This window comes from Neopsephotus bourkii, unplaced genomic scaffold, assembly GCF_033783945.1.
Source record: "Neopsephotus bourkii isolate Nb327-2 ecotype Australia unplaced genomic scaffold, CSIRO-AGI_Nbou_v1 NB_1266, whole genome shotgun sequence".
Lineage (NCBI taxonomy): Eukaryota > Metazoa > Chordata > Aves > Psittaciformes > Psittacidae > Neopsephotus > Neopsephotus bourkii.
The window spans coordinates 290,208-408,024 of NW_026901751.1; the positions used below are offsets into that span (position 1 = coordinate 290,208).

Here is a 117,817-nt window from a genome sequence, read left to right on the forward strand (position 1 = left end):
CTGCATCAGCTTGTACATTTGTTAGTAAACCACTGATCAACTGCTTCCTCCATTCTCTGCAGCCAAGAACCTATTTAAACCTGAACAAACTCCTGACAAACAATACCTGCGGTTTTAAAGATGGACAGAAAGAGACTGCAAGCAGCATGACCAGTTCTCTGTAGGGGATAAACATATTTTTGGGGATGTCACAGAAAATAAACCACTTAGAATAATGCATCTAGTTTCCAGACTCTCTGGTGTAAAGCCCTGCTCTGTGCATGGCACTTTTGATTTCTCTGTTTTAATGTAATGTTTTTTCTTTTCTAAACCTTCCCTCTGACTCTTCATTTTGCACGAACTGTTGAGCAGTTACCACAATATGTAAAGATGTTGGGTCAAAGCCTTCCCTAAAAAAGGAAATATTTTTAGTAGATTGTTGTGTTCTAGGTTTTTTGGATTTCCTTTTTCTTTTTTAATTAAATTATTTCTTTTGGAGACATTTTAATTAAAAAGGTACATCTTACCATAATTAATATTCACTGTCAATAATATTTATTTTTAAATGAAGATGATTGGAAACAAGGTAAGACGTTTGTTTATAAACTGTATTGTATATTGCTGGATAACAGTTGAATAAAAAGATTTTGAAATAAAGTTTCTCCAGATGCATGTCCCCTTCCTTGTGCCTGGAGCAGCCTGAGGGCATCAGGGCTGTGTCCCTTCCCTGCCTTGGCGCAGTACAGACAAGTGAGGAAAGGTGCATCACAAACAAACCTGAAGTGAAATCAGCTACTTATTGCACCCCTCTACAGTCTGCCAAACCCTGCAGAGGGTGCTGACACACCAGCCGGGGCTGCATCTCCTTGTGCCCACACCAGTTATCTCTGGGCTATGAGTGCCAGATGTGGCCAGGTGGACAGGGGCATGGTGCAGAGCACTCAAGGTAAGTTGCTGTGGTTTTCATCAGGCCTCCTGAAGAAAGGTGAATCAAGCCTTGAAAAAATAAAAGAGAAATGAATCAACCCGGAGTGTTTATTCCCTAGGGCTGGACCTGATATTCAAAATCACATAGTTGTCATTTGTGTTACCAAGTGAGGTGTCCTCTACTGGGGTGAAAGGCTTTTTTTACAGTAAATACAGGAGTTATTTTCCCGTTCCAGAATGCTTGGGGTTTAAGTGAGATAATGGGATAACTTGGTAAAGAAACATGACCTTCTTCAGATGAATTTAGTGAAGTACTTTGAAATATCCTCTGCTACCTGTGATTCTTATCCTTTCATTTGTGTCGCATTTCAGAAAGGGCCTTAATGTGGAAATGGGGGTAGCCACTGCGCCAGCAGGACTCTGCTGGCAGAAGCTGTGGAACAGAAGCAGGACATACCACTGCATCACCTCATACCCAAGGTCTTCTAGGAGGAGCGCAGGAAAGGAATTTCCATTCCTCAGATAGTCAGAATTTGCTTTTCTAGGACTACCAGTAACAGTGAGGGATTTGTGCCTTTCACATCACACTGGGTGTCAGCCAGAAGGCATCTGTGTTTCATACCTGCTACTACAATGCAGTAATAAAAGTCCTCTTGTGCTGAGGCAGACTCACCAAAGGTGTTAAAGTCTTCATAAGGATGTTCATCCCCTTAATGGCAGCTATAGCATCCCCTGGATTGAGGAATCCATAATCATCCCACAAAAAGAGGAACTGCTCTTCATAAAGCTTGGGGAGGTAGTGGTTGCAAAGCTGGAAGTGCATCAGAGGTGAAGACCATGGTGCTTGGCTTCCATGTGCTTGGGAGGGCGAGTCTTCAGTAACCTGAAAAGACAGGTGGAAAACAAGATTTCCATGTAGGACCGTGCGTGAATCAGCTTCAGTATTCATGTCTGGGAACACGCTCAAGGACAGTTACTCAAGCAGTGCTACACGTGGAGTGTGGAACGTCACCAGAGCTCTCATCCTTTGAGTCGTGAAACTCACCTGGGTTTGAACTGTGCCTCATCAGCTGCTGCCTTTCCTCAAGGGCAGTGAATTATTTCTCAGTGACTTGTCTTCCTCCTAAGGAAGAGAACCCAAACACATTTTTTCACAAGAGGAAGAAAATCTGCCTGAGTTTATGTAGAGAAAAGGCTGATGTCTGAAGAAGTGCAGTGTCTGTGGTTCAGCTGCAGCCCTCCCCAGCATGGTCTCTTAGTAAATATACCTCTTTTGTTCTGATACTTGCGTTTCATTACTTACAGAGTACATAATGTCTTGAACTGCATACAGAAACCAGGGAAGGAAATACATCATCCTGCACTTGTCCTTCCCTTGGTGTTGTAGCCTGTTTCCTGCACAGGGATGTGGCAGCAACTGGGACTTGGTTGTGCAGCGGCAGGAACAGAATTATCAAGGTTTTTTAGACTTTCATCACATTAAGGGTGAAAAAATACTAAATCTGCAACTAAAAATTAACTTTTTTTCTTATCCTTTTTGAGATCAGAATTAAGTGTACCACAGTAGGAATAACAATTCTTACACTCTAATTCACTATAAAACTTCACAAATACTAAACAATAATCTGAGGATTTGATTTAACAAAATCCTAACAAGAGCAAGAGGCATCCTGCACGCATGCACACTCATTCCCAGCACACACAGGATAACTTCAGCAAGGGAGCAGCCATAACTTGGCTGTACCTTCACTTTGCTATATTTCAGCCTTCAGAAATAGCAGAATGAGTTCTCCGGGTTTTGGGTCCTGGTTTCCACATCTGGGCCAGCATTTTTTGCAAAGCACACAGCCAGTGGGTGGCCCCATATTTGTGTAGTGCAGGGGAAATAACTGCCTAAAGAGGAGGCTGCAGCTCTTGGTACCATAACTGGTCTTTACAAAGCACTTAAAGGAATGAGAAACATTTTGATGCAAAAAGTAAATAATTTGGAAGCTTATTGCTTGTGAGTGTGTTGAGGACTTCTGATAAAACATCTGTCCTTGAGTGCTCGCTCTTCTGAAAAGGGCAACTGCCTCTCTGCTGCTGATTGTATTTACAGAGGGCAAAGTGAGGTTTTGCTGTACCCTTAATGGACAGAGGCTAGTGGCAAATCTTGCTCTTTCATAAATCTCTGCATTCGTTGTGGTGTCTGCTGTCAGAATCAATTAGGAGTAAGTGCTCAGCCTGCAGAGGCAGAGGAAGGCAGCGAGTCTCCTGCAGTGCTCTGTGGAGGTGGGCAGAGAGTGCTATGGTTGGGGGCCCTGGGGACACAGCTCTTGTCCTGCATGGGGCCAGCACACCAAGCAAAGCTGCAGCCCTGGGCTGGGAAGTGAGTGATGGCAGCTGGGGCCAGAGCCGAGTCGTCTATAATATAATCATAAGGAAACACACATTGTTCCTGAGAGAAAATCAATCGAACTTTGCACTTTTCCTTGTAATATTTCCAGCGTGTGCCACCAGCCATGTTTGCTCACAGTTACACTGCTATAAATTCACTGCCTGCTACAAAAACAAATGGATTTACAGTGGTGTAACAGAGCCAGTGCTGAAGCCGTGTACATGTGAAAAAACATGGAACAAAAGCAGTTGTACAGCACAGGTGACCTTCAAAGTACCAAGACTTGGAAAGTAAAAAGCAAACTTACCTGTTCCCTGTGTGCTCCCCGGAAGAGGCCGCATGTGGTCCCCACAGCATCCCTGTGTGCGGCACAACGCCAGGGCCCCACTGAAGGGAAGGCGGGCGAGCGGCCTCTTGCTGTGATGGAGCACACAGGAGACTGTCTGACCATGGCAGTTTTCATTGCCTGCATAAACCATGCAGGAGCCCAGCCTCACTCAGAATTAGTGAGTAAATAATGTGCTCCCAAACTCGGTGTCAAAACTGGGTTGGTTAATGCATGAGCTGCCTCTGTTCCATTTGTTACTGCACAGTAAATTTCATGCTTAGCCAGAGGCTGGCAAAGTTAATTTATTCATTATCCCCAAACTTTGGGCAGTTACTATTCAAACTCCCCTAGTACATCTATTTAATAAGAGAACAGAAAATTGATGGGATCAAAAATGTTAAAGTCTTAATTAATGCTTTTAGCAAAGACTGATTAGAGAGGGGTTGTTGTGAGAATATTAATTTGCAGCAAGGAGAACTAGGGCTGCAAGAAATGGGAAAGTGCTCAAATACCAACACACACAGATGCTGTTAGTGAATAACAAGTGCTCAGATGGCAAAACCTGCACCTGCTGCCTTGGGGCTTCTGTGGTGTGTTGTCCTCTGGCAGCCTGGCAGTGCTGCAGGCCCCTGGGCAGCGAGGAAGAGCAAAGCAGGGCTGTGGGCATGCAGGCGACGAGGCTGCGTTTTGTTCACACAGGAACAGGTACAGTTATTCCACAGAAAAAGCAGCTGGCCCTAAATCAAAGGCAACAAGAACAAAGCTGTGAGGGATGCTGCATCCCCCACCCTGCCCCAGAGCAGCATCAGCCCATCCTTTGCGCACAGCCCCATGGTTTGACAGGGATGGGGAAGAGCAGGGGAGGGTTTGTTGCTGTTTTTATTCCCTGTTTCTCAAACCCAGCAGTTTCTGCTGAGTGCAGATGGGTGTTACTGAAAATGGAGCCAGTGGGGAAGAAAGATCTATGGTTCAGCTCTGCAGCAACGACAATCCAGAGTTTAGCACTGAGCAAGATGGGGCTTCTAAGGATCCATGTGAGTATCAATGAATGGATTGAGACCTCCTGTTTTTCCTCTGATGACTGCCAGCCTTTTAATTGCAGCCATTATGGACAGTCCAAGCAAATCACAGTTACAGTAAATCTACATGCACAGTGCTGCAGAGTTTGTTACTGGATTTCTCTATTTGTTGCCTATAGATGTGGCTTCCTGTTAAAATATTTCTTAAACCCCATCTGTAGTTTAATGCAAATTAAATGACCACAGTTTTAGTAACTCCGTGATGCTTACAGTTCAATTCTACTTCAATTTACTTTTCCAGTAAGATATTTCTGAATGTGCTCTGAGGAAGACAGGGAAGGGACTGTGAAGGTATTTCAAGTTTTTTTCTATCCCACTACAAGGTCTGCCAAAAACTTTAATTCATCTCTATGTTATTACCCTTGAAACAGGAAGCAACAGGTAAGACTTTAGGAATGCTATGCAGGGTGAACAAACAGATGACCACACAAAATGGGTTCTTATTTTTGGAATTTCTTGTCATTTTCCTTGAAAATCTGAAGCAATTGATTACTTTTTTTTCCCTAGAATAGGAATTCTTTATTACTAAATATTTTCCAGGCTTGTAAGTTACTCTAACCCACTGAGTATCATGACTCATTTTGACTTTAGGGTGATCTACACATATCTAGGCAGGTGATGGTATTGAGGCTGTCAGCTGAGTCAGCTGTTTTGGCAAAAATTAGTAGGATAGTTCTGATTTCAAAGTGCTGTGGGTTTTGTAATAGCTTTTAATGTCTTTTTTTGTTTGCCTGTTTTTAACAGAGTGGTTTTGCATTCACAGTCTATGGCAAACATGAGCTTTAGCTGTAATCTCCCATGGCAGAGTCTCTTTTTAATGCATATGCTGTAATTCATTTACTTACTGTTTTGGACAGTTGTACTTTAGTGCTTCCAGAGTTGTCAGAGTGGATCCAAGTGACTGATACCTGTCAGGATGTCATTAATCAACTGTCTCTGCAGTTTTAGAAACATGTCTAAACGCCTCCCTTGGGGAGAGCTTCTGACTGCTGGGGTGGGTATAAGGAAGGTTGGTGTCAGCACTTTGACACCTGACTGGGTTTGCCTCATCCTCCCCTCCCAAGAGCAGCACAGGGGGCTGCCATGACACAGATAGGAGCAGCCTGGCCAAACATCAGTGAAGAGGCTCGTAACTCAGTTTCCCTGTGGGACTCGTCCTCCCATGGCATCGGGCAGCCCTAGGCTGGGGGCAGTCTGTGCTCTGAGACACACACTCAGACCACCAGTCCTCAGGGCCCGGGCAGCATCACTGACATTCGAGTGTGGACAGGGCTCTGTTTCTCTGCTTCCTGGGATCCCCCTGAAAGCCCTGACAACAGATGCAGGGGTGCAGTGCCCACGCTCCCAGAACTGCGGCCAGTGCAGCTCTGGAATCCTCTTGCTCAGTGTCCCAGCACACAGCTCAGCCTCACACGCTCTGCTCTGGCAGGACACTGGGGACAAGAAGCCACCCATCGGTTCCTGAAGGGACCCTCATGTGCCTCAGGATTTAAAAGCCTGCTTTCCCCAGTTAAACTAATCTTGTGAGCGTCCAACAGGAATAAGGATGGTGTTCAAACACCCCACATTGTTCCACTGAACCTAAATTGCTCTGAGCTGTGGAAAGCTGCAGTACCTCATCGGGGTGCCTTCACACAACTAAGCCAAGTGCTGTGTGAGCACTGGGAATGTTGATAAACCTTTGTACAAGGACATGATGTGAACATCTAAATCCAGGCCAGGACAAGGAATAATGGTACTGAGCAAGGATCTAGACCAAACCATGTCTGTCAATGATACCTGTTACCCCAAGAGGAATGCTGGACTCAATGAAATCTGCAGGAAAAGCTAAACACGAGCAAATCAAATGAGGTTACTAAAATGTACAGTTTGATTAAGGAAACATCAGTTACTTTACGACCTTTACCAAATACACTGATGTTTGTGATTCATTTATGGTAATACAGTGGAACACAGTAAAAGTACACCATTCAGTGCTACAAATAACGATCATAGTGTAATCTATATACTCTCAACTCATATAATCTCAACTTTATAGTATAGTGGTATGAAAGTCTCAGTTAAATGGACAACAAGGTGCTACTTGCAATCTTGGTTAAAATGAACCTCAGCTTATGATTAAGTCACTGGTTGAGCAAATGATTTTGTATCCAAGTGAGCCAAGTCCCCTGAAGTGGGCAGCCAAATTCCTCATATAGTGAAATCCTGTAATAATTAGTAATGCTGGCATCTTGGCCTCCAGAGAAGTAAGGGTCTGATAAGACAGAAGAGCAAAACTGTGTACAGACCCGTGCACTGACCCTGCTGTGGGTTTGCTGATGTGGCCACCTTGCAGCGCTTAAGCATGCAGGGAGTCAGGAGGATGGCTTGCCCTGCTGCTGCCAGCACTGGGGGCTCAAACCCTAGCAAACAGCAGTTAACACCCACCAGGCACCTGCCAAAGGCTGAACTGTAACATGATTAATAAACCCAGCTTGCCGCAGTGTCAAATGTGAGAAGCTGAACTTTCTGCAGTATTTTTCTAGAACATAAGATCTCTTTATTAACCCAAGAGTTAATTATATTAAGACCAGAGAGGTCTTACATTATTTATGCCAGACTAAAGCATTTCACTAAAGCAAACCAGCTCAAATGCAAATGTGTGGAGCTGTGCTCGATTCAGAAAGCGTTCGTCAACCTGGTCATAAACGTGCATGGAGAAGTCACCCAGATTCAGGCGCATCACCTGGGTAACCCTGACTTTGCCAGTGCTGGGCTTTGGAGCAGAACAACACCAGAGAGAGCACTGCTCGTATCCGGGGCCCCAGAAACGGCAGGTGTTCACACACTGCGCTCCCCTTCAGTCAGCTGCTGCTGGTATTTACAGGGCTTGGGAAGGTTTGCTCTTTACAGCTGCGAATGTGAGTGCAAACTGGCGAGGGAGGAAGGGAGGCAGGGAGGCAGCCACAGGGATGCTTACCTGGATGTTGCACACCTTGCCTGCCGTGGTGTCTCAGGAGCAGGAGACGGAGGGGCTGCCATCATGCTGAAGCCATTTACTCTGAAGCAACACTTCACATTCTCAAAACAGCCAGATGGAGCTCAGGGAGACAGGTAGAAAGCAGGAGCAGCAGGATTTGCCACGGCTTAGAGTTTGCCTCTGCTATAAAACAAACTTTTCTCAGTGGAGAAAAAGGGTATGTGGTTTTTCTTCTTCACATGCTAAACCAAGTAGCGAAATAAGGTGTCTTCCCCAGTAATGTCACTGATTATGATCACCATGCATCCCTAGCTAATTGGGGTGTGCGCTTATCAAGTGCTTAATTTGGGTGCTATCCAGCCTGAGGGTTTAAAGAAAAGCTTAAGTCTGCCTGCAAACTGGAGATCACTGATGTGACACCTGCCTACCAGCAGGCTGTAGGCAACCTCCTGCAGTGGGTGCACCCTCTGACTGCAGCTTAACCACTGTCCACAGCCCTGCCTGTGTGGTTCAGCAGTCACTTGATGGCCAAAAAGGCATTGAGGAGTCACAATGCGGAGTTTTATTTCAGGAGAAAATACTTGAACAGCCCAGGTGACTGCCACTCATGCATTAAGAAAACCAGGACACAGCACACCAGATTTAGTTTAGCTACAGTAAAATAACTGTAGTAGTAGTGAAGCAATGCTCACTCCAGCTACTAAATGCTGACACCTGGCTTTTGCTACATACGAGAGATTAGGTTTCTCTGGTTTGTTTCCTCCCTGTCTCTTTATATATATTTCAAGTATATAGCATATATTTAGTATTCAGATGTTTAAGACAAACCCCTCAACATTTTAGAGAAAGAAGTGCCCTTCAAGCCCAGCATCACAATCCATGGGCTCATGAAATAGCAACTGTAAGTGGAAATGAGCCCCTGCAGTGCAACCCCTTCACTTTGTTATATTGCAATGTATTTTCTGATTTTTCATGAGCCTGGTTTGTGTGACCCTGCCAGTATCTAAATTGGTTGTTGAAGTTTCTCTGCTTTTGTCTTATTATAATGTAATTTATGGGATGCTGGGAGTCTGCAAGTTGCATGTATTTGACTGACATTGAGAGTCAAAATAAAGGCTGTGTGTACTTGACTGAGATTAAAATTGGTAGACTGCATCTAGCTGTATCAAAGTGCAGAACTGGAACACTTCCATTAAATTGTTATTTTCAGTTATTACTAGCTCCTAAATCAGTTCATATAATTTCTTTCCCATAATGAATGCACTGCACTGTAAGCCTAAATGCCATATTTTCTACTGATCTATTTCCACAACCTGTTTAGTGAAATAATTAAAATGATTTACAAGGCTGACCCAGTATCTCAGTGGTTTAGTAAATCATGTGCCTTGTGGGAGGCTCAGAGGGTTTTAAACCCACAGCTCCCAGCAGCAGCAGGACTCAGTGCTGCTGCAGCGCGTCCTGGGCTGCGTCTTACGGTGCATACAAACCCAGCCTCCGAAACGCTGTCTTCCAGTGCTCAGATGGAACAAAGGCTCCACTTGGTTTGTTCCTTCATCACCCCTGTTCAAAGCAGGAACACTTCTTGGTGCTACCAAGCTGGAGCAGAGCTTGAGCTGCAACCTACAGGTAACTTGTCTTCATTTGAACATCTTCAACTTGAACACCCCTGTCTTCCATTCCCAGAATTGAGCCCACATTATCTGTGAGGGCAGCAAAAGATGGCAGCAACTTTGGAGCTTAGTATTTTTCCATGCAAGACAATGTGGGAAATGATTATTTCTATCTTCTCCTGGTTAGTTTAACTAGTAAGAGGACAACTGTAAACACAATCTGTATTTAAAGGCCAGGGTTATGGAAGGGCTCTGTAGGATCCAGTAGTGTCAGAAAAGACATACACTAAGGTATGCCCCAAAGTCTCTTAGAATCTCTAGAAGTCCCTTTGGTGGTCTCAGAGGGACATAGGCAATTCCTCAGGCAAAAGAGAGGCATCATTTAGATGATCTATCTCCCTAGCACAGGAGCTCCTCCTGTAATGATACAGGCCCTCACAACTCCTCCACATCTCACACAGCTCTTGCAGGCAAACACACAATGCTGACACAGCCAGAACTTAAAAAGTACTCCCAGATTTCTTTCTAGCTTACCTCCTGGTCTTACACAAACAGGGAGCACTTGGAGCAGGGTCAGACACACACTATAACAATGCCTGGGAGGAGACATAGCAGCCAGTCCCTGTAGCAAGAGTGGGAAGAGCAAACACTATTTAAAGTACTATTATGAAAAGCTGCCAGTAATGCTCTTTTCCCATGAAAAATATGCATTTTGACAGCTGCAGTCTGGAACAAAAGGTACTGAGCTCACTTCTGTGGGATGAGGGCAATGGCTGCAAAGGAGAGTGCAGCCAGGATCAGCCCCACCAGCCCCGCAGGGAGGACACCCCTGGGGACACACAGTGGGTAAGGAGGTCACAGACCTCCATCCACAGGAAGGACGGAGCCCATCGCTCTACAATCCATCAGCATCTGAGACACTATTTATAATGTCTCCCCTTACAACGCCTGAGCAAGGCTCAACCTTGCTTTCAGCATCTGCTGCATTTTTTATAGTTCTGTTCTTTTGCATAATTATACAAGGAAAAAAAACATCCTATAAAAACTTAAATATTTGCAGACAGTTGCTGGATGCACTTTGCTGCAGATGTTATTATCCTTCTTCCCTGACGCTAACCTACCACCATTTCTGCTTTGATTCAAACGGGCCTGTAATTTCACAATATGAATTCAGCTGGAACTACTGTTTTTCTTAAGTGAACTTTACCAGAGCAGCAACTGCTCCAGGCTCTGAAAAGGAACACATCTTGTGAATGTTCCAAAGCATGTGTCTGAAATTCAAAAACAAGTGTTGGTAAATGGGCTGTAATCACACTGAAGGGCGAGCAGAAAACAACAAAGGGAAACCCGCTTTGCTTTCGCTGCCTCAATGCTGATAATTTGCAGATCAGAAGACTTCTTTAGAAAGAAGCCTGCTGTGCTGCAGTGTGTTTCAGAGCTGAAATACCTATAGTCATGCCTTTAATGCCACACCTGAGGTGTAAATCAGAGCCTTACCTCTACAAGCACCATGCATCCAGCAGGAGCTCATGCTGCCCGCAGCAGAGGGCCTGTGTGGAGGCACACACCAGCAGCAAGCCCTGACAATCCCAGAGTCACCACGGCACAGCATGCTGTGTTAACAGCATCCATCCTCCAACACAGGCAGCTGCATGTACGAGAGCTTGGCGGCTGTGACCCGTATGACTGAAACTGGACACAAGGGTAAAAAATGACCTCAGAGAGGGACCATAGCACACAAACATGCTCTGCTTGTGTGCACAGTGGGTAACAGTCCTCTCACCGTCTCCCACATCAGGCAAAAATCCCCCACTTTGGTGTTTGCCCAGCCTCAGAATCAGTTTTCTGCAGAACATGACAGCCACAAACCAGGCATGGGGCAGCTCTATCAGGGGTAGGTGCCACATCACTGTCAGGGTCCTGAGCAGAGACTTGCTCACTGTGCCAGCCCAGACAGCACATGAGGTTCTGTTAGTGCTTCTGTGCCAAATGGTCCTCCCCTGCACCTCCCCTGCGCACCCACCAAAGCCCCTTTGAGTTTACTGTAGTCTCAAATAACCACCGTAGGTGCAACCCACCACTGCAGCACTCCTAATTTCACACTCAGGTAACTCTTAGAAATCCCTTTAACCCACACCAACACTGAGCGACTCAAGCTATTTGCTAACTAGGGCTCTGTACTACCTGAGCTGTGGCAAAGCAGAGGATGCCCTGGCAGCTGCCTGCAAATGTGGTTCAGGCCAGTTTTAAATCTGTGACCAGTTAATTCTGTTTACAGGATCTGCTTTTCTCTCTCCCTCATTCTCACCCACTATTCAGTTTTTAAGAGGGTGCTTAATACCACTTGAACTCATCACTGGCACGATGAAAGCTCCTCCTTCTCCTTCCCCTGATGTTTTGTCCCACTGTAAAATACATAAATTAATTTTATGCTAAAAGTAACATATATTGCTGAGGCAAATGAACTGGCATCTCCATGTATACCTATTAGCTTCCAGCATTTCCTGAGAGGGGCTTTATTTAATTACCAGCCTGAGAGGCTAGCTCACTCCAGAACTGCAGCCGCATTTATCAGTTATCTCCTTGGACACCTGCCTCTCTGCTGTTTATCAGATTTCCACTGGAGATGGATAAAATATTTTCTATTGCACAAGATTATTGTTTCTTTAAAAGGTACTTACTAGAGCACTGACCTCAAACAGGGCTTTTCTGCTTGCCTTTGGATGGGTTGGGCTTTTTTACACAATTATCAAAGCAATCCAGCAGCATTAAGCCCTTCATGGCCCCACCACGTACTGGCAGCTTAGAGGAAATCACAGTATGGAAGGGGAGCTGAATGCTTGAAAACCCTGCACAGAAAGACCTTGCCTGCAGTGGCAGCCAAAAAAAAACCCTCAGGTGCTGTGCCTTCTTTTCATCCTCCCATGTATGAAAATACCAAGTGGCAAAGCTGAGATTCCCGAGCACATGGCTCAGTGCCCTTCACTGCAGTCCAGCCAGAGGGATCTGCCCAAATTGCTCATGATGGTTTGGGCCATGCTCTACATGACAATGATGCCTCTATAACTGGTTGATAAAAAACCTAATGTAGATACAATTATAAAAAATGCTGCCTACATGCATTACCAACAGTCACAGCCAGTGTTGTGGGTGCTAAGTAACCTAAGTGACCAGGCAGGGTAAAGCAGCTCTCAGCTCCTCTGCAGAACAATGCTAGTCAGGTGTAGATTGTAGCCATGGGGCTCCTTCAGCCCAGCTTCAACAGAGTAAGAGTTTCCACTTGTGTTCCTCTGGGTTGCACTACCTGAATTGGTAGAGACACACATTTAAACCAGTGGGACCTGATGCTTCAGGGTGCCTCAGCAGACAGGGCCTTTATGCGTGCGTACTCAGCAACACATCTCTTTGGGGATGCACAACCTGATTCCTACTGAAGTGAATGGTTCAGTCCTGATAGCCTATGCATGTTACTGAGAAAGAGTGTGGCAGGAACAGGGCCATGCTGATAGCGATGCCTTTGAGAAAGGTAACTCATTACAGAGGAAAAATGAGAAAGTGTATTTATTGAATTAATGAAGCTTTTCAACTTTCTTGGGATTTCACCCCAGTTGTACCTCCAGGCATGTTTGGCATGAAGCACCAGCTGGCTGTGAGCTCTGCAGGAGGCAGCAGAGCTGCAGACACTGCTCCTCCATTACTGAGAGCCCCTTAGACAGAGCGTGCCGCATCCCCAGCTCTTCAGCACCTGCTGGGAATGGAGCAGAAGATGCTGTAGTGAAAAATACACTATTTTAACAGGAGCCTTGTGCGAAACGTGCCTCTTCCCTCCTGTCACCTCAGTCCTAGTCAGCACCGCTTCACCTCACACCAGAGCCCCAAGCTGGAGATACACACAAACTCCTTGTTTATGTTATGTTGATGTCCAAGATAATTGGGGTTTGAGCGCAAAAGCTCTTGATTTGTATTATTTTTAAATGTTAATGAATTATGCTAATTGTATGTAGTTTAACCAAAGTCAAATGAAATACATTCTACTGGTTGGTCTGCTATAACTCCAGTGACTATTATTACTCCATAATTTATCATTTTTAATACTCATTTTACATCACACATAACTACCACGAGTCAATGCTAATTTTGTTTTAAAATGAAATATTCAACAAGATCTAAATGTGAGTCAAAGCACAGCAACAGTAATGGCTGGGAGACAGAGTGATGGAATAATACATGAATGCGGAACGCTGCTATTAATTAGTAAATACAAGCTGTTCAGGAGAGCAGCAGTGGCTGTTGCCCTGAGGTGGGTTTGGATCATATGTGATCTTGGCATGCTGGGGAACCAAATGTCTGCTGCCAAAGCCTCAGCTTATGGACTCCCCATTACTGTTTTACAGAGAAAGTGGTGTTAAAATTTTAGTGTTGCTCTGCATAGCAAGGCTGGGCAGCTCTAGTTTGCAGCAGTTATCTTCAGGTATTCCAGGGTCCCTCATATTTTTAATATTTGAAGACAAACATAGCTATTTATTTTGATATAAGACTATACTGGTATTTAGAAGAGTGCCCTCCTAAACTCATGGGGAAATCTAATTCCTTCAAAATCCTCTTTCCACTGATAATTGTACTGTGCTGCAGAAGAGGCTGGGGGATGGTGGAACTGGATACCTGTATGCAAAAAAAAGATGCAAACAAGCAAACTTCTTCCAAAACAGGAAACCATTTTAAAGCTTTTTTTTTATTATTATTATTATTATTAGACTTGTAGCAGGCAGGAATAGGTACAGAGAACACATGCAGGAGCCTGTGGCTGCAACCCCCGTCTCGGGCTGCCCTCTAGTGAGATCAGCCTCCGCAACGGGTGCTGCAGCCAGGCTCCCAAAACAGCTCCCTTCTTTCGTTTTTGTTTTAAACCCCAGCTTTTAAATCCTTGACATTTTCTGGAAGCATTTTGGGATTATTATTTGCCTTCTGATTTCTGTGCCACTAGGATATATTTGGACTGGGTTTCTGGGCAGTTTCTGTTTTCCTTGCACACAGAAAAGCCAGTCTCTTATTTACCCTGAGGTGGTACCTGCAATTTGAGGTAACAGGAGCCAGGACTCTAAGGATAAAAATGAACCTTATGATGGAAAGAGCAGTTAATCAGCTGAGGGGTAAGACGACACACAGGATGGACACCTGGAGACACCCATCTCATCCTAACCCATGAGTTATAAATGAGCTGAAAAAGCAGAAAAACTTACAGGAAAATAAATGGAAAAGAAACATTCAAGCAAAACAGGGTACATCAAAAGATGATGCTCATTAATGAAACACAGACATCTAAAAGCAATCAGCCAAACCCATAATGCAAGACTCTGGGTTTCCACACACAGCACCTACAAACTTCCCTCTAGCAAACCTATACTGACATGAAAACTCAGGCTACTAATACCAATACTCCATCTACCAGCCTTGCTAAGTGCCCCATGACCCTTTCCTAGACTGGTTTCTGCAGGGAGCAGCGAGTCCCAGATCCCTGGAAGCGCATGCACGGCACATGGCACACCAGCACCGCCCAGGTGCTCCACAGCAGAGACAGGGGAAACTGGGGCGTGCAGGGTACCAGCAGCCACAGGGCCTGGGAAACATGGGCATAGAGCACCCAGGCCAAAAGAAGATGCCAGCAGAGGGAGGAAAAGGCAAAAGCGATGGCAAGATGCAGGGAGGAGGTGGAGGGACGGCCATGGGACCTACACAGGCCGGAGGCATGTGGGAAATTGGCTGGCAGTTGTATTAGCAGCTGGATACTTGGATAGAGGGAATCAGTTCAGAAGAGCTTAAATGGAAATTACTTTTACCAGTACAGATATCTCTAAGGACCACATTTAGCTGCTAATAAAATGTGGCCAAGAGGAATAAACTATATTGATCTTGAGAGCTCACATGCTTGCTGAGACAGTCCTCCTAGAGAAGGATGGTATTCTCGTACCAGTGATAATCTGCAAAGGTTAACCGTGATTATAGTCCAGTCACGTTTTACACACATCAGTTCACTTCTCATACTTCTGCTCATCTCTCTTCAGCTCACAATGACTCTCTGTAAAAAAATCACTGGTCTTCTATTCTTCTGTCACACAAATATCCTTAATTGTGATTTTATTATCTTTAATTATCTTACTGCACCTTACCTTTTAGTCCTCTGTGAGTGCCAACATAAAGCTCTTTCTGTAACTGCTCCCCCACTGGCGTGCACAGGATGTTCTCCCCATCGCAGTCCTTCAGCAGTACTTCAGTGCAGCAACACAGCCCCCTAGTGCTCACGGTCAGATCACTTAGTGCTGGGCTTGTGCGCGTGGTTCGGGGTTTCAGATTGTTTTTAGGAAGCAATAAATAAAGCCATACACAGACTTAACAGACTAAGAAATGCCAGTGTTGGCACCTATAACTTGGTATTAATAATATATATTAGGGATTTACATCACTATAAACCTATTCCAAGGTGATTTACTTGGAAATAAAAAGCTTGAGAAGTCGGAGGCACTAAGACATGCAGAGCAGTTGATGATGCACATTTCGAAACACGCATTACAATTATTTTCTTTGAATACTTCCACTTCATTTTCTATTCACATTTCATCCATCTCTCCTCATTTCTGAGCCTTCTTTTTCTTATTTACAAATTGTCTTTGCCTATTCAGTGGCTTCTCAGTTTCTTCACTTATCCTTTTTCACATTTATTTGATGGGACTCTCAACTCCTGACACAGAGCCTTCTTGCTGGGACACACACTTAATGCACTCACGTCACTCCCTCAGACATTATATCTGAAGATAAATTGAGAAATGAAGACGTAGAGCTGTTGGAAGAGCCTGGCTTCCCCAGGCACTAGTTTAGCCTGGATCATTGGATTTACAACACCAGCATCGCCAACACTGATTTGACTATTAATCCCTGAAGTGCCCTACGAATTGCAGCATAAATCCAGTGAAGGAGCACTCATATGGCCCTAAAGACCCATAGCACTTACCCTGGTACTCCATTCATGAAAATTGATTGTTTTTTAGTAGCAATAACAACCCAAGGAGTCCACGCTTTGTAAAACCAAGAGATCTGCTTGCTGTAGCATATACTTAACTGCCAGGAGGTCTATGATACAAACCAGCTGGTGCTCACACTTAATACCCTGCAGAGACTGGCCCTTTCTTTACACACATGCAGAGAGCCACAATTTCATTCCCTGTTAGGGAACACTTTAGTGCCTTTGTGCTTCACAGCAGCACTCAAAAACCCACCGTTTCCTATACCCTGCCTGAGTAATTTGTTCCCTAAGTATTCTTCACCAAGCAGTGGTAATCACCTGCTAAGCCAATATGCCTCCATGACAACAATATAAATCCCTTCTGTATCTGGAGAACCATCATGTATGAGCAGGTGGCAGCATGGGTTGGGACTAGGCTGGCAAGGAAAAGGAACTGGCTGCTCTGGTTTCAAGGTACCTCTGTGTTATACAGTGAGCAAGACTCTGACTTACTCCAGGAGGAAAGAGGCAGTGAGGTATTAGAGGTAGTAAACTCCACAGCCAGGAGCATCTCCCTGATTTTTTGACCTTTTTGCTAGAAACATAAGGACAGATTTTAAACAAAGATACAAATCAATACTCAAACAACAGACTTGTCTACTCCAGCTGTACGCCACCCTACTGAAGTGGTAGATGACTAGAGAAAATGAGGTGGCCTATGTTACAGAAGATATGACTGGCAAGACTTTTAACAGAAGTAACTGAGTTATCTGGTGCTCAGCTTACTCTCCCAAGTCAGAGAATTTTTAGTATAAAAGAGATCAACAATAGACAGATTTCAGTTTGTAAGACTATCTCTTTGACAGCTGAAAAATAATGTTAATTTTGCATCACAAACTCTACTGAAATAAACCTGTGACTTGAATAATAACAGTAACACTCCTGTTCGGACATGTAACAAAAACTAAAGGTACTGAAGGTATCTAATTGTCCCTATCTAGTTTAATCTAAATGGCTAATCTAACAACGTACACTGGCCACAGCTTCCCCCTTTGCAGAATCTCATGGCTGAGATAAGCAATGGGACTTCCCCGTTTTACATGTGGATTTTGATCTCATTGATGGATTCCCTCTAAACCTGAGCCTAGCACAGCTTCTGATTTATGAGGGACACCGAGCTCCTGGGGACCCTGGTGCCAGCTGTTAAAAAACAACCCAGAAACACGGCTGCTTGTGGGGGGCTCCTCTTCCTGGGACACCTTAAACAGAGAAGCCTCTGAAATTTGAGGTTAAGGCTGGGACTTACTACCCAAACCAGCAGTGGAGATGGTACCAAGATGGTATTTATCCTGATACTCCATATACTACAAACTCTCTATAAAAGTTTTTAGCAGTTTTAGCAAGCAGAATCTAAGAGTTTCCTTCCCCCCGCTCCCGTTTTTTTGGCTCCTGTTTTCTAACAAAGTTTTGACATCCCTTCCCGTTTGTCCCATGCGACTGTCACAGACATCAGGCAAGGCCGAGGGAGTGCGCCGGGGTCACCATGGCCAAGGCCTCCTGTAGGGCCCACACAGCTGGCGAAGAGAGCCAAGGCTGAAGCGCTGGATACCTGTCTGGGGCGGCGTTGTGAGGCGGGTCGGTTGCGCTACTCCTGAGCTCAGCCGGTGCCAGCAGCGCCTGAGCCGGGCAGCGATTCCTCGCAGGCCTGCTCCTGCCTCCCGCACCTCCGCGGGGGCCGTGAGCTCCGCACCTCCTGGCCCTGCTGCGAGGCGCGTTCAGGGCACCCAGCGCACCCAGCGCACCCAGCGCACCCAGCGTACCCAGCGCACCCAGCGCACCCAGCGCACCCAACGCACACAGTGCACACAGCGTACCCAGCTCACCCAGCGCACCCAGAGCACCCAACGCACACAGCGCACCCAGCGCACCCAGCGCACCCAACGCACCCAGCGCACCCAACGCACCCAACGCACCCAGCGCACCCAGCGCACCTGCCCGGCGCGGCTCCGCTCACACCGGCACCGCCGCCCCCGCGGCCCGCCCCGTCAGCCGGCCTCCGAGCAGCCGTGCGTCGCCTTCGCCATCGTCACTACCCGCGCCGGAAGCGCCCGCCGCCGCCGGGATGGAGGGTGAGTGCCGGTGGGGAGCTGGGCCGGGGTGGGGAGCGGGGCCGCGCCTGACGCGCTGTCCCGCTCCGCTTGCAGAGCAGCTGTACCGACGCCTGCCGCCCCAGGAGACCAAGGAGCTGCGCCTCCAGGTACCCCCAGCCGCCCGCGGAGCCCCGGCACTGCCGGCCGCCCGGCGAGGTGTCCGAGAGCGGCGCGGGCTGCTGCGCCCGTTGCGAGGCGGGCTCTGCTCTTCGTGCACGCAGCCGTATAAAAACCCTGCTGGGAACCGAAGGTACCGGTTGTCCCCGCTGGGGGCCACGGCAGCGTTTTCCCCCCGCCCCTGACGCGTGACACCGGCGTCGGGTAACGCGGCTGGTGTGAGCTGAGGTGCATGAGGGTGCAGCATGTGAGCGTTCTCCGGTAACGGTTACTGTGTGTAGCACCGTGGTAACACCGGTCAGCAGCAAGTTAGCAACATTCAATTAACATTTCACATTTTAAAGTATCTTTTAAAATATCTTTAGCCTCAGAGCTCAGAAGAGGCCAAAGCATTTGTAAATGCCTTCCTGAAGCTTAGCATGCCAAAAAAGAAAGATCAGGCTATCCAGGACATGCTGACTCGGAAAGCTGTGGTTCTTGAGCATTATGCCAAGAAAAAAAACAAGGAAAAGAGGAAGAAACCCAAAGGTTTTACTGCCAAACAGAGGCGAGAAATGCGTCTTTTTGAAATTGAACCCAAGCAGCAAAGGTAAGAGCTTAACTATTTTCTTTGTGTAATAGTACATCAGTAGTATGTAAAAGCAGCGGCACACACAAGTGAGTACTAGCCCTTCAGTATGTACAGTTAGTGTGACTTCTGCCCTGTCACTGCAGCTGGTACATTAAATTCTCCACCTGGTCTCTCTCCTTTTAGGTACCCAGATATAATGAGATCAGATCCAAATACAATCACCCCTGATTTCAGGTTTTCATTAGACTGCCTGTGACCAGAGAGCCAAAGCTCTGCAATCAGGTTCCTCAAACCACTGGCTAAAGCCCCAGCTGTTGTTAATGACAAGTGGGAAAAGAACTGAGTAGAAATATCTTCAAACCTTAGGTACAGCCTGATCCTCTAAAACACATCACCGTTTTGGATTGACAGCAGAGAGCATGGTTTGTGCTTTTTTATAAAGCAGCTCTGTCGTTCAGAGCAGCCTATGAAAGCAGATTACAAAACTTAACAAATGGTAGTCAGGAGCCAGGCTCTTCTCAGTGGCAAACAATGAAAGGACAAGGGGTAATGGGTACAAATTGGAGCACAAGAGGTTCCACTTAAACCTGAGAAGAAACTTCGTCTCAGTGAGGGTGACAGAACACTGGAACGGGCTGCCCAGGGGGGTTGTGGAATCTCCTTCTTTGGAGACATTCAAAACCCGCCTGGACACGTTCCTGTGTAACCTTATCTAGGTGTTCCTGCTCCGGCAGGGGGATTGGACTAGATGATCTTTTGAGGTCCCTTCCAATCTCTAACATACTGTGATACTGTGATACTGTAGTCTTAAATCTGTTGTAAATATGGATTATTTCACTAATAAGCCAAGAGAGGTTTTGATCATTAAGTTCTTGTGTAATACTTTTTTGTGTCTTTTACTGCAGGTATGCCATCTTTCTACCACTACATCAACTCTGGAAACAGTATATCAGAGACCTGTGCCATGGCCTTAGACCAGAATTGTAAGTTGAAGTATTTGTGGGTGGGTATGTTTGGGTCTCAGTTAGTAGGTATTTCCAGGTTTACTGAACTATTGCTTGAAACATCACAGTTACTTGATAAGCTTATGTACTATTTCTGTGAGGTTTACAAAACATGACCGTGACTACTAAAATCATGCTCAAAGCTAACTTTCCATATAACTTTCTTTTTCTCTCCTCTGATCCAACCCTATTCTTCAAGGCAACCGTATATTGTGCAAGCCAAACTGCTCAAAGCTGATCTCCATGGAGCAATCATTACAGGTATTCCATTTGGTCTCTTTTACAAAATCATCTAGAGTTGATGAGTAGACACTCCTGTGTTTCAGGTGCTTATTCTTAAATTCGTTCAGTGTCATCTACTCTAGAATCACATAGTTGAAATTCCCTGTGGATGGATTCTTTTTCTGCTTAGCAATGCTAATTACTTTTCAAGTGCTCTTTAAAACCACGTTGTTAGCTGCAAACCTTAACTGCAAATTTTACTACTGCTTACAGTAAAATGGCATTATTTCAGAATACTGTTAACCAGTTCTTAAAATCATGGGTAGAAGAGAAAATAAAGTGTTTGCATCTGAAATTTTCAAATGTCTACCTATTCCTGTTCTTTCAGTCACAAAATCAAAATGCCCCTCTTATGTGGGGATAACAGGAATCGTTCTACAGGAATTTAAACGTGTGTTCAAAATTATCACCAAAGAGGACAAATTAAAAGGTATGTAAGATTTTTTTTCAGTGCTTTTCACAATTTGAATAATGAAAACTTTTTTAAACCCAGTATTCATCTTACACCTCTGAGTACACTGTTTTATATCAGTGTGTTTAGCTTTTTCCATAGAGTCCCAGAGGTCAATGTCTTTGACCACGTAACAATCCAATAGCTTACCAAAAATTATCTCAGAATTGAGCGGTTCTTAAAAAGGTATTTTGGGTGAACCCAACATGATCATGCACATGCTCATTCATCTGCTTCACATTAGATAGTCCTTGCAACAGTGCATGCTCCTGAAAGAGGACTAACTTTAGTAATTCCAGTTTAAAAACTTAGAGGGTTTGGTTATTTTTTCTTTTCTTGCTAAAGCATTAACTCCTTGAAACAGGGCAAACCTCAAGTCTGTGAATAATGTGAATATATGTGAATAATATCCCTGGGTACTTCTGTATATTTTCATAACAGGGATTTACACTAGTCTACTCTTGTTAATTTCTTTCCTTTTACTTTTCAGTTGTTCCCAAATTTAACAATGTATTTAGTTTTGAGATTGATGGATTCATTTCCTACATCTATGGAAACAAGTTCCAGCTTAGAGCAAGTGAACGATCTGCAAAAAAATTCAAGTTCAGAGGATCTATTGACCTCTGACTTCATGGAAAATCAGAAGTATTACTAGAAAGGTCTCCTGGTTTCCTGCAGTTTAAAGACCAGGTTTTCTAGCAGACTGAAAATGGAATGGTTATGTGAAGTATTTTTAAAGCATTTCTGCTTACTGAAGAATGACAAGTGTTGGTTATCTTTAAAGCAGTCTCTCAGACTTTTGGAATTTGAATGCTTTATTTTTTGTATATAACATTCTGCCTTTTATTAAACTTTTATGATTAGTGTCAAATACCTGACTTATGTTTCAATTTACAATCATAAATTTGCACAATGAAAATAGTATCTTGTAACTGATGAATGTTATTATTGCTTTCTGTGTAAACTGGACTTTATCTACCTGTTAAATACTTACAGTGCGACTGCAGGTGCTGACAGTTCTCACAGTCATTGCTCCTGGGCCACCTTTAACATAGAATCATAGAATAGTCAGAGTTGGAAAGGACCTTAAGATAATCCAGCTCCAACCCCCCCTGCCACGGGCAGGGACACCTCACACTAAACCATGTCAACCAAGGCTCTGCCCAACCTGGCTTTGAACACCGCCAGGGATGGAGAATTCACAACTTCCCTGGGCAACCCATTCCAGTGCCTCACCACCCTCACAGTAAAGAACTTCTTCCTTATATCCAATCTAAACTTCCCCTGTTTAAGTTTGAACCCATTACCCCTTGTCCTGTCACTACAGTCCCTAAAGAAGAGTTCCTCCCCAGCATCCTTATAGGCCCCCTTCAGATACTGGAAGGCTGCTATGAGGTCTTCACGCAGCCTTCTCTTCTGCAGCCTGAGCAACCCCAACTTTCTCAGCCTGTCTTCATATGGGAGGTGCTCCTGTCCCCTGATCATCCTCGGGGCCTCCTCTGTACTTGTTCCAACAGTTCTATGTCCTTTTTGTGTTGAGGACACCAGAACTGTATACAGTACTCCAAGTGAGGTGTCACAAGAGCAGAATAAAGGGGCAGGATCACCTCCTTTGACCTGCTGTCACGCTCCTCTTGATGCAGCCCAGGATACGGTTGGTTTCTGGGCTGCAAGTGCACACTGAAGCTGGCTCATGTTCATTTTCTCGTCGACCAACACCCCCAAGTCCTTCTCTGCAGGGCTGCTCTGAATCTCTTCTCTGCCCAGCCTGTAGCTGTGCCCGGGATTGCTCCGACCCAGGTGTAGGACCTTGCACTTGGCATGGTTAAACTTCATAAGGTTGGCATCAGCCCACCTCACAAGCATGTCAAGGTCCCTCTGGATGGCATTCCTTCCCTCCAGCGTATCAACCGAACCACACAGCTTGGTGTCATCGGCAAACTTGCTGAAAAATAGGCTTATGCACTTTTTGTAAATGTTAAAATAACCCCATAAATCTTAATTATTTCTCTGTGTGAGAGAAATTGCCTGCAACACTCTACCCTCCATATTCTTCCTCCAGAAGTTTATTTCAAAATTAAAGGCTCAGAAATGTTCAGCTGAATAGTTAGTTCTTGAGTGTCTGAGGTGCTAACAGAAGAATTGAAATTATGTAATAGCTATTGAACACCCCATTGTATGGCTGCCTAATCAATGTGAATGATAGTTATGTCTCTGTCACAGAGGATTATTTTACACAGAGGAAAATCTACTCGTTGCCACAGTAGCCATTTCAACAGTTTTTACAGGAGCAGTTGCGTCATGGATTCATTCAGTAGAACATAAGCAGCCATCCTAAATAATGAATATTATAAATAAAGAATCCTGCAGGTTTTTTTATTTCAAAAATTAGAGTTTGATTGCAAGTGTATGATAACGAGAGGGAAAAGAGCACTGGCACATGGAATCTTCCTGCAGCCCAGGCTCCTGAGGAACTTCCACTTATTCTGTGCAGAAGTATAGAAGAATAAGGACAGAAAAAAAAAAGAAAATAAGATCTTTAGTTTCCAAGCTCCAAGCCTCTCCCTGTTGCAACATTTCAGTGGATAAGGACATACTGGCTTGTACCTGTTCCACTCAGAAGGATGACACTACTGGAACAGCTGCATACAGCTGATACTCTAAAATACTGTGAAGAGCCCAGCTCAGACCCATTTGAGTGATGATATGCACACATAAGCCAGCCTTGCAGACTTGCTTCACGGCTGTAGCCTATTACAGAAACTCTTTTTTGTGAGGCAGTTGTCAAAGTACTTGACATTTCTCTTATGAGGCCCTATTTGCAAGGTTATATATCAGAGATTATAACAGCTATAAAAATTCAAACGAGATTTAAAACTTCACATTAACATTCTTTAAGCAAATCTTTGCAGAAGAAGATGAAAGTTTACTTGTTCTGCTTGTTACTTCAGGTCTCTATTGTTACATAATTCTCAATCTAGAACCTTATACGCTCCACATCACAGTACCAAGTAACCTCTTTTCTCAGCTGGATTTTCAGAATGGCAGTTTGGAGCTAGCATAACTTATCTGACATTTGTTTCTCCAAAAAACGAACTTCCAAGAAGGGTTTTTAAATCTGTAAGATTATTTAGAAAACCTAAGGCTTACCTATAGAACAATAACATCTTCTGGTTTTGAACAATGACTTTTTTTAAAAAATGAGTTATTAATGAGAACAGATTGAGTAATCAAGTTCAATTAAGCATGTGCAGTATGTACTATAATGACATTCACTGCGTGTTGAAGTAATAAAGCAGGTTTGTTTTCTTTAGACTTCTGGCAGTCTACCTCAGAGAACCGTTCATTCCTACTTCTAGCCAGGCAGCACCTCCATGAAGATGTATCATGAATTTCAGCTACATTGTTGGGAAGGGGAAAACAAAATCCTACAGTATTAGCAGCTACATGGACATCAAGTTTTGCTGGCACAGTCCACACTCTGATCAAACATTGGTTTTGTATAGGAAGCCAAGCCACTTCGGGGACTACACAGGTCAGAGAATGTTTCAAAGGACAGTTTTCTTCCCATGCAGCAGAATGGTGTGTAGCTACATTAGTAACTTGTGGCTTGTATCTGAGGGTCCGACATTTTATTATTGTTGTTGTTGCTGCTGCTGGTTTAGTTGCAGCTAACATAAATCTCTAACAGAAACCAACCCACCGCCTTCTATGCCCAGAGCAACGCATTTTGCTTTGGTACCAGAAGATGGAAGGACATGCTCACGGTTTTAAGGTGATTCCCGCCCCCCCCCCCTTCTCACAGAAGAACCACCCGTGAAGCAGACAGTGCCTAGAAACTGCTCCCTTACCTTACACAAACTTGCCTTTTTACTGTGTCTGTACTGCTGACCTGGTGGATGCCTTACCATATGTCAGCTGCCTTCCTCAGATGTTTCCATACCAACTGAATTTTCCTTACTGCAACAGATGTTCTGAATTGCCTACTGTGTTAAAATGAAATCAAGAAACAGAACCAAACTAAACCATGCACTTCCAACTGCTAAAATATCACACTTCACATATCCTTCATGAAAGGATTGATATAAGGAAAGCAAGTGCCTGGAAAACATGAGGTTAAAATACTTTTAACTTAACTTAGGTCTAAGATAGAGAACAATGTTCATGTTGTAAGTCTGTGGTGTGATAACAGAATTTAGTAGTCTTCCTAACATGAGTGACCATCCTTCTAATGAGTGAATTATTTCTTACCATCCTGCTAAATATCAGTTAGTTTGGAGACAGTGACTCCCGAACATGTGCTAGCTTAGGATACTTGTCTGCCCATCCTGTTCTGCTTGCAATAAATTTTGTATGAATGTCACTGTCCTGAATCTTTGCCAGCTATCAGAAGCTTACAGGTATGGCTTGTTCCAGCTGGTTTTGTGATTCCTGGGGCATCCAACTGTGCCAAAGGTGAAAAGTGCACCATGAGGAAGACTACTTACTTCATCTTGAAGACGCCCGTGCACAACCATCAGAGGGCAGTGTGCGAACGCCAAAAAGGAAGAGACTTACGATAACGAGTACTTAAACTAACTGTAATATCCCCACTGCTCTCTCGGAACCTAATGAATATGCATGTTTGTGTGTAATAAATATCTGCTTGCTTAGCCCCTCGGTGTGCAAGTTAGGAGGAGCGATCCTCCTTGCACCTGGCACAGTAATAAACATACCTGCTTTATAACTCTGAGTTGTAGAGTCTGATTCCATGCTTCAGGATATAGTCTTAACAGAAGTCATATATGTCCCAGAACCACCAACTTCAGGCTCTTAATTCTCATATTGTTAAAAGGTCAGATAAATGCAGATATACCATGTTTAGTGTGTCCTAACTCTTAAAAATACGCATACAGATGAGAGAATAGGCTAAACTTGTACTTTGCAAAACTTCAGTGACGCTGTTTAAACAGAACAGCAATAGCAAGAAAAGAGTTCAGATGAAGAACATGCACAGAATGATGTTATTCTGGAAGGAAAGCTAAGCTCACAAGATGCAGTCCTCTCTTCACAGCATGCTGCAAAATGCTTTCGGCAGCTTTTCTTAGACACACTTGTTTTTTCCCACATTAATTTCATGCACGTTTCTTTAAATATTATACCACTCTCTGCATAGAATACCTGCACCTTCCCACAGTTCTGGCACTTCATACTCTTACCGCACATCTTTCTCACCTTCCCCTTTCATGTTGTGACTAGAACCTGCTCCCACTACTGGGGAACACAGAAATAAATAGTGGTATGACAGCATGCCAATCCTACTGCTGCTTTGTCAGTGTGTACTTATCCATCCTGCTCCTCAGAGGAGAACAAACTTCTGAACGTCCTCCATGTGTGTTCCTGTACTGGGCTCTTCTTGGGTGCAACCTGGAGACTCACAGTGACCAACCCACTTGGTGAATCCATGCAGAGAATGAATGTGAAGTTCATGCTGTTAAGGATGAAAGCAAGCACATGTCAATGGCACAGCCTGAAAAAACTGACAGCAGGCAATATGACACACGGCAGTGCTGCTCCAAGAGGCAGGGGAAGGGCCACCAGTGTGGGATCGGGGTGGTTCTGCATTCCTGGCAACAGCAGCTTCTTAGGCCCAGCACCAGAAGTTCAGCATGTCCTCCTGACACCCACCACACACTGCACAGCCCACGTGTACTCCTGACACCCCCCCAACACTGCAGAGCCCCACGTGTACTCCTGACACCCACCACACTCTGCACACTCTGCTTGACCCCACAAGCATCAATTGGTGTACCTGGTTTGCCAATGGTTTTAAGTTCCAGGTCTCACCCTATCCCCTGCTCATAGGGTACTCTTATCGTACACACTGAGGACATCACATAAAGAACGTTTCAGTGGCAAAATGCCTCTTCCTACTGCACATATCACCACTGCTATTTATCACTGAAAATTAAGAAGGAACAGCAAAATACACTATGCCTTCACAGTACTGAGACCCCCAGACAACTACTGAGCCCTAACACCAGCATGCAGCCTTCCCACAGTGCTTGCAACTACATGCCTTTTACTGAGAACACACCTCATTCTTTCCTTCTCCTAGAACCCAACCTAGAGCAAATATTTATTGCATATTTACACACAGCATTTCAATTTAGCCCCTGCTGTTTACCGGCCTGGCCACTACTGGTTGTTCAGCCCCGCCTGAGGGCACGCACTGCACCGCGCGCCTGCTGTCACAGAACAGACCCACTGCTCAGCCAGGCCTCGGCGGCTGCGCGTTCCCAGCAAAGCTCGGCCCCGGCCCGCGCCTTCCCAGCGGCGACACGCGGCCGGGACCCACCGCGAGAGCTGCCCCAGAGCGTCCCAGGGTGCAGGCCGAGGAGGGGCGGCCGGAAAGGCCTCAGGGCCCGCCAGCAAACGCTGCCCCGAGGAACGGCCAACGGGTAACGGCTGCCGACGCGCTCCCTCACCTCACCAGCAGCGGCGCGCTGAGCTGTTCGGTGCCCGCCCGTGCCGCAGCCGGCGCTCGTGAACCGGGTGCGTTCCAATACTCCGGGTACAAACCCGGAGCTGCTCTGCCAGCAGAAACCGTTGGCTTTCGCCGCTCATCGGTATCGCAGGCTGACGTTTGCTGGTTTACGTCTGTTGTTACCTGGTGTTAAATAAACCCACGGCCCCGAAGCATGACTGCGAACTGCTCCCCGAGAAGCTCGCTGCGTTTAAGATCTCCGCCGGGTGGATTCTTTTGTTTTATAAGGAGCCCTGTTAAGATCTTTGTCATGTGCGTGTGCGCTTCTGTTTGTAAAAAGGAAAGACGTAATTGTGCCATTTTTTAATTTATTTAGAGCGGTGCTGGTGAGATAACTGTTGATTTGGAGAAAACTCCAGAAACAAACTCGCTAACAAAGGTTTCAAGCTGACAAACAGGTACTCTTTATTGCGGCGCAGACAGGCACCTGGGAGACCTCCTCCTAACGTACGTCTCCGTATTGCTACACAAACCAGACTTACATAGTCCCTGGACATACATGCATATTCATGAGGCTACGTCTGGATTACATCATTTCCCAGAAAGTTCCCGCATGCGTACAGAATTGTGGTGGTGGTCTCTGAGGGTCAGTTACTTCTTCCAACAATCTTCATCACTTCTGGCAGCCTTCAAAGCACACAGTAGGTGCTTATACCAGCTTAGCTGGTTCGTTAGCACCACAGACACAGCAATCCTCCTGTCCTACTTACCAGTTAGTTTAACTGCAGCCCATCCGGGACACCTGCCATTCCCAGATACTCCTTCGCCTTGTGTCCTGTTCTTCTAGACTGTTTTTCTTACATTCATTTTGTACTAAGGTCACAGGGCCTAAAGCTACATCAACTACAATGGTTTATCTTGTACAAGGACTCTCAGTATGTTCTCCAGCTGTACTCTTTTTTTTTTTTTCTCTGTATTATGCACCTCAGTAATTTTCCATTGCTATTGTTACAAAACCATCAAACTGAACATTACTTAAAACTGATTCTAAAGGTTTATATGTACCATTTTGTAATTTTGTGCCCCCCCTTGTCTCACTGTGAAGCTTTTTTCTGCCCCCTCTCACCTCTGTGTGGAGCACTCGCTCCTCTTTGCCACTGCTTTTCAGGTTCTAGACGTCTGAATCGTTTAATTCTGCCTTAGGCCCCTGCCGAAGGCTTGCTCAGGTGCATCTGCATGAGGTGTGATTGCAAACCAGGACAGCCACAGAGCAGGAGTTCACAGCACAGGCCTTCTGGCACTAGAGTAAAACAAACCTCAAACAGCTTCCCCTGAGAGAGGAATTTGTTGCTCAAGTACAAAGCAGAGGTACGTGGGTAAAGCACTTGAGCGGTCAGGTCTCTCCTTGCAAAAAAACAGCTGCGACCTTGTGCAGCTATTCAGAAACGGCGTAGTTGGTGGCATTAACATTGTCGTCTGTTCCTATCTCACTGACGTTGAGAACAATTTAAAATGTTTTTGTCTACAGTCTTTAGAACGGCATGAAGAGAGTGAGTCATATTTTTATTGGTAACACCAGCGCTGCTTTAAGGGTTCACATTCAAACACATTGCCAGTTTACCCTGGGAGAGCCAATAAGGTTAGACTTCCCAGCTGTTTTTCTAGTATACATAGCTCTTGGTGACGTGCTGCACAACTCAGGTGGGTTTTTACAGGTACCATTTCACTGGTTTAACAATAAATGTTACTGAATTACAGGCCTTCTGTGGAATGAGTTCTTTTCTCAACTATTATTCCACAAGGGAGATAACCAGGAAACTTTCTCTGTACTTGGACTCTTCATTAAGGATTGTAGTGATAGGACAAGGGGTGATGTGTTCAAACTTAAATGGGAAGTTTAGATTGGATATAAGGAAGAAGTTCTTTACTGTGAGGGTGGTGAGGCACTGGAATGGGTTGCCCAAGGAAGTTGTGAATGCTCCAACCCTGGTGGTGTTCAAGGCCAGGTTGGGCAGAACCTTGGTTGACATGGTTTAGTGTGAGGTGTCCCTGCCCGTGGCAGCGGGGCTGGAACTGGATGATCTTAAGGTCCTTTCCAACCCTAACTATTCTATGATTCTGTGATTTATTCAGAGATGTTTTTCTCTCAACAGTACAAAGAATTGCTACTTCACTGGGTATGCAATCAAGGTGGGGTATTCTTCGTTTTTGTCTTAAGAAGTGAATTTGGGTCCCTTCTAGGGTGTCAATCAAAATCTCTTTCTCAACCCTGGATTTTTTCAAGTAGTTTTGCTTAAAGTCCCAAACCTTCCACAAGTAACACATCTGAAAACCAACATCCAACTATTAATATAAAGCCCCAACCCCGCTCTGCTCCTGCCTTCAGCTCTTTGTGTGAAAGTCATTGTTATATTTGATATTTTTGCATAGTCAAGCAAGTTTAGGTTAGACATAAGGAAGAAGTTCTTTCTTATTCTTTCCAGTGCCTCACTCACCACTTGTGAGTGGTGGTGAGGCACTGGAATGGGTTGCCCAAGGTAGTTGTGAATGTTCCATCTCTGGCAGTGTTCAAGGCCAGGTTGGATGAAGCCTTGGGTGACCTGGTTTAGTGGGAGGTATCCCTGCCCGTGGCAAGGGTGTTGGAGCTGGATGATCTTAAAGTCCTTCCTAACCCAAACCATTCTATGATTCCTGTTTTGAACAGAAAGTAGCTGACCCGTTTTCTGTGTTTAATGCATGGAGACAAACATCAAAAAAATATGAAAAGCCACATTATATCACCAAAACAGCTAACATCTGTGATTCTGGGACACCTCTTCTGTGGGGCAGGGGCAGAAACCTGAACCTTGCCCAGAGGCTGGCATGCAGTGAGGAGCAAAGCCCCACAGTGTGGCCTGTGGGGCAGGGAGGGAGTCCCATGGCCCTCCACCACCTTCAGCTGAGCCAGGGGACCAGCTCACTGTGGCCAGCAACAGCCCTTCTCCCAGTCCTGCTAAAGCCTGCCCTGGCAAAGGATGAAAGAGCAGCATTTAGAAACTTCCTCTTTTCTTCACCCATTGATGAGGACAGGTGCAACATCAAAATTCCATACTGCAATGAGCTATCAGATAGCCCCTGTTAATCAGTGACTTGAATGGTATGTTTTGAACAAAGGTAATCCTGTACAGAGGGGAAATCTCAACGCAAACAAACTGACAATTTGAAATGCACAATTATAACTACACTAAAAAACTCATTTGGTCATGCAGTTTATTAACACCTTAATTGGTTGGCCTACTGGAAACTGCAAGGTAGTGGGATATATGGAAATACCATCAATATATTTAAATGCAAGAAGTTATTAGAAATAGCTTCTAGAGATATTTAAAAGATATGTTATTTTATCTTAACATATAATTATGTTAAGATATATTAATAATATAAAGATACTTGAATAATAAAAATATCTTCTAAAGCAGCCACCTCAGGCACGTTAGAAAGAAGCTGGAAATTAATAGGTTGCTCAACATGACATTCAGAAAACTTTCACACAGAAGGGCACATACCATAACACAGAAGGAAAACAGTTTTGCAAACTTCCTGATGTCAAATATAATTGCACAGTAAACACATGTTTAACACTGACAAACGTTTAAGTGTCTCTAACGATGTTAGTTCAGAATGTGAACACAAACCAAACTTAAAGGTTAAACATTTGTTCAACACATTTATTGATTCATTTTTTCATTCTCAGTCTTTTCACATCAATGCCTTTGATATGCCTTTGAAACCTTCAGCACTGTTGGATGTTGTGGAGAGCCTCAAACATTATGACATGAGAATTGGGAAGATTTGTCACGTAATGTAATATATGTAACCGTTCTTATTAATCTACTTTGTGTTTCTGAACATTTACATTGTAAAGTACTAAAAATTTTCAATTGAAACCTGCTGTGCATCTAAGCATTTTCATTTGAAGTACTGTCTTATGATTTGGCACCCCTTATTATTGTTTGAAAATTATCATTGCTTTAAAGGGGAAGTAATTAAATACAAATAAAATACAATTATAAAAAATATTATTCTTACAGATGCACAAGGATTTTATACCATTTTGCACTTGATTGGTTTAACTAAGGCTGTGCCATTTTTTATGTGTACGGGTCTTAGAGCTGCTAGATCCCTAACGAGCTCCTATCTCACATTGGCCTTTTTAGTCATCAGTGCGCTAGTAGTAAGTGTGGGTAAAGCCGTTCCCAAATCTTCATTCGTGAAGTCAAACCATGATGATGATGATGATGATGATGATCTTTTACCTACTAGATGTCAATTGTTACTAGTAATGACTCATGCTAGGAGAGGGACAGAGGGCAGAGCCCTGGGGCAGCTCAGGTAGGGCAGTGCCAAAGAGCTGCAGGGAAGGGGTGCCTGGGGTAGAGCAGGGGCTGAACCGGAGCTGCTCCAGGTGAGCCACGGAACACCTCTCCAGTGCACACCTTCCCCTTCCACGGCTCCAGACCAGCTCTCACCCAGCACTGCTCCACCATCCATGGCCTCCAGTGGTGTCACACTCTCAGGACATTCCCATTGCAGGGACCCCTCATCCCAGCTCGCCACCTCTGCAGTTGTGGTCAGTTCTGGTCCCAGCAGGCAGTGCTCAGCAGCAGCAGTCCCAGATAGTCCCTTGCACAGCCTCCCGAAGCTGCACAACCCTGCTCAGCTGTACTACATTGGATGTAGAGGGGCCATCAGCCCCACTGGCTTCACCTGGGTCTTTCCATCCCCAAACTCCCAACCCACAGGACAGGAACCATCAGCCCTAGCAGGGGATACCAGGGCAGCAAGGTGGGCCCTGGCTCCTGAGAACAGCTTCCCAAAGGAAAAGGGAAAAGCCCTGGGGTGCACAAAAAGAAAAAAGGAGGAAAAAAACAAATCAAGAGTTATGAATGCAATGGAAAGAAGAAAACCCTCAGGTGATGACAGGGCAAACTGTCCTGATGACCCTGCAAGGCACAGTCAGTCAGAAGGCTCAGTGGCACACAGCACCCCTATCTCCCAGCACCATCCACACAGACCCCAGCCCTCTGCCCCAGACACACTGGGGATGTCTCAGGGTGCTGTAGGCAAAGTTAGGCACAGCCTGGGGACCTCATGCAGCCCTTGGGGGGGCCTGTCTGCCCCTGGGATAATGGGAAATGCCACAACAGCCCTGAGTGTCCATATATCCCCAGCAGCCTTGTGAGGATCCTTTGCTAGAGGATGTAGGAAAGCTGCTAGGATGGCTAAGGCCTCCTTGGAATTAAAGCTGGCGAGAGGGGTCAAGGACAGCAGAAAGAGCTTTTTCAAATACATGGCAGGTAAAACTAACACCAGAGGCAATGTAGGCCCGCTGATGAACGGGACGGGTGCCCTGGTGACAGAAGATACAGAGATGGCAGATTTACTGAATGACTTCTTTGTCTCTGTCTACTCTGCTGGAGGCAGTCCTGAAGAGCCCTGTACCGCTGAGACCCCGGATGAAGATAGGTCGATGGAGCGGTCTGTCTTAGTCGATGAGGAATGGGTTAAAGACCAGTTGAGCAATCTGGATATCCATAAATCCATGGGTCCAGATGGGATGCACCCACGGGTGCTGAGGGAACTGGCTGAGGTCATTGCTAGACTGCTCTCCATCATCTTTACCAAGTCTTGGGAGACGGGAGAGGTGCCTGAGGACTGGAGGAAAGCAAATGTCACTCCTGTCTTCAAAAAGGGCAAGAAGGAGGAGCCGGGTAACTATAGACCGGTTAGCCTCACCTCCATTCCTGGGAAAGTGATGGAACACCTTATCCTTGGTGCCATCTTAAGGCATATCAAGGATAAGAGGGTTATGAGGGGCAGTCAACATGGCTTCACCAAGGGGAAGTCGTGCTTGACCAATCTCGTAGCCTTTTATGAGGAAATAACACGGTGGATGGATGATGGCAGAGCGGTGGATGTGGTCTACCTTGACTTCAGCAAAGCGTTTGACACGGTCTCCCACAGCATCCTTGCGGCTAAATTGAGGAAGTGTGGTCTGGATGATCGGGTAGTGAGGTGGACTGTGAACTGGCTGAAGGAGAGAAGCCAGAGAGTTGTAGTCTATGGGGCGGAGTCTAGTTGGAGGCCTGTATCTAGTGTAGTGCCTCAAGGGTCGGTACTGGGACCAGTATTATTTAATATATTCATCAACGATTTAGATGAGGGAATTGAGTGTACTATCAGCAAGTTTGCTGATGACACTAAGCTGGGAGGGGTGGCCGACACGCCAGAAGGCTCTGCTGCCATCCAGAGGGACCTGGACAGGCTGGAGAGCTGGGCGGGGAATAACTTGATGAAATATAACAAGGGAAAGTGTAGAGTCCTGCATCTGGGCAGGAACAACCCCAGGTTCCAGTATAGGCTGGGGAACGACCTGTTAGAGAGCAGTGTAGGGGAGAGGGACCTGGGGGTCCTGGTGGACGACAGGGTGACCATGAGCCGACACTGTGCCCTTGTGGCCAAGAAGGCCAATGGCATCCTGGGTTGTATTAGAAGGGGGGTGGTTAGTAGGTCGAGAGAGGTCCTCCTTCCCCTCTACTCTGCCCTGGTGAGACCTCATCTGGAATATTGTGTCCAGTTCTGGGCCCCTCAGTTTAAAAAGGACAGGGACCTGCTGGAGAGAGTCCAGCGCAGGGCAACTAAGATGATTAAGGGAGTGGAGCGTCTCCCTTATGAGGAAAGACTGAGGGAGCTGGGTCTCTATAGTTTGGAGAAGAGGAGATTAAGGGGTGACCTTATTAGTGTATATAAATATATAAAGGGGGAGTGTCACGAGGATGGAGCCAGGCTCTTCTCAGTGGCAAACAATGAAAGGACAAGGGGTAATGGGTACAAATTGGAGCACAAGAGGTTCCACTTAAACCTGAGAAGAAACTTCTTCTCAGTGAGGGTGACGGAACACTGGAACAGGCTGCCCAGGGAGGTTGTGGAATCTCCTTCTTTGGAGACATTCAAAACCCGCCTGGACACGTTCCTGTGTAACCTTATATAGGTGTTCCTGATCCGGCAGGGGGATTGGACTAGATGATCTTTTGAGGTCCCTTCCAATCTCTAACATACTGTGATACTGTGATACTGTGAGCGGTGCTGGAGTTCTTTGGGACCATCTCAGTGAATGGTCTGAAATGGTCTGAAAGACCTTAGGACCAGCTCCCACTCCCTCAGATGCAACAGGAGGCTTCCTTCCCTTGGAAACCATCCTCAGGCACTTCTTACTGCATGTAAAGGGATGGCAGGACCCACAGCCATGAGTGTGAAGAATAAAACATTTATTTATTAATGCACCCAACACCTGGCAGTGAGCCTGCCTCAGGGCTCCATGCTCCACTACCCTCACCCCTTCTCCTCTGATGCCTAAGAGTCATCACTGGAGCAGCGTTCATCAGTGTAGTGTGGAAGAGTTGGCTCCTGCCACCGGCCATGGTGAGGCAAGTCCATGAGCAGCTGCGAGCCTCCTTCCCTGCTCCTTCCTTCAGGGATAAGATTCAGCTCTGGACTTGAGAGGAGGGCCCCTGACCTCACCCCTTCCTCCTCTGCCTTACCCCTCGACTAGCACAGCTCCCAGGCCACCTGCCTGCCACCGCAGCAGTTAGGCTCAGTGCGTTGTGCCTTCATCGTATCAAACCAAGAACTACATTAGAGCACAGAGCTGCATGAGGGGTGGTGGGAAGGTTACTCTAGTAATCCTAACCCAAAGTACGATCAAGGAGCTGGTGATACACTTAACCTGAGAAGGTGCAGGCCTGAGCTGTGCTATGCCACATGTATAACTTCACCTCCCGGGCTGTGTCGTGCATATCCAGTGCTAACAAAATAAACTTGGTTAGCTAACTAAAAAAAGGAGTCTGTAGGCAGCTCCCACTTGGCACCGGTGACTAGAGAGAGCACCTACACATCTTGATTGTAAAGAGAAGCAGCAGGTTCCCACATGAACATCCTTTCCTCTGATGACAGAAATGAATAATAGAATTATTTTCTTCTAAGAAAATCCTGTAAGAGCTCTAAAGAGTGAGACACTGTTAGAACCTCCCTACAGAGGGGATCTGCATGATATGCTATGTCTTGGCTTAAGGTCACTCTGGTTCTGTGCAGATCAGAGTTCCCAGCATCTGAAGGACACAGAACTATCCATCCTAACCTCTTTTTCCTTTTGGTGTTAAGTTCAATGAATAAAATTATAATCAATACCTTGTGAAGTTTTAATGCCTTTCTGGGATAGCCGCATGCAGAGAGCTGCAGTCAACAGCTCAATGTCCAACTGGAGACCAGTGATGAGTGGCATGCCTGAGGGGTGAGTGTTGGGACTGATCTTGTTCAACATCTTTGTCAGTGACATGGACAGTGGGACTGAAGTGTCCCCAGCAAGTTTGCTGATGAAACCAAGCTGTGTGGTTCGGTTGATACATTGGAGAGAAGGGATGCCATCCAGAGGGACTTTGACATGCTTGTGAGGTGGGCAAATGCCAACTTTATGGAGTTTAACTATGCCAAGTACAAGGTCCTACACCTGGGTTGGAGCAATCCCAGGCACAGCTACAGGCTGGGCAGAGAAGAGATTCAGAGCAGCCCTGCAGAGAAGGACTTGGGGCTGCTGGTCGATGAGAAAATGAACATGAGCTGGCTTCAGTGTGTGCTCACAGCCCAGAAAGCAACCGTATCCTGGGCTGCATCAAAAGGAGCATGACCAGCAGGTCGAAGGAGGTGATCCTGCCCCTCTACTCTGCTCTTGTGAGACCTCACCTGGAGTACTGTGTGCTGTTCTGGTGTCCTCAACACAAAAAGAACATGGAACTGTTGGAACAAGTCCAGAGGAGGCCACGAGAATGATCAGGGGACTGGAGCACCTTCCATATAAAGACAGGCTGAGAAAGTTGGGGCTGTTCAGGCTGGAGAAGAGAAGGCTGCGTGAAGACATCAGAGCAGCCTTCCAGTATCTGAAGGGGGCCTATAAGGATGCTGAAGAGGGACTCTTCCCTAGGGACTGTAGTGGTAGGACAAGGGGTTATGGGTTCAAACTTAAACAGGGGAAGTTCAGGTTAGATATAAGGAAGAAGTTCTTTCTTGTTAGGGTGGTAAGGCACTGGAATGGGCTGCCCAGAGAAGTTGTGAATTCTCCATCCCTGGCGGTGTTCAGAGTCAGGTTGGACAGGGCCTTGGGTGATACGGTTTAGTGTGAGGTGTCCCTGCCCATGGCAGCGGGGTTGGAGCTGGATGATCTTAAGGTCCTTTCCAACCCTAACTATTCTATGACTCTATGATTCTATAAATAGCCCAAAGCTTATTATCTCAGGACTGTCTATTTAACAATAAGCTATAAACCCTAAACTCTAGCTGAAAAACTGCAAATATCAGAACCCAAATGCTTACTGGGGCTTTACAATTTATGATAGAATCATAGAGTGGTTTGTGTTCAAAGGACGTTATGATCATACACTTCCAACCCACTTGCCATGGGCAAGGACACCTCACACTAGACCACGTTACCCAAAGCTCTGGCTGAGGTCAGATTTAAAAACCTACACCCTGAGCAGTAAACCATAAATCCTGACTGATAAATACTAAATCCCACAAAACTAACAAGAAAACCACAACAGAAAATCTCACCGAGAAATTCTAAATAAAAAACTGCACAAGAAAACCTCCAAACCCTCAGTTTTATACAAGATAAAACAGAACACGGGGGAGCAGGAAAACACTGAAAAGAAATCAAGGAATTTCTGCCCACAGCTTAAAACACTTCATTTGTGATTGCAGCAGAATTGTGAGACACATCACAAACACTTTACAGTTGCTGTTTATAAGCCTGGTTTTAGCCACCGTTCAAATGTGACCATAGGCAAGAAGCAGTACATGGAACCATGCTACTCTGCTCTTGCACCAGACCTGCCTGTCCTCATGTGAGCAGCAGCTCCAGTGCAGGACCCACGACTGTGGGAGCTACTCGGGCTATCCAGAAGGTGGGGCAGAGTGTCCAGAGTGAAGGTAAAACAGTACCATGGGGAAATGGGATGCAAACTAGACATGATTTTATCCAGTTAACCACATTGTGGACACTTCTAGTCCCCTGTGGACATTTCTAATGCCTAAGCACTCAGGCACCTGGCTGTCTTCAGCCTTTGGCAGATGATCCTCCTCAGGGAAACTGCAGCACAGACAGTGTTAGAAGTGTTTGCTTGTCTTACTTGGCATGAAGAACACCTACCACAGAAAGGGAGCACAAGCAGGCCTCTCACCTGCCCACTTGTTCATCAGCACAGGCAAGAGAATGAAAGCGAAGGCCTCACACACTTCCAGGCCACCATCCACTGCCATCACAGCACCGCAGCAGGGCCTGGCTCTTCAGGTGCTCACACACATGGGCAGGATGTTCTTCTCCCCACCCCAGCCCAACCTGCCTCCTCTCCAGCTCAACAGCCCCAGCGCTCTTGGGCTCTTGTCATGTGAGACCTGCTTCATCCCTTCGTCATTTCAGCAGCCCTTCACTGCATTCTCTCCAGTCTGTTCATGCCTCTCTTGCACAGGGGAGCCCAAGAGACTCTTGTGCTACAGACAACAGTGGGGTACCCTTACCACCACAAAATTCCATATTCCCTGACACAGGGAAGAAGCCCCAGATAATCTGAGTAAGCAAGTGGCCCCCAGAGAACTGAAGAATGCACAAGAAATACCAGCACAACCTCGTAGTCCCTGGAAAAGTCAGCCAGACAAAAATATGGCTCCACAAGCCCCATGTTAGCTCTGAGAACACTTAGGAAAAATCCCCATAAGCAACAGGAATGCCCCCAGGAAGACACAGCACTGATGGAGCTACCTCACAGTGCTAAGAGCATCCACCTCCTAAAGGAGATTAATGGCAGCACTGAAGAGTTTTTGTGCACACCATATACAAGCTACAGCACAGCATTCAAGTATTCCTAAAAGGATTATCTGGTATCAATCAAACATCCATCGTGAGATATGCTGGATTAAAAAAAGTCAAAACCATACAAAGCCCCCTTACACAAGCATCTGTCTCTCTACAACAACTGTTTGAACTGATAGCTTCCATACAGCTGTATAATCAATACAAATTATTTCCAGGGCACCTCAAAATTCTCAGTGATCTTCATTAAGAGCAGAGAGGGTAATGGTATGAATCATGCTGCATGATCAAGTGTGTGCCTACTCCATGTCACAGCATTAGAATGCATGACTGGGGCAGCATTAACAAGCTATTTCCACAGTAATTCCACTCAAAGTTTCTCCATCTTTTTTGCTTTCTGCATTCCATGCCAACATCACCATCAGCTATCTCAGTGCAAACTTTGCTTTTCCATGGAAAATAAATCTATCAATAAATGAAGCTCCTGCATAAGGCTTTTACAACAGAACTGCTGCAGTTGTCCTAGCTCTTGAAGAACTTTAATAGAAGTTCTCCATAATTAAAATAATAAAGTTATGTTAAAATTTAAAATGTCAAGAGAAGTCTGAAAAGTTCTGCACAACAACTTTAAAACAAAGGAAAAGAGTCAAATGATTATAAAAAAAACCAGAAGGAATTTAGTTCCTACTTTGTTCCATTAAGAACTGAAATTCTTAAGTACTTAAAGCATGAAAACAGAAAACTATTATCAATGAACAAAGTCATCTTTGATAATTCATCTTTTAATAGAATGAACTTAAATTATATTTTAAAAACAATGCTAAGAACAGCACAGCTCAGCTGTAAATGTGCAATCTGACAAGTATCCGCAGTATTTCTCATGCCTTTTTTTGTTTTTGTTTTTGTTTTTCAGTGTAAGAAACTCAGGGTAAAAACCTCCTTCCATTATGGAAAATCAGCAGACAGGAAGATAGTTAAACTCATCAGCCAAGGATTTTCAAATAATCTCTATGCTGCATAGTAGACAAATATGCAGCCATCTACACATCACTCCCCAGCCCCAATCTCAGAAATCATGTCTCAGTGCTTTGGATTAAATGACGACCAACTGAATTGATTCTGTCTTCTTGGCAGCACTAAATCCAGTGACAGATCTTTCTGCTCTTTTTCTGAATCCACCAGCTGATAGCCAAGCATGTTTATAGCACCTCTGCAAACTTCCTGTATTTTCTTAATTTTCTGGAAGGAAAGAGCATTTCTCCACGCCTGTGAAACACTAACTGCATCTCGAGATGTGATTTTGAAGGCTTCTTTTTTCTTTCCTGGTCCCTGTCCATGTGTGATATTATGGATCCAGCTTTTGAGCATGGGGGTCAAACTAAGATCAGCAAATTTATACATTTCTGAGATTTCTGATAATGGATCCCTTACCAGGTCTTCAAAACGGATCATTAAATAGCGATCTTTAAGGAAATGGGGTGGTTTTAGAGTAGCGGTTTCATAAATCTGAACATGACTTCTACAGATCTCTTGCATTACTTTGTATTTGCTGTCTTCCACTTTGGTGCCATTGGTGCTCAAAACGATCCCATTGTCACGGGCTAATGCTTTGACCGATTGTTCCCTTGACTTGACGACTGCCCTGGGGTCACGGACCAAGTGAATGATTTTGAGATTCAGGGACGGATCAGTGAGAAGGGGGTAGAGGACCTTTAAGTCAAAGAATCGAACCTCCTTGATGACAACATGACTGTAGGTTTTACAGGCTTCCTCCACCTTGCTGAATGGGTACCGTCCACAAAGAGTCTTGCATGCCATTTCACTGGTTATGTCAGTACGCTGAAAGGAGTCACAGGCAGGAGCTGAACACAGTGCCCGACTCACTGCCCATTGGAAAAGATCAGATAAGTTTCTTTTCCAAGGCATGTAAGCATCAAACACAGACATGTCACACAGAAAAACCGACCTGACAAGGTCCCGCACTGCCATGTGCAAGACCTTGGCACTGTTCTGGTACATTGTAACCCACACATGCCATGCAGGTTCCATCAGGTAGAAGACACTGGGGTGCTGGCTGAAAAGTTGACCGACAAAAGAAGATCCTGACCGCCAAGAAGAGAGAATGAGGATATGGACTTGAGATGGTTTCTCCTCAGGCTGAGTCATGAAGCTACTATACCGGGCATACATGAAGAGTAAGAATCCAGTCTGAACCGCAACAAAAATTATAACAATTGTGCTAGGAATCCGAATCCTTGCCATTCTCACCAGGAAAAGCAATTACAAAAGCTGAAAAAGAAAAGGAAAATGCATGTGAACCATTGCCCTGATGGCACATAATAATATCATAATTCACACAATACAATCTCTTGCATTAGCAAAACCTTCTTTCAAATATGCACTTATGTATTTGGCAATCTTTGCTTCCTCAATCAGTGGCACTGGGAGATGATCATTTGCAGGTGACAGGTATCAGAAGCTGCAAGAAAGTAATGTGTGACAGCAAAATCACAGCAGAAATTCCTTTGGAACATGTGCTTGACGCTGAAGGAACTCTTGAGTTGATGCAGCTCAGCTACTGGAGAAGTAAAAATTTACAGAATACACAAAGCCCTCAACTTGAATTCTGGTAAACACTGCTGAGGGGAAAAAAAAAATATTTCTGAATCATTCGACTGTATTTCCACTTCTGTCTGCGAAGGCTTCTATCCCTTCACAGGAGTAGACTGGAGAGGCAGTAACTGTGACTACTAAAATAATGAAAAAGCAGCTGGCATGCCTTTGGACTGGAGTGCAGGTACCCCATGACTGAATACTCTGAGTTTGCATTTAAGAAATTATCCATTTGTGAGTTACAATTAATCTGCATGTAACTCCTGGAAAATTTTAGGCATGTTGCCCACAAGTGGACTTCTGTTTTACTTGGAAATCAAAGTTCAAGCCCCATGCACTCCTCATGATCTCATTTAGCACCTACCCCTTTGTGCTCTCACTTTTGCAGATTCCACTTGTAAGCAGTCAGTGTATGTTAGGAGGCACGGTATTAGGACGATAAGAATCCTTGGGCATGTAGATCATCTCAAGAGTTTTACATATAAGCATTTGGTATATAGCTGCATTTAGGCAATTTTTTTATTGTTACATTGAAGATGTCAACATGTATCAACACAGTCTGAATTCTTGAAAGTAAATAATGCAGACTAGTCAATATAGATACACGCTGATTTGACATAATACATACATTAAGTTCTTAGTGCTAGCTCAAGGAAACATGGAAAAGACTATTAATTAGTACCAAAAGCTGAAATAAATTGTCAACTTAAAGAGATACTAGAAATGGATAGATTTGGCTCCTTCCACTGTGTAAATGCTTCTTCACTATATAAAGAAATGCATTCTACCTTAACACAATTTTGCTACCAAACTTTTATTTAAAAGCCAAGAAAAACAGCAGAATTATGAGCTGTGTAGGAAAAAGTAGTCAATAAAAACATCCACCTTTGGTATCATGCAGTATCTCGTAAGGAGGGTATGGCAAATGAGTAAGGGATTAGTTTGCTTGCAGACACTTCTCCCCCAAGACACAGTCATTTAGGTTTGAAAAAGCTTTTAAGATCAAGTCCAGCTATTAACCCAGGACTAAAGCATGTCCCTGCGCACCACGTCTACACCATGTCTTTTAACCACCCCCAGGAACAGTGGCTCAATCACGTCCCTGGGCAGCCTGTTCCAATGCTTGATAACCTTTTGGTGAAGAAATTGTTCTAACATTCAGTCTAAACCTTCCCTGGCACAACTTGAGGCTATTTCCTCTCATCCTATTGTCAACTTGTTATTTGGGGGCAGAGACTGACTCCACCTCACTGCAACCTTGTTTCAGGTAGTTGCAGAGAGTGATAAGGTATCCCCTCAGCCTCCTTTCTCCAGGCTAAACAAGCCCAGTTTCCTCAGCTGCTCCTCATGGCACTTGCTCTTGAGACACTTCACCAGCTTCACTGCTCTTCTCTGGATTCAAAGATCTGTATATTCCTCACATGCACTCCAGTTTATAGCCACTCAGTTAAAAATGCCTCTTTACTGTTTTATGTTCCTGGCTTCACCATACAATCTCTTTCTGTAGCTTAGCAATAGCATTTAATAATTTCTAAAACTATGTTTATCACTGAGGATTTAGTGGTGGTGTTGCCTGCTGAGGCAAGGCCCTTTTCTCTACATCCTCATCAACCTACATCCAGCCCAGAACAGTGTCCACATAGCTCTGGAGCATCTCCAAGCTAGGAGACTACACAACTTCCCTGGGCAGCCACTGTCAGTGCTCTGTCACCTGCACAGTGGGAAGTGTTTCCTGATGCTCAGAGGGGACTTCCTGTGCCTCAGTTTGTGCCCATCACCTCTTGTCCTGTCACTGCTCATCACTGAAAGCAGCCTCGCTCCATTTTCTTTACACTCTCCCTTCAGGTATTTATAAACTTCGGTGAGATCTCCTAGTATCAGCCACTCCTCCCAGTTTCCTATCCTCAGCAAACTTGCTGAAGGTACACTCTTCCCCCTCATCCATATTGTTAGTGAAGACAGGTCTGGATTCTGCACTGACCTCTGGGGTACACTGGTAGTTATGGGCCCTCAACTAGACTTTGTTCCACTGACCGTCAGCCTGTGGGCCGGGCCTTTAGCCAGGCTGCAATCCACCCCACTGTCCACTCATCCTGCTGCCCTGTGCCAGCTCCTTTGCACAGTAACCTGATTGTTCTCACTTCATCAGGCTTTGTTTTTAAATAGCAAAATGGGACAAAACGTAACAGACTGCTCATAAATAACCTTATTTTTTCAGGGCCAGGCTCATAAGCAAATTTAAAGCCACAAAAAAAACCAGACCTTTTACTAGAACCAGGTGTCACTATATTCACTGAAATGCCCACTAATATATCCAGGCAGACAGGTACGGAAAGAGTAGCCCAGTCTCTCTGCTCTGGTATTAATGTTTGGGCTGCAAACAAATATGCTGCCAATTTCTGGCAACGGGATGGGGGGCAAGGTGTCTGTGGACCAAACACACTGTGAGTTGGCTTTTGTATTTTGCTGCACAATCAATATGATAGCTGTACTCAAAAGGGAACTGAAGAATGACAGGTGTACTCTGATACCCTGGCACTGCACTAAATCATGAAATGTTAACTATGGAACCACTGGCCCCTTGGTCTAATGCCAAGATCTCCTGACTCAGATCCCAACGAGTGCTGACTCTCTACAGGATCAATGACTGTTTTTAGAGCATCATATTTTGCATGCTAATTTGCCCATGATACTCTCTCAAGACAATTTAGCAGAATACAGTGAAGTACAAAGATTAATCACAATGACAGTCAATTACTTCTGTAAAAGGAATACTGAAGTTTCTCAGCCTGGAAGAGATGCTTCCTCAACAGGTCACAACTGGCCTGGACAGAGTATTTGCAAAAACACTTTCTCACGACTGCTCAAACCAGGAAAATAGGGAGAATTCAATTAAATGATCACTCACAACAAAAGCTTTTTGTACACTGCATTATAAAAATGTGAAACTACCCCACATTGCTGTGGCACCAAGACTATATAACAGTTCAACAAATTATTATATCGACTGAAAGTAATTAATGGAAGAGAAGCTCCCCAAGGATGTGAAAGCAAAGACGAGGCTCCAGCTGGTGGCTTAGCAACTCCCTTGACTGTAGACAGCTGGAGGTGTCTGCCTGCATCTGGGAGGTCTACTTGGAGAAAACATATTTCCTGTTTACATTTTGCCTAGCAATCCAATACCTGCTACTGTTGGGCACAAGAACAGGTGGATAAACATCCAGTTTAATTCAGTGTGGCTGAATTAATCCAATTCAATTCTTCATAGGTAAAATCTGCCTTGTTCAAATACTGAATTTTTGCATATTATGCCACCAGAAGCATCTGTAAGTTTCTCAACGCAGCGGGGACTATCAGCAATCCAGCAGTCTGCACTGACACTTCAACAGAGGTGAGGACAGAAACCAAGTTAACATGGAAGAGCAGCTGCTTTTGCTAGTTCAAGTTTTCCTGAAACAGTTCCTACACGTGAGAGACAGGCAGCCAGAACTACCTCAAGTCTCTGCAAAAGTCAGGCATTTTCTGCACTGTCTGCATCCTGCAGCTCCTAACAGTCTGACTCATTACATACCTTTTAGAGACACAATGATACTTTCTAACGAATTAATGTGTTTCTGCTCTAACTACACAGAACTGCTGCTCCACTCTAATGAAGACCACAGCAGAAACAAAACACTAACTGCTCTTTATACCTTATTAGCAAGGGATGAGGGAGTAAGGAATAAAAACATGTAGATGTCAAACAAAAAGCTGGGTTTTTAAACTCAAATCTCTGTTGACTGCCTCTCCGATCTCTCCTCACTCTGATTCCCACCCAAGTACTGTTGCAATCAGTACTGTGTCAACAAAAACACAGCCAGCATTAGTCCATAATCTGTGTCTGAACTAGTCCGTCCACTGTAAGCAGTACAAATAATATGCAAAATGACTGCAGCCAAAGTATTTCCCTACTCTTTAGTATGATATGAACTGCAAGAAAGATTGTGATACCAAAGTAAAGCACTAAATAGATTCTCGTTTTCAGTATTTAAGATTCATCTTCTACCCTTTCAGGTAAGTTGTGATGTTTCTAAAGAATATGAATGCATGTAGTCACCACACAGAAATGAGTAATTACACAACAAAATGCAGCATCTGTAAGAGTATTCTCTGGGGCAGTTTCCAGTGCATGAGGCCAAACACACATCCAGTTCACAGTTTTTTCTCTGCAAACAGTACCTTTAATTTCTGGATTTCTCATACTGGGCACTATAATTCTATTTGCAAGTAAATACCCTTTTACCAGCTGCAGTTGCATTCTGAAGATAAGGTGTTTTCAGCCCACATTAAACTCTCACTCCTTTAATGTGCAGCGTTATAACCCACTAAGCTCCTTATGGATTTTTGACAAATGTTGGCAGGCAGAAAGCAAATCTTGAACACCCTGAAAAATCACTGTCTCATAAAATTGCTGAATATATATATATATATATATATATACATTTACAGATTACATTACATCATCACCTTGACAGTGCTGGGTTAACTGCCAGGCAATGTTGGACTTGATGGTCTTCTCCAACCTAAATGATTCCATTATTCTAATTGTGAGGGAAAGCACCTTACAATACAGCTTGTTTCTGATCCTCCATTTACTCCATCGCAGGACTCGCCAGGGGGTGCTGCGAGGCAATCTCTTTCCACACAGAAAGGCAATATGCCAAAACTTCACCAGTTACTAGTCTGGGCCTTGCTTTGCATTGCCTCTCCTCTTTCTCTCCCAGTGTGCTCCTCCTCCGACAGCTGAGCAGCAAGACGTGGGGACCCCAGGGGAGCTAGAAAGGGGCTTGTTCCCGTCCCTCTCCTTCCTTCTGTGCTTCCTAGCACAGCTTTCTTGTGCTGCCCCTGCCTTTACTCGAGCAGGACTGCTGACTGAAAGGGAGAAGCATCAGGGCAGCCAGACATCCAGCTTGAGTACATCGTCAGCTGTCAGTTGCCACCTCAGAGACAGAAACTCCAGCAGGCACCTAACCTCCTTGTTGACTCATGAAATCAAACTGACCAGAAGTGTCAAGGAGGCTACCAGAGGCAGAAAAACAGACTGTGAGGGACACCAAGTTGCAGCATAGAGCACTCCAACGCCTTCTGCATCTCTCACCTGAGACACCTGAAGTATTGCAATATCTGGTACTACCACAATACAAGCTTTTGTACTTAATGAATACTGCTAAGCATAAACGATTTTAATAACAACCACAGTGGTATTCCTTTACTTTGAGAGTAGTATTACTTTTGTGTGTGTGTGTGATACTATTTTGGGAGGGAGAGCTCTGGCAAACAGCAAAATAACCAAAAATCTCACCCTAACAAAATCTTGGGGCAGAATCATCTCTTCACAAGCCTATGAAAATGTTCAAAATGTGATCTGAAAATCTGTATATATGGTTTATCTGAGAGTCCTGAGTCAAGCCAGTCACTGGGCTTGTCTACTAATGGCTACTAATGGAAACAAGATCCTGGACTAGATGAATACTGGCTCTGTCCCAGAATAACTATTCTTACATATTGTGCAAAGGAAATTAATTATACAAACTGGATAACAGAGCAATGATTTGCTTCATCACTTAAACTGGCTCTGATAGAATCCTGAGCTGCAGGGCCACTAGCATCTACCACTGCTTGCTGAAACTAAGATCCATTACAGAAAGCTATCCAGTTTTACCAGGCAGGCTAAACACACAGTGAGTGGTAGTATTGATCCCAGACAGATTGTTTTCTAAACAGAGCACTGTTCAGACCCAGAATCGTAGAAACGAATGGAGGAGGAAATAACTAAATTGTGCAGTGGATGATTGTTTGGCTCTTGCTTTCATTTTTACTCTTTTGTCACGTAAGATAAGTAATGTTGGAATTCGGTAATCAAACCTTTGCACGTCAGCACTGAAAGGAGCATAGTTGCCCAGTGAACTTCATTTCAGTACAGAATTCAACCTGAAGACACCTAGTAAATTAACTTTATAGCTAAAAAAAAGACCCTCCTGTTACACTGCTGGTTTTTTTCTGGGATACTAAAACTATAGAAAAACAGCAAGAGAGTGCCCCACATTAGAGCTGTAGAGAAACATGGGCTTGCTTTGAGCCTGGGACAAAAGGCTGAGATGAGAGACTCTCTTGGAACAAATGGGTCTGGATCTATTTCTGGAAGCCTGAAAAATATGGCTAGAAGAAAGCAGAACAACTGAGAGAAGAATTACAAGTATCTTGTCCCCTAAAGTGACTTCTGGACAACTGAATCGTAGCAGTCTTTGTCAAAGTCTTCTCCGGCCATTTTGTGCCTGAGAGTTTCCAGCACACTTTCATTTAAAACAGTTTATGCAACACTTTAAAGCCAAACTCTTTAGGCAGAAAATACTTCAATTCCCACAAAATGCAAAAATGCATACATCATTTCCCAGATTGATCTCTTCCACTGGAAAACGATAACCTAATGATATACTGTGTTTAACCTCTTGCTCACCAAAAATGATTTTGTCCTATATACCTCTCATATACTAAATGCTGACTTTCAGAGCAACCATATGAGCTGGATATAAGTATCATTTAGGTACTTATAATTCAGCAAAATACCTCAGTACTGACTGTGAAAAAAATGTAACAGTAAATGGTATCAAGCATTTTATAGAATTAATAGGAAAATGTTTGTGCATGGTGTGATAAACAGATCAAAGATCACCTGAAGGCCTACTAGACCTCATGGAGACATTTACTCACTATATACTTCACCTCTAAGACATCACACCAATGCAACCACCACCAGACTGGCTGCTACGAGTTAACATTACAAACATAGCTTGCTGCTAAAAAAACTGAAACACAGGAACGTGACAAAGCTGGTCCAAGACAAATGCACAGCAGTATTTCTAGTAGTTCTTGATATAAATCACCCAGCTGACAAAATGTCAGTTTTCACTGCTCCTGCACAGCTAGAAAGAACATATCTGCAGACAGCAAAAGCCAACAATACGCAGATTGGACTTTGAATAAGGAAAGAAGAGTTCAGTGAGTGCCTTCTATAACCACAGTACTTCAACAAGAGCTAAAAGTATTTCTAACAGCTGGTCATTGCTAAATAATTGAAAAATACTAATAAGCCTGCCTTTTTTTTAATACAACAGTGAAATGGCAACAGAAAGTGCAATAAATTTACTGTAATCAGTCATTTTGAATTCTAACATTGTATTAGCATTTCAGCTGATAGTGTTAGCTCAGTTTTTAAAACATTCTTCCTTTTACAATCTAGTGGAAAATGAGATTGGAAGAGCTGCTTCCAGGTTATCATCAGACCTAAAGACTTGATAACACAATGAAATATACCATAGGTTTCATATGTGACCAGAAAAAGGGCACTGGGTTTTTTATAGGCTAGGATGAGTTGTCCAGCCTGAATAAATGGCCATGTCAAGGCACAGCCCTCCCTACAACACCTTTCTCCGTGCAACACACCTGAAGATTATGAAGTGTTTTCAGCTATTTCAATTGCCTGTGCTCAAGAAACGAGGTCTGCTCAGCTGCAGCTTTTGTTAGGAATTATTACTTACGGTTTTAAGGATGGCCAAACGGGGGTGACAGTGAATGAATGCTGCTCACATCGGAGACCTCACTGATACCCCACACTCTCCGAGGGCGAATGGGCTGAGGTGCGTCCTGTGCCCCACCACAGCAACTGTTGCAACAACGAAATAACAAATTCTCCGTCCACTGGACACAGCAGGAAAATGGGAAAGGTTTCCCCCCCGAATGATGGGGAATGTTCTCTAAAACACCTCACTCCCCCATCTAACTCCAGCAACAAAACCCAAAACCAACCCGAATCAGCCATAGAGGGGGAGAGAGGGCTAGGAGAAAATAAAAAATAAGGCAGATTTCCAACATTTCGAACATCTTTACCTCAGACACGAGCTGATGCGCCTCACGCAACGCCCGCCCGGGCTGCGCGGGACCGTCGCACCGGTATCACCGCTACTTCACCAGCTCAGCCAACGGCTCACAAACATCCCCTGAACGTAGAGCAACCGGTGACGAACACCGACATCAGTCACCCAAAGCAACCGGTCCGTCATCGCCCGGCCCGCCGAGCGGGACGATGAATAACCCCCCACCCCCCTCCCGGCCTACCCGTACCTTCCCGCCGCCTCCCGGCACCGCCGCGGACCCGAGCTGCCTGCGGAGACAATGAGCCGCTTTCAGACGTGGCCGAGGAGACGGGGCAGCGGGAGGAGCTGATCCGCCCCGCACCCGGAGCATCCCCGGGCAGAGGCGCAGCCCTGGCAGCACCGCCCGCTCCAATGGGACCGGCTGGGCGGGGAGCCTCGGGACAGCGGCCGGGCGCTGAGGGTGGCAGCAGCCTTACCGGAGCCGTGCCACTGTAGCTCCCACAGGCCTGCGCCGTCACCCCTCAGGCCGCGTCCTGCGGGGAGAACCGGACCGTCATGTGCGTAGCCGTCCTTCCCCCGTCCCGTCCCCGACCCCCCAGGGGCTGCCTCCTTCGTTCAAGCATCACTCCATGAAAACCTCAGCACCCATGCCTCCTCCCTGCCCACATCACCGCTTTTATTTATGCACAGGGCCGTTAACCAGCACTCATCTATTTCCTGAACCAGACCTATCCACCATTTTTCCTTTCACATGCATTCACTGAGCTGTTGCTCTGAGCTGTTGTAACTTCATGTGGAAGGAGACAAGAGAGAAAAGCAAAATAGGGGGATGGAGTCTCCTGGGTTTACTGCTGTTTTCTGACGTTAGCCTCTCTCCTCTTCCAGCCGCTACCTTAAACAGCCTTCTGTTCAGCTTGAAATTCCGTTTTTGTGAGAGTACAACAGCTCAAACCCTTAAAATGGGCCTATGGTCTCCCTAGGGATTCTGTCCCTTGCTTTATGCCCACCCTAATGCTTGTGCAGACACATACCAAGCTCATTCAGGGAACTGACTTCTCTGAAAAAGTGAGTATATTTGGTAAATATGACCTTTACCATAATGAACTCATTATCAACCATAATGAACCGATAGCTCATGCACTCGCACACCATCACCACTGCAAGGAAGAAGAACTGGGACTACAGCAGAAGAGATTTATGTCAGCACAAGATGCTGGTGAAACAAGCACACGGGCCCTGTGTTCATCCTCTGCAGTGCTGAGAACACTGAAAAGCAGCAGACAGTTGCTTTTGTCAGTGCACTGGGATACAAAGCCAACTGCCAACAGTCCACGGCTGCCAGGTGTGGAGTTCGCAAAGCAAACTGGACATTTCTGGAATAGGTAGTTCTCTAAACTGCCAGGATGCTGAATCCCAGAGAACAATGGTCCAAAGGTCGGCTATTGCTTTACAAGTTGCTCTTTCACATTTCATAGCTGCACCATGTCTTGAGACTTAAAGAGAACCAAAGACACAAAAAAATTAACTAGCACCTAAAATTGTTTTACTCTTTCCTGCCATAACACAGCTTTGCTAGAACTACAAAACTGAAAACAGCGGAAATTTTGTTGGTTTCCATTTTAAGCTTGCCTAGAATAAAAAGTAAGCTTAGAAAGAGAAAATAAATAATCTTCCTTACCACCCACACTAAGAAAGAGGGACATATCAGCACTTACCAGGTGATAGTAATTTATTTAATTTTTATTTATTCTAAGTTATCATTTAAGTTCTGAAAGTAATTTTTCACTTGTTTTGGAACTCTGAAGCTTCTCTGGTAGGTTTCTGTTGTTGTTGTTAGTGTTCTTTAAACAAATATCAGGCTTCTCTTGTTTTACTTTTCCCAATTCACAATTAATGGTTTAGTGCTACAGTAATAATGCCAACAGCAGACAGTTGTGCAAACCTCGCAGACACTGTCACCGACAACCCAGTTTCTCACATCAACCTCAAATTTATCCATTATCCAACTTAATACCTAAATCGGTGAGCACATATAGCCACAGTTATGGAAGTATGGCTCTGATGGTAACTCATCCATACACTTCTTAACAGTCCTTGTATTTTTTCCTTTCATAGTGCATATAAACGCATGTACAAATAGCCCTTGGCAGAACTCTACCTCAATGGTGAACTAATTTACAAGACAGTAAAAACAGCTTATGCTGTTACTGTTGGCATGTTATTTTCAGTCTTCAAGGTTAAGCAAAATCAAGATCATGAAAAAGCAGCCTCATTGCTTTCTGCTGGTTTTTGAAGTGTGTCCCAGTTGCAAAAAAAACACCCAAAAAACTGGGTTCTTCTTCTGTCAAAGATACAAAACTTTTCAGTCCCAAAGCAGTGTTCCCAGAGAAAAAAATGAACGTGTATTTGAAAAAAGAAGCAAAAACAGAACAAAATTGGAACACACCTACAAAGTTTGATCTTCCTAAGTAAAAAACACACAAAGTCAGGGAATCTATTTTTTGAACTTCATTTCTTTCAAGTATTCTCAAGTACCTCCTCAGGACTGGTGCTGTTTGTAGGACAGTACTGGAGACACTGGCACAACTGGTGTTACTGAAGTTGTAGTCAACACATGATTCTGGAATATAAACATTTTAATCCTACCAAACACCCAAAGAAATATAAGGAGAATGCTGACATACTGGATCCAGGCAAATTTAATCACTTCCCAAAATCCTGGCTGATACTTAAAGGAAGTCAAGGAGTGTTCAAGAAGCAGCTTCTGCTACTACTACTGCAATAACTAAACAAAGGAACTTAAAGGTGGAAAGGCAAAACTTCTTGTTAATAAAACTTGTTAAGGCATCAGTTCATGTGGCAAATGCAAAGCCTTTTACCATAGTATGCAACAACAGTTGCAGAGAATGTCTACCCTAGAAGACATTTAGATCAATATTGTGCAAAGTGCCTAGCTGGTCCCTGACTCACCACAAAGTAGTTAGTAGTACCCAAGCAGGTAAACAAACCTCGTAAGAAGAGTGCTTCATACAAATTCTTTTAAACACAGGCTTGTTCTTATCAGACAAAATGAGTAAAAAGCGTAATGAACGAATAATTATTTTATAGGGGAAAAGAAAAAAACAGGTATGTCTGCACATGCAACAGGTTTGCCACATCCACTGCAGGGGTTATGATTTGGTGAGCTTACCTTGCATTCAGATTTCTGATTTGCTTTAAGTCACAGAATACAGTATCATGCTTTGCTAGTGGCATCTATGACACATTGGGACAGCAAATGCTGCAGGAGCAAAGCAGGACTTCCTAAGGATATTTACTGTGGATAGCTAAGACACTGCTGTAAAGGCCAGTACAGAAAGACTGGAAAGCAACGTGGGTTCCTAGCAAGGAAAGTCAAAACGTGGTTATGGAAGCAGAACCATCCGGAAGAATGGGCAAATAGGTATTCAGTTGGCTCCAGAACTATAGCATTTGCTTATCTAACACAGCAAGTCTAGAAGTAAACAGTTTTCTTTTGACGTATATGCAAAGTCCTAAATAATGCAACCCTGTTATGTCACAGTTTATGCAGTTTTCAAAGGATATAAGATAACTTCCACTGGGTAATGAATAGTGGCATTAATGGTAAATGGTGTATCTGTTGCTCTTCCAGCCATCCAGAGAGGGTTGGGATCTGAAAAGACTGTTGTAACTACAATGGGGAAAGGAAACATCTGGGTTAAGGAGCTTTTCAGTCTTAACATAGAGCTCAAATCCTCACAGAATAACTGCCAGCATGAGAACTACTGCTGCCCTGTAATTCAGAGCTGTACATTCAGGCTTACCATTTCTATCCCAATATGCTGCAATGATGTTTGTTAGATCATAGTCACTTGCAAAGGGACTTGTGCCATTGATCAGAGACACCTGTTACAACAAAGAGATATTTGCATTACTTGTTCACTCCTCAAGGAAGTGACTCTACTAAGTTTTGTTATGCTAAGTAACCATGCCCTTGAAGGAATGCACATAACTATCAGACTGAACATTTTGACAGAATAACCTGATCCACCTTTCAGCGTAACAAGAAAAAAGCAGTTCCAAAGTTCTGCAGTCCCCTTTGTGCAGGAGTATGAATAGGGTGTCACCTATGGCACTAGCAGGATAAAAAGAGGGGAGAATTGATGGAGAAGGAAAAAAGTTTCCTCACATTGTATCTGGTATCCAGTCCACAATAGTTAAGTAATTGCCTCTGCTTCAGTTTCAGGTCTCCATTCATATACAGCTGAGACCCTGGCACAGGAGAAAAATACTGAAGAAAAGCCATGCTCTGCATCACAAACGTTGACATCCTCTGAAATGGTGAACACAAGAGAAGATAATTGGGGGGGGGGGGAGGGAGGAGGGTAACACAACACACTTTTGAAATTCTTTGTATCTACAGATTTTCTGCATGGATTTTTTTTTCCTGACCCCCAGTTTCAGACTGTCACATTAGTCTAAACAAGGAAACACCAAATAAGATATTAATTACTTTTTGAGTTTTTCTGAAAGTGAGCTACCTTATTTGTGAGTTAACAAACTTTATAAACCAAACAGTTCCATGGGAACTTCATGGCAGTCCAGCAATCTGTGGCTAATGACAGAAGGATTCAACTTGCCATAACATGTGAAAAGCAGCAAGATGACTAAACACATTCTTTGGAGACACACTTTAAATATACTCAAGCAGTCAAAGTCAGCTAAGGACTCGCTGTGGAAGGAAGCAAGGACCAAACAAGTTCATTCGCCATTATCAACCACTCAATCTGAAGGAAAATTTTCTTATTTACTGTAAAACAAAGGTGCTGTGAATATCAGAACTGTCTGTGATATTAATCACTGACCTGAAACTCCAGCACAAATTTATTCCTGTCAGGCCTTTATTTTGGGCCTCATAGGTTTGAGAACACCCCACCCCAAAATTCAAAATGAAATCAAATCAAAACCAAGACCCACAAAACATATCAAAAGATGCAAGAGAGATAGACTAAAGATGACCCAGCAGAGGAGGAGAAAATTAAGTATTTCTTAGCAAAATAAAACTTTTAGATAGTAATTTCAAATATGGAAAGGGTCTTTCATGCTTTGCATAACCACTACTGGAATATTACATTGTGTCTAAACATTACAACAAATAAAACTAGAAACGCTCACATAAAGCTGGTAGGAAAAGAGTAGAATCAGCTGAACACCAACTACATGCTCTGTAGGTTGCAGTGGAAGTTCCAATCTAAAATGCAACTGATCCATTTTGCCATCTTGGTTTTTGTCTTCTTCTCTAGTCTAGAAGAACCAGTAAGATTTTTAGTTGGGTGTTTTTTAAATGGGAACTTCTACTAGAAAGAAAATCAAAGGTAAAACCCCAGAGGATCTCCACAACTGCAGCAGGCACACACTGAGGAAGCAGATAAACCACTGTTAGGAAAGCAACAAAAAGCTGCTTGACTTTATTAGACACAGGATTAGAGGCTGAGGTTTCGTCTGTTATACAATGTCTCATTTGCCCCCGAAGGGAGGGAAAGCATATCAGATTCTTGAAGGTCTCTTCTGCCCTGTGCCATTCTAACCACCTCCCCAGCACACTTACAAAGCACACATTAGTGCTGGATCTTCTGTCACATCCTGTGCAAGTGTGTGACTGCCAAGCTTTTGCCTCTTGCTCCTGCAGCCTGCCTCTTAATGGTCTCTGCATGACAACTCCTGGTTGTAAGCCAAAGCTTGACACACTTCTGTGCCACAAATGCCCAGCACTTCAGCTATCTGGATACATAACAGGACCATAACAGCGGAAATACGGAAAAATAACTGCCGCTGTTGACTCCCAGTAGGAACAACAGTTGCAGGGCAGAAGCCAGGCAGCTTAGAAAGCACATACCTGCTTTCAAAACCAGGGGCTACTGAGGAACCCCTGCAAACTTCAGATCATGATAAGCCATATGGAGGAGGGAGTAATTAATTTGAGTAAACTGATGTGCTCATGCAAACCACCAGTAGTGCTTAGGAACATGGTTTAGTGGTGGACTTTGTACTGCTAAGTTAATGGTTGGACTTGATGATCTTAAGGATGCTTTCCAACCAAAATGATTCTACAACATTGAGAGGAAGTAAAACTGGACTGGTTAATAAACACTTGTCCCGAGTGAATTTTGGTGTGAGGCATAAAGTGGCACACGAAGCTGCTGTTACTAGAAGGCAGCAGAGCAGGGTAGGCCTCCTGCTCGCAGCACCACCAGCACTAGCCCCGGCTCTGCTGCCCCGGCGCCTCTCTCCCGCCGCAGGCGGGCCTACCGACAGCAGCGGGACCCGCAGCCGCTCCCCCTGCAGCCGGTTGAACGCTGGAAACGTGCTCCACGCCAAGAAGCTGCCCGGGCCGGCCCCGGTGGTGGCCACGAGGAGCAGCTCGTACCGGAACCGCACTGTGGGCTGCTCCAGGTACGAGCTCTGCTTCAGCCAGAAACCTGCGGGGAGAGGAACCGCGAAGGCTCAGCGCCGGTCGGACCGGACCGGGCCGGGGCGGGTCGGGCCGGGCCGCTCCGCTCCGGGCCGCGCGCGGTGCGGTGGCGCTCACCGTGGCTCCGGTAGGCCACGAGCAGCGGCGGCACGTAGGTGAGCAGCGTGACAAGCAGCAGCGCCAGCGCGGCGGCGGAGCAGAGGCCGGCGCGGTACCGCGTGTGCAGCGCGGGGTGCGAGAACAGCTCCACGGCCGCCATCACACCGCGCCCTCACAGCGGCAACGGCGGGGCCCTGACTGGCGGGACGTCGCGCCTAACAGCAGCCCAGGCGCCTGGGGAAACGGGCACGCCAGCCAATCAGCGCGTTCTGCTGCAATCGGCAGCCAACGGTTGCGCTGGGCCCAAGCGCGTCCGGGTTCCGCGGCGACGGCGGAGCCTCGAGGGGCCTCGCACCGGGCAGGCAGCGGCGGCGGCAAGGCGGCGGCAAGGCGGCGGCAAGGCCATCACCCGCCGCATCCCCCTCCGCCACAGCCCCTCCCGCGGTCCCGCCGGAAGCGCTGCTCTCGGGCTGTTGCTAGGAGACCGGCGAGCCGGAAGTCCCGCCCGCCGAGCCGCGGTGTTGTTGTTGTGACAGGCATCGTGACAGCGCCAGCCCCGGCCCGAGCCCCGCCGGCCGTACACGGGCCCCGCCGCCGGCTCCGCGTCCCGCCGCCGCACCATGAAGTGGATGTTCAAGGAGGACCACGCGTTGGGTAAGGCTGGGCCGGGGCCGGGCGCTGCTCGCCGCTTCCAGTGTCGCCGCGTGCCCCGGTTGGCCCTGTTGGTCGGCCTGTCTGTGCGCGGACAGCCGCCCAGCCTAGCCGTGATGTCCGGGACGCCTCCGGAGCAGCCGGAGCCCCCTGGGCGGCCTGCGGGCTGCCGTCCCTGAGGCCTTGGCTCCCGGCTGGGGGCACGGCGGTGCCGTTGCCGTGCACTGACTAACGGCGAGTTTTGTCCACAGAGCACAGATGTGTCGAGTCGGCAAAAATCCGAGCCAAATACCCTGACCGTGTCCCGGTGAGTAACCGAGCCAGCTGCATCGGGCTGCTGGAGGCAAAGCTGGTCCCGCCCCACCGTCTCATTTGATCAGATCTTACTAAAGAAATTCATCTTGTATGTCCTCAGGTGTTCTAAAGAGGCCCCAAACACATCTGACTGACCCTAACCCTTCTTCTGAGCTAGTGCAAGAGTGCCTGACTTTCTAAACACTTTCCAGGCGTGTTCATGATTTTCAGTGTCCTGATTTCTTCAAATAACAATTATGTCCCAGCAAATACCTTCAGTGTCCTGAGGATTCATTCTGTGCCCAATTCCAAGAACACTAAATTCTGTAAACCTTCACAGTCATCTGTCCTGGCCCTGTGAAGAAGGTGATTTCTCCTCATGTAGCCATACGTGTACCCTGTTGCTGGAAGAGCCATTGCAAGTGGTGACCCCTCCTTTTTTGCATTAATACCTCCCTACCTGCTAAATAGTGAATGACCTTCCCTTTTCACACCACAATTCTTTTTTTGCTTTTATTGTGGTTCAGTGAAATGACCACACTTCAGATTAACCTGTTACAGTTAGCAACATGGCCATCTGCTTGGGAGTAAAATTTCCCACATCTAATCTGACCACAGGCCAGTTGGTGCCACCTCTGACTGAGCTTTCACTAAACAGCATTCATTAGGCAGTGCAGCCCAGAGAAGAATCTGTAATCCCATCGACTTTCTCTGCTGCTGAGCTGCCCCTAGTCACAGCACGTTCTCCAGCTGCAGTCTGGCAAGCTGAGCTGATCCTTGCTGTTCTCTGCTTGCCTAAGTACCCCATCATGTCCATTTCAGGAATATCCCTCATGACCTTAGGGGATAAAGAAACATTGAAACTCACAGTATGAATCAGAATTACGTGATGATGTATCAGGAATGGACAGCAAGGTGTGTGTAGATACAGAAATTAAATCTCAAATTGCAGTGTGATACTTTGGCTGGGCCAATACAATTCCAATTGAGCCATGTACCTTTCACAAAATAGTTACCAAGTATATTTTTGGCTTTTAATAGTCAGAAGTGTTTTTCAGACTTACTGTATGTTTCCTGCTTTCCAGGTTATAGCTTATATCCGGAGTGACAGATGTCAAAATTATTTCAGTTCTCAGATGCCATATCTGTGTACCTGGATTTAGAGACATTTCAGTGATTCAAACTTATTAAGATAGTATAAGAACAGCCCGACTCTGTCCTAGGGTGGACTGTATAGGAATAAAATGTGAGGTGAAAGAAATTCATACTTGCTAAGCACTGCAGTCTTAAATTTGCCTGAGTAATCCAGTGGTCTAAGGGTTAAAGGTATCTGTAAGTTTTACTAGAAGCAGTTCACCAACAGCCTTGAGTTTTATGACAGTTTCTGTGTTATGAAGCTGAAATGCCCAGTGTGTTATTGTAATCTTAAAAATACAAAAGTATCGGTTGTTAAGGCTTTGGTATGTCTGTTAGGCTGCTTTTGGACCACTTTACAGTTCCCTCATACTGAATTGCAGGGGACAGCTCCTGTTTCTGTAGGCAGATCTGAAGAAATTATAAGGAAAACCGTCTCCACATCATAGGATAGTGTATTCTGGATATTTGTTTGGGCATTACCTGGATGCTGTAACAATGGGGAACGGAGAGCTAAGGAATGGAGACACTGGAACCTCTTGTAAGCCTCGTGTACTACATTTTTCCTTCAAGAACTAGTGTGTATGGAGCAAAAAGCACTAGATGCTTTCCACAAGTAATAATTTTTCTTCCTCTACCTGTTGTTTTTTGTTTGGTTTGTTTGTGGCCATCTGTGCTTCCTGTAGTCAGTTTCTGATTTCCTAACATGAAGTAAGATACTCTAATGCCAGTTCAGCATAATACAGCGTAGAGAACAGCATCAGCGAGTCCTGCCTTGACAACAGAAACACACTGGAAGGAACAATATGCCTTAGAGTGCAGTTATATTCAGAATAACACCTGTGAAAATAAAAAAAAATCTGGTTTCCAGTGGTAAATCAGTATGTTACTGCAGACCTGTGTCCACAGACATCCTGAAATGATGATTAACACAGGCAGTCTTTTTTTCAGAGCTGGAAACAAAAGCCTGTTCATGCTGCAAACATCTTCTTACCCAGGCATCTCTGCTTCAGTCCCTTCCTGCTTTCTTCTGCCTGACACTGTAGTATAGGCAGAGAATATCTCAGTTCCTGAGGTGGCTGCGCAGCACAAGCAAAGCTTGTGGGTTGTTTTTTCTTTTCCTAATTATTTACTTAATTTTTTTCCTTAAAGCCTACGTACCCCATCTGGCTGGTCATTCATACAGAGCTAAAACCTACACCTTGTTGGTATGGTTTCACTGCTGTCCTGTAACTTCAGCCGATCAGCTGAAGCTGTAATTAATATGAGCTGCATACACTGCTGAATTAGCACTGTAAGTCTGGTACAGCAGAGGCACACACAGAGCATCACATCACATCACATCACATCATCTTTCTGGGCATTTGGTGGGCTCAGCTGGCACCCTTGCAGGTGAGCTGGTGTTCCAGCATGCTGCAGCCATGCTTCACTTCTCCCAAGGCATTGTTAAAGTTCTTGGTGGCTTGCTTTGGGCTGTCAGTAGTAACTGCTGGATTAGTTGCAGAAATGCAGAAAACATGGATGTCAAAAGCAGTACTGCAAAATGAACATGTGGTCTATGGCCAACTAGAACCTTGCATTATACCACAACTCACACAGTATCAGAGTTTGACTGTTCAGATACAACATGGCTTCTTCAGCTCTGCACCAATCTCCCTGAAGGATGCCTGTGCCTCTATTTAGCAAGGAGGTTTCTGATGTAAAAGTACTGGTGAATACTGTAATGCTTTAGAGGAAGCCTGAAAGCCATTCTGGCATCTGTGGTGTGTGCACAACAGATGAAATGCCAGACCTGATACTAGACTAGGCTGATGCTTCTCCCTCCCGTTTACCTAAATTCTGATTTTGTAGCTTCAGTGTTACTGAAATTTATTTCTAATATTTCTTCCTGTTCGGATTTTTTTCCTTTTGCTGTATGCTGCACGTGGACAGTTGGTTCTGTCATGTTAGGATCAGCTTGAGGCATTGTTTAAAGAAGACAGTTAAGTTGGAAGGGTGGTAGAGGTGTGTATATTAAACCTGTATTTCTTCGTATTGTGGCATTTTGTTTAGCCCCATGACAGTTTAAACAAGGAGAGGCCATGCTTCTTGCAAACTAGAACTGTGTGTAATGATACTGCAAGCAATGATGGTCATGTCCAGTGAGTAGCAGTTCGGGACTCTAGGTTTGGCTAGGTTGGAGAGAAGGAGGCTGAGGGGTCACCTCATTGTTCTCTGCAGCTTCCTGAGAAGGAGACGTGGAGATGGGGTGGGTGCTGGGATCCAGGGACAGGACACATGGGAATGGTTCAAAGCTGCAGCAGAGGACGTTCAGACTTGAGAAGGAAGTTCTTTAACATGAGGGTGGTCAAACGCTGGAACAGACTTCCTAGAGGTGGTTGATGCTCCAGGCCTGTCAGTGTTGAAGAGGCAGTTGGATAATGCTCTGAATAACATGCTTTAATTTTTGGTTGGCCCTGAATTGGTCAGGCTGTTGGACCAGATGACTGTTGTTGAACTAGTATGTTCTAGTCTGCTTTCTTTTTACATTGTGACAGTGACAAAGTGAGCAGCATCTGTACTAAGGGAATGCACTTCCTCAGATCACCTGCCATTGCTCAGGTACCAGTGCTGCAGTCTGGTTAAATTTTTCATGACTTCCTTTACAGGTGAATGGGGCAAGAAAGAACATGGTTAAATGATTTTTCAGTTTGTTACTATCGACTAGAGTAATTAAGAAGACAGAAGTCCTGGACTCCTTCCCTCGATCACCAGTTAAAGGGAAGTAGTGCAGAGAAGCTACTCTTAAATCTCAAGTTCTCAAGCTGCCATGCTTCAGACATCTCAGGAGATGCCAGTTCCTCTCCTGGCCCGACTTTTCGTTACAGAATACACTTTTTTTGGCTAGTGCATATGGCAAACTTTTAAAAACACATTGAGAATTACCCACATTTAAACACAGTAGGACATTAGTGTCCTGGTATGAATAAATCACAGAATCACAGAAGGGTTGTGGTGGGAATGGACCTCTGGAGGTTCATCCAGTCCAACCGCCTGCTCCAGCAGGGCCACCTACATCCAGCTGCCCAGAACAGTGTCTCTGGAGCATCTCCAAGCTGGGAGACCATCCCCTCTTGTCCTGTCACTGGGCATCACCGTAAGCAGCCTGGCTCCGTTTTCTTTACATGTTTCCCTCAGGTATTTATAAATGCTGGTAAGATGCCACTGAGTGTTCTCTTCTCCAGGGTGAACAGTCCCAGCTCTCCGCCTTTTCTCAATGAGAGATGCTTCAATCCCTTAAACAGCTTGGAGGCTCTTTGTTGTACTCTCTCCTGTATGTCCGTGTGTCTCCTATACTGAGGAGCCCAGAACTAGACACAGCACTTACGTGTGACTTCACCAGTGCCAGTTCCAGGGAAGGACCATGTCCCTGGACCTGCTGGCAACAGTTGCAGCCTAAGATACCATCAGCCTTCTTTGCTGCCAGAGCACACTGCAGGATCTTTCTCAACTTGGGAGCCCACATGGCAGTAATTTCATATTGTCAGTGTACAAAAAGCTAACAGATGTGTATGCTTTCCAGTCACAGGTTTCCTTTAAACACCTTGCATCTTTCACTCCATGACTGTCCACAGGCAGAGGAAGTTTGAGCTATTCTGTATGTGAATGTAGGTTTCATTGCCCTTTAAGATCAGGTTTTACAGTGCTGAACCAGTCTTACTTCTTATTTGCCTCATTTGGTCAAGAAACCATTGTTCCTCCCCTCTGCTCACTGTTGTAAGCCTGCACCAGCAAGTGGTTTCTGAAAGTTGTCTGTTCATAGCAGCCCTGAAAAACTTAACCTTCACACCTGTGCTTTCCAGGTCATAGTGGAGAAGGTCTCAGGATCTCAGATCGTTGACATTGACAAGAGGAAGTACTTAGTTCCATCTGACATCACTGTGGCTCAGTTCATGTGGATCATCAGGAAGAGGATTCAACTGCCGTCTGAGAAAGCAATATTCCTCTTCGTCGACAAGACTGTCCCACAATCCAGGTGAGAAGTTGTTCACTTGGTATTCAGAACCATGTCTGCAAGCCTGTGCGTACCTGATGGACAGGAGCTCCCCTCTTTGAGGCTTATCTGGTGATTTTAGGAGGGGTTTGGCTACATCTTAGTGTCACTGTGATAGGGTGGGTTTTTTCTCATGACTTTAATAATACATTTCTTGTGCTAGGCTGAAAGGAAAGGTGACTGAAAAAAATCTATTTATGATTTACTTTTATGGGAAAAGGGTGAGCTCTTAATAAGCCTTACCTGTGTCACAGGAGCAGTTCCTCCAGGTAACCTGTGCAGACTGTTAGCAATATCTTTATTTACTTTGTGATACACAACTGGGACCTGTGAGAACCATCTTTTCCTGCTTGCTTTCTTGTAAGAGTATTAGGAATGTCATCGTCTTAACAGTGCTGCAGAACTGCTAGGAATAGGAAAGAAAAAGAAAGGACACATTGTCTCATGTCACATGTTCACGATGGGATGTCATATCTGCTGGAAAAACAGGGCATTGAACCTTCAGTATTAATGCAAAATGGTAACTTGCTAACAGGTAAATCAAAATCTGATCTGTTTACAGCTCTGCTCATCTTGTAGGCTGAGTTCATTACGCAGATCACTAAACCCATGATATCCTCTCCTCATCCAGAAGTTTATCTAGTGCTCACCAGTTCCCTTTCATTACAAGTACTGCTGCAGCTCTTCCCAGCCCCTCCCTTGGGTAAAAGCTGTTCTCCTTTCTCCATCGCTCAGTCTGAATCGTTCAGTTCATGACCCTTTTCTCAATCTTGGGCAGTTAGGGAAAGGTGAGCTGAGGAGGTGTCACTTGTGCAACTGCCCAACGTCAACTTCCCGTTCCATTTGCAGGAAGATGGTTGGAGCAGTTTTACTGGCCACGTAATTGCTTGGGTTTCCTTTTGTTGCCAGAACACAGGCATTGCCCTAAAGACCACGGCTGCTTACACTGTGAAGGGCCACGTGCCTGTTCAGTGACAAACATTTTCATTTGATCAAACGTTCAGAACCTTACCTCTGGAAAAAACAAGTTCCTGGGTAACCTGTCATTTCCTGCCCACACATTTTGGTACTGGCATTACTTGAAGTCATTACTTTTTAATGATACAGAAAACAAAGCTTTTGCTTCCCAGAATCACCCAGAGCTCAAGCAAACAGTCCAAAAAGCACAAGCTTGATAGACCAGAGACCAACTGAACATTCACGACTACACAAGGTGGAGGGAGAAATGAGGTGGTTCACATGAGAAGCACAACGTTAATGCAGCTGCATTCAGGGAAGGTGCAATAAAGCTGTTGAGCCTGGTATTAGTCACAGCATCAATAATGGGTGATTCAGAACCTGAAATACCTTCAGTGACTAATTTTCAGTGAAATAAGGTAGCTTTGTGACACATGCATTTGCAAAGAGCAAAACCATAGACACTGCAGAGAGCCCAGGATCATTTTTCTAACCCAGGAGTCAACTGCTTTTATATATCCCCATTTTTGTATTTTAATTTACACAGATTCACAATTTTTAGCTTATATTAATCCTTGTCTTTGTGAGGTTCTAACTGCTACTATTTGCAACTGTCATGATGCAAGCAAACCATTTCTCTTTTTTTCCCCTTCAAGCCTAACTATGGGACAACTTTATGAGAAGGAAAAGGATGAGGATGGATTCTTGTATGTTGCCTACAGTGGAGAGAACACATTTGGTTTCTGAATGGTGGGTCCTGGCTACCATACCATCCTGCTGTGTATCTTGTAAATAGCTGATCATTTTATGTTCTGACATCCACAGAAGTTCCTTCTATATACATGCATTTGTAACTGGATTTATTTCTTAATATATTGATAGGTCTTGTTTTATCAGACTGTTAAGTTATAAAAAAGTTTTGTTGGTTTTGTGCTTTTTTTTTTTTCCCCTCATGCTATGAATTCCCAGAGCCTCACTCCTTTGGGGGATATACCTGATGACATGGATTAAATAATAAAGCAAAGTAGTTGGGCTACTAGAACATGAAGAGAAGAATATGCATTTATTCTGTTTTGAGGTGTTTAAGAGATAAAAATATTGAATTAGTATTGGGAACACTGGATTTGCTAGCTTGTCTAAGCAAGAGCACAATGTGATCATAATCAATTGAGCTAATATGTTCTTCTTTCTCAATTAACAAACAAGTACAATAAAAATTCCTGTCACAAACAGGCAGTGCTGTCATTTCTTTGCCTTAATTTTGGCCAGAAAGTTACACATCACATTTACTAGATGCTGTACAGCTGCTTATGTTATTTACTAGACACTGTAGAGCTTCTCAGCATGGATGATGATACAAGATAAAAACAAGCAGCTATCTGCAGGTTCCAAAACCAGTAGCTTCAGAGCTACTAGGTCTCATCAGAAGAGCAGCTATGCCTGCCCACAGGCTCTCAGCCTAAACCATTCTATGATTCTAAGATGGTGAGGCAGACAACTACAACTAAAAATGCTGCATGCAAGATTAAGAACTGATGATCAGTTCCTCCAGCTGATGAGCACCACTGCCACAGCAGGTACACAGCACAGCAGAGGTAAAGAGGCTTTGCCACAAAAGCAAAACACGTCTCAATTTCTCTCCAAATGGGCTTACCACAGTTATACAACTGCCCTTACATACAGGGCAAGAAGCAAAGATGTGGCTGAATGGTGAGGGGTCTGGAAAAGACACCTGATTTAACTTTTTGCACAGTACTGGTGTTTACACTTTAAATTAAAGGATAACACTGTGTGGGAAAAGTAGCATCACTCTGAACTTCATAAGCCAGCAAGGAAATGATAATTGAAGTGTAGATTCCTAATAATAGTTTTACTCCATTTTTATGCTGCATGGTGTGGAGGAGTTTACTTTTTAAAATGTTTGCACCCAGTGGAAACCTATCCAGGCTCAAATCAGAGTCATACTAACTCAAACCCTCATGAAGTCACCTTATGCCTAGAATTATGTATGGCTCTACAGTTACTCACAGGTACAGGCAGGACTCCAAAATGAGAAGGAAGGAACCTGTGAAACATTGCCACTGTTACAAGCCTTGTCACAGTAACAGTGATGCCTGTACTTACTGCATCTGAAAACACGCTGTTGGTTTCAGTAAGCCTTTCACTGTTCAGAATACCACTGCATTGTATAGTACTGCTGTAATAAACATTCTATTACTGCTTCCATCGCAAATTCCTTCCACCACCACCCTTTCCACACATGTAGTGTTAATGTTTACTCTTCACAGAATTTTTAATTCAGAATGAAAAGTGGTTTCATCTGTGATTTTTTTTATTATGTTTTATTACTGGAAAATGTTTCCTTTAAGCTAGAACTCCATAGTTTGACTATGGTTTTCAGGGTTTTTTTGCTAGCAGTTAACAGAAGTAAGAAATGTAACTTAAAGCTGCTAGATAAAGCTAATGATGTGTTAACAAATAGATGTATCTAAACAAAACAAGGGAAGGTGAAGTTTTATTCCCAGTGTTATGATCTAGGTGACTTTTGGAATATCCTTCACAAGCCTCTAAAAAACCCCACAATAACTACTGTAACATTTCTGTAATGAGGAGTTTAGATTTAGGAGAGCAGGTACATGAGTCATTCCAGAGAATGCAAGAATACTTGTGCTAAGCAGTAACTTAACTTTTAATCTACAGATGCACTTAAAATGGCAATAAAACATCAAGAGGTTTCATCTGAAATGCGGAGATGAAATGCATGCCTTTAGATAGCATAGTCACACCTGTAAAATCATGAAGAGTTTTGGGTCCCATGTGAGCCTCACTTTCAGCTAACCTTTCAGGCCTGGAAAGGCATCTCAATTTATACACTGAACAGAAAACAAATACCTCAATTCCTACAGCCACAGTTCCACATCACCTATCTTCAAGCTAATGTAAAATGTCATCTCCAATATAACTAAACCACTGCTAGATTAATTCAGATGGTCTTTCCTCAAAAAAATTATCTTCTACCTGTAAATCCCTGCTGCAGCCTTCTCATAATGACATTATTAGGTGCTTGGGATGGTTGTACTTTGAGAGAAAGAACTGCTGGTTGTAGCCCATCAACTATGGCTCCCAATTTTACTCCAGTGCCTTTCTTTCCTCCCTACCAACAGTAGCCTCCCAGAACTAACTCTCAATTCATTTCTATGCTCATGCCTCAGGCATTTTCTCCAGGTCTGGTTTCATAACCAGTTAATAGTTTGTAACAAGCAAGAGGAAGCAGCAGAAGCACAGCTTTAGCTCATTCTTTCCTCTAGCGCTTCTGGGCTTACGGCAAAGCTGATTTAACTCCTAGGGAAAAGCTACCCTGGGGTTTGGGTTCATGGCTTGTTTTTCTACAAAGAAAGAGAGTAATTTGAATAGTCTTCAGTTTACTCTGAATGTACTGAGATCAGTAAGTGCTCCAGCCTGCCTAAGGTGAGCAGTGGAAGCACCCTGCGAAGATTAAAACCTTGCTTTTGCAAAGGTAAAGGTACTGGATGTTAGCATGTTATGTCATGAACTGCAGCCTCCAGCTCAAACAGGCTGTTTACTTCTACTTTTGGACAAACCCACATACTTCTGTGCTCTGTTTTTGACTTCCTTAAAGGTAAGCAGGTGGCCCTGTCTTGTTACTGCAACTGAAAACGTAATGGTGTCTCCAATGGTGAAGCTGTTGAAGACATCCCACTCAAAACAAGGGTTAGTTTCTTTCTTCTGAAAAATAGGAACCACTGGCCCCCATACTAGTTTGGGAAAATCAGGGACCTATCCAGTAATACAAATACGCTCATTTTACACATGCCTTGGGAATCTTGGTGCCCTCATATGCTCTGCTGCTTCCCTTGGCAACCGTTTGGTTGTCCTCAGTAATCATCAACTGTGGGCACTTGGTTTCCTCTACTTACACCTACCCCCCAAAGCTGTGCTCCTCTGTGACAGGGCCTCTCCATTTTAATGTTCTCCCTATGCATGCTCAGCCCCCCATCCTTAAATGCTGCTTTGTTTTAGCTCCTTTCTCTGCATATTCATTGACTCACTCTAGACTAAAATATGTCCTCAAGTAAATCCAGAAGTGAGGTTAGTATTACTGTTCAGCACCTATAAAACTACTTTTAAACCTGACAACTAGTGGAAAGCAGCAGTCGACAGGTCACAAGTATTTTACAAACACACAGGAAAATCCAGGAACAACCTCTCCCAACAGCCAGGCTTGAATGTTATGAAAGAGTTAAAAGCATTTACATCATGTAACCGCTCATCTGAAAACTAGCTGGATGCCAAGACAGAACTAGCCTTATGTAACCCATTTTAATATTGCAGCTGGATGGGAAATGGGAACATTCCAGTCTGGTCAGCAGGTTCCCTACAGACCTTCTTGATTAACAAAGGGAAACTAGGTACGGTAAGTTACAGTTTCTGCAAGATTTCAGGGAAGGACAAAGGTAAATTTCAGGAGTCTGGAAACGTCCTGGTTATCTCTTTGGGTACACTATAGGACTCTGCCCCTGCAATGCAGTTCAACATGTAGCAAATCTGTGATAGCATCTGGCCATTTTTCATCCCCTGGTGACTAATGCCAGTTACCATTCTCCATAATCCCCTGTCCTCTAAAGACACATGCAATGACTCCCCCCTTCACCGATACAACTGGTCTTTCTACTGGATTTGAGAGGACAGGCTCATACACACAGCATTCGGGTTTTGTTAGTTCTTCGACAAGAGCACTATTCTTATTTGACAAGTCAACCCAAGTGTGAAGTAAAAGGATTTACTGTAATCAGTTCTCAGACTGTAATGCAATATGTACTGAACAGTCCCATATGCAGCTCAGCAGCTTGACTGTACAGGTGGTTTGGAGAACTGCTGCGGCCATTTTTCAAATCCAAAACTATAGTAAGATACCAAAAACCCAGAAAACTCAAGTAACTAAAAAATTCTTAGGTTCTGAATTATCCACTTCTTTCATCCTGCCATTGCCTTGTGCAAATGTTTTATGAAGTACAGTTTACAGCAGAAGGGAGCGTGCTCAGTAGCAGTTACATAGTCCTGAAGTTGCTCAGAGAATGCAATAACTGGGACAAAAAGCTTATGGAAAATTACCTGCTGCCTCCCACAGCCCCCAGTGTTTACTGACTGCCATGTAGACATTACTTGGTAATAAAGCATAAAGTCAAAGACTGTCAGAGACCACTTCAGTCTCCCTCAGAGCATCTCCACTTCTGCCCAGGCAATTAATGAACAGTTGCCAGGAAACAGTGACATAAATGGTTAAGGCATCCCTGCTTTTAATTAACCACGTATCACGAGGAGACAGGGGTTGGACAGTGCTTGAAACACTGCAAAGTAGGTAAATGTTTGCCAGGAATTACACAGGACTGACAGGTTTGAACCAGGAGGTTTCTTTCCTGCCCACAGAAGCAAAGCAGTTGAACAGGTATCTGGAATTCCTGAAGTTAAAACAGACACATGAGATAGATCACAAGTGGTATTATTTGACACTGCTTCTCCCCAGCACTTTTTTACTTCTGCTTTGGCTATATTTAGCAACTAGAGGCTTACAAGAAGGAATTCCAGAAAAAAAGACCGTTTAACACAACCCCTTTCCCAGATAGAAGCAATGGGGATGGGGGATGTGGAAAATTCTTCCAGGAGCCAGACAAGGAGAGCCAAAAGTTATAAAAACATTACTTACTACACATCAGGATTGTCCCAGCAACACAAAACCAACCATAACATTATGGGGGGGGGGGGGGAAGCAGCAGTAAAATTTACAAGTGATGGCCATAGCCCTGATTTAGTTTCAGCTGACATTACTTCCACTGCAATGGACTATGGTTGATAGATCATATCCTCAGGTAACAGGGGATACCACGTCACTTCTTCCTTTCTTTTGAGGCATAATTGTTTCATGCAGCTCAGAACTTCAAGTCTACAATGATTCTTTTCTATATTTCAATAAAAAGGGGCTTCAACTCAACCAAAATAAAGACTTCTCTAAATGGCTTTCTTTTCACTGTCTCCTTAAGATCATCTAGTTCCAACCCCTCTGCCATGGGCAGGGACAAACTAGAGGATATCTTTTCCTAGTCCTTGAACTGCAGCAGTATCTGTGCACCAGAGCTCATTGCTGGATTTACACAGCCGCATGTATTCTCATGTGAATTGCAGGTATTCCTTGGTATTCTTGACCCAACCCATTAGGGCTTGGCTACGCAGCACTTTCCAGGCTTCTTGATAATTTACTGCAGCTTCCTTGTAGTCCCAGTAGGTTTCTAGAGTCTTCATCCTGACAGGAAATACACAACACAGAAAACATTTCTATTATCCTATTGAACGTAATGCTACAAAAAAATAAAAAAGAATACAAAACCAAAACACCCAAACACATGATGATGCCATTTGAGCTCTTTCATGCTACTATGTGAAATCCTCTTGTGCTTCTAGACAAGATCTGGAGAGGCCAGACCCTGAAGCTAGTGTGTCTATCTAGACACTGTGAGCAGTCTTACAAAAGGAAGCAAATCATTTCCTCTCCATGCTTCACACACTCTCCAGCAACAGAAGTGTCATTGTTTGTGTGACCATAGGTTACAGAAAACTTCCATGACAACAAAGAAATGTCATAGCAAAGCTGAAAAGGTGGCTAGAGATAGGTGCAGAACAAGTAGCCTTGTTCTGTTTTGAAGAGCAGACATGATTATTGGCTGGAAGGAAAGGTGACAAGGGCAAAGAGGATAGCTTTTCTAACACAAAATAATGGAGAAGAGTGAGACAAAGGAGAAAACATATTTTCATCTTCTCTCTAAAGCAAAAGAGAATCAGCAGTTTTGATGCTCTGCTCCCCTTCTGCATGCAGCACCTACTCCCTACAACCTCAGCAGAACAACACAGTTCCAAGAAAAGCCAAGGTCAATTCACCACAACCACCTCCAAATCCTTAGCATAGGCAAGTTGCTCCTCTCCCAGGTACTCCCAATGTGTACCTCAGACATGGTACAAACCACCTGCACCTTCTGCTCCACCTCAAAACCACACTATGGGGAGCAGTATGCATGCTTGTATGCTTACACTCACAGATAATGACCAAATCTTTCTTTCAGAAGAAACTCTTTCATGCTACCATGCTTCTTGCACTTCAAGAATGCCTGACGTATTTGTTTAATATCTTGACCCTGCCCTTCTTCTATAAAAATCATCTAATGACTTATATTCTTTATCACAGAATACCTAATATTAGATGCTGCTTATATCTTTAAAACACAGCTACTTGTACTTATGAGGTCACATTTAAGACGGTCAAAGATCAAAAAAGAGTTCTACAACACAGATCTTTTGACATGCTCCATCTTCTTAAAGGTGAAACAGCTGGTTTTTTTGCATTTGCTGTGGATGCATATATGTACAGATCCAGACAGAGAGATATTCCACCTGCCACTAAGCCAAGAGAAATACTCCAATGCCTAGCTGTTCATTTCATCCTTGTTAAATGTTGCTGGTTTTCCTGAATCTGCTGACAGATCAGTGGCTCTTCAACTCATATCCAGCAGTGTGATACAATTTAATTAAAATACATAGAATCATAGAATAGTTCGGGTTGGAAAAGACCTTAAGATCATCAAGTTCCAACCCCCCTGCCATGGGCAGGGACACCTCACACTAAACCATGCTATCCAAGCCCTCATCCAACCTGGCCTTGAACACTGCCAGGGATGGAGCATTTACAACCTCCCTGGGCAGCCTATTCCAGTGCCTCACCACCCTCACAATAAAGAACTTCCTCCTTATATCCAATCTAAACTTCCCCTGTTTAAGTTTTAACCCATTACCGCTTGTCCTATCACTACAGTCCCTAATGAGTCCCTCACCAGCATCCCTATAGCCCCCTTCAGATACTGGAAGGCTGCTATGAGGTCTCCATGCAGCCTTCTCCAGGCTGAACAGCCCCAACATCGTCAGCCTATGAGAAATGAGAGAGATTCTTCTAACCTAGATCATTCCAATAGACCTTTGCTTGGAAACTGTTACAGAAGACAGTAGAGGAAAACATGGCACAAGAGCAGGATAGACAGCAAGCAGCAGCTCAGTATTTTCACCCCACTGTAGTAGTAGTTACAAGAGGACATGTGAGTGCAGCCTCTTGGGCTCTCATTCTCCAAGCAGACAACATCACTACAGAATTTAACAGTGGATGCAAGAAAAAGCTGCATTTTAAACAGCTTCCTCAAAGAGCTGCCAAAATCAAACAGATTTATTAAATTCATGCTCAAATTCTCCATTAAGTTTCTAAGAAATTTTCAATCTATAGATGGAAAAAATGCTTTTTAATTCAAGGCACTTTACATCTGCCTAAATCACTCACATGATTTGTATCTCAGCTGTGGTTGGGCCATTGAGGGTCTGAGCATTAGTAATAAAGAACCTGTGACATTTTTTTGGCAGAAGTGCTAGTTTGCTGCCCCAGGCAAAGTGCAGTACAAATGTACGATCTACTGCTTACCCAGATCTGCCTGATTACATTCCTTTTATGTTTCTCTTTACTGTTCTAATCTTGCCCCTACACTACTATGTAAGAGAGAGACAGTGATTTTGATGGTTGTGTGCCACAGACATGAGTTGTGATCCACAGGTTCCATTCTGAAAGGTAATGTACTTTTGGAAAAGTCTTATACAAATCACCATTGCTGCTTGAAAACATTCATGTGCTCAGCTACTTGGAAAGCTGAGCAAAAATGGGCTCACCAGCAAGGCAATCTGCAAAGAAAAGCAATGCACTCTGCAGTGCTTCCTTCTCAGCAACAGACTCTACCTCTTTAACCACATATTCAAACGTATACATTGAACTAAAATATACTTTTGAGATTCCAGTGACTCTGCACATGAAAAATGTTGATGTAAGCACAAGGCATCAAACAGAACATTACTTTTGTGCAAAAATCAATGAATCGCATCTAAGAGGGCAAAAGTTCACAGAGCTCCAGTATGTAAAAATCTGATGTGAATCCATAATGAGAGGGGTCAGGAAAACATATAGGGCCTGATTTTGTTACTGTCTTCTTCAGAGCTACAGACAGAATGCAGTCACTGCAGGCAAGATGCTGAGTTAGCTCATTGACTTTTTCTGTGAGTGGGGTCTGCTCAAATACAAGCAGCTCTAACAGTAACATAAGGTTCTGCAGTATCTGGAAGACTGTCACTGTATTGCTGTGCCTAAGCTTGGGAGACCAGATTTTTAATGTATTATTCAAAAATAGGAAAAATAACTTTGTGGCTTTTTCCAGTGTCATCTGTGATGTGGAAAAAATGAATCCCATAGAGAAAGATGTAGAAGCTCAACAGAGTAATTAAAAAAATAAAGACCAAGTCTTGAGATCATTATGAAGAATCTTTATGGGGCAGAATATACTGCGTACTAAAAGACTCTTCAATCTGGCAAAGACCTAAACAAGCATCTGTGATGTGCAGTATAGAAAGTGTAGAGGACTTAGCTGCTCCACAGGCCTCCATGCAGTGGTGGGACCACCACCAAAACTGTTTCATGTACCAATTTTAAAAAGAAAATGGAAAAGGTACTAGAAAATTGCAACAGAATTCTTGCCAGATATGGTGGTTGTTCTGGTTTGGTTTTAATTGGAGAACATCAGTAACACTGAAACTGCACCTCTCCAATAGCAGTTACTTTCATTAGGCTGACACTTCCTTACCATCATCCTCCCTCATTCCATTGGGAAATAGTGACATCCTTTTGTTTTTCACAAATAAACACTGGCAAAAAGACCTTAAACATGAACCTCAAACAAAGGTTCTATAATATATCTTAAAGCCATCTGAAAGTCCTTGCACTGCTCTGTACAACAGCCCACACCCTCCAATCAGGTGTTACTGAAACTGGAATTGCTCCTACTGCAGGCAGAATGGGAACGAAGAATAAAGCACAGTCCTAATCGTGAGGACTCCTGGCTACAATTTAAGAGAAAAGAGAATCAGTGATCCATGTAATAAGCCCAACAAGAAACTTGGGGCAGGTTTATGTTACAAAGCCTCCCTTACATTCAGACAAAGGGCTGCAGAGCCAGCCACACCTTGCACAAGCTGAAAGGCCTGATGACTCTGTATGGTGGATACCACTGTGTGGCAAAAGAAGTCTTTCACTTCCTCAGGTGATGCACAAAGCATTTTTCTACCAGCAGGGAAAACAACCAAAAATGCAGAAAAGCTCCTTTGCCATATAACCACTAAGATGTCTGCAAATAACAATAATATTGCAGAGGTTTCTACATAACAATTAAGATTAGCAATGGCACAACACTGCCACACGACATGTCACCTTTGACAGTGAGCATGAAAAACATGGTGAGGAATGACGGATTTATCTACCAGTAATTTCAAAACATTAACATGAAACAACATGTGAGAGGGAGACAACAGAAGAGCATGGAGTATGGCAAGTGGAGTTTATAAAAAACCAAGTTTAGATAGTCTAGCTAGAGACATGAATGAACATATAAGGTTCAGAAGGCAGAGGTCATAGAAATTATCAGAAAGGAAGAAAGTGTAACAGCACAACACAGCACTATCTGGTTCTTCGTGAAGCAGCTAATGCCAGCTAAACGCAACCTCCTTCACTGTCTCAGTTGAAAGCAAATAAACTAAATCCTGACAAAAACAACTGCTCAGTGCAATGTTTAGCACCTTGGAGAGCCAGCAAAGCTCTGCCCCAGTAGGCCTTCTCCCTTTTCGAATGTTAACAGTGCCCACATCAATCTCCTGGAGAGAAGTGAAGAATAAAAGAGAAGGGAAGGCACAAGAAGCCAGAGAAGCAGCTTTAGACGCCATAAAGAAGAAAACAAGAGCATCAGAAGCAGTATACTAGTTCCATGTAAAGCTTTAACTGCCCCAGTATCCTAGGTCTGACAGTGGACAACCTTAAATGAAGGAAGTGTAAAGTAAAGAATGGTTTGTGTCTGAATGTACCAAGACAAACTTCAGCAAATTTCAAAAGACAACACAATGAGATTCCCTTGATAGAGCAGAAAGGATGGGTGGCAAGAGATCAAAAAGTGGACTAGAAGAAGCAAAGCAGGAATTTAAGGGCAATGTGGAAAAAAGAAACTAGGTGATAGCATAGCACCAGAGCCAAACATCTGTGGGAGGAGATAAGACGCATTTGAATGAGAAGAAGATATGGAGCTGGATAACTTAAATACACAGGAGTTTAGAGGAAACAACTTGAGAGTGTGGGATTTTTTATCTGAGGTCCACTCAAATTCAAACTACAAGGAGGAAAGGAAGAAAAAGGAAGAAAACACATCAGAATATTTTGCAAAAAAGGAAGGAGAAGAAGGAGGAAACAGCAATACAAACATCTTTTTTTTTATTTTTTTTAATTTTGCTTTCTAAGTGAAGAGTAGGAAAAAAAAAAAGATTTCCAACAGGAAAGCAACTGGACAAGCTGACTGGTGATCTAGCACCTCTACTGTATAAATTGAGTTTATGCAGCCACATCTGCACATCAGATGGACTTTGTTAGAAGAAACCCAAGCAGAAAAATGGTAAAGGACAAAAAAGTCAAAGGAAATTACAAAGCCACTGGAGTCTAGAAAAGCCCTGAGGGGAACTGACTTTATGTAAGCAGCACATGATCCTCACCAATGAGTCACCTACCCAACAAGGCACAGCTCACACTCTGCTCACACTCTACTCAGGGGATGTTATGATGGCTGAACAAGTGATAAAAACTCCCACTCAAAAGAGGTTAACGATTTTATATTTAAAACTGAAGAAGAGTGTATTCTATTTATAGAATCAGTTGAAAGTGTTTCAGCAGTGGCGCAGCTCATGTTGACATCAGAACTTTAAAATAGTTATGAGACCTCTACAGACACAAAAGGTAACTGCAAGAAACTCAATGGCATGCAAGATCTAATAATAAAAATCCAGGGCACACTTATTTTAGGTTCACCTCATCTAATATGTTGGCACCAGGAAAGGCAGAAACACCCCATCTCCATTTCTTCCAGCTGCACATACCTCTTACTTCCTTTGCAAAGGATTTATTAAGTGTTTTAGCCTTACATGAGCCAATTCAGCTCATCAGTCCAATAGGAAATGTAGAAGACAAGGAAATTGTTTGAACTAGCTCACCCTGAGACTGGAGAAGTGCAGCTGATACAAGGGAGAAAACAAGAATCTACAGCCTTCAGCAGCAGAGACTGCTGTGGGACCATCACCCTCAGCAGCTACCAGCAGTTAAATTAGCTTAACAGCTGGCATAATCACATCCCTGGTGAAATCATACCTGGAAATAACTCTTAAATAAACTAACCCTTTCAAGGCAATGGATTTGGAACCTTCTACATCTCTCCAAATCTATAAGCCAAAGTGAGAGTTAAGATTTTTGTATATGTAAAACTAAGCCCTACTCCATGATAGCTGCTCTGGCTGGAATACCACCGGATATGTAATGCACATAATGCAATGCCAGACCAGGTGACTATCACAAGAAACTCCAGTCTGATAAATCAAACTTGTTTCTAATAATGTAAAAGAAACCTCCAAGTGTAGCTTCCTCAGTCAACTTTCTGTCTTTCCAGAAAATCTTCATAATACATGCATGTAGAAAGAGCCCTACAACTTCTCACCTTACTAGCTCTCAATCCATCGTACACTTGGATGAAAAAAGATTTTAGCCTACAGTTTTCAAATCCCCCCCAAAAAAAGCCCAAAACAAAACAGCAAACTTTTTTTTTCCTCAAACCCTGTTTCAGACAAAACCACTTTGACTCAGAAACAAAAAAACAAAATATAGAGTTTTCTGCAAAGACAGCAAGTTGAAGAGGCTTACAGAGGTGTCCATCAGCTAGACACCAGACATAGTGCAATGCCCCACTGATCAGGAACAGAGTTTATCCTTCTCAAAAGAAGTAAGCCTTCAGAATAGATCAGCTGCCCCAATTTTTTTACCTTAACTCCAAACAATCCACTTGCAATTTCTTCTATCTGTCATTAACACATGAGATATGATAGCCATTTCTCCACAGAGGTGATTAAAAAGACCACAAAGTCTTCCTAACCCATCAAGTACATGCCATAATTTTCAAAGACCAATTTTTAACAATGAACTTATCAAAAGTGATATTCATGAGCAGATTCTGGTATTATCACATAATTATTGAGTTTCATTAAGTTTGAAATCACTTTTCTAAATCTAACAAAAATGTCTTTACCGGAGAGTGTCTGGCAGATCCTCATGTGGAATACTCATCACCAGCTTTTGGAATGTATGGAAGAGTTCCACTTTACAGATCTTGGATCTGATGGAAAAAAAAAAATAAATCAGGAATTCTGATGGAAAAAGGATTTAGAAATGTACTTCCTCTTACAGCTCACAGTATTACGTCCCAGCTGAAAGTTTTTGATGAAAAACATTTTCACTTCTCAAAGAATGTAGAAAGTTTTCAACAATTTAAGTTTTCCTACCCCATCCAAGCAGCCCACCTGCCTTTTTACTTTGTTTTAAATGTTCTATTGACAAAGAGCTCTGTTGCCACCATGGTGCCAGCCAGCACTCTTATCAGTTTGCAGTGAACATTTTTATATCCACACATTGTTATCTGTGTGAGAGTGCACCGTCATCAGCTCACAACTACAGCAACGTTGAGCCAGAAGGACTAGTCCCAGAACTGATCAAACAAGCACAGGAGGACTTGAAAGGCTTGTTCAAACTGGCAGACTTATTCAGAACAAATAAAAGAATCGGCAGGAATAGTTGGAACAATGCTGTCCTTCTCACAATAGTGACAAGGACACACACAGCAGCAGCTGCAAAGCAGTTAAACATTAAAAGGCTCATCAAAAAATAAAGTGAGTCAAAGTTTGAAGATACCATATGCATCTCAGTCAGCTTTAAGCCCCTCACTTTCCCCAAAGAGAAAGCAACTAGAAGAGCTGTTTATAAAGCATGGTTCATTTTTGAGAGCCCCAGCTGTTTTCTCTATTTAAGCCAATTCTCTTTATACACTTGTCTTTACAATGACTGAGTTTTCCAGCAAGTGCAAACTGATTCTCCAGAAACACTGAAAAAACCCACCAGTAAAAAAAAAAGCTTTATACTTTGGTAGTATGTTCTTTAAGAACCCCCAAATTGGCATGCAAAGATGTTCTAAAATTTCATCTTCATGTTAATCTGTCAGTGGTTCATATTGTAGTTTCTGGTGTTTAGTTAAGTAAGTATTAACAAAAGCACATACAAGACATCTACCTACAAATTCCTTTTAGTCAGTCAGCTTTACCTTCCTTGATATTTAGTGTTATCTAGCATACTAAGGGGGGAAACTCTAAACAACACCCCCCCCATGAATCACCATGAGATTCCTTGAGGGAAATAAAGTCCTGTTTATTATTAAACACACACTGCCAATAGGGATATATATTCCTTATTTTCATGATAGAAGTTCCTTTCACGACGATTTATCACACAAGTGTGAACAGTTTACGTATTCCTTGACAGACATCGTTTTTAATCCTGATTTCCTAAGGAAATAAGGCCTTTGAAGTCACACAGTCTTGTAGGCCCTCTCTAATAATTTCTGAATGTTTTAGTAAATTTTGGGCACATGTAAAAGAGAGGAGGAGCTCTCAACAATAACTATTCCTACAGCACAATGGCACCTAGCAGATAGCTCTAGAGTTTGAGAGTTGAGGATCCACAAATGCTACGTAACAAATTTAATCCTACTGAGAAGAAGAAGTTGTTTGGTTTGCCTGATCTTTCACACATACCACCTAATGAAAACTAATATTCCACTGTGCACATAAAGCCTGTCTCAAAAGACACACTAAGTCACCCAGGTCACTTGTGCTAACAATACCCCACAAACCAATGTCACAGATCACAGACCACAAAGTTACTAGTCCTCTTCTTTCAGGGAAAACTGGAAATACTAGGACATACCAGGATAAACTTCAGTGAATTAGAAGCTCAAAACATGCAACTCTCAGGCACGTGAATGAATTATCCACTAGAATTGTCCAAGACCTACTTATTCACTACTGTCAGGATTATCATATTTCTCTCAGAAAGCCCAGGAGAAAAAGAACACCATGACCATTGATAAACCGTAGTATAAGCAGCCAATAACCAAAACATGACCGTTGAACTTCCACAGACCGATGATAATTTTAGTCACCTCACCTAAACCAAGAAAGGTGTAGAGAGATGGAGAGATTTGTCTGCAGATGTTTACAAGTAATTCCTCTCAACCACAAGAAAAATGTGTAAACGTTTCTTTAAACATGGATTATGATGTTTCTTAGAGAGCACAGTGTCAAAAAGACTATTGGAAGGTGACATGTTTTGTGTTAGGAAGACGCTACAGGTATTTCGTAGCATTTTAAAACTTTAAAGCAGAAAGCCACATTACAAAACAACAGTTTTAACAATTATACATATAGGTCAGCTAGCCTGACTCTTACAGAAAAAGAAATCTAGAAGAAGGACCTGCAGAATACACATTTCCTTCACAGTCACCAGCTCAAGAGATACAAAGCAAAAATTCTTCTAATTTCAATGATAATCTATATTTTCATAAAAATTTATCGTAATCCACCACCACCATTATCTACAATGCTAGTTTTAATCAACAGTGAAAACAAAGAAATAGGATAAACTTGTTAACCCTCATCAACTTTTGCCATTCCAACTCCCCTTCTTTCCCTTATACAGCGACTCTTCCCTTTCCCCAGCTCTCTGCCTTTCCCCTTTTTCCTCACTCCCTATATTTCCTCTACTCTGACAATACGCCATGCACCACATGAGCTGACAGACGTGTGTGTGTGCTAACAAAAAAGATCTCTGCATTCAGACACCACAACATTCTCATACCTGCTCTGATGGCTCCCAGTCATCTTCTTTGTTGTTCCCTGACGGAAGCCATCTGAGGTGACATCCAGAGGCTGCTCAGGGACTGCAGTCCAACTGATAGCTGCAGAAGAAAGGATTATGAACAAGGGATATGCTCGCATCACAAAAGCAGAATTTAACAGTTCCTTTCATTCCATGTGTTCACATCATACCATGCTGATTCCCAAAATAATTCAGACTACTTGCACCAGACAGTCTACATCTTCCTTATTTACTGTGTGCTATTATTTTATTATGTATTGTATACTCCAAATAGTTCTGAGTTGGATAACTGACATACATCAAATATGTGCTTACTGTACTTAAAAAATATTATTATCTAGTAGTCAAATAAAAATAATCTGTTCAAAGACATAGCAAGTGCCAACAACCTTATTCTTTACCATTCTGGTTACCATATTACCATCTTAAGACTGTAAACTTCTTAATGCTGAAACTCTGCATACCATGCCTCATAGATTCATAAATAAGGACCAAAGCATCAGTGGCATGTTAACCGAAACAAAACTGTATACCTCATCTGTCCCACTATATCTTGAAAACAGTTTTTAACTTCTACTGTTGTCCTGGGTTCAGCAGTAGCAGTCATTTTTTCTCCTTCTTAGTAGCTGGTGCAGTGCTGCATTTTTTTACTTTCAGCCTGGGAACAGCACTGATAACACCGATGGTTTTAGTGTTGCTCAGTAATGTTTACTCTGACCAAGGACTTTCTGAGTCTCATGCTCTGTCAGGGAGGAGGGGAAGCCAGGAGGAAGCAGAAACAGGACACCTGACCCAAACAAGCCAAAGGGGTATTCCATACCACAGCACATAAAATGGGGGCAGTGACATGGAAGGGCTAGATCACTGCTTGGGTTGGGCTGGGTATCTGTAGGTGGGTGGCAAGCGGCTGTATTCTCTTCCTTTGTTATTTCCCTTATGATTAATATTATTGGTGGTAGCAGCAGTGGTTTATGTTATACCTTAGTTACTGGACTGTTCTTATCTCAACCCGTGGGAATTACATTCTTTCAGTTCTCCTCCCCATCCCTCCTGAGGGGAGAAAAAAAGGGGGGAGACATTTTTTGTTCCCTAAGTTCTCCCATTTTTCTGTGTTCCTAACAGGCAAAACAGCTGCACATGCATCAACTCTAAAGACAATTTTCAGTTTCTCTCCTTCATGATACCATCTTGCCATTCAAGATGCTCAAAACCTACACATTATAAAGCGCATTATGGCAGCTGATTATGTTAATTGCACTCGTATCGTGATTCAGCTGCACGCTGCAATTACCATGCTCTCCTAAGTGTAAATGGTACTTGCACTGTGATTTAGGTACAATGATGTATCGCTCTGCTGAATTAAAATTCTGCGTAATGTCAAACAACATTAAATACAAAAAATTGTTATTGAACACTGCACCTTACATGTGGGGAGTATCTAAGACCACCTAGTCAGAGTCTGATATCCTATGACAAAGAGATAAAAATCTATTTAAATATGAAAATGTTTTCTATCCTTTTTTTTAATAGCACAAACTTCAAAATATTAAGAACACATTTTTTTTTTTTAGACTACCAGCTGCAATGTTCCCATCATGCGTATTTCAATGCTCAATGTAACATCCCTGAATTTATTCTGATTTTAAACTCTTCAGAAAAAAAATTAACATGGCACAATTTATACATGCAAAAAAGTGTGATAAAGAATCATTCATCTTTATTTAATAGACTGACATGAGTAACTGTACAGAAAGAAAGTCATACACAGGGATTTAGCAGCTGGCTTCAGATCTTTTCTGCAAAGTAAACTGGCACCATTTCTCAATGATGGATTTTGTTTCCTATCTCACAGAATCAAAATATTTTCCTTCCTGGCACCTGCAAAAAATCCAATCTAATGAATCTGAATTCCATTCAGGAACCTTTTGTTTGCAGTCTATTTTATCATCAGGTCTATCGTAAGAGAGTAACTTCCAGTTCCAGTTAAGCCAAAAAAGTATACAACAGCAGAAGGTAGGCATGTCCAAGCTTAAAGAAACTGTTTAACTAGTACTAGCAACCATACACACATGGTGGCAGCTCCAGTGCTTGAGTTTTTTCCCAAAAGACACCATGCTGCTAAATCACAGCGTGACTTGCATATTCGTTCATCACCATGACAAAAAAATGCAATGTCCAAACCCTCTATCAATTAAACCCTCACACTATACTACTCTGTATTCTTTTTACGTTCACAGATTTCCACAGCAGTTACAAGCATAACTCAGCATGGCAAGTCTTCTGTTCATTACCAAGGAGAATGCAAAACTAACTGAAACAAGCAGCCTTTTGATATTTTGGGGGGGTTTTATTGACCTCAGAACTTCTAGTTTAGCTGGTTGTTTCCTGTCTTTGTTTAGCTTAGAAATTCTTTATGGCATCAACCAGGTGTTCATTCAGTCTGAAAACTACCTACAGAGAACTAGAGGCTGAGCTGAGTATTATTAATTATTAACAATTAAGTTCTGACCTGAAATTAATTTCTTGCTCTAAGTCACATGTTGCCTCTAGCACTGGCAATGAATGATGTTCCATTTTAGAAAACCAGCAAAACCACCTGGCTTCTATTTGAACTTCTGCACACAGTTATGCAACTACCCCAGGTGAACTCACCTGCACCGCAAGGCACAAGTTTTGTTTTGCTGTTACTCTGAGCTTCCTGAATTGCCTGACGGCTGTGCTCAAACCGAAGATCTGATTGCAGCAGCTTAACCTCGTGGGTGACAAAACCGGCTGGTAAACACGAGATGTGCTGACACCTAAAGTAGGCACAGAAAAATGCAAGTGGTTTTAAGTCTGCTCTTCCCAAACAAGCTGATTTTGTGCAATTTCCCTCCATAATCTAAAATATGAAACTGAATTTAGCATGAGTTATGGAAGAAAGACAAGGAGGATTGAGGGCATGTTTCCCTTCAAAAAAGTATTCACTAAAAAACCAAAGTGGCCTAGTTTGTTAAGACTTCGTCCATACTAAAAAAATGCAACTAGTTGATTTTTAAAAAAGTCTAGATATAAGGGCTAGTTAACCCTCCTAATCAATGGAGGTAAAATATGGAGGATAAAGACTGCAATAATCAAAGTGTTTACATAGTAAACTATATTACACTAACAACTGTTTTATGAACCTGGAAGTTCATAATCAAAGACTAAAAAGATAAAAGATACATTTACAGTTCTATGCATAATCTTACCTGTGTTACCTTGAATTATTGCTACACACTGAATGGGATTATGATTCTATTAGGAAAGACATCAAGTGTTACAGAGCGAGGAAAGCATTACCCAGTAAAGTCCAATGCAGAGATAGCTATAGAGTTTCCCCGATTAATATACTATGTCCTCTTTTCTAACCATCCTAGAAGCAAGCAAGGCTATGGAAAAAAGGAGTTATTAAATAAACTCAAACATTTCAGAGGAAGTGGTGTAGGAACTGGCTCTTAATGGGAGAGGTTCAGCTCCTGGGTTTCCTTCTTGCCATCCTTTCCCTTCACTCTGCCCTGTTCCAGTTAATGTCCTTTAAAACTTGCAGATACCTTTGTTGCACTGAACCAGCCTCCTAAGCAGGAAAAGTACCCACTTCCAATCCTTTTGTTGCTGGAATAGCTTTCATCAACTCAGAGTTGTGAGGAGCAAGAAGCCCAGCGCACAGCAGAGGAGTTTCTTCATTTAGCAGCAGCACACCTCACCTTGCATAAACTTCCCTGAGGTGACAAGTTGTGTTACCAGAATACTGCTCACAGTAAAGTGAAGCATTCCACTACATAACGAAAAACTACACAGGGTGTAGTTCAGCTCAAAGAAGAAGACAGATTTTTACCACCACAGATATGCACCTATGCTTGGCATTTCCAGTCTAAGACAACTCAGTGTTTTCCCAGCTGACCAGTGCAAGCTGTCACATGCTAGGTGACCCAGCCCGCATGACTCTTTGAAGCAGCCTGCTCTCCTGAAGTCCATGGTTGTGAGTCTGCTTTTTACTTCCCTCCCTCCCCTTGGAGTCCTGAACTCCACCTATTCATGGTCACTGCAACCAGGGCCTCTTTTGCCTTTCACATCCCCACTGATCCCCTCATTGTCAATGAATATGAAGTCCAACAGAGGACCTCTCCTCATTGGCTCCTCTCTCGGCCATCTCAATCATTCCTAATGGTGGGTCAGGTTCAAAAATTAAACTTCTTTTTATATTGCAGAGCAGGAGGATGAGAAACAAGTATGTCAAAGCCAGACTTAAGAAGCCACAAATCTCATCCATTACAGAAGATGAAGGCCCAGTCTCACAGCAGAATTCTGAAGTGCATCCCTCAGAACGCATGAAAACTACAAAAGGTGAGCTTGCACTGTGCATTCAAATCAGTGTGAATGGAAGTGGTGGGACAGACCAGGGACTGATACTAGTTTGCATGGAAGTGTGAACTGTCCCAGAAGCATGAAGTTTTGCTCAAGAAGCTGGTGAATGAAGTTGCTAAGACACTGTCCATCATATTTCAAAAATCATGGCACTCAGGTGAAGTTCCCGATGACTGGAAAAAGGGAAATATAACCCCCATTTTCAAGGAGAAAGTAGATGACCAGTGAACTACAGACCAGTCAGTCTCACCTCTGTGCCTGGCAAGATCTTGGAGCAGATTCTCCTGGAAGGCACACAAAGGCACACGAAAAACAACAAGGTGCTTGGTGACAGCGCCAGTATGTCTTCACTAAGGGGAAATCCTGCCTGACCAATTTGGTGGCCTTCTCTGATGGGGCTACAGAACTGATGGACAGGGGTAGAGCAGTTGACGTAATCTACCTGGACTTGTGCAAAGCATTTGACACTGTCCCACAAGACATTTTTGTCTCTAAATTGAAGACACATCAATTTGAAGGATGGACCTTATCCACCTATCCTCGGTGGATAAAGAACTGGCTGGATGGCTGCACGCAAAGAGATGTGGTCAATGGCTCAGTGTCCGGCTGGAGACCAGTTACGAGTGGTGTCCCTCAGGGATCAGTGTTGGGACTGATCTTGTTCAATATCCTTACTGGCGACATGGACAGTGGGATTGAGAGCACCTTAAGCAAGTTTGCTGATGACACCAAGCTGTGTGGTTCAGTTGATACACTGGAGGGAAGGAATGCCATGAAGGGGGACCCTGAACTGCTTGTGAGGTGGGCTGATGCCAACCTCATGAAGTTTAACCATGCCAAGTGCAAGGTCCTACACCTGGGTTGGAGCAATCCCAGGCACAGCGACAGGGTGGGCAGAGAAGAGATTCAGAGCAGCCCTGTGGAGAAGGACTTGGGGGTGCTGGTTGATGAGAAAATGAACATGAGCCGGCTTCAGTGTGCACTTGCAGCCCAGAAAGCCAACCGTATCCTGGGCTACATCAAAAGGAGTGTGACAGCAGGTCAAAGGAGGTGATCCTGCCCTTCTACTGTTCTCGTGACACCTCACCTGGAGTATTGTGTGCAGTTCTGGTGTCCTCAACATAAAAAGGACATGGAACTGTTGGAATAAGTCCAGAGGAGGCCCCGAGGATGATCAGGGAGCTGGAGCACCTCCTGTATGAAGATCGGCTGAGAAAGTTGGGGCTGTTCAGGCTGGAGAAGCCAAGGCTGCGTGGAGACCTCACAGCAGCCTTCCAGTATCTGAAGAGGACCTACAGGGATGCTGGTGAGGGACTCTTCATTAGGGACTGTAGTGATAGGACAAGGGGTAAGGAGTTAAAACTTAAACAGGGGAAGTTTAGATTGGATATAAGGAGGAAGTTCTTTACTGTGAGGGTGGTGAGGCACTGGAATGGGTTGCCCAGGAAAGTTGTGAATGCTCCGTCCCTGGCGGTGTTCAAGGCCAGGTTGGACAGAGCCTTGGGTGGTATGGTTTATTGCAAGGTGTCCCTGGGGGGGGTGGAACTAGATGACATTAAGGTCCTTTCCAACACTAACTACTCTATGATTCTACGAATATGAACAGAAACAAGTGCTGACATGAGATGATGACTTTTCAATCTGGTTGCCAAACAGACTCATCTTTCTAAACCTAAATGTACTCCACCACACCACAGCAATTTCTGTGCTAGGTCCCAAAGTCAGTTTCCAAGGGATGCACGGCTCACCTGAAGACACAAGGAACAGTCACAACTTTAGAACAGCAGCTTTCAAAAACTTCTACTGAGAACGGCTGACAATATAATTCTGAAATTTTACACGGGATGGACTTCTATGAAAATGCAATAACCCAAATATTAATCTCCTGGGAAATTTTAAGTTCAGATCCAAGCTCAGAAAGACAGCAAAAAGTAAACTGATTTTACTACAATTCCCTTCCAAGTAAGTTTAATATACTGCCTCTTTTACTTGCTAGAAAATTAGTTTGAAAGCAGGATCTAAAATCAGCAAAAGCTGAATTTAAGGCTCTTATAAAGGTCTGTAAGGACAATCAGAAAGACAGTGCAAAAGTCTACCTATGCATTTACTTGGAGTAATTTCAGACTGCATTTATGATGGATGGATTTGGGAGCTTTTTAATTTAATATAAGGAATGCTGCTGCAAGATATAAAAGCTGCTTTTGCTCATCAACACAGTTATGTAAAAGGAAACTTACTACTCGGAATGACTCTCTGGAGATGGATAACTGAATAAATTGAGAAGTTCAACTTCACTACACTGACTACACGTCCTCCAGCTGCTTTTTCTGTTGGAAATCTTTTAGAAAAACTTGGTGAGTAACAGCTTCTCACCGCTTTGTGATGGGACAACCAAGGGGATCCAGAATCTAATGGAAATTCTTTTGTGAATCTTCAAGTCTGATCCACCAGCAGGAGTCACCTTTTCTCCATACTCCACAGGGCTACTTTCTGAAAATGTGAATTTGCAGAAATTGACATTTTCTGCACATTACCCTGGAACAAAGTTCTGGTATTTGTGTGATATCTTGTCTTCCATAACTCATTGTCTCCATACACACTACCTGATTTCCGGAGAACACTTACCTTTCAATAATTGCTCTCCTCATGACTTCTTGGCTGTATGGACACTTCCCCACTATAATTGCTGACAGATACAATGGATACTGCAGGAAATGCATCAGAAGAGCTCCTTGACACCCTAATACATTCCAGCGAGCCAGTTTATCACTGCAGGACATTGAGCATGTTCTGTCCCCACGACCTGGCTTCACTCGTAATAAGCCCACACAGTGATAACCTAGCCCAGGTATTCGGGCATCACTCAGCTCTCCAGGCACGCATTTTGCTCCAGTTCTATAAACATCTGCTACCTTTGGTCTCCTTAAGGTAGTCTCCTTATTAGCTTTTTGCCTCTCTGCAGAACCTTCACAGCTCTCTGGATTTTTGTCACCTCGTTCCACAGATCCTTGCTGAACAGCTAGGCCTTCAGTGATTACGGAAAAATAACCATTGTTGTCAGTTTTCATTCTCTTGATTTTATGATCACTTGTCATTTTCTCTGATTTTGTTTTATCTTCTGGACCCAAATGACCATGGTTACTTCTACACTTTGCTAACTGTCCAACAGCATCAGCTCCAGTTGCTGGCTTACAAAGCTGGTTCGCTGGTTCACTCATTGGAATAATAGAAGCATCTCCACCTGCAACGGAAGAAATAAAATCAAAATTTGCTAAAACTGTATCTCTTGTGACTGGAACACATCACAGCAGTACTACGATGACTGCTATTGGCTTTCACAGATTTGCACTCAGGAAAAATTTAACTATGAGAACACACTTTTCAAGCAACACTGATGTACAATGAAGAATCAGACTTCATTGAAATTTTATCCAACCTATGCTTAATTTCATGTTCTGCATTCTACCTAAGAAATAATAAAAAAAAAGCAAAATTTAAAATAAAAATCATAAAGCAAAAGGTGTCATTGGCCTCTGACAGACAACAGGCAGTGCTGCAGACTCAGAGGAAAACTAGTGTGATCTAATTAACCAACACAACTCTCAAAGGAGTAAGTAAATAATAACCTATCAAATAAAGATGTAAATTTTAATCTGTATCATTAAAACAAGATCAAAACAGAATTCTGAAGCTCGGTTCAAGGCAAACCAGGCCTGACAGGTATGTGGGAAAAAGACAGTCAGGAAATTATTCTTGCTATTAAATTTGAAGATAGATGTGGATTCTATTCTGATATTGCATTACTAAAGAAAACCATCATAGTATATTCCAGCAATGCCATCAAAATCACAAAAAGTAATTCACTATGTGAATAACTAATTCACTATGTGAAGTACTAATGAGGTGTATTTTGAGAGCACTGTGACCTCTTCACTATAGTAACAGATTAGCAGTTGAAGAATATACTGGTAGGATTGTGATAACATTGAGACCTCTGTTAAAATGATAGACCAAGAAGTCTCATTTCTACATTTTGCTAATAGATCTCATCTTTGTGATGCTGGGTTTGTGTTTTGTTTTTTTTTAACAAAAGTGTTTTCCTAGACAAAACAAGAAGCTGCATCCATCCCATAAGTTTGGGTTAGGGGACTGTTCTGTAGACGGGAATTTTGGTTGTTTCGTGGGAATTTGGTTTTGGTTTGTTAGGGGTTTTTTTGTTGCTTTTTTCCCCTGTTTTGTTCTGGTGATTTGTTGCTTGAGTTTGATGGTTTTCTGTTTGGTTTGATTGGGTTTTATCTTTTTTTTAGTGGTTTGGGGTTTTCTGTGTGTCACGCGTTCAGCTCTAACAAGTCACTTTTCTCCTTAGTATCTGGTGTAGTGCTGTGTATGGGATTGAGTCTGAGAACATTGCTGATAACACACAGGTGTTTTCATTGTTGCTCAGCAGTGCTTACCACAGTCAAGAACTTTTCAGTCTCTCATGCTCTGCCAGTGAGGAGGGACATGGGAAGCCAGGAGGGAGCAGAGACAGGACACCTGACTCAAACTAACCAAAGGGGTATCCCATACCACAGCACATCATGCCCAGTACAAAAACTGGGGGGAATTACCCAGAAGGCCCAGATCACTGCTCGGCTCAGGTATCTGTTGGCAGGTGATGAGCAATTGTTTGTGCATCACTTGTGTTTATCGGTATTTTCCCCTTCCTTTTTTATTTTTATATTCTCTCTCCTTGTTATTTCCCTTATCATTATTATTACTGGCGGTAGCAGCAGTGGCTTGTGTTATACCTTAGATACTGAACTGTTCTTATCTCAACCCATGGGAGTTACATGCTTTCCATTCTTCTCCCCATCCCTTCTGAGGGGAGCAGGAGGAAAGAAGCAGGGGAGTGAGCAAGCAGCTGCATGGTTCTGAGTTACCAGCTGGGCTTAAACCATGACAGTGTGGTTGGGGTTATTTTGGATTGTTATGTGTTTTTTTCTGAGGTTTTGTGTTTGATGGATTGCTGGTTTGGGGTTTCTTTGCTTGCTGGGCTTTTTTTAAGGAACTGTGATAACTGTCAACGATACCATTATAATTTGAATCCAAGGAGACAACATTTAAAGCAAAGCAATCAGGAGATATGACATGACCTCTGACAAGTATGTTAGTTTCTGGAAAATAGAATAATAGCTGTTATCATCTAAAGTGAAACATTCCACTATATAACGAACAACGTACCAGATTTACACAAATCACATCCACTGAGAAAAAATGCCAAATGTATCTGTGAAGGACCAGTCAAGTACAACTTAGGGCACATACTAATGAGTTACTGCCTCACACTCACTCCAGACCAAAGAGACCAAAGGCAGGGGGCAGAAAAGATTCTACAAGTGGGCACAATGAAATTGTTCATTCCAGGATACTCACATGGGGTGTGACTGGAGAAGAAAACAAATATGACATTTGGTTTGAGTTTCCATTTCCCAGTTTCAGTTCCCGGAATAAAGATACTGCATTGCTGATGGGAAGCTGCCAGCCACATCTGATGGAGAAGATACCTGTTAGGCAGAAAGTTTTCATGAAACATTTACTTCATTTCTGATGTGTGGGAAAATAACAAACATGAGACACCGACTAGTGCCTGTCCTTTGCAGATGAAGTCTGTGAGGAGCAAGGAAGTTTTGCTTCTAAAGATAAATGGGATCCAACATAATCCATAAACAGAAACACATCATTGGAACCTTAGTAACAGGAACCTGACAGGGTCAGATTCAGTGGAGTTAAATGTCTCTTCAAATCATGTATCTGTTCTGTAGCTTTATTATTCTCCTGTCTTGGTTCCTTGAACCAGCTTATCCAATGTGAACAAGACGGCTGATATGTAGGAAAGAGAAAAAAGGCTACCCTTGACAGCTACTCATCAAACCAGCACTAACATCACACGAAATTAGATCTTACTTTGTTCAGAGGCTCTACAAGAACAAAGAAAAAAGCTTCTGTGAAAGGGCCTTCACACCACCTAAAAGCATAAAAATTAGGCTAAACTTGTTGCAAAGGGGAAAAAAAGTGTTGCCTACACAGATGTAATACCATTCTCTTTCATTACACTCTTATCCCTAAGGCTGCAAAATACGGCTATTTTGTTATAGGTCAAAACATTATCACAACAACCAACCTCAAGAGGCATTGAGTAACAGCATGTAAACTTCATGCCTCACCTCTGGAAGCTCCTCTTGGCCACAATTTCAGCATGACTGTCATTCAGAATATCTCCTGAAGCAATAACAAAATGAGAACATTATGCAACATTACTAAAAAGGAGACAACAAAGCAAATAAGATTTGACAGATGTCAGTTCTCCAGATTTGCTAGCATTTGAAGGTTTAACATTGGTATTAGGTACTGCAAGTTATTTACAATTCGTATAGCTACAAAAGGAGGTCAACAGCCTACTCAAATGAAGGATAAATGAGTATTGTGTGCAGTTCTGGTGTCCTCAGCATAAAAAGGACATGGAACTGCTGGAACAAGTCCAGAGGAGTCCATGAGGATGATCAGGGACTGGAGCACCTCCTGTATGAAGATAGGCTGAGAAAGTTGGGGCTGTTCAGGCTGGAGAAGAGAAGGCTGCATAGAGACCTCATAGCAGCCTTCCAGTATCTGAAGGGGGCCTATAGGGATGCTGGGGATGGACTCTTCATGAGGGACTGTAGTAATAGGACAAGGGGTAAGGGGTTAAAACTTAAACAGGGGAAGTTTAGATTGGATTTAAGGAGGAAATTCTTTCCTGTTAGGGTGGTGAGGCACTGGAATGAATTTCCCAGGGAGATTGTGAATTCTCCATCCCTGGCAGCATTCACAGCCAGGTTGGATGAGGCCTTGGGTGGCATGGTTTAGTGTGAGGTGTCCCTGCCCATGGCAGAGGGTTGGAACTTGATGATCTTAAGGTCCTTTCCAATTCTAACTATTCTATGATTCTATGATAAAACTCTTCACTCTGCAGCAAACCAGGGACTTGTTGGAATACCAATTGTAATTCTTCTGGCATCTGAAATCCTTTGAGTTGAATAAACACTGGCTTCCTTCAAAACCCTCATGGTGTTTGTTCTTAATGCTAACTCTTTTTACCCTCAGATGAAGCATAGCATCCAGAAAATTTTAAGTGTTTGTTAAGCTGTTGGGTGAAATCTCTTGTTGCACTATGTACAATATAAATTACTTTTCTTGTCAATAACACTGATATTTACCAGATTTATACATCTCACCATCAAACTTCCACCAATATGTGCTTACTGCAGTATCTAAAGGAACAGGATCTGCAGATCTACCTAAAAAACGTAGAAAGCCTGTACCCACATATTTACAAACGCTTTTCCTTTATTTACTATAGCTTCTGCCCTCTCCTAGGAGAGGGAACAAACATCCTGAGTAAAGAAGCAGACATGCAGAGCAAAATCCTACAATAAATGGTAAGAAATGGTAGCCGTGAGAAGTCATGTTTGTGTCACACACACTATTGTACAAATACTTGAAACTAGTTAGCTGCAGAACACACGGTAAAGAGAAGCAGCCTGTTTGTACATCCCTCTCTAACTCAGCTGTGGCTCTTTTACATCAGGCCACAACAAAACTAGATCATCAGAGGCAACAGAAGCACAATTATTTTGCTTGTGTTTTGGTTTGCTTTTAGTTATTAAGTCTTTGGGCATGCAGATGAAGGGCCTGAACTATGCATTTTCACATATATACAGTTTATTCACCTTTAAGGCAGCAAGTACAAAAAGCTCCAAGGCAGCCATTCTGTACTGCCTAAACTCCTCTCTTCTTAATGAGGTGAAACCTGCCTGACACTTCTGCCTTCAAGTCTGAGCCTTGGAGATTTGCGCCGATTCTATGACACCAGCAAGAAAGAAGGTAGCACAGGAAGTCTGGTCTTAACACCGTACTTACCAGTTTTTCTCATTTTGTTTTGGCCAATACATTTTGTTCCTGTTCCCATAGCAACAACTTCCTTTGTAACTGAAAAAGGAAACATTATTACTTGAACAAGCTGTGACCAGAAGCATTGCTCTCATAAAGTCATTGAGGTAACACACAGGACACTGTGTCAAAGGTAAGATACAGTGAGGCAGGCCTACCGCATTCCAGGAAGGAAACAGTATCTCACCAGTACCAGAAAAGGTCCGCGATCCATAGCAACAGCACCAACGCATGCTTGACATGCTTGGCTAGACCCTGCAACGCTGGCAGATGATTCCTCAAACTTGTAAGCAAGCATGGGATATAATTTATGAAGCAATACGGAAATGCCAGCAAGGGAAAAGGTAATGGGGAACTATCACCAACACACAACATAAGGCAGCCAGTTAATGGAGAGCCAGCTGAGACCTTCCAGCACTCTTTCAAGTAGCAGCTGAACACACCTGTGCAAGGGTTTACATTAGTAATCCCGGTCCTCCTAAATTTCTTTCATCTCAGATACAGCCTGAGAAGAACAGTGCTTCACCATAACCACCTCTTTCTAGGCAGAAGCGGTAAAAGCTTTTGCAAAGAGTAAAGCATTTGGGTGGGGACACAAATGGGGTTGGGTTTTTTTAAAGGTATTAAATAAAAAAGCACCAAGGGCTGGCATCTCTTCTCCCCTTTGCCGCCAGCTGCCCCAGTGCCCACGGCTGTCTTACCCTGCGGAGTCCCTGGACTAGCAAGAACTTCTCTTTGGGTTGTGGACTCCACCTTGACAACAGCTGCCAGTGAAGTCCACTCCCTGCTTGGATCTGGCTTCCCCTGCTTAGGGAGTCTGGTCCTATAATGCAGACAGCACAACTCAGCAACTTCATCAGCTGACCACATGGCTCCCGAGGCAAGTGCAGCTTCCGAAAGGAGCTGGATCCCATCACAGCACTGATCAGCAGCCCCCTTTTCTTCGACTTTGTGCTGCATGGCAGTGTCCTGCACCGGATTCCACTGCCAGAGGCCCAGCCGCACCCCTTTCCAGCACTGTTTATAATGAAGAGTATCACACGGAACGAGGAACCTGTTTCCGCAGTTGCCAGGACCGGAGCTCCCACAGCGCGGCACAAGAGGCCTCTACCGAGTCCCAGATCCCCGTTGCACGGCAGCGGCCGCACCCCCCCCCCCCCCCCCCGGCCCCTGGAAAAGCCACACCGCAACCACGCACGCGCGGGCCCCTGTCGCGGAGCCCGCCGGGAGCGGGGCCGCAGCGCATGCGCGCACGAGCACAAACACACACAAAAGGCCGGGCGGAGCAGCGCTGTTTATTGACACGACCGTCACACGGAGGTGCCTTCGGTGGGCGGTGCCTCCCTCTTGTCCTCCGGCTTCATGGCTGGGAACAGCAGCACCTCCTGCGGAAACGGGAACCGTCAGCGACACCGGCCCGCCCCGGGCACCACCCCCTGCCAGCGGCCACTGGCTCTGGCCCCGCAGCGGGCCTAGTCAGGCATGTGCCATGAGGGAAGAGCTTTCCGTGGCACCATGGAACCAGCCAGGTTGGAAAAGCCCTTTCAGCTCATCTCCTGCACTGCCCAGGCCACCACTAACCCATGGCACCGAGGGCCTCATCTCCATGGTGTGTGAACACTTGGAGGGATGCTGACTCCAGCACTGCCCTGGGCAGCCTGTTCCAATGCCTGAGCACCCTTTGGAGAAGGAACTGCTCCTACTATCACAGAATCCCAGACTGGTTTGGTCTAGAAGGGACCTTAAGGCTTACCCAGTTCCAACCCCTGCCACAGGAAGGGACACCTTCCACTAGAGCAGCTTGCTTCAAGCCCCTACATCCAACCTGGCCTTGAACACTGCCAAGATGGAGCACTTTAAACCTCTCTTGGCACAGTTTGATACCGTTTCCTCTTGTCCTATTTCCGGTTACTTAGCGAAACTATCTTTCAGGTAGCTGTAGAGAGCGTTCCATTCAATGGCCATGGTGTCTGGTGTTGGTTAGAGAGGCAGGCTGTTCTGCAGTGTCACACACCTGGTAGGTGCTGCCATTTCCACCACTCACCTTAATATTGTTGGAATCCGTCAGGAACATGGTGAAGCGATCAATGCCCATGCCCCAGCCTGCTGTGGGAGGAAGGCCATACTCCAGCGCCATGCAGAAGTTCTCATCAATGAACATGGCTTCATCATCACCCACGGCTTTTGCCTAAGAGAATGAGCAGTAAAACATGGGTTGCACAGAGCTCAGTAGTACCACTTCTGCTAACTCCTACCAAAAAGGGGGAATATATTTATATTTTTAGCAGCCATGTAACTGATAATACCCCAGAGCCTTGTACAGCTGCATAAGAAACAGATGAAGGAACCTCAGCAGCCGGACAACCACAGAGGTCACTTGTACAGCTATTGCCAAAACAGCTCCAGGCTCAGTTCCTTCCTGATCTGCAAGTTTCGGTCCTGGGTTCAGCAGTTGCAGTCATGTTTCTCCTTAGTTGGTGCAGTGCTGTGTTTTTGACTTTCAGCCTGGGAACAGCACTGATAGCACCGATGGTTTTAGTTGTTGCTCAGTAATGTTTAGTCTGACCAAGGACTTTCAGAGTCTCATGCTCAGCCAGGAAGGAGGGGAAGACATGGTGAGTGGTTGTATTCTCTTCCCTTGTTATTTCCCCTTATCATTATTATTATTGGTGGTAGCAGTAGTGGTTTGTGTTATACCTTAGTTACTGGACTGTTCTTATCTCAACCCGTGGGAACTGCATTCTTTCCATTCTCCTTCCCATCCCTCTGGGAGTGGGGGCAGGAGAAGGGGGGTGAGCAAGCAATTGCGTGGTGCTGAGTTACTGCCAGGGCTTAAGCCACGACACAGCATTAGGGACTAACATAAGAATTTTCTTTGCTTATGTGCCTGTATCAGTGATTCTGTATCAGCAAGGACCATACCTTGGCCTGATCCTCAAACAGCTGCCGCTGACGGAAAGGATCATTAAGTTCTGTGTATGCATTGCACACCTCCTTCTTCATGACAAAGAGTTCAAAGCGTTCTGTTAGTCCCACATGAGAGCGATGCCTAAGTGAAGATAAAACAACCACACCTTCAAATAAACATCTTTACAGAAGGAAAGACCACATAAATTAAGTGGTCAGGAGGAGTGCCCATGCTCAGCAATTAACAGCAGTCAAAACCTCAAATCACTGAACATCAGCCCACCTGTGCCCTGGGTTTCAGGAACCAATGTCTACCTTGGTTGGTGTAAGAGTTCACAAACTAGTATACAACATCAGAATCTGTTTTCACACGTGACTTGGATTTTTTCTTTCTTCATTTTTTTTCCTTGTTAATAAAGTAGGAGTAGAGGGTTTAAAAGAGTTACACACTGACTGTGTCTCACACTTACCATTTGGCTAGAGGACTCATGATCTGTGGGTGATCACAGATGAATGTAGGGTTGATGCATGTGACTTCCAGGAATTCACCAACTAACTGGGAAAACAAAAGCAAAGCAAGTATGCAGAGCACAGTATCACATTCGTAGTAGCACTGCCTGCCCCACACATCCTACTTCCTTTTCTCCACATTTGAAGAAGGTGCCATAAAACTGAAAAGTTTCCCAAGTGATCATTACTAATCATGCTAATGTCTTCATTAACAGAGAGTACATGTCCTGCTTGGATAAGAAAAATGACATAGCAGAAACTGTACAAAAAAACCCAACAGCATTATTCGAATTGGACATTGTGACAACAGCCAATAGGAAAAGCAGCAGAAAAAAAGCTATCAGGCAATATTTTAGGTACAAAGGAAAAGACTTAGTAGAACTGATAGAAGAACTACATGGTAAGCCTACTAGCTTTGTAAGGTACATCCAAATGCACAGATCTCACAGATAAAACTGACGTAAGGCAAAGCACATCTGCTTTAATCATAAGATACTAGTTATCAAACTCTAGAGCTCACATTAAGCAGGCACTGGTAAACTACATTTTGGTGTAGACAACACCAAAAAGATTTTGATGCAGCAAGTTTTCTCACTGTGAAGAAAAGCTGAAGTGCATTTCACGTTTTCCAAAAGGCAGCTAAACTTTTGCTCTGAAGAGACCTCTGCTGGTACCTGTTGATACGGAAAGATCCCTCAGGACATCAGGATTATAAAAACACCACCTTTACTTACCTTGTCAAGAAGCCTGGCTGTTGTTCTTGGAGGCGGACACTCAATATTTCTCTCTGCACAGAGATCATCAAAGAACTTGCGAGTTTCTGAAATTGTTGTAGAGAAAAATCAGAAAAGCCACTCAGGCTGCCACTTTTTTTTTTTTACATTTCTGCACCCTTCAATGTGTCTTAAGAGTGATTTCTAAGATCTTAATGGTACACATCATGGAAACCATGAGCTTAAAAGTCAATCTACAAAAATAGAGTTTGATTTTTGATCAATTTGCACTAAAATCTTAAGTTATTTTGTATTTCAAAAACTTCACAACAGTTAAGCGCAACCTCACACAAGTGCTGGCTATTATCACTGGGGGATAGCAATAAAATGTAAAAAAATATATGAGCTTGTTTTTTAGGGCTCAGGATTCCAGGAATAAAATAGCCCATACACACATTGTGAAGAAAGCCCAGAGTAATCATACTCCTAACCTACAACCACACACATAGAGATCCAACTGCACAGAAGACGGAAGAAATAATAAAAAGCTGCGCCTCTTCAGGAGATCAAGAACTCCCCAGATCATGCTTCTTGGGAATAACAACATCACATATACTCAACAAAGGAAGTAGCAAAAGAGTCAGATCCTGCTAAAGACTGCAAGGCATGAAGGCTTCTTTCTGGACTCTTCAGTAACAGACAAAAACAGAGAAAAGAAATCCCGCATGTTAGCACCACCTCAAAATGCAGCTGATAGACTGACTGCAGGCTGGGAACTCAAGATTTTTTACTGTTTTTCTGTTAAGGAAGAATGACAGGACATTCATACTCAGCATCTAACCTTCAGTTTCAAAACACTCAGCTGGTGGAAATTTCACTCCTATGGCCTTTTCCAGATCATACACCATACTAATTCGCCGGAAAGGAGGGGTAAAATCTATCTCGTAGGCCTGTCCATCTTGACCATCTGGATGATAAGTGATCTTGTAACTTCCAGTAATATGTTTCACCATCCCTGCAAAAGGAACCTGAAGTTTAGAACGAGAATATGCCACATAATACACACTTCTACAAGATTCTTACTCTTTTTTAATATTGCATGCATCACCTGAAAGCAACTTCTCTGTAATTTCCATCAGGTCATGGTAGTCTGCATAAGCCATGTAGAATTCACAGGTTGTGAACTCAGGGTTATGAGTCAAATCAATTCCCTCATTTCGGAACTGACGCCCAATCTCATATACTCTGTCCATGCCTCCAACCACCAACATCTAAACAAAAGGAAATCCCAGTGAACAAACCAACTTTTTCAAAAGACCTGAAGAGAGCTCAAACGCACATAACTGCAACATGACTGTACAAATTTCACTCCAGATACATTTTCTCTCCTCCAGACAAATGAATCCACCTTTCTTGACGAATAATCCTCATTTCAGCTACACTTTCTGTTTAGAATAAGATCACAACAGTCTGGAGAATATGGGCTTAGCCATAAGAAGGGTTTGTATTTTACCTTATGGTAAAGCTCTGGCGCAATTCTCATGTACAAATTCATATCCAGTTCATTGTGGTATGTGATAAAAGGTTTTGCCACAGCTCCACCTGGAATTATATTCATCATAGGAGTTTCGATCTGTAAAATAACAACAACAAAATAATTTAACAGTGGCATAAACGTTTCCAGGCTCATACCTGTGAAACTGTATCCAAAGCAGAACTCTGTAGATCAAGCAATCAAAGAAACCATGGCTAGCTCTGATGAAAAATCTCTGTATTTCGTTTATTGCTTGACATTTCAGTAAATTAAAATTATTCTGAACTAAAGAGCACTTACTTTTAAAAGATGCAGCCATAAAGACAAATTATTTAAACTACTTGTAGCTATCAAGAATCGTTTTTATTTCCTATAAATGTGAACCTGCCGTGTTCGCATTATCAAAGCCAGGAACTTGGCTGAGCCATAGTCACAAAATTGTATCTCTTCATTGCAGAAAATGAAGTTCAACAAGGCCAAGTGCAAGTTCCTGCCCCTGGGTCAGGGCAATTCCCCACTATCAGTTCAGCTTTGGGAATGAATGGATTGAGAGCAGCCCAGTAGAGAAGGACTTGAGGATACTTGTGCTTGAGAAATTGGACAAACGTTGGCAACATGCACCCAGAAAGCCAGCCGTATCCTGGGATGAATCAGGAAAAGCATGGCCAGCAGGCTGAGGGAGGGGATTCCCCCTCTCTGCTCCACTCCCATGAGGCCCCGCCTGAAGCACTACAATCATTACACACACAAAAGAGACAATACAGCACAGGTCAGCAACCCATTGCTCTCAAAAAAACCCCACTGACAGCTTTTGCACATTCAGTTGATAAACATTTGTAAATAAACTACATTAAGTTCTAACTTTTTTGCTAACTGTAAAGAACAACCAAGAATCTGGACGCAAGAGAGCAGAACTAGTAATGTTTTCTTCATATGCTACAATAGATCTTAAGACAAAACCAACTTTACTTACTGGAAGTAAAATCTGCATTTATCTCCAGAGACAAAACATTTCAGAGGTGTTATTTTCACCTTAATTTACTGACATAAGGACAGGACAGCAGTAGTTTGAAGTATACCCTGATAAAAGTTTCCTGAGTCATAACCTCATCAACTGAGGAGTAATCTTAATTTTAAAGAGAGATGAAAGGAATTGTTCCCATTATGTTACACTGATAAAACACACCATGCTGAAGTAATTATTCTCACTTCCATAAATACTTGCATATGAGCCTGAATATAAAACACCCTTGAAGCTGAGAAGCTCTAAACAAGTTCAGTACACAGAGACAAAACACTGAAGCCTTACCTCAAGGAAGCCCAACTCATCTAGAAAGCTCCGAATATATGTAATGATCTTTGCACGGGTTATAAATTTCTGCCTCACATAATCATTAAGAATCAAATCCAAATATCTCTGACGATACCTAGTTTCCTGGAAAGAACAAGTATTTTTAGAACAAGCTACATAAAATGTGCCAAAGAAAAACTAAAACAAAATTAATGTTCTTTTGGTGACTGATACCACCAGCAGATATAAAAGGTCATCCATTCTGACCTGTCTGTCAAACTCCCTTCAAGAGTGACAGATATGATAATTACCTTATCTTTGAGGCCAAAGTGAAGATGAGGCAACATGTGGAGGCATGGAGACAACAGAGTTATTTCATAAGGAATAATACTCAGTTCCCCTTTCTTTGTTTTCCCAGGATTCCCCTCTACACCAATAATGTCTCCACGACGCAGCTTGTTATTAATACGGAAATACTCTTCCTCGGATTTGTAGAGCCTGTAATTACAAAACCATTGTAAGCACATTTGTTTAAAATTCACCAATCCAAACTGTCCTGCAAGTCTCTCCCAAGACTCTTCTAGCAGGGAGGCTAACCACAACATCCTAAGCAAAAGTTTACCTGGCTCCCTAAGCCAACACAGAGACAAACTGCCTAAGGAGATGAAGGAAGAGAATGATCAAATCAGGTATCTAGGCCCAGAATACAGTTCGTTTCAGAATGTTTCTGCAAATACCTCTCCTTACCTGGAATTTGCCATGACCTGCAACTTGACTCCTTCGCCACGAAGATCATAGAAAATCAGCTTCCCTCCAGAGGCACGCTTCGCATGAATTCGACCTAAATATCAAAGCATGCAGTACATCAGCAAAGGAGTCTCTAGCAAAAAGGGCACAGGGGCAAAAAGCGCAGTATTATCACTTGGACAAAGGCTCATCAGTTCCGAATGGATCACTAACTGGAAGAACAGCAGTCAAGTCTCAAAATGAATACCAGTGCACAAAAGACTATAAATTTCAGGGTACTGCAGCTCATACCATAATCTGATCTTGTAGGTGTAAGGGATGTGGCTTGGGCCCACTCAGTCTGGAAGCACGTCCTGAATAGTCTAGCACTTCTACAGCAGCAAAGACTTGGCTTAGCAAAGCAACAGACCCAGAGAAGCTTTTACCTGCCACTCTCAATGTAATGTCCGTCAGGTGATCTCCTGGCTGCAGATGACTGTACTTCTCTATAAAATCTGAGAGGGATAAGTCCACATGGAACTTATGAGGATAGGGATCTTCACTGGTGCCCTTCAGCTGCTGGATCGCCTGGCTACGGATCTTGTAGTATTGCTGTCACCAGAAACAAACAAAAACCAACACATTTCTGTTAGAAAATGAAAATACTTTACAGTGTGTGAATTAAACACAGCTTCACTTATACAGGAATATGTAGGTCTCTCCCCCTTTAACTATTTAGTTACCCATGAATCAAAAAACTCCCAACAATGTAAGTAACATTTGTTCTCAGAATAGCCATAAGCATGAGGCCAGGTGCTCACATTTGGATCCAAGCTCTCCTCATCAGCCCCAGTGTTATTCTCAGAGTCAGAAGCCAAGGCAGGTTTATTTGACTGCTTTTCACTTTGTTCTTTCTGCTTTGCCTCTTTCTCAGCAATTTTTCTCTCAGCTTTTAATCGCCTCTTCAGCTCACTGCAGAACAGAAGGGAACCAGGTACAGCAGGAACTCTGCTAGCAGGTAACACATGGCAGAACTATAAAAAGCTTACTGTACAATAACCTTTTCATTTCTCTTATTCTGACACAAAGTCAAAATAAGCGTGTTTAAGCGTCGAGACACAAATATTCGAGACACACACCAACTGCCGCAGGCCCTTTCGCGCGCCTCTGTGCACATACGGGCCGGGTGTGGCTGGAACAGAGCGCTCTGCCCCCAGACAAGCGTCCGGCGCCACTCCGGGGTCCCGAAGGCGGCCTCACGGCCCACCCGCAGAGCGGCTCTTCCCGCGGCTCCCGACCCCGCGGGCACGGTCTTGACGAGGCAAGAGGGCCCGGGCAGATCGCGAAGCACCGACCTGCTCTGGTCATGGAGCGCCCGCCGCCACCGGAGCGCGGCCGCGGCCCTCCAGGACCAGGACCAGGACCAGGTCCGTGTCGAGGCGCGGAGCAGCACGGTGCCGGGGCTCAGCATGGCGCGCTCCGACGTGTGACCTGGCGGCGGCGCGCCCAGGCCAGCCGGGCACTCGCCTCGCGTCCCCGGCGCGGCCTCGCCCGCACGGAGCGGCTCCGCCGGCGCGGCCCCGCCGCCACCCTCACTTTTTGCTGAGGCGCGACTCGGTCCCCGCCGCTTCGCACGCGCCCTCCACGACCGCCGCCATCTTCCACGCTCCACCCAGCCTTTCCGGTAGGTACCGCGCCTGCGCGCCCGGGGCGCCGGTATGGCGAACCGTTCGCGGTCGCTGTTCCTGTGCGACAATGGCAACCCGATGCGGTTCTACGTGCGGCCCGGGATGGCCAAGCTGCGCCTGGCGCCGCTCGTGCTGGCGGGCGGCGGGCGGCTGTGCCGCGTGCAGGAGCCGGGAGCCCTGCTCTTGGCACAGCCCGGCGAGGCGGCTCCCGACGGGTCCGTCTCTACCGAGTACGTGACAGAGTGCGTGAGGCGCAACGAGCGGCTTCCGCTGGACCCCTTCCGACTGCCCGCGGCGCCAGCTGCCGCCGCCGCCGCCGCGCCGCGCGGCCGCTTGGCCTTCTCGCCGGCGGAGGACGCGGCGCTCCTGCGCGCGGTGCGCGAGCGAGGCGAGGCGCGGGCGCGCGGGCGCGCGCTGTGGCAGGAACTGGAGCGCGCGCGCCTGATGCCGCACAGCTGGCAGGCCATGCGCGACCGCTACCTGCGGCACCTGCGTCCCGCGCAGCGTGCGGGGCTCTTCGAGGCGGCGAACCGCGAGTTCGACAACATGGAGGTGAGACCGGGCCCGAGCGACCCGCGCCGAGGCTGCGCGGGCACCCGGGCCTGCCGCTAGGTGTCCCTGGTGGGAACTGGATGCGCGCCAGGGTCCGTTCCAACCCAGACCGCCCCGTGACTCTGTTTCCTGTGAGCCGTGAACTGCGTGGGCCGCGAAGAGCGGCGTCCCGCTGCGCTGTCTTGTCTTAGGTCGAGCCCCGGCCAAGCTTGGCTGGAGGGAGTCGATGTGGCAGTGCGGTCACACCGAGAGCTGCGCTGGCAGATGAACGTCAGCCTTTCGCCTCAGGCATAAAGTGTGCCTGCCGTTGCATTAACGCTTTTGCCTTTTATACTTTTTTTTTCTTCTTTCCTAAATTCTGTCTTATTTCATGCTTTCTGTGGTCTTCTGTGTCCTTGTTAACACATGGCTTCACTTTCAGGCATGAATTTTACCTTGTCTAGTAATTTCTGAGGGTTTTACATACTGTAGAGGGACAGTGGAAGGTGGTTGGGTAGCGGGGATGAAAGAAACTTGCCAGAACATACCGTGTCTAACTGATGGCTCTACTTCTCTTAGTCAAGAAGTGGCACTTCAGAAATCTCAGGAGAAGTTCCTACAAAAGAGAGAATTTCCCCAGGAGAAACAGCATCTGGTTTGAAAACTGTCCTGCAGGACTCTGCTGGCCCTGACACCAGGTTACAGATGGAAGAACAACCAACAAGCACTTGCTCTTCTTCTAGGACGGTGGGGGATGCAGTAAAAATGATGCAGTGCTTAATGGAGACGTCTAGCATGGACCTGCTCACTGTCACACAGGCCTTTCTGAAAAACAGCGGTGATGCGGAGGCTACTTTGCACTTCCTGCAGACGGGGCGGCGCCAGGACGGGTACCCTGTGTGGAGCAGAGAGGATGATTTGGAATTGCAAAAAGATGACGAGTCTGTCAGAAATAAATTGATAGCAAAATTTGGAGCTGAAAACGTAGCAAAGCGGGTAGCCTTTAGGAAAAGTTAGCTGGCAAAGCAGAGGGGAATGGCTGATCTAGGACTGTGCAGGAACTTTAAAAACCCTAGTCATTTCAGAGATGCGTATTTCATAGAATCATAGAATAGTTAGGGTTGGAAAGGACCTTAAGATCATCAAGTTCCAACCCCCCTGCCATGGGCAGGGACACCTTGCTCTAAACCGTATCACCCAATGCCTCGTCCAACCTGGCCTTGAATACTGCCAGGGATGGAGCATTCACAACCTCCCTGGACAACCTATTCCAGTGCCTCACTACCCTAACAGGAAAGAATTTCCTCCTTATATCCAATCTAAACTTCCCCTGTTTAAGTTTTAACCCATTACCCCTTGTCCTGTCACTACAGTTCCTAATGAAGAGTCCATCCCCAGCATCCTTATAGGCCCCCTTCAGATAGAAGGCTGCTATGAGGTCTCCACGCAGCCTTCTCTTCTCCAGGCTGAACAGCCCCAACTTTCTCAGCCGATCTTCATATGGGAGGTGCTCCAGTCCCCTGATCATTCTCATGGCTCTCCTCTGGACTTGTTCCAACAGATCCCTGTCCTTTTTATGTTGAGGACACCAGAACTGCATCTTTTCTGACATTACTTATCACATGTGGCAGCATGACACATGATGCTTTCTTTATTCAGCTTCCATGTGTATCTCTTCTTCCTTTGCAGTATAATTGCTCTGTGTGGTTTCACACATTTAGCTGTGGTCTGTGAAGGTTTTGAGCTCTGGTGTCTGGTCCCAACAGGAAATTTGGTGCAGCATTCTGAAGTTTCAGAAATGCTTTAAAGTATTTCTTTTCATAAAAGGCCCGGTTTGTATTACTGAGTACACTAAACATCTTAAAGTAGAAAATGGTGAAGATAAAGGCTCCATATAGTATCAACTTTTTTCAATGAAGAGTGTGTATCTGCTATATAAGCGGATGGACAGTCCCACTTGCATATTGCTCTGCATGCAAAGGATTTTGAATAGGCATGTCACCAAAGTCTGACAGTCACATTTAAGTGCTCTAACCTGTAATGCTTCAGTAGTGCACAACAGCATCCTGCTGTCTGTCATGTGTCTTACTTCAGACTGCTGGGGATGGTTATTTAATAACCTGGTCTGCCAGTTGTCATTACTTTTTGCTGTTAATAAACCTTGATTAGCAGCAGTCATTTGGAGATAGTAACAATGAAAATGTAACTGTTCAAAAGAGGGATCAAGAACATTCATGCTGGAAGATGATGCACTTGGTCTCATACACCAGTGCTGAGATGTCTTGAGAGTGACCCTGTGTACTGGGAGTGGCCAAAAAAGGTCCCTGTGATGTTGAAATGCTCACACTGACATTACAGAGTACGTCAGTTAAAACCTCAGGCTGGTTGAGACAATTCCAGTTTTTATTATCTCTTTCAGCATGTATTCTCCCATGCTAATATTACAGGGTTTGATTAATAACATCAACTTTACCATCTTGCTTCACGATTTCAAGAACATGGGCTCTAACAATGTCCAGGAGAACAACTATTACTGGTTTTGGAAGCTAGAAGACAGAATTATTTCTGCTAAAAAATAAATGGATCACCATATGCAAACTCAGAAGTTTTTATTTTTATCTATGGCTGGTTTATTCAATTTTCCCATTATACAGTAAATGAGCACAAACATTTCCCCAAACATTGCCATGAAGGCTGGATACCCAGGCACAGGAATGAAGCAAAAGGAAACTGGGCTTGAAAACTCAACTATCCCCAAAAAAAGGATCATTCTAGAAATGAACATCTGGTCATCCTTGCGTCTCTTCTGCCATTACTTATCACGCGTGGCAGTGTGCACAAACGATGCTTTATTCAGCTTCCATGTATATCTCTTCTTCCTTTGCAGTATAATTGCTCTGTGTGGTTTCACACATTTAGCTGTGGTCCGTGAAGGTTTTGAGCTCTGATGTCTGGTCCCCACTCCTTTGGCATTGTTTGCTCCAACCTACCTGTACTTCTTTTTTTTGCATAAACCATGGATTTAATTTGCAAAACAGACTTGCATTACTTCAGCCTCCGTTTTCCTGCGGGTGCTGATTGATGGAGCTGAACATGAGCAGCTTGTGCCCAGGCAGCCAGGAAGCCACCAGCATCCTGGCCTGTACCAGCACCAGTGTGGCAGCAGGGCCAGGTCAGCAATTGTGCCCCTGCACTGGCCACTGGTGAGGCCGCACCTCAAATCCTGTGTTATGCACTGGACCCCTCACTACAAGAGAGACATTGAGGTGCTAGAGTGAGGCCAGAGAAGGGCAGTGGAGCTGGTGCAGGGCCTGGAGCCGAAGTGTGATGGGGAACGGCTGAGGGACCTGGGGGGTTCAGTCCGGAGAAGAGAAGGTTCAGGGGTACCTGAGTGCTCCTTACAAGTGCCTGACAGGAGGATGGAGCCAGGAGGGGCTGGGCTCCCAAGGAGCAAGGGATGGGACAAGACGAAACGGCCTCAAGCTGCACCAGGGGAGGTTTAGACTGGAGACTGGGAACAATTCCTTCCCTAAAGGATGCTCAGGCCTTGGAACAGGCTGCCCGCGGCAGTGTTGGAGTCACCGTCCCTGGAGTGTTCACACAATGTGTAGATGAGGCCCTCAGTGCCATGGGTCAGCGGTGGCCTTGGCAGTGCTGGGCAACAGTTGAACTGGATGAGCTTAAACGTCTTCCAGCCTTGCTGATTCTATGATTCTGCAATTGTGGCTGAGCCTCCAGGACTTTGGAGAGCAACCTGTGCTGCTGAGAAAGCTGTCACAAGTGCAGCTGGGGATCCTGTTACTTATCCTTGCATAGCACATCCATGTGTGCACTCTTAACACGCATGCACATAGCTCTGTTCTTTTTTGCTTTGGCAAACAACAGTTCTCTGTTCTGCAGCCTTGAGAGAGAACAGCTTTTCTGCCTTCAAAATTTGTTACTTAGAGGAGTTATGATCAAACAAAAGACCCAGTGACATATTTTTTTGCTCTTCTTCAGACTGAATGAGCTGGTAGCCCAACAGGTCCATTGCATCCTTGCACACCCTTTGCACTTTTTCTATTTTCTGGAAGGGAAGGGTCTGCCTCCAGGCCTGAGATACCTTCAGCGCATCTCTGGAGCTAATATCAAAGGCCTGTGCTCCTTGCCCCTTCCCATGGGTGATGTTGTGCACCCACTTCTGAAGTTCTGGTGTAAAGTGGAGTTCTGCAAACCTGTACATCTGAGCAGCCAATGCTAGTGGGTCTCTGACAATGTCTTCATAGCGAACCAACAGGTAGCGGTCCTTCAGGAAGCTGGGGACAGCCTGGCTGCCAGCCTTGTATATCTCAACGTGGCTTTTGCAGATTACTTGCATGGTGTTGTAAGGTCCCATTTCTCCCTTTGTCCTCTCGGCCCCCACAACAATGTTACTATCACGTTTCAGGTCTGCCAGTGTATTCTCTCGTGACCTGAATACAGCCCGAGGGTCACGGACCAAGTGAATGATCTTGAGGTTCAGGGATGGATCAGTGAGAAGGGGATAGAGAACTTTCAGGTCAAAGAACCGAACCTCCTTGATGGCAACATGGCTGTAGGTTTTACAGGCTTCCTCCACCGTGCTGAATGGGGACTTGGCACAGATTGTTCTGCAATTGCCTGCAGTGATTATATCACTGCGACGGAATAAGTCACAGGCTGGGGGGGAGCACAAGGCTCGGCTTGTCTCCCACTGAAATAAATCAGACTTTTTCTTCTGGCTAGACATGTAAGCATCAAACACAGACATGTCACACAGAAAGACTGACCTGACAAGGTCCCTCACTGCCATGTGCAAGACCTTGGCACTGCTCTGGTACATCTTAACCCACACATGCCATGCAGGCTCCATCAGGTAGAAGACACTGGGGTGCTGGCTGAAAATTTGTCCAGTGAAGGAAGACCCTGACCGCCAGGAGGAGAGAATGAGGATGTGGACTGAAGAAGGTTTTCTTTCCGCAGAGGCATTGTTGCTGCAGGGTTGGAAATGGCAGTGGATGAGAAGGAAGGTCAGAACTGCCAGAATCAGGAGCACCTGCACCTTTCTAGACTTCATCATGATGCAAGAGACCTGCAGAGACAGGGGAAGTTCAGGATCATGAAGACAGGATGCGGCGAATCAGACTCCTCTGAATCCCTCTGCAGGCTCAGGGTTTTGAAAAGCTGCCACGCTACAGGTGATGCTGTGATAACCACAGCAAAAAGTGCCTTTGGAAAGAACATAAATACTGCAGGGTTGAAAGTTTTCAGTAACAAACCCGCTGTTTGTCAGCAAATCATTCTAATGCTGTCTTAGAAGATCACTGAAAAGCATGTTTGCACTTTTATCAAAGCTTAAGAGCTAGTTCAATGAATTTAAATAAGTCAGTACACACAAATATGTACTTAGCATACACAATTCCTGCAGATATGATCCCTGCAATTTTTATGGAGGAAAGATGAAAAAACTTTTTTTTTCTTTTTGTGGACAATTCAGCAGTTCCATGCTGTTACTTTTAAGCTCCTGCTCTGACCACTGTTTACAGTTGGTTTTGTGCCACAGTGCTGTACAAATAAAATGTATGTTTCCTTTTCTTTTGTTTATATTCTTTTTGGAATTTCAGGAAACTTTTATTGTCATGACAGGCAAAATCCCACGTACAAAAGGAGGTCATTTGGAGCTGTAATAAATCCAAGCACAACAATATCTCCTCCACAATCAGAGCATCACAGACAATTTCGCTAGAAAGTCATGAGAGTTTCTGATCCATCTTGTTGAGGTGAGGCTTACCTACAACCAATACCTTTCTTAGTCTAACTCCTTTCTAGAAGCTGTCTCCTGCTACTCTTCCCTCCAACCCCACTAACGCTGTAGGTCTTCTGTGAGAAGAGGTACAACATAACGTGGTAGTCCAACTTGGAGGTCTGCCCAAACTTAGCTCCTTGTTTCTTCCACTAAACCTTTGTTCTACCTGTTGTGGATGACTTCATTATTGAAAAATGCTGTAGTGCACCCTGTCACCTCACAGCTTGGTGTGCTCCCCTGTCACCACATGCCAGGCTGGCATGTTAGCTGTACTGCAGTGGAGACAGGCATCTCAGGCCACTGCAACTGCTTTACATTTCCCAAGGTGAACTAAACTTAAAACAGCTTACTGGCTCTCAGGCATGGCCAGTCCCTCCACAGCCAGAAAGTATAGAGAGAGTAAGGTCCTGAGGCTGCAGGGCAAGGTGGGAGTCCTGGACAGAGCAATACTGGAGGTCAGGTCCTCAGAGCTTTGTGCACAGCTTTTGTGTAGCCCATGACTGTACAGAACTCAGGCAGCCATGGCCATGTAGAGCCGCTGCCTCCCTTGAAAGCAGCAGAGGTATAAATTGTGCCTCACTTCTCTGCTGTGTGCTTACCAAGTTATCTTCTGGGTCCATGATAATGCCTGAATGGTCACAGTGGAAATTTCCCTAACTTTCTTCTTACACTTTGCCTCAATTTCCCTTTTCAGTGAAACTTGCCAACTAGCCTGCATGTTTTTAATTCCTCTAGCACTGATGTTGAGATTTCCAGGTACAGTCACTCCTGCTAACCAACTAGAAACAGCACTTATCTTTCCTTGCAGCATACGTGCATAAATTAGCTTATTTATCTAATCTGTGCATTCATTTTGAGTTTAGGATTTGTAAGGCAGCAATTCTAATTGCTCAGAGCCAGGACAATTCCCAGCCCAATGGGTAAGCCTGATTGTTGCCGGTAAGTCCTACCTCAGTATGAATTTTACTTTAGTAATGTCTTGCAAGGATAGGGCTGTGCATTTAGTGAGGAACCACTTACTTCTGGTCTCCTGGACAAGAGCCTGCTGATGTTTTTTGATTATACAAGTAGATTGTAGTGTTCAGGTCTGAGAAGCAGCTGACTCAGGTCACTGTTTGGGTGATGCCTAGGAAGAACTGCAATAAAAGACTGTTGTAAAAGTAAGTCATATTATCATCTTCCTCCTTGCAAATGAATACAGCAGTGTTTACCAGAAGTCCTGGCTTTGACGATATCGCTTCCATCTGGTACCATTAATAGTGTTATTGTAACTCCCAGCAGAGTTCCTGGATTAAAGCCGGAAGCTCTTAATTGGGAAAAACTCTGTTAGCAGACACAAACACTGGCATTAAGATACCCACGCAGATTTTAAACCACATAAATCATTAATCTTGAAACCTATGTGAATAGTCTGAGTATGAGCCAAAGAGAATAGATTCATGTTTCCTGGGAAGCAAGAGTGTGCTTTTATCTTGAACCAAACCAGGGTGGGACAGTGTGATGTTTTAGACATTTCACAGAGTATGCTGTGAAATGAGGAGGAGACACAGCCATCTCTATGTCTCCTCTTGGTAGAAATGGCCTCACATGAGGCCACAGCCTCAACAGCTTCTTCACTTTTACACAAGTAGTGATGACTGTTGCTCTGACCCACAGGGCAGTCAGTTGCACAAGGAGGGAACAAGGACTGAAATGGGTTGTGTGTGCCTGGTGAAATGGAACAGAGGAGAAGAAAAGAACAGCAGAGGCTCTATCAGGCGTTTCCTAATATAAAAGAAAACTAATTAGATAACTTTACTTTCACCACTGTGTCTATCAACTGTGGCAGATGGGAAGTTTATAAATTAAGGTCTTATGCTTAACCACGTTCTCCCTACAGCAAACATTCAGAGTCACAAGTGATTCAGTTCATTTTGTATTGAACAAGTGAAATATGAAGCCCTCATAAAGCTACAAAGATCATTCCAGAATGACTGAGACAATCTCAGCTGCCGAACAAGAAAACGCACACTGTTACTGCCTGCTGGTAGAGAGATGAGCTAGGATTTGGCTGAGAGCAAAAGAACGGGAAAAATCTCCGTGCACTAAGGATGAACAGCAGAAACTACTGAAAAATACAACAATCCAGAGTCTCCCACAGCATATACTTGAGAATGCAAAGAACTGGGATCTGCCTGACTGAGCAGCATGAGTCTCCAAAACAATGAACAGAGTTTTAAGCTTTTCCAGAAATACAGAGGAGCCTTGGAAATGCTTGATCCTGGCAAAGAAAGAGCGTTACTGAAAGTAGCAAGCAGCCCCAGGGAGATGTACCCACCAAACACACTCTGAACATGGGCAGCATATCCTCAGAGTACTGCTCTGTCGAACCTGTGCATCCAACAATACAGCCCCAAATACCTTGTGCTACACAGACTGTGGCTGAGTGCTCTGCAGGTCTGGGGAGCTCTCCAGACCTGTACAGAACCTTCGCTGCTGTAGTGGCAGCAGCGCAGCAAAGAGATAAGGGAAACCCCAGACACTGGTCTTTGATGGCACTGGCGGTTGCTAATAGCTTTGCCAAATCCTTCAATTTGGCCAGACCAGCTTGTGCTGTAGAAGCAGCATCCACCCATTCAAAGGAGAATGATGACATGACTGTGGGAAATCCTGAGAAGGGGCACTGAGAAGACAGCCTACAGAAGCAGGAACTACCCTCTAAGGCAGACTAACAGCTTGTGTCTGCAGGAGGACTCATGTAGCAATTTACTGTCATCCATATGTTTACAGCGTTATCCAAAAATTATCTCCCAGTTCAGGCTGCTGAGCATGGACAGTGAATGCAGTCCTGGGCACCAAAGCGTTCATACCAGAGACCAAGAAATGATTGAAAATCTCACCTTAACACGTCCTCTTGAAGTACCATCACACCTGGTTCAGGCAAAGCTGCCTTCACACACGTACACTGCTGTCGTACGCACTCCTGCGGGCAGCCACACAAACAGCCCTGTACTCAGGTATTGACACCCGTCTTCATGCTAAGCTCACGGACACATGTACTCAGCTCTTACCTATACCTGTCTCCTCTCTCCTGTCCCCTCATTTGTGTATGTCCCAACCCTAGGACTGACTATTCTACAGTGCCCGCCTACTTTGACCAGCCTTGGGCTGGTAAACTCCACCCTGCACTAAGCACAAAGCATGGGAATGGCAGTTGCTTGCAGAGGCACAGGTGACCGAACACTGCTACTAAAGGAGAAGGGCCAGGAAATTCATGAGGGAGACTGAGAGGTGCTTTTATGTTAAATTCCACTGCAAGCCCCCAAAAGACTGCTCTTCATAAAAGTAGGAACAGGAATGTCTGTGGAGTGTCAGAGCAAAGGGCAAACAGGAACCTCTGTTACAAGGAGGACCAGTTTGCCCTCCAGGAGTGGGAAGATAGGGCATATTTGCCTGCTATTGCTCTGGCTGCTTGCCACAATGTCAGGAGATGTAGATTTACACAATGTCTTTTTAAGTCTTTTCTGTCTGTGTCTTGCTCGAGTTAAGTATTTTGGGGCTGGGAAAGAAAACTCTGTGAAAGAAGCTGTGAAGGGCTTGGCCTCTGCATCGTTCTCAGGGGTGCTGGAGCGGAGTGGGGCTGTGCCCGGTAGGGCAGTGAAGCAGGACAGTGCTGGGCTCAGAGAACCGCCTGGTATTCTGCGGGCATGCAGAGACAATGACTTTGGGTCATTCCTACTCCAAGTCTCACCATTTCTGTCACAAGAGAAGGTGCAGATCTTCTGTTGGTGGCCCATGTCCCCAAAAGAACTCACTGAGCTGCTCTGGGGGAAAGCAGAGTATAGGAGACAAAATAAGCAAAAAATCTGAGCAAGACTGTGCCTTCCAGCAGAAGGGACAACCTGAACAGGATAGGTCATGTTCCCTTTCACTTGCTGCATTGCAAACACAGATGGTCAAGCCCTGGTAATTCTGGGCTAGGAAGCAAGACGAGAAGCTGGCAGTGATACAGGCAGCAGAGTGCAGAGAGAGCCATGCCATTTTGTGTCCGAGCTGGTCTTTGACTACATGTTCCTATGCCCTGCACTGACACCATTTGTATGAAGGATTCACCTATATCTCAGTAAGTGTTACAAAGCTGGTTCATATTACTACCTGAGTGGCTCTTCGTGAAGCCTTACTGCTTCCTGACCAACAATTGCAGGAACAGAGATATATCAAAACTCCTGTTCCACCTCTATGTAGCTCGCCCAAAACATGCCGGTCCTTTGCAATGGTTATTTGGTTTTCAGGACAGCACTGAACACTGCTGTACACCCTATATAGTCACAGCGCCGGGCACATTTTTTCAGTTGCACAGATCCCAGGTTCTAACTACTTTGGCTTAGCTTTCTAGAAGGCAGCATCTGTGACATAAGCAGTTGCACAGAGGAGGAGAATGTACTCTTCTTTGGAGTCGAGGCTTGGGAGGGTACAATGCATTTCCTGAGACCAGCATGTTGTGGAAAGTGGAGAAGGAATCCTCTGGCTCCTGAATAATGGACATAATTCTCTCTTTATGTCTGACTCATAAGGTTTACGAAGCAAAGCAGAAGCATTTGGGGCAATCTCAAGCACAAATACAAGCTGTGCAGAGAATGGATTGAGAACAGCCCTAAGGAGAAGGACTTGGTCAATGAGAAGCTCCCCATGACCCGGCTTCAATGTGTGCTTGAGCCCAGAACCCCCCTGTGTGCTGGGCTGCACCCCCAGAGCGTGAGCAGCCGCTCAGGGAGGGGATCCTGCCTCTCTGCTGCGCTCTGGGGAGACACCACCACCCCCCCCCCCCCCTCCTGCAGCCCTGATCCAGCTCTGGGGCAGCAGCACAAGAGGGATGTGGAGCTGTTGGAGTGAGGCCAGAGGAGGCCACAGAGCTGCTGCGAGGGCTGGAGCAGCTCTGCTCTGGAGCCAGGCTGAGAGAGCTGGGCTGGGGCAGCCTGGAGAAGAGAAGGCTCCTGAAGGGGAGACCTTAGAGCAGCTCCAGTGCCTAAAGGGGCTGCAGGAAAGCTGGAGAGGGGCTTGGGACAAGGGCCTGTAGGGACAGGACAAGAGGAATGGTTATAAACTGAAGGAGGGTAGATTAGATCAAATGTTAAGAAGCTCTTCCCTGTGAGGGTGCTGAGGCGCTGGCACAGGGTGCCCAGAGAAGCTGTGGCTGCCCCATCCCTGGCAGTGCCCAAGGCCAGGTTGGACACAGGGGCTTGGAGCAAGCTGCTCCAGTGGAAGGTGTCCCTGCCCGTGGCAGGGGTTGGAACTGGGTGAGTTTTAGGGTACCTTCCAACCAAACCATTCCATGGTCCATATTATGGTTCATGATTCATATGCGGTCACATGTATACACAGCACACCTGACCCACTGCAGCAGTAATGGCAGTAGGGTCATAAGATTAATGTCAGAGGTATGGAATAGAAGTAACTCGTCAGTGCTGTGACTGGAGAAGACTCCCTCCCTAAAGGCATGTAGTCTGATGAGAGAAACAGGCACACCTAGAACAGTGGAACCAGCTCAGCTGAAAGGTTTGACTAACCCCATGCCCTATCTTCTGCCATCATCAAGAGCAAATTGGAAGAGCACAACCAGCACATTTCCTCCAAGGTGCTCTCCTAGTCTGCAGCAGGGTCTGGAGTACATGAATGGCCTCTCTAAATGTAGGCGTTCAAAATAAACTCGGAAGGGATGCCCTAGATCTTCCTGGTTCTTTCTGTTGGCAGTGACAAGGAGAGTCTGATGTTTGTGAGTAGGTATCTGCACTGAAGCTGTTTAAAATCAGTTGAGATCAAGATTGTCTGCATTTACAACACCTAGATTTTTACTATTCACTTGTCCATTCATGTTTTGAACTCACAGATACTTCTGGCATCAGCAGATGCCTGTTGTTCTAGCAACAAGAATATATCCAGCTGCATGTTGTGAGAACTACTTCCCTCTGTTCAGAACCTGGCATATAAAAACTGCATTTGGTAATACCACCATTTTTTAATCAAGAGAGACAATGAGTCATTTCTTCCTATTCACAGTCTTTGAACTATAGAGGATTTTAGCATCTGCTCTTTTATGCCGTGCAGAACACAACTCGTATACCACACTGATATCTAAAGCAGCTCCTGGGAGTAACGCTGCAGGAGATTCTGTCTCTGATTTGTAAAAGGGGCCTGCATGACTAAGCCAGAGAAATATCAACCCTGGAGCCATCATGCAAGATATTACAATCCTGTACAACATACAAGCGGACTCAGATTGACAAAAGGCCTTTGTACATTTTGCATCTTTCTCCTTCCATATACTAACTCATCTGTCTCACAGGCACTGCCCTTGGGAGCACCCTCATTTGGTGGCAGCAATATTTATTCACTGACAGGATTCTAGGCAGAGATAAGGAGGGCATTCTCTTCTAAACCTGAAGGGAAGTTCTGCTATCTTGCAACATCCTGTCTGGCCGAGATCACAACTTGGACCTTATAAAAACCATTTAAATTCTCAAACACAAGGACTGATAAGCTGCCAGTTTTTCTTGCCTTCCTGGCAGAAAGGCTGATTTAGGAGACTGTTAGTGTCTCTCTTGTGTTTGTTAATATTTATTTAGAGGGATGAGTTAGATCCTAGTGTCACAGTACAACTAAAGCAGTTGTTAGGTGGGATGACTCACATTTCCTGCATCCCAACAGTATGACACCGGGAGCTGCCGTAAGAGTCAATGTGATCACTATGCACTGGTAAATGCTTGCCACAGAAAGAGATCTCCTGTTCAAAGCAGATGGAGTTCAGGTGTTTTCTAGCTGGCACCACTAAAGCTGTAAAGATGGAAGTTCATGGCTCTGCAAGATAGAGTGTGACAGAAAGCTTCAATGTGGCTGCTCACAGAAGAGCCATGCATTATCTCCTGTACTGGTCACTGGATTTTGAGTATTTCTGCATTTCTGTGGTTTGAAATGCACAAGGAAAACCCTGCTCCTTGCAGAAAAGAAACTTGACAGAAATCTTCCAAAAAAAGGAAATCCATGTGTCAATTGCTCATCACTTTTATGGGGGTGAAGGCAACAAAGCAGAAGTCTGGCTTTCGGAAAGAGCTTGTTTGGCAAGGATGTTGTATACAGTCACTCTGGTTGCTTCACAAATTATCATTTATAGATGTTGGAAAGGAAACACAAAAGTCAGGCAAGCACCAGAATGCATTGGAGCAGAGGTGCAGTATCTGTGCTAAATTCCAGTCAGAGCAAGTTCCTCCCAAGCCAAAGCAGATCTTGACCCCTGTGTGGCTTCCAGAACAAGGAAAAATGAGACAAATATGATGTCCTATATGAGACATCTGTCCAAGGGCAGGCTGATAAGGTCCTGCACTCATGTTGCTATGGCCTTTCTGTTGTATTTAAGGTAGGTTTTAAAGTTGTATTTTGATTTAGAAGCAGTTTGAGATAAATTGACTTGTGTGAGTTGGCACTGAAGTACCCAAAGTTGCAGTAGGCCAGAGGAAGGATGGCAGAGAGCTCCCTCCCTTCTCTAATCTGCTTGCAGTTGAAACATCTCTGTAAGTAGTTCTTTTACAAAACAACTTAAGTTACCCTGTCCTGGTTTCAACTGGGATAGTTTTCTTAGTATTACTATTTTCTCCTTATTACCAACCCATGCACTAACTGATTTTATTGTTGTTTATCCGCCTTTTCGATTTTTTTATGGAATGACATAAAGAGGTATTTGACCATGGCTGCACTCTGCCCTAGAGCTGTCTGTTCAATAGCAGAAAGTAGGGATCCATAATCCAGGAATAGCCTTGCTGGATCTTGTTCCCATGTCTTAAAAAATAATGCAGTGGCAATACGCATTTATTGACTTCATTATACTGTAGTACTTTAATATCTCAAGTGGTGGGGGAATGAGAAAATGGGAAACAGGAGATAAAGAAAGAAGCTTGGAGCCCTATGCAGATAGGCCTCCAAGAGTGAGGTCCCACGATACTTTACCACACATAACAGAAAAGAAGAAAATAGTAAGAAAATAGATCTATTTATTCAGCTTTTGAATTAATTTCACTGGTCAGCTTCTGCCTTCTTTACGTACATAGGCAGTCTAAGGCCAGAAATCAGCACATGCACTGAAGCTTGGAGTAGAATAGCTAGTCTAGAGTTGAGAGGAACAACAGCAGTAAGTAGGGCTGAAACTTGCATAGGCCACACCATGCACTAGAGTGCAGAAGACCCTATGCTAGCACCAGGAAATGTCATTCAGACCTATTGACAGTAACTGTTTGCTCCGGCAAGGCTTCACGGATCACTGACCCAAGTCAACTAAGCTAAGGGAACACAATACATGATAAAGCAAAGGGGTCACATAGGTCTGTGCTCTCAGCACTGTGAGAGCCCATGCCAGACAGCCAAAAAACAAGAAAGATCCAGGGATTCTGCCCCCTCAGACGCCTTCCCCACTGCTGGGATCCCAGGCTGAAGGCCAGTGTAGAAGATACAACCCCAGCCTTGTCCTGACCAGTTGTTAAGCTTAGCCAGCCAGCTTTTAGCTGCCTAGCAGCTGCTGGAAGCCTGATGAGGCTCTGTCCTTTGTGGCTGCCCTGTCAGTAGCAAGGCATTGCCCACTCTAGGCCTTCCTTCTCCTCCAGAGCTCCTCTGCCCTCTCACAGTCTGGTTTGCAATATCCCACTCCCTTCCAGGAGGTATTCTCCCAGAACACTCCTGCTGCCTCCTCTTGCAGTCTCTCCCTAGCCACTTGTTCTCCTTTTGGAAACATAGCTGTGCCATGTGCCAAGCATTTCTGCCCTCCATCCTCATGGGTAATGCCTCCACAATAGAGCGGCTCATCTGACCTCTGACAGGCCTGTGCCCCCTGGAAAAATGAGGTTATACAGCAGCTCTCCTGTACAAAGCAGCTTTGCTCAGGCACCATCCCCTGAGGCCTCATCACTGTCCCACTGCCAAGCCATGTGTGAGCCTCACCTGAGTGCCCCTGAGGCTGGGCCCTGCTTCCCCAGGTCCTGGCTGAACAGTTCTGGGTGCTCTCAGGGCAGCCACATCCTCCCTCTGCCAGTGCTGGGTGGCTGCACTCTGGTGCAGCGCAGGGCGGTTCAGCCAGGCTCTCGTGGCCCAGGGCCATGGCCCCACTGCAGGAAGATGCTCAGGGGCTGCTCCAGGCTGCAGCCTGCAGGCAGCCAGTGCTGCTGGAAGACAGCGATGGCAAGGCCAGGGCCAGGGCTGTGCTCTCCTGGGCTGGGCTGTGCTGGGCTGCACCCAGGTTCCTGAGGCACCGGGGAGCCGATGACCTCCCTTGCTGGCAGGGGTGGTTTGGCCAAACCTGCTGCAGTGCCGTCTGTGCTGCTGGGCTGGGCCCTGCTGCTGGAACTTTGGACACTGAGGGTTGGATGTGAACTGGGAAGTTCCTTCCTTTCCCAAGCACCAGGCACGAGGCTGCCCCATTGCCCAGGTCCCCGTGTCTGAGTACGTCACCCCCCTTCTCATTATGGCCAGTCCCATGCAGAGAAGAGCAGGTGCACCCTGCAAGCCTGCTCCAGGGAATAGAGCTGGTGCTCCCCAGCTAGACAGGGAGTATGGCTGTGCATTCTTGTGTGAGCCAGCACAGGCAGGACACAGGAACAACCACACATCCACAGATGAAATGAAACCTACCCCAGCAATATTCTGATATTTTCCCACAATCAGCCAAAAAGGCACCGAGGGAGGTCTGTCAAAGCCCTTCAGACCTGGTCTGAGCATCTGAGGAAGAGCAGCTCCAGACCTGAGTCTTGGCTTCTTCCATGGTTTCAGTGATGTAGGGGCTTTCTTTAACAGAAAGCACCTCTAAATGCCAGCTTAGGCTAGCTTGTGTGGCTGGCAGGGTGCTCTATACGACACCCCTACTATGACATATAGCATCAGTGAGTGTAATGCCTGGAAGCTTTTGCCAGCACATTTGTGGTTTAATGTTAGTTTGCTATTGCAGTAGGGAAAACCTAGGTGTGGTCAAAAGGCAGAGTTGTGTTTGCAAATCATGGCAATAGAGGATGTGGCTCTGAGAAATCTAAATATTTTGAGATTTATGAGCTATGCATATGCCTGCTTATCTAGTTCTCAGTGTCCTTGGCCAAAGGCTGCTGGGCTAAGAAGAAATGGAGTGGTGTTAATCATTGCAGAATATTTGCATGTCAACAGACATCTCTGAGTGCACTTTGAAAGGGCTCCATGGCTGATGTTATGACTTGGACATTATAATGTTACTGACGTGGTTTAGTGGTGGAATTGGCAGTCCTGGGATAACGGTTGGACTTGATGATCTCAAAGGTCTTTTCCAAGCTGGGTGATTCTGTGATACCATGAAGAGAGAGGAGCCTGAAAGGAGCAGTTTTCTGTAAAAAACAACATCTGGTCATTAGTAATGGGAATTGAAGTCACAGAACTCAAGATATATGGAGAAGAGTTCAAGGAGACAGATGAAACCTGACAGCTGTAGTAGATGCAAAACATCGTAACAACGCAACAACATCATGCTGTAAAGGTCTTCCTCCACAGACATTTCACACACCACCCTACTTATTATTTGTCAATGTTTTGTCATAAACAGCTCAGGTTATTTGGCTCTCTTTGGAGATCTAATGGCACGAAATCTCTGAAGATGTCTACCATTCACGCATAACCCTAGCTTCTCTCTTTTTGTTCTGGGATTGCTCCCTTTGAAGGGAAAGGGTGTAGTATGGACACTCAGCTGATGTGTCAATGACCTTTCCATACACTGTTATCTTTCCCATACCGATACCTCTGCTCTGATGGAGAGCTGGTACCAAGACTTTGTCCTGGGCAGGGGAAGAGAAGGCAATGAGATGTCTGCAGAGCCTGGCAGGAGGTCTGGCAGTGTTCAGTCTAGAGCTAGCTCACTTTTCCAATCATTGGGAAGGCAGGGTTGACCCATGGATCTCAATTCTGCAGGAGGCCAGGTGAACAGAGCTGTAGGTGGCAGGCTGCACTCTGCCTGTCACCCCTCAACCAGTTTCAGAGGGTGCTCCCCAACCCCCTGAGCAGCTTCCCAGAACAGGTTGCCAGGTGGACACCGGCATCTCTTGACTGCATGGGCACTCCTCCTGTTTCCATGGGATGAACAAATATCAGGCCACCAGTTCTTTATTACTTTATGGAGCTGATGTGTTTGGCAATCGGTTGAAATATCCAGCTGAGAAACATGGACCCTGTGCATGTATTTGCAATTCCAAGGCGTACTACAAGCCTTTTTGTACTATTAAAAAACAGTACAAAACAGCTCTGTTAAAACTAGAGCTAATGAAGGGTGGAGACCAAGCACAGACAAGGTTTGAAGGGACTAAATGCTGGCAGTGCTGGCACATCACAAGCACGCTGTAGTGTAGGAGCATTTTATGGTGTGCCAGCCAATGATTCACCCCTGCGGGAGGAAATGCCTAGCTGCCCCAGCCTTGAACACTCAGGCACCAGCAC

General features: G+C 44.6%; 9 protein-coding genes and 1 long non-coding RNA gene across 19 annotated transcripts in view; 4 read left to right on the plus strand and 6 right to left on the minus strand.

The window, feature by feature from the left end:
- VSTM2B (V-set and transmembrane domain containing 2B) overlaps positions 1-636 on the plus strand; it is a 17,487-nt gene extending 16,851 nt beyond the window's left edge. Inside the window, exon 5 of the mRNA XM_061364999.1 lies at positions 1-636. This exon is cut by the window's left edge and continues 53 nt beyond it. Within this exon, the coding sequence (XP_061220983.1) occupies positions 1-36 (36 nt within the window). The 3' untranslated portion in view covers positions 37-636.
- The window catches only part of LOC133218516 (uncharacterized), a 2,530-nt gene extending 798 nt beyond the window's left edge, over positions 1-1,732 (minus strand). Inside the window, exons 1-2 of one of the 2 annotated variants that reach the window (XR_009727185.1) lie at positions 1,529-1,732; positions 757-975 (exon numbers count right to left, since the gene is read on the minus strand). This is a non-coding gene — a long non-coding RNA (uncharacterized LOC133218516). Of the gene's footprint in view, positions 1-517; positions 976-1,528 lie in introns of those variants that run through there. The other variant, XR_009727184.1, reaches the window with a different exon arrangement.
- A 16,628-nt stretch (positions 1,733-18,360) lies between these two features.
- On the plus strand, positions 18,361-21,702 carry POP4 (POP4 homolog, ribonuclease P/MRP subunit). Its single transcript, XM_061365000.1, has 6 exons — positions 18,361-18,513; positions 18,889-19,112; positions 20,000-20,077; positions 20,298-20,359; positions 20,709-20,810; positions 21,322-21,702. Exons 1-6 carry the CDS (start codon positions 18,379-18,381, stop codon positions 21,456-21,458), a joined length of 738 nt encoding a protein of 245 aa, XP_061220984.1. The 5' UTR covers positions 18,361-18,378; the 3' UTR covers positions 21,459-21,702.
- A 17,261-nt stretch (positions 21,703-38,963) lies between these two features.
- On the minus strand, positions 38,964-49,221 carry LOC133218518 (carbohydrate sulfotransferase 5-like). 2 transcript variants are annotated; one of them, XM_061365003.1, is made up of 2 exons: positions 49,200-49,221; positions 38,964-40,486 (listed from the first exon to the last, which is right to left on the minus strand). In XM_061365003.1, exon 2 carries the CDS (start codon positions 40,457-40,459, stop codon positions 39,278-39,280), a length of 1,182 nt encoding a protein of 393 aa, XP_061220987.1. In that variant the 5' UTR covers positions 40,460-40,486; positions 49,200-49,221; the 3' UTR covers positions 38,964-39,277. The 2 variants fall into 2 exon arrangements, with proteins under 2 accessions (XP_061220987.1, XP_061220986.1); XM_061365002.1 differs by lacking the exon at positions 49,200-49,221 and adding an exon at positions 48,971-49,088.
- Positions 49,222-51,218: 1,997 nt separating this feature from the next.
- Positions 51,219-55,513, minus strand: TMEM231 (transmembrane protein 231). Of its 2 annotated transcripts, XM_061365004.1 has the most exons (7): positions 55,313-55,512; positions 55,033-55,202; positions 53,899-54,027; positions 52,913-53,056; positions 52,548-52,629; positions 52,304-52,414; positions 51,219-51,447 (listed from the first exon to the last, which is right to left on the minus strand). In XM_061365004.1, the coding sequence occupies exons 1-7, from the start codon at positions 55,452-55,454 to the stop codon at positions 51,263-51,265; spliced, it is 963 nt and encodes a 320-aa protein (XP_061220988.1). In that variant the 5' UTR covers positions 55,455-55,512; the 3' UTR covers positions 51,219-51,262. The 2 variants fall into 2 exon arrangements, with proteins under 2 accessions (XP_061220988.1, XP_061220989.1); XM_061365005.1 differs by lacking the exon at positions 53,899-54,027 and having other exon boundaries at positions 55,313-55,513.
- A 251-nt stretch (positions 55,514-55,764) lies between these two features.
- On the plus strand, positions 55,765-63,593 carry GABARAPL2 (GABA type A receptor associated protein like 2). The gene is made up of 4 exons (XM_061365012.1): positions 55,765-55,948; positions 56,197-56,252; positions 61,216-61,388; positions 63,020-63,593. The coding sequence occupies exons 1-4, from the start codon at positions 55,915-55,917 to the stop codon at positions 63,108-63,110; spliced, it is 354 nt and encodes a 117-aa protein (XP_061220996.1). The 5' UTR covers positions 55,765-55,914; the 3' UTR covers positions 63,111-63,593.
- A 4,947-nt stretch (positions 63,594-68,540) lies between these two features.
- ADAT1 (adenosine deaminase tRNA specific 1) lies at positions 68,541-91,605 on the minus strand. 6 transcript variants are annotated; one of them, XM_061365006.1, is made up of 9 exons: positions 91,353-91,603; positions 90,622-90,690; positions 88,890-88,944; positions 88,099-88,229; positions 85,309-85,924; positions 80,950-81,095; positions 78,277-78,376; positions 75,620-75,706; positions 68,541-68,682 (listed from the first exon to the last, which is right to left on the minus strand). In XM_061365006.1, exons 1-9 carry the CDS (start codon positions 91,519-91,521, stop codon positions 68,550-68,552), a joined length of 1,506 nt encoding a protein of 501 aa, XP_061220990.1. In that variant the 5' UTR covers positions 91,522-91,603; the 3' UTR covers positions 68,541-68,549. The 6 variants fall into 6 exon arrangements, 5 of the variants coding, with proteins under 5 accessions (XP_061220990.1, XP_061220993.1, XP_061220994.1 ...); XM_061365009.1 differs by lacking the exon at positions 91,353-91,603 and adding an exon at positions 91,095-91,249; XM_061365010.1 differs by lacking the exon at positions 91,353-91,603 and adding an exon at positions 91,060-91,078.
- Positions 91,606-91,933: 328 nt separating this feature from the next.
- KARS1 (lysyl-tRNA synthetase 1) lies at positions 91,934-100,136 on the minus strand. 2 transcript variants are annotated; one of them, XM_061365014.1, is made up of 14 exons: positions 99,929-100,136; positions 99,154-99,304; positions 98,779-98,944; positions 98,354-98,447; positions 97,918-98,104; positions 97,625-97,750; positions 96,295-96,414; positions 95,890-96,052; positions 95,623-95,796; positions 94,803-94,888; positions 94,029-94,114; positions 93,574-93,700; positions 92,696-92,839; positions 91,934-92,036 (listed from the first exon to the last, which is right to left on the minus strand). In XM_061365014.1, the coding sequence occupies exons 1-14, from the start codon at positions 99,988-99,990 to the stop codon at positions 91,962-91,964; spliced, it is 1,761 nt and encodes a 586-aa protein (XP_061220998.1). In that variant the 5' UTR covers positions 99,991-100,136; the 3' UTR covers positions 91,934-91,961. The 2 variants fall into 2 exon arrangements, with proteins under 2 accessions (XP_061220998.1, XP_061220997.1); XM_061365013.1 differs by lacking the exon at positions 99,929-100,136 and adding an exon at positions 99,688-99,861.
- TERF2IP (TERF2 interacting protein) lies at positions 100,051-101,649 on the plus strand. The gene is made up of 2 exons (XM_061365015.1): positions 100,051-100,572; positions 101,131-101,649. The coding sequence occupies exons 1-2, from the start codon at positions 100,051-100,053 to the stop codon at positions 101,566-101,568; spliced, it is 960 nt and encodes a 319-aa protein (XP_061220999.1). The 3' UTR covers positions 101,569-101,649.
- Positions 101,650-104,488: 2,839 nt separating this feature from the next.
- Positions 104,489-105,737, minus strand: LOC133218533 (carbohydrate sulfotransferase 4-like). The gene has a single exon (XM_061365032.1). It carries the CDS (start codon positions 105,626-105,628, stop codon positions 104,489-104,491), a length of 1,140 nt encoding a protein of 379 aa, XP_061221016.1. The 5' UTR covers positions 105,629-105,737.
- Positions 105,738-117,817: the final 12,080 nt, after the last annotated feature.

Coding starts and splice junctions, on each gene's coding strand:
- ADAT1 (XM_061365006.1), bottom strand. CDS start 91,521: ATGTGGTCAGCTGATGAAGTTGCTGAGTTGTGCTGTCTGCATTATAGG. Junction 81,096..85,308: donor AGGAGAGCAATTATTGAAAG/GTAAGTGTTCTC, acceptor TGCCTACTTTAG/GTGTCAGCACATCTCGTGTT. Junction 78,377..80,949: donor ACTTGTGCCTTGCGGTGCAG/GTGAGTTCACCT, acceptor TTTCTTCTGCAG/CTATCAGTTGGACTGCAGTC.
- LOC133218518 (XM_061365003.1), bottom strand. CDS start 40,459: ATGGCAAGGATTCGGATTCCTAGCACAATTGTTATAATTTTTGTTGCG.
- TERF2IP (XM_061365015.1), top strand. CDS start 100,051: ATGGCGAACCGTTCGCGGTCGCTGTTCCTGTGCGACAATGGCAACCCG. Junction 100,573..101,130: donor GCGAGTTCGACAACATGGAG/GTGAGACCGGGC, acceptor TACTTCTCTTAG/TCAAGAAGTGGCACTTCAGA.
- KARS1 (XM_061365013.1), bottom strand. CDS start 99,803: ATGCTGAGCCCCGGCACCGTGCTGCTCCGCGCCTCGACACGGACCTGG. Junction 98,945..99,153: donor AGGAGAGCTTGGATCCAAAT/GTGAGCACCTGG, acceptor TTCTGGTGACAG/CAATACTACAAGATCCGTAG. Junction 97,751..97,917: donor ACTTTGGCCTCAAAGATAAG/GTAATTATCATA, acceptor TGTTCTTTCCAG/GAAACTAGGTATCGTCAGAG.
- TMEM231 (XM_061365004.1), bottom strand. CDS start 55,454: ATGGCGGCCGTGGAGCTGTTCTCGCACCCCGCGCTGCACACGCGGTAC. Junction 55,203..55,312: donor CGTGGCCTACCGGAGCCACG/GTGAGCGCCACC, acceptor CTCTCCCCGCAG/GTTTCTGGCTGAAGCAGAGC. Junction 51,448..52,303: donor AGTGGAAGTTATCTTATATC/CTTTGAAAACTG, acceptor CCTTTAAGTATC/AGCCAGGATTTTGGGAAGTG.
- POP4 (XM_061365000.1), top strand. CDS start 18,379: ATGGAGGGTGAGTGCCGGTGGGGAGCTGGGCCGGGGTGGGGAGCGGGG. Junction 20,078..20,297: donor CATGGCCTTAGACCAGAATT/GTAAGTTGAAGT, acceptor CTATTCTTCAAG/GCAACCGTATATTGTGCAAG. Junction 20,360..20,708: donor CCATGGAGCAATCATTACAG/GTATTCCATTTG, acceptor CTGTTCTTTCAG/TCACAAAATCAAAATGCCCC.
- GABARAPL2 (XM_061365012.1), top strand. CDS start 55,915: ATGAAGTGGATGTTCAAGGAGGACCACGCGTTGG. Junction 56,253..61,215: donor AATACCCTGACCGTGTCCCG/GTGAGTAACCGA, acceptor TGTGCTTTCCAG/GTCATAGTGGAGAAGGTCTC. Junction 61,389..63,019: donor AAGACTGTCCCACAATCCAG/GTGAGAAGTTGT, acceptor TTCCCCTTCAAG/CCTAACTATGGGACAACTTT.
- LOC133218533 (XM_061365032.1), bottom strand. CDS start 105,628: ATGATGAAGTCTAGAAAGGTGCAGGTGCTCCTGATTCTGGCAGTTCTG.